Source organism: Neolamprologus brichardi, chromosome 14 (assembly GCF_056152115.1).
Source record: "Neolamprologus brichardi isolate AB-2024 chromosome 14, ASM5615211v1, whole genome shotgun sequence".
In the NCBI taxonomy this organism is placed as follows: Eukaryota; Metazoa; Chordata; class Actinopteri; order Cichliformes; family Cichlidae; genus Neolamprologus; species Neolamprologus brichardi.
The window spans coordinates 29,026,017-29,143,867 of NC_142117.1; the positions used below are offsets into that span (position 1 = coordinate 29,026,017).

General features: G+C 39.3%; 10 protein-coding genes and 1 long non-coding RNA gene across 11 annotated transcripts; 3 read left to right on the forward strand and 8 right to left on the reverse strand.

The window, feature by feature from the left end:
* The first annotated feature begins 1,409 nt into the window (after positions 1-1,409).
* Positions 1,410-7,941, forward strand: ca4b (carbonic anhydrase 4b). Its single transcript, XM_087851669.1, is given in 7 exon segments — positions 1,410-1,503; positions 4,664-4,828; positions 5,167-5,306; positions 5,431-5,523; positions 6,579-6,645; positions 6,882-7,045; positions 7,810-7,941. Coding segments are annotated over 7 exon segments (855 nt in total).
* A 5,593-nt stretch (positions 7,942-13,534) lies between these two features.
* On the reverse strand, positions 13,535-15,760 carry LOC102799058 (RIMS-binding protein 2). The gene is made up of 5 exons (XM_006801500.3): positions 15,514-15,760; positions 14,999-15,155; positions 14,580-14,701; positions 14,407-14,478; positions 13,535-14,313 (listed from the first exon to the last, which is right to left on the reverse strand). Exons 1-5 carry the CDS (start codon positions 15,733-15,735, stop codon positions 14,248-14,250), a joined length of 639 nt encoding a protein of 212 aa, XP_006801563.2. The 5' UTR covers positions 15,736-15,760; the 3' UTR covers positions 13,535-14,247.
* A 6,241-nt stretch (positions 15,761-22,001) lies between these two features.
* ywhag2 (3-monooxygenase/tryptophan 5-monooxygenase activation protein, gamma polypeptide 2) lies at positions 22,002-28,594 on the forward strand. Its single transcript, XM_006801499.3, has 2 exons — positions 22,002-22,284; positions 25,318-28,594. Exons 1-2 carry the CDS (start codon positions 22,198-22,200, stop codon positions 25,972-25,974), a joined length of 744 nt encoding a protein of 247 aa, XP_006801562.1. The 5' UTR covers positions 22,002-22,197; the 3' UTR covers positions 25,975-28,594.
* An 11,974-nt stretch (positions 28,595-40,568) lies between these two features.
* On the reverse strand, positions 40,569-52,674 carry camkk1b (calcium/calmodulin-dependent protein kinase kinase 1, alpha b). Its single transcript, XM_006801498.3, has 17 exons — positions 52,609-52,674; positions 48,148-48,479; positions 48,009-48,056; positions 47,861-47,914; positions 47,724-47,775; positions 47,488-47,621; positions 45,722-45,758; positions 45,586-45,607; positions 45,358-45,446; positions 44,528-44,727; positions 44,316-44,369; positions 44,146-44,219; positions 43,524-43,611; positions 43,317-43,445; positions 42,955-43,058; positions 41,424-41,474; positions 40,569-41,063 (listed from the first exon to the last, which is right to left on the reverse strand). The coding sequence occupies exons 2-17, from the start codon at positions 48,400-48,402 to the stop codon at positions 40,982-40,984; spliced, it is 1,473 nt and encodes a 490-aa protein (XP_006801561.1). The 5' UTR covers positions 48,403-48,479; positions 52,609-52,674; the 3' UTR covers positions 40,569-40,981.
* An 855-nt stretch (positions 52,675-53,529) lies between these two features.
* LOC148098943 (vacuolar protein sorting-associated protein 37D) lies at positions 53,530-56,100 on the forward strand. The gene is made up of 4 exons (XM_087851725.1): positions 53,530-53,637; positions 54,400-54,571; positions 54,661-54,734; positions 55,702-56,100. Exons 1-4 carry the CDS (start codon positions 53,530-53,532, stop codon positions 56,098-56,100), a joined length of 753 nt encoding a protein of 250 aa, XP_087707851.1.
* Positions 56,101-58,124: 2,024 nt separating this feature from the next.
* LOC102778446 (dicarboxylate carrier UCP2-like) lies at positions 58,125-66,027 on the reverse strand. Its single transcript, XM_087851088.1, has 6 exons — positions 65,658-66,027; positions 63,452-63,659; positions 61,898-62,101; positions 60,440-60,541; positions 60,183-60,363; positions 58,125-60,102 (listed from the first exon to the last, which is right to left on the reverse strand). The coding sequence occupies exons 1-6, from the start codon at positions 65,781-65,783 to the stop codon at positions 60,003-60,005; spliced, it is 921 nt and encodes a 306-aa protein (XP_087707214.1). The 5' UTR covers positions 65,784-66,027; the 3' UTR covers positions 58,125-60,002.
* Positions 66,028-67,261: 1,234 nt separating this feature from the next.
* On the reverse strand, positions 67,262-84,755 carry c2cd3 (C2 domain containing 3 centriole elongation regulator). The gene is made up of 33 exons (XM_006801496.3): positions 84,512-84,755; positions 83,078-83,347; positions 82,838-82,995; positions 82,512-82,690; positions 82,256-82,398; positions 82,045-82,177; positions 81,813-81,965; positions 81,578-81,722; positions 81,361-81,470; positions 81,048-81,251; positions 80,789-80,901; positions 80,571-80,689; positions 80,110-80,238; positions 79,559-80,005; positions 78,549-78,700; positions 77,858-78,101; positions 77,324-77,507; positions 77,054-77,237; positions 76,309-76,481; positions 76,088-76,223; positions 75,494-75,768; positions 74,916-74,996; positions 74,219-74,836; positions 73,795-74,139; positions 73,552-73,690; positions 73,408-73,472; positions 73,124-73,329; positions 72,902-73,032; positions 71,860-72,003; positions 71,591-71,781; positions 69,292-70,042; positions 68,439-68,547; positions 67,262-67,488 (listed from the first exon to the last, which is right to left on the reverse strand). Exons 1-33 carry the CDS (start codon positions 84,561-84,563, stop codon positions 67,351-67,353), a joined length of 6,621 nt encoding a protein of 2,206 aa, XP_006801559.2. The 5' UTR covers positions 84,564-84,755; the 3' UTR covers positions 67,262-67,350.
* Positions 84,756-86,107: 1,352 nt separating this feature from the next.
* Positions 86,108-97,649, reverse strand: p4ha3 (prolyl 4-hydroxylase, alpha polypeptide III). The gene is made up of 13 exons (XM_006801495.3): positions 97,447-97,649; positions 96,741-96,895; positions 96,401-96,624; positions 92,867-93,016; positions 92,739-92,790; positions 92,505-92,662; positions 91,494-91,670; positions 89,853-89,917; positions 89,564-89,723; positions 89,403-89,465; positions 88,863-88,931; positions 87,892-87,988; positions 86,108-87,403 (listed from the first exon to the last, which is right to left on the reverse strand). The coding sequence occupies exons 1-13, from the start codon at positions 97,617-97,619 to the stop codon at positions 87,333-87,335; spliced, it is 1,614 nt and encodes a 537-aa protein (XP_006801558.1). The 5' UTR covers positions 97,620-97,649; the 3' UTR covers positions 86,108-87,332.
* A 2,421-nt stretch (positions 97,650-100,070) lies between these two features.
* or95a1 (odorant receptor, family 95, subfamily A, member 1) lies at positions 100,071-101,298 on the reverse strand. The gene has a single exon (XM_087851614.1). It carries the CDS (start codon positions 101,034-101,036, stop codon positions 100,071-100,073), a length of 966 nt encoding a protein of 321 aa, XP_087707740.1. The 5' UTR covers positions 101,037-101,298.
* Positions 101,299-104,392: 3,094 nt separating this feature from the next.
* Positions 104,393-109,643, reverse strand: LOC148098945 (uncharacterized). Its single transcript, XR_015720039.1, has 3 exons — positions 109,436-109,643; positions 104,687-104,902; positions 104,393-104,608 (listed from the first exon to the last, which is right to left on the reverse strand). It is a non-coding gene; the product is annotated as an uncharacterized LOC148098945 (long non-coding RNA).
* Positions 109,644-112,040: 2,397 nt separating this feature from the next.
* LOC148098946 (odorant receptor 131-2-like) lies at positions 112,041-113,081 on the reverse strand. Its single transcript, XM_087851615.1, has one exon. It carries the CDS (start codon positions 113,004-113,006, stop codon positions 112,041-112,043), a length of 966 nt encoding a protein of 321 aa, XP_087707741.1. The 5' UTR covers positions 113,007-113,081.
* Between the last annotated feature and the right edge of the window lie 4,770 nt (positions 113,082-117,851).

Genomic DNA, 117,851 nt, shown 5'->3' on the forward strand with positions numbered 1-117,851 from the left:
TCTGTTTGAATATTTAAAGACAGACAGGGTAATTTCAATACTTTTATCTCATCACGCCTCCATTAGTGTCACAACGTTTTTACTTGCCTTAACAAAAAAATAAATAAAGAAAATCTACTGAAATCCAAATCATTGCATTCCAATTTTACATGACTTATAATTTAGGCATGATCCCTGTTTTTACAACAGTATACTGGCCTTTGTTAAAATCAGTGTGAAGCATACCAACCACAATGATCTGCCTTTTCTAATAAATTATTTTCAAATGAAAACTCTGGAGTTCAAAAAACAAGTTTTACAAATTAAATAAACTTAGTGTAACTTTGATAAGAGTCGTAAAAAAAAGTTAATGTCCAGCTATCAAATTTCTGTATGGGACTAAAGTCAGAAAACCTAGTAAATATTAGCTTTTACATGTAGTATAGGTCTGTTTTATAATAGATATCTTGTTGTTACTGAGTGGTTAAACCAGTATATTTACAATAATAACCTGCCTATATGATGTTAGCCAACAGCAAGTTTAACATCAAAATTTATTTTTTTATAGAGTCAGTTAATGTTAACATACTCTTTGCAGAAACTATTTTTTTCCACTTCTGGGCAAACCTGGATTTTTCATACGTCACTTGCCCAGCCCTCCACTTTCATACCCAGCCAGCTTGGCCAACTTCATGGCTTCAGCTGCTTTTATATTTTTGAGCTTTTTTAAGACCCTCCTTTACCACCATGTACATATTAGTAATTTTCATCCACCATTTCCTCTTTCGGTCATATGGAGTGAAACTAGCGAGTGGTCCAGAAACACTCATTTCCTTTTGTGTTACACCAGCTGCTAGTATCGCCTCCTTTATAGCCTGGCTGTGTTCAACAGTGTGTTTTTGCCTCAAGTGGTGAAAAAGGTTTGTTTTTTCCTCCTTTACCTCTTTTTCCTTCTACTCTTTTATATCACTTAAAAAACACGAGTGACCATTTCTGTCTTATGCCTTTCCACTCTTCTCTGTTTGTGATCATATTTGGCCAACAGAGATTTTCATTCTCAAACTTTAATTGCTCAGCCAGTGAAAGCCATATGTTATGGTCCTAGCAGGGCCTCCTGAAACTAATCTTGTGTGGGTGTGGTGTTTTCTCCCGCCTCCTCCTCTCTTGCTCCACTTCTCTGTCTCTCTCTCACTCTTCTCTCTCCCCAGGACACAGCTGCTGTTTGTTGGCCTTGTTTACCACCTGGGCCCAGTCAGCAATCACCTCTCTGAGGTTATATAAGCTGGGTATGAGCTGGATGAGAGGAGGCAGATTTCTCTGGTGTTTCCTGTTCGTGTTTTAGGTGTCAAAAGCGGTCCTATTGTGTGATTGTCCTGCCTGTGGCGTGGAGTTGTAGGAGCAGTGGGGAGAGTAGCTGCTTCATGTGAGTAATGTGGGCTTGTGGCCCTCAACAGCAGCAGCAGTGGAACTTGCTGCTGCTAGTGACAGGGAGGGCTTGTGGGCCCCTGGAAGTACCTCCTCGTGGTGTGGATTTGTTGTGTTCTTTGTTGTTGCGACCTTTTTCTTTTTCTAGTGTTATTGGAAAAACGGCGTTGCTGGCTCTTTATGTTAAGATTATCTATAATAAAAACTATTTTATTTACTAAACACCTCTGTCTGTTTTCCTTTTATTCCATTCTGGACCCATTTGTTACCAGTCCCCACACACACCCCTAGACCTTCATCGTGGGAACGTAACACCATATAAATTGTGTTTGTTTGTTTTTTTGTTTTTTTCCCCCCCAACATTTGTAATTTGTTATATTTATACTCTGAGACAGAGCACATTACATTCACTAAAACATTAGCACCATAGAAATCACATCATTTCTGCAGATCAGCTACAAATTCATTCCTATAATATAAAGCATGGAATCCAAACTATGATTGGGTGATATTGAGGAACTCAAAAAACATTAAACCATCATCATCAGCAATTTGTATACAAGATAAATTTGGTACATGGACTCCTGCTGCCAAATTATGAACCTACCATCTGCAAACTTATTTTTTTACTTTCTTTCTGGTTTGCCCACTTTAGCTTGATATTGCTGTTCTTGGTAGTGATGGGTCGTTCGCGAACGAAATGGCTCTTAGAGCCGGCTCTTTGAAGTGAACGACGCGAGCCGGCTCCTTATTGGGAGCCGTGAGGTTTTTTTTTTCTTTCTCTCACCCTCTCTCTCGCCCTTTTTTCCGCTAAACTCGCACGCGCGGCCTGTACTTTGCGCTGGGCAGAGGGGGGAGGGGCGTTAGTTACACTCGCAGTAGCACAGGATCAGAGCGAGGGACAACGATGTCACATTAGAAAGGTATAGTAATCATCCACTATTTTCAGTTGCAGATGATAATAGATTCAGAAATCATGCAGGCCCATATGACAGAGAATGTGCATCTTCTTTTTGTTTTAATATTTTAATTTATATTTAATTGTGTTGTGGTTTGCAGTGTTTTGTGTTGTTTCACGTTAAATTTGTTTAAAAGGAAAAAGCTGAAATTTTAAATAGTTAAAAGTTTAAAATGTAAATAGTTGTTCTTTGTATTATATGATTTATTTATTACATTTTATGTGGAGTGAATAAATAAAGTATATTTATGGTGGCCCTTAGAGACAAAGCACGTACAAACTCCAAAACGCGTAAAAACTCCAAAACGCGTAAAAACTCCAAAACGCGTAAAAACTCAGACGCACTTACAAACCCCGAAGCATGTACAAACTCCAAAACACGTAAAAACTCAGAAGCACATACAAACTCCAAAACACGTAAAAACTAAGAAGCACGTACAAACTCAGAATCAAGTACAAAAGCCAACAGAAGTGCTCCAGGATGCTAGGGCGCAGTGTTGAGCTTTTGTTACCTAGTGGCTACACAAGCCAGGAAGTATCAACAACCGGATTTGGTGTGTGGTAGTAACAGGTAAATTTTTTTTTTTTTAAATTATTTGAATAAATATGAGTGCTTGTCTATAAATACACAAACAATACACACATGCTTTCAATTGTGTAATTTAAGTGATCTGGGTAGCTCTGTTTTGGAAGTTCAGTTCATGCTAGAAATGTGTTTTGGAGTGTGTACGTGCTTTTTGGAGTTTGTATATGCTTTAGAGTTTATACGTGCTTTGTCTCTAGGGGCCATATATAAACATATATAAATAAAACCACTTTTTTTACATTAGTAATTCCTTTTCTGCATAATTTTATATTATTGTTAATGATTAAATAATTAAAGCAACAAAACAACCTGAAGAGCCGGTTCGGAGCCGAAAGAGCCGGCTCTTTTTAGTGAGCCGAGCCGAAAGAGCCGGATCTCTAAAAAGAGCCGGAAATCCCATCACTAGTTCTTGGTGAGCAGGAATCCAAGAGCAGGAATTCTTCTGCTCTGGCCCATCATTGATTTGTTGGTTGATTTGTCCATTCTCAGCACAGCAGAGCTCTAAAGAGTGATTCAACATGGTACATGAAATAGAGTTTTTTAATTGGCTAATTATTGCAAAACCTGGAATGAACTCAACTGAACTAAATTTTGTGTGCAAACTGCTGAATGAACAATGAACTGCTCGTCCAGTCACTCACTGTCTCATGTGACCCTGACATAGTAGAAAAGAGTGATAAAAACAATCCTAACTCATAAATAGTATCACAAATCTAATCCCAAACAATGACACTTCTCGTGGTTAATAAATCTACTTTTTAGAAAATCTAGTTTTTCTTAAAGGTAAAGACACCAGCAAACATGTCACTTGCATTTTTTCACATCACCACTAGAGGTCCCTTAACTTCAAAAATGTAACTGTAGCTTGCAGTTTGGACAAATCACCTGTGGGCTCATTTCTGGAGGAAGACACCTTCAGCGTTAGGGTCCATTCACTATCTCAAGAATATGAACGCAGAGATATCTCTTGCTGTGTGTCACTGTCCTCACAAATTAGGTGTCATAAATCTAAAGTGTGCATTATAAAACGGGGTTGATAGGTGGGGCTCCCAGTTGTATGATAGTCTGGTTGAACTCAGTGAGTGAAACAGTCAGTGCTGGAAGAATCTACACTATAAGTGGATTCACAATGCTGCTCAGATCTGTTTTATTTCTCTTCACATCTTTTGTGAGTCTCGTCTCAGGGGCAGGTGTGAGTTTTATATTTCTTTGTTTTTTCATTTGTGTATAAGTTGCATGACATTGGATACTGCACGCAAAAAATGATAGATTTTATTTGCCTTCAGTAAACAATGTTGACTACAATACAACTGAAATATATAAAATCAAAAGTGTATTTATTGAAATAATTAATCATTAATATAAATGTGCTTGTGACCAATAGGGTCAATTTAATTCAAACAGATATCTAAAATTGTATTGAAAGTTTAGATAAAGATGAGATAGATTAGATAAAGTCACATGCGATTGTGATTGCAAATGCTCAAAAATTAATACCTCATAACCTACAGATGAATAATTCTTTTCGCTTTTAAAATATTCCAAACCTGATCTTTTAGATTTTTGCTACTATTCCCAACTTCAATGCAACCACACCTGCACAGGTAAACTTTAAAAAATATATTTAAAAAAATAAATAAAAATAAAACAAGCCAAATGAATGGTTAACCAAAGGAGGCATGTTAGTGGAGCTGTTTATATTCTTCTCCTCACAGGTCCAGAGCTGTGGGGACTGGTTTCACAAACCTGCAATGGTAGATCTCAGTCTCCAGTTAATATTGTCACAAGTAAAGTGCTACCAGATGAACGCCTGACTCCTTTTCACTTCACCGGTTATAAAGAGACTTTTTATGAGAGCCTCATAAATACTGGCCACAGTGGTATGTCTTAATTATTAATCCAAGTTTGTTTGAGAAATATAGTTTGACACTATGATTTTGATTTTGGCTGTAAAAATGTAACGCAACAACCCCATCTGTAGATAACATGGTTAGCAGTATAGGGAGGAGAAGGTGGTAAAATGGACAACAATAGCAACCAAGCGTCTCATGTAACAAAAATACCTCTTAAAATATGTCATGTGCAAAAGCTAAATATACCCACAATAACCTGTGAGATCTGATGAGCCACAAATGTTCATTTGCAATTGAAATAATGGGAGCATCCATGGAAGATTGTCTAATGGTTTTTATTTTTATTTTTTTATTCTGAATTTCAGTTCAGCTAAATTTGCCTTCCAGTATACAAATCAAAGAAGGAAATCTGGTTGATGAATACAAGACAATTCAGTTTCACCTGGGGCAAAGATGGAGGACTTGGTTCTAGCACACAATTGATGGAGAAACGTTTCCAATGGAGGTACAGTATGTCATAAATCAGTAGAAATATTTTGTGATTGACACTATATGTATTTAAGTAATTTTATGTATTGGATTCAAATAGATCCTAATTATTCTAATGCAGTGCTTTATTTTATCTGTAGATGCATATCGTCCATATAAAAGAAGAATATGACTTGTTAGCTGAGGCTTCAAAAGACAGTACAAGTGTGGCTGTTTTGGGATTTTTTTTTCAGGTACTTGGTAAACATCATTTCAAAAAAATGTCCAGCATCCAGTCCAAACCAGTAGTTTTACAGTAGCCACAAAAAAAAACAACCAACATTTGCAAAAGGCACATTTTAAAAAACCATACAGGTATAATGTTCCTATAATAAGGAAAAATAGACTAACCATTAAAAAAATGGCAGATTAAAAACAACAAAAAGAATAACAGCAAGAGTTAAAGCTTTTCTAATTATACTGCTCCCAAATGCAAATAATCTGCTGTATCTGATTATTTATTAAATACATGTGGACCCATCAGAAAACATTCCAGAGGACTGCCTTTGCCATCAGACTGAACAACCCTCCAGCTGCTGAATGATCACATGTCCTGTGTGGGATTATAATATTATTTTATGCCATGTTAGACCCCTAATTAAAGATTGTGAATTATTATGTAGTTTTAGTTAGCATTATTCTCCTGAATTAGAAGAAGGTGATAACTATTACATTTGTTAAACTGATTTGCATTACATTAGACTGCTGATTTATTGTGAATGAATGATATTGTTTTATGATGCATTATACTGCTGAGTTACAAGAAATACTGTTCGCAGAAAGTCATCGCCTTATTTGTCTGATTAGAAGAGAACAGAACATACCGGAGAGGTTTTCTGCCCCATCTCAGCAGGATCAGATAAACAGGGAGCCAAGGTCGTAGCTTGGGCGCCGTGTGAGAGAAAGAATGTGAATGTTAAGGCTTTTATGATTAGGTGGGGGCCACTAGAGGCTATAAGAGTTTGATCAGTGCTCCACCATTTTGAGATCTGATGCTGTCTGAGTACGGTGTCCATCTCCCACGCGTGTATTCATTAAATCATCGTTTGACTCAACCCGGCCGGACCAGTGTTGTTATTTTGGTTTTCCTCTTGTATCCATCCCCAATATTTGAATCTGGGACACCTGTATAATTTGAGCTTTAGTGTGTCTTTAAACCAAATTAGCTACTGTATGTTGTACTAATGTTGTTTTCTTAATTATAAATTGCTTTTGGTATGACGGTTAACATTTTATTCTTTCGTTTTAGGAGTCTGAGTCTGCAAATGAGAAGTATGATCATCTTATCAGTGCACTGAAATACATATCTCAACCTAGTAAGTTATATCTGCTGAAAAATCATAATAATCTTCTTTTCACCCTCCATATAGAGTCCTAAATATGTAGTTGATTACACTAGACTAAAGGGCATCTATTATTAGATAACACAATGTTATAAAACATCCACAACAACACAATAAAACTTTTTTGAAGATTTTTTGAGGATTAGTGATGATTGAAGTCTTTTCTGACTTTCTGACTTTATGTTCTTGTTAACATTTCATCAAACCAGAAACGAATGTAACGCTGGTGGGTGTCTCCCTGGACATGTTCATTCCTTCTGAAATTGACAGGACCAAGTACTTTCACTACAAGGGCTCCCTCACCGAACCTGACTGTGCTGAAGCTGTGGTCTGGACCCTGTTTGAAAGCACTATTCCTCTCAGCAGGAATCAGGTACCATTCCCTACATCGTACTGAATCTATGAAGAAGAAGATTGTAATGAGTTTATCCTTGAAATTTAATTTAGTGTAACACTAAGGCAACTTTTAATAACTTTTTCTTGGAAACTTTTTATAACCCCCAAATGACAATTGTAAATAGTTTCTGAATAAATTTATTTAAACTGGCTACATTTGACACTAATAAAGGTATAACCAGAATCAAAGACAAATATTAGACCAATATTAAATGTTATGGCAACCCGAGGTATTTGCTACAATAACTATAGCCACTAGATGGTAGTAGTTGGTCATTGTAAATTTGTTACAATGGAAACTTAATGTTAAAAATAACAAGAATAATTTCACACATACTTTATGGGTAAAAAAAAAAAAAAAAAAAAAAGCAGTGTATTTAAGTGCTAATGAGGCATATACTTTACCCAAGAAAGTATAGGGACATGAAAAGAGATCAGAGAAAAAGAATACAGGGCTTATATGTATATATGTATTCAACAACCCATTTAATGTAAAACAAGTGCACTTCTTTGTTTATTTCTGTACTGATCTCAAACAGTTATATGAAAAAAACTGCAGTTATAGTAGAACCAGAATAGTAAAGCAGCAAGTTAACTTTAGTGAGACACACCCTGTTGCCTAGCTATCATTGATAATAGCTGTATTAATTAGCAAAGCGTTCTATCATAGTATGCCCCTTGCATACTATTTTTAATAAAAGTACATGTTTAACTGTCTGTTTTAATTTTTTTTTGTTACAGCTCGCTACTTTCAACCAACTTCTGTTTTATGATGGACAGAAAATGGTCAACAACTACAGACCGGTACAGCCTTTGAATGGAAGAGAGGTGTATTACTCCAGTGGCCAACTAGCTTTGGTTAGCTCTGTGTAATTCACCAAGTCAGTGCTGCTATCCAGTGCAAGCTTTATTTAATTTAATCAATTTTTATGCACAAATACCCTTGTTTGTGACATCTGCTGATTTTCAAATAGAAGAAGAAAAAAATAATGTAGTGTATATTTAAAAGTAAAGGGTGTAAATTCAATAGATGCTTCAAAACAACATGTATTAAACACTACATGCATATTTGAATCATATGCAAGATTTTATCTACAACAAAATATGTTATTGACAGATAAGTAAATTAGTTACTTTTGGTTGTAAATGTTTCACAATGATGATCTCACTACAATTTACACACATTTTTGGGGGACATAGACTAAATGTTTAAGGATAGTTAGATTGCTTTCTTTGCACTGAATGGGACAACATATGATTTCATTGTGCTTTCAGCAGAATAGCAATAAAGAATTCTGATTCTGATTCACATATATTCACTTGTACTGATATAATATTTCTGATAAATATCATGATGCATTCTATTACATGCTTTCCTACTGTTCTGGAAACATCTAAACTCTGACTTAAAAGTGTCACATTTATTTAAAATACAGACATGTGTTAACACTATAATGTATACTATTAAGGTATGTTTTACCTATCAGTTCTTTGTCATTTGTCATTTGTCTTAATAAACCAATTTAACCACACACGACAAATAAACCCTTTTGAATGAACGGCCCTTGTGTCAGAACAGAAATACATTTCAACGTGCTGCTTCACAAGAGCAACGAACAGCAACAGTCGCCAAATTCAAAAAGTAAAATTAAACAGTCTGTTTGCTTATTTATGGTCTTTGTTAGATTTTTTACAGGAGATAAAGACTGAGCCAAGAGAGCTGAACCATGTGGCTACGTGCCACACATCCACATGAATGATTAGCTTTTGAAGAGGTGAAAAGCATCAATATTTTACCAAAACACTCAAAAATTATTTAGAATTTGTATAAATCATCATCAATTTTTCTTTTCAAATGTCCTTTTCCAGTAATTATTGATCTCATGATCTCATCTGGTAAAACAGCCTCCCAGCATAGGAGGCCAATCAAACTGCTTGATAAAAGATAATAAATACACACAAGATTTATGGTCAGTTTATCAGACATTTTAGTACACTTTGCTTCCACAGCACAGCTATTACAAGTTGTTTGATGAGCAATCCTTTCTGGAACTTTTGACATTCCCTACACACATTAGACAGATAAGATAATAAGATGTAATAACACCTGGTTAAGTCAATCGGAGGTCACTAAAATTAATATTGTAACAATATTGTAACCATAACACTGCTGGCTTGTCTAGTTTTCTCTGGTCCCCTCTCCAATCAGACCAGGAGTGTCATATTTAGCCACATGTTTCCCTTAAATTGCTCACTGTATGAGTGATGCGGGATTTATAGATAATTGAGAAACTTGTTAGGAGAGATGGCATCCATCCCAGCACCTCTCATTTGTAGAAATCTGGCAAAATTCATTAAACTGCCCAAAATAAGATAAGAGATAAGATAAACATTTATTAATCCCACACGTGGGAAAGTTTTTAAAATGTGACTATCCAGAATTGGGACCAGTAACTAGAGTTACAGTCTCCCACTCCAGATTTTTAATCAACCAAAGACCCAGACGGGGTTTAAGTCTGATGCTTACCCTTGTTCCTAGTTGGAAAACTCATAAGGCTGTCTTATTTGTTATTATCTGTTGTTCAGCCGGCTGGTTTCTGTCTGATTTCTCAGACTTTTTATCTGATTTAGTGCTCAGCTCAGATAAAGCAATTATTGTAGATACTAAAAATATTAGCCTCAAGATAGCATTTAGTCTATTATTAGACTCAATTGCCTTTTTAATCACACTCTAGATCTTGTTAGAAACTGAACATTTAAATTCTTTTTCTGAAAATCCTCTTTTGTTAGATCATTTCCTAATAGCATTTACATTTACAATGATGGATTACACAGCAGTGGAAGTCTTTCTGAAAGTGCTGTAACTAAGATTAAGGGTCTCAATGCCTTGTGCCAACACAGTGCAGACTAGCTACCTGAGGGCTACTTCCACAGAGGCAGATTATCATATTAATAATTTTACTATTTCTACTCTTTTTACCCCAAATTAACCTTTCTGGGTTAACTACAGTAATTACTTTTCCCAAACCATCAGCTTTAGGTATTGAAGGTACAAGGTACTTGTACTGCAGTGGTTTGAATCAGATCTATCTAATAGATCTAATAGGTGTAAATGGAGAGTCCTCTTCACACACTTAAGTTAATTATGGATTTCTGCAGAGTTCTGTGCTAGGACCAATTCTGTATTCATTATACATGCTTTTCTTAGCCATTATCATTAGAAGGTATAGCATACATTTCACTGCTATGCAGATGACACCCAACTTTATCCATCCATGAAGCCAGATCACACACACACCAACTTAAACTGCAGGAATGTCTTTAGGACATAAAGACCTGGATTACCTCTAATGCTTTGCTTCTAAATTCAGCTAAAACTGAAATATCTCAGAAATATGGTATCTAACCAGATTTTTACACTGGATGGTATTCCTTGGCCTCCAGTAACACTGTTAGGCCAGTAACACATATCCTGTCATTTTTGACCAGGAACTACGTTTTAATATATATGTGTGTTTTCTTCTATTTGCGCAATATCTCTAAAATTAGAAACATCCTGTCTCAGGGCTGGATCAGGTGACCCTGAATTCTCCCTTAGTTACAGTGCAATAGGTCTAGGCTGCAGGGGGATTTCCATGATGCACTGAGTGTTCTTTCTTCATTCACCTTTTTCACTCACTATGTGTTCATACACCTCTTGCCTTGCTCACAGGGGGGCATTTAACTTTTAGGATTTTCTCTGTTTTCTTTGTATTATTGTAGGGCCTTTTCCCCTACAGTACAAAGCGCCTTGAGGCAACTGTTGTTGTGATTTGGTGCTAGATATATACAACTGAATTGAATACGATGTTATTTCATTGATCTGTGTAGTCCTAAATCCTTGTTTCTTTTTTTCTTTTGAGATACTGAATAACTAAATACAGAGCAAGTACATGAAAGTGACTGAAATTTTTTTCTCACCAAAATGCATGACTAGCAGCAGCAACACAAGGCACATACTGAGTTTAAGAAAGTGCAAGAGGATTCTCGGACAGTTCATTTCTTCCATCCTTGGGGATGGAACCAAACCAACAGTGATGATAATAAGAAATCTAGACGCCTAAAATGAGAGAGAAACAGGAAAGGTGAACTTTTCTTGACAGATTCAGATTATATCTGCCGCCCTGTTGCTCATTCTAATGCCTTCTGAGTTGTTTATATTTTATTTACAGCTGCCTAAATTCGATTTATTCTCTCATGAGCTCAATGGTCAAAGGTAAAACATAATTCAATTAAAGCCCTGCTGGGAGGATAATACCTACCGGTGTCATTAGATGCTGTGCTCGTTTTTGGCCCCTTGACGCTATCTATATCACCCTAAGTACTTTAAGGACTCACTTAGGATATAATCCCATGTTGCACAGGAATAGATGACTGATGCAAGGACAGCCTTTGGTGCAACAGTGCTGAGATAATCAGAGAGATGCACAGTCATGCTGTCCTGCTGCAAAGACTCACTGCTGTTTTTTTCAGCCTTCAAAAATGTACAACCTATATGTATATGTGTGTGTGTATGTGTATGCTGGCTGGCTTAATATCTGATGACTTGCATAAAAAGAAACTTATTGTCTGGTGTTGCATTTTGATGATCTTCTCCATTACTCTCTTTCTGCTTGTTTCTGGCTCCCTTTTCTTCTAACGAGGACATCTTTTCTCGGTTTGTGCACGCCACCCATCCCCCACTTCCTCTTATTTCACTTGGTGTGACTCTGAGGTTTGGGTTGTCGTGACAACAGAGGACACAGGCCCATCTCTATTCTGTTTGCAAAGTTTCTGTTGTTGCAAGCATATTGCACATTTGCTGCTGGGATAGGGGAAGAGCCTTGCACCACCATCCCCCACCCACACCTTGTCACAAACATGCAGGCGTGAATGAGTTCTCAGAATTATAAATGAGATACAAAGTGCTTCCTGTAATTTATACACAATGTTTTAGACTTGCAAGGCAGTAATGTCTGACTTTTGAGGACTGTGCTGAGGAGCACCGCTCTCCCTTTGCTAACATAAACCTTTAAGAGCTTCAACATCTCCAAAGTGAGCTCCCTCAATCAATAAGTCTACTTTGACTCACTTTGATCTTTTATCATTACATTGCTATTTCAGTCAATCCTCAGTGCTGCATTGGCAAAGAGCTACGAGATCATTGGTACACATCCACATAAATTATTATCAAGATCAATATCTATCTGCTTCAGAGACTGACTTTGTTTTAAAAGCAGTTGCCACCTCGTAAAAGTATGTCCTTAAAAGGGTTGAGATCACGCTTGGCAGCAGCGGTGCAGTCGGCCTGGACCTGGGTGTACACTCTGAATTTGCATGTGTGCATGTGTGTGTGCGCGCTTGTGGTTGTGTCTGTGTGTGCAGATGTGCAAATAAACACTTAAATTAGACCTCCTAAGATAAACGACGTTAAATTCAGAGGTACTTTTAGGTTGTGAAAGTAGATTGATCTGATATTTTTACTTAGTGTGAACACAAAAAAGAAATATGAAGTATAGTACAAGTACATGTTTAGGTGTGTATGAGGTAGTTGGACTAACAGCAGCTACAGGTTCATAAGACTACATACACATCAAATTTAAAAAATCTCTACAAAAAGCTGTTAATACAACTAATAATTCCTGCTTTATCTTAAGGAAATGTACAAATACTATTTCAACCACTGTGTGGTGTGTGTGTGTACGTGTGTCTTTGTGGGTGCGCATGTGTGTGTGTGCACATCTGCATACACTTGCATGCATGTATTTTTTGTGTGTGTGTGTGTGAGAAACTGTTGGGGCTTTTCCTGTGTAAACCACGTGGCTCAGACAGGGTTAATAAAAAGATCACGCTCACTTCTGGGTTTTCTTTCTTCCTTGGACTCCAAACGCTGGTAAGACCCTGATGACAACTTGAAAATCTGATGATCAACGTTTTTTAAACACACTAACATACTACGACGTTACTACTTCATTTCAGCCTAATTTTGAGCAAAATGTCAAGTCTTTTGAATGTTTTTCTTTCTTTTTATAAAGAATGATAACGTGGATTTTGATCGTGTGTTCGGTTCAGTTTGTGAAGCCTTGCCTTTGATTAACCTTCAGTTTTCAGTATTTGCGGTGGATCGACCAGAAGCTACTTGATGTACAGTGTTGTCACCCATAAAGTAGAAAGCACTACTAAACTTTACTACACAGTGTAGTGTTTCCTACTTTATGGATGAGTATACTGTTTGCTGCAGAGGAAAGTAAAAGAAGAAACCAGACCGACTGTGTGAACATTTGAAAACCTGCTGAACTTCTTTGATATTTTAACCAATAAATTTTGCATTTCTTTTTATTACAACAAATGTATTTACCAGACAAGAAAAGAACTGAATGTCAATTTTTGGTCCATTGTTAAATAGAAAAATCAGGTAAGGAAAGTAAGAAGCAAAGTAAGAATTAGGACAGTTTATTTTCAGTTTAACTACAGCTCTTACATTTGGAACATGATTAAAATTTTTTTTCAGTTATAACAAGAGTCTCTTTATTTTTACAAAAAAATTGCTGCAAAATTCAAAAAGTTTTTTTTCCTTTTTAAATAACTTATATGAAATAAGCCAGTGATAGAAAATATATATATACAGGGCATAAGGCAAAAAAATGGAAATGCTATATCAAAACACTGGGGAGAAAGAAATCTGTAAATTGTGTATTATTAAGGCTAAAATAATTTATCCATTCTCATCAGGTAATTTATTTAGCAAGTCAGTTCTTGAGTTTTTGTGAAAGCGCCTAAAGCAAAGACAAAAATTTTTGTATTTTACCTGTAATTTTCAAAATATGCATTATTGTAAATATTCTGTTTTTTTGTTGTTCTTGTTTTTGGGGTTTTTTTGCATCAAAGGGCTTGTAAGTATCTGTTATTTCAATAAAGAAACATTTAAACAAAGGCCTGAACTCTTTTTAGTTTTGAGCATTCTTATTGATACTAACAGAGGGGTTCATTAGCTGCTTTCTTTCAGTCTAAAACAGATGCAGTTAGTAGAATATAAAAATAAAATAAACTATTTTTGATACATGAAGTGTCCTTTTAGCCATATTTTACATAGAAACTTATGGTTTCTCACTGCGTCTGTGACTTGGCATTTGTAGCAAACAGCTTAGCGTGCATTTTCTTCTAATCCCAGGGAAACAGCTGCAGAAAGTTTGATGGAACCAAACCTCGTTGTCCGTGAAGATCTCCCTGAAGTTGAAATGAAAGTTTAGCTTCTGTACAGACATCAGTATGAAAACTAAACACCAGTCACTGTATTGTAAGTGCAAGGATGATGCTTACATAGTAAAACCCATCTTGATCCATGTCACCTAAAACATATATGATATCTCCCGAACGAAAGCCGAGTTCGGCCTGTAAGACAGAGAAAGTCAAAACCAGTTTGTGTAAAACAGTAGATTAATCTTGATATTTTAAATATATAATATGTGGTAATGTTACTTTACGGTGCTTACTTCACTGTCCATGTTGGGTGAGTTTTCCCATGGATCATAGTCAAATAAGGCTACCATTCGCCTAACAGCCCCACTGTCAGGGATACTGGTGACATCGCTCAGGTCTGGTGTTAGAGACATGCCTGCAGTACGAAAAGCAAACATCCCAATGAAGCTTTCATGCTAACTTAGAGGATAAACAAACACTCCACGCAGTGACAGTGGTAGTGTCATATTTTTACAATCAGTAAATTTTTTGTTATTTGTCCTAATATCTGTTGTAAACTTCCTGTAGGGAGGAGCTCATTGCAAACATCCTCTCACAGATCATCTCTGAACGGCCTCGTTCCAAATTATGCCACAATAATTGTTTTTCAATTATACTTCAGTTACCCCAGCAACACTGTTTTGCCAGCGTGTTACAGTAAACAGGCTAATACCTGTGTGGTCCACGGGGAGGAATCCCTGCTGCATGAGTAGATGCTTCAGATACTCATCATCCACTGGGATCTCAGCCACCATATTACTCGGCACATACCCAGAAAGCCCGCCAGACTCACCATGATAAAACCCATCTGCGTCTTTGTCTCCAGTAACCTAAAAAAACCCAGCACCAGCAGTTACTTTTATAACTTTAGGCTTGGTTTCTGAATAAAAGAGTGTATTTATTGCATACATGTATTTGTCTGTATTTATGTGATGCAGCAGCAGACAGATTCAGAGAAAAAAGGCGGTAAATCACATCAATCAGATGAAAAAGGTGACAGGAAATGAAGAAAAAAAACCTATTGTCTTCTTACACATTTAACTGTCGTGACTCCAGCACAAACAGGAAACACTATAGGTTCTTTCAAAGAACATTTTGAACTGATGAAGAGATGAAACGCAACTCAGACACAGAGAAGCGCTTCGGTGTAACAATGTACACAGTGCATGAAATTACACTTAATCTTACCTTGATGATCTGGCCTGGCACAAAGGGCAGCTCTTCTGCAGCTGTCTCGTGGTTTGGAGACATGGCAGCCGGGTTGTATGGGTAAAGTGCAACAAAGAGCCGGACGTTGGGTATGGACACCTGGCTCGCAGTTTCCAGCTCCCAGTCCCTGAGATCCTCCGGAGTAGCGATCCTTACTTCATCTGGGTATATCAAAACATCCAACTCGAGCCTTGTCTCCATTTACAGCAAAGTGAGTGCTCGACTGTCCACTTGGCAGACAGATGGCCACTGTAGACAGCAGACCTCTCCTTAGCCTCAACCTAATGTGAGGTAACTAAGCTAAGCACAAGGAACAGTAATCCTCTTTGAAGCAAGTAGATAGATTCATTAGTTCAGCACTGCCAAACTGCACTGTGTGCAAAGCAACGGGAGCACAAGATGAAATAACTTTAGTTTTAATGCAGATATTTGAAAAGCAAAAATGCTTCCAAATATACTTGAAAGGAGAAGTACAAAAGTAGAGAAAACAGACATTTTTTAAAAAAATATTTCTTAATGACACATAGATACATTTAACTGTAGCTCTGTTTGTAATATTTATTTTCTTTTATACACTTTCTTTTGCATTGGTCCTCGTCTCCTAGGCCTCGCCAGAGGTACAGGTGGGTTTTATCTGGTTGCTCTGGTTTTCTTCTGAAGTGTTGCAACTTATTTTTTTTTAAAGTAAAACAATGGTTCTGGTTGGAGAACAAAGCCTTTATCAGTGTGAGTGTGAATAGTTCAGTGTGGCTGGTTGTATACAGTGTAGAATGTATAGTGTATATGTGGCTCTGCTTCCTTAAACTATCAAGCCTTGCTCAATTAAGGAAGTAGCCTTGTTTTCTTGTTTCGTCTTATTGCTCCTCCTCCTCCTGACATGACCCAGTTTTCATCACTGAAAGTCGACACTTCCTTTCTTCACCTGTGGCCAAGTCAGCAGGTGATAATCTCCTCCAGCAGAGATTATCAATCACCTGTGTGTTTGTTGAAAAATGGTAAGGCAGAAACTGAAAACACATCTGAGCCATTGCTGCTGTTTACTCTTCCAACCATTAACTGGCGCTATGTTGTTTGAATAACTGAAAGTTGTATCTGAGGAAGTTGAGGCTGAGTAGCTTCAGGTGTTGTTGGTTTTATTCACTTCATTAATTTTGTTCAGTTTTTGTTTTTTTGTTTGTGTATGTTTTGGACTTTGAGAAATGCTTTTCTGTAAAGACTGAAGAATATTATCTTTCTTTATGTATTAACTGCCACTATTCATTACTTTAGCTTACTCAGCCCTCATTTTCCCATTATTCCCCATCTGATTTATTTTGACTCACCTTTATTTGACAGAACAGTGTAGAAAGTAAACAGGAATGAAGCGAGAGAGAGGGTGAAATGCAAAAAATGGTCTCGGATGGACTCAAACCTCAGCATTTGGGTTTGCAGCTCAACCAGATGAGCTAAACTGGTGCCCAATTATGTTTCAGTTTTACTGCTGAGAGACAAAATCTGTGTTTTAATGTTAATGATTAAAGGAAGAACCAGCGAACATGTGCACTCACTGCTTTTTGTCCTCTTCAGTTGTTAGTTAGGCTTTTCAAAAGTCAGTTTTCATTCAGACAGTCATTTGTTCTCATATGCCCTCTTTATTATTTTTGCTCTTTTGAGTTAAACGATTCAGGTTCTGTTACTTGCTTCCAAAAGATTATATGATTAGTTTGTCTGTTTATCTGTTTGCTAGCATGATCAGCTAAGGAAAAGCCACAGACAGTTTTAGATGAAATCTTTACCAGAGATAAAGCTAGCCCTAACATAGATTCTTTCCCAGTAAGAAATAGAGCATAACTTGACAAATACACATGAAACTGAAATAAGAAATGTTGGTAGACATCACCTTATGGTTATCAAGAAATTATCAAAAACAAATCTGGACCCAGGGACCAGGTTGACTGTTGGTGATATGTAGCAGAATCTTGTTTTCTTAACTAACAAAAGAACCATTTTTAATAATTATTCATTAGAAAAATCTACATTGTGGTGTAAAGCAGGTTCAGGGGGTTGGTGCAGTCTATTCAGTATAAATCAGCATATCAACCACACCCCACTACTCTGCAGAGGGCTATGCATGATTAGTAAGTTTTATTTTTGATTTGGTTTGGATTATTTTTGCATTTTTACCGGAATACTACAATTTTTCTTGCATTTATGAAACCATGTAACTACAATTATGAAATTTGTTTGCTTTTTTCTCATTACACATCCTAATAGATGGAAAAGAAGGATGTATAGGCCAAGTTTATGTAGCTCTAAAGATATAAATAAATAGATTAATAAGAAAGAAAGAAAGAAAGAAGAAAAATCTATGGATGCCTAAGATTAGGTCATTTTTGTATTAAATTTTGAATTAAACTCATTGTTTGTATAACAAAAAATATAAAAGAAAAAACACCAACTTGCTAACATCATTTAGTTCGTTTAGCCAAACTGACCACTCACCCCTGGAGGGGCCACATGTGCCCACATGTGGCTCCAAAGTCACAGGCTAGAGACCTCTTAAAGGATTTAATAAAGCAGGTTCCAAAAATTACTCTTGGTTTCAGTGAGCAACAAATTGAAAGCATTTCTCATTCTCACTTGTTCTCTTATCATTTTTTATGTCTGCCCAGAAGAGGGAGCTGTTGCATGTTTCTAAGTGTAATAAAGAGTCTGCTGTAAAATTAGTCAGTTTAACAAATTCATGTGACATCAAAGTTTTAGATACATATTGATTTATAGGTACATACACAGACACCTATACTAAGAACTGCTGTCCTTATAAATGCATATCACTCTAAATTGCATATAAATGTACTTAAAGCATCCGAATAACTATTGAGAGTTGGATCCCCCCCCCCCCCCCCTCCTCTGGTATTCATTTATATCCTTTAATAACTCTTGTAATTAAATAATTAAAAAGCTTTCACTACAATTGTATATGTTTTAAGTCTTTCAAAAATGTTTCACCTCATACTCGCCTACATACAGTTTGGGCCATTATTTCTTACGCTGCTTTATAATTATTCTAATAATTTTTGTATATAAAACTTATACTTAATATCAACAGAACTATTTAGTGCCCTTCTTTTATTCAAGTGTGGAAAGCTTGCTGTAATTAAAATCATAATTTTGGCAAGCCACTCTTTATTTTGTTAATACTTTTACCAGTGTAGCAAAATACAAGAATTGCATTTTATATGAAAACTGAGTGTGTGTTCATAATACTCTCTTAGCTGTGTGCTCCAGTCATTTCAGGTGTGACCCAGTCTCCTTGATTGGAATCTAATATTGATGTTAGCTGCAAAACAAGTAAAGGTTAGTAGGCTAGCTGCTAGGTTAGGTCATTAGCAAATGGTAGGGTCAGCACATAAGCCAGGAGAACTTTAGGGTCAACATTGATTCATTGAGAGAAAAGTTTGATTTTGTCTAATGTGAACATGGTTTTCCTGTTTATGTAAAAGAGCAGAATCAACTTTCTGCGATATTCTGTCAGAAGTTTTGGACTGCACTCTCAAACAAAATAAAATGGAATTCCTTATCCTGTTATAATAAGTCAGTACCTTCTAACCATAAAATAGAAACCATCAAAGCAGGTGGCATAGTTAACGGGGGTTAGTAATATCATCTCAGAGCAAGAAGGTTCTTGTTTTGAACTTGCCCCTTGGCTCGGGCCTCCCCGTATTTTCCCTGTGCAACAGACCAAAGATATATGGTTAAGCTAGTTAGTGACTGACTATAAATTTGCAGAAGGGTTGGATGTGAGTGTAAATTATGTCTGTTTTTCTATGTTTGCCCTGTGTGGAATGGTTCTTTGCCTCTTGGCCTGAGAGCTGGCTCCAGTCCTAATTTGGTTAAGTTGTTAAGAAAATGTATGGATAAAGGTTATAAAACCTTAAACTTGAGCTTTCTCATTAAGCCCTTGCTTTTGCAGCTTTTGATTCAACCTTTGGACAAAAAAAGCCTGTCTCCTGTTAGATTTTGCAAATCTGTTTGTATTATTATCATTTTTCTCTATCTATCTACCACCACTGGCTAACCTAGAGCTAACCTCCCTCTTTACAAGTATAGATTAATTCAAGATGAAAAGTTGCAACAGCATTTTGAGAGAAGGATGTCCAACAGAAAAGAGTGTGTAAAAAATTTAAAACACTTTTACAAATAAAACTACCAAAAACTAGTAGGTTGAGAGAATGCTGTTGAACTGCTATGCTTGTAGTGCAGAGATGGTGCATCTTTTCCATATTGTCGAAAAAAATACTATCAGGTAAATATTACTACCTGATACTATTTGTTCCCGTCTTTGTTCTGTATGGTGTCATTCATGTTTTAAATTGGAAAAAAGCTGCATAGACCAAAAGAGAAGAGAGACACATAAAGGCAAACCACTAGTTGTACTGGCGTGGTTTTAAAATCATCTACATTAATAAATGCCAACTACAACAACAAAAAAATGTTTTAAGGGTGTAATTGTTCCCATAATGGTCAGACCAGTCCAACATAAGGGCATTGTAAAGGGCACAGCATTTCTTGTTTTTCATCAGAAGGGCTGTTCACCTTGTGTTCGTTCACTGCAAGAGCACTCATCGTGGCATCATGTTCTCTCACACGTGACAACACCCTAATAATCACTAATCATGTTTTTACTTACTTGAAATAGCACCCAGTTCTGCACTTAGGCATGTTAGAGGCACAATAGATCACATCTTTTCCACTTCTTCTTCATACCTCCCCCATAATTACAACAGCAACTCATATGACACTGCATTACATCTCCTTTATTTAAAGGCACTTTATCATGCTGCCTTGTAGGTGAGTGTAGTTACTGTCCATATTCTACCAATGTGAGTGTGATCAAGAGGGCATTTAATCCTGTATTAAACATAAATAAGATGAATACTGGAGAGCTTGATATGCTTTTTCCCTTGATTGGAACTTTACAAAGCTTTTTTTATGCTTGAGTCTCACTCTTACAACACTTTATTGAGGTATTTCCTCCCCTTGGGGGGGGGGGGGGGGGGGGGATTGGCCAGTGGGCAATGTCATCAGTCATTACGATGCTGTGTCATGGTGACCACCCTCCCTGCCAGACCACAAATGTAATTACACCTACCTACAGTGATAGCTTTACTGATTTATCTTGCCTACAGTTGCCTATTGTGCATCTACAAGCTGCTTTGCAACCCACCTGCACCTCATCTCCTTGTTTTCATGTTGTGCCTGACTGAATAAAACCAACCTGTTATCAGTGATGCCTGCTTTGTTCTGTATGGTGTCACTCGTGTTAAAATACCTTTTTCTTTGAAAGACCTCTTTACTATGTTTGGAGCTTTGAAATGTGATTATTTGATATATAGTGTAGCTTTCTTGGAAGTTACTGGTTAAAGAACAGCTTTCTAACCAAGCTGGCTAACTTTGGCTGATAACTTGAAATCTTGTCCAAATATGGTAGCTTCAGACTCTGACCATCTTAAACAGCTGGCAAATATAGGAGGCCAAGATGCTAAAGTTAAGGTTTCAAAATGGAAAGTTCAAAATAATAGGGTCGTGTGATTATAGTGGATAAATTCATCTTTATAGACAGTCTGTGTTTGGATCAACCATTTAGTGCAGAGATGGCGAAGTGTGGATGCGGTGTATACATCACAAACCTTTGAAGTTACAAAACTGACTTAAAAAATAGTGTCTACATAATAATGTTAAAGTCATGTTTGCTGAAATTAAGGCTAACAAGCAAGGCTGTGAACCTGTGTACTCATTGGTTAACGGCTTGTCAATAAATGTAACCTGGATGTCCCACCTTTCTGACACTAGGAATGACCAAAATTTTCATAATGGACTTAATTTTTTATAAGTATGACCCAAAACAAGTGACTGTGCCAATAAACTCACTGGAAAAGTGTTTTCTATGCTTAGTTTAGGGCAAAGGGCTGGGGGTTTTTTTGGGGGTTTTTTTTGTAGGCTTCTGTTTTGCAGCCAAAGCTATCGCACCCTGGAGGCCTCTAAAAAGAATGCGGTTTAAGGCACTGCAATGACTTCACTTTTCAGTCCCAGAAGCTACACCCATCTTTTATATCGTCTATGCTTGCAATACAATGGCCTCAGCTGTGTGATGTCAAGATGCAAGATACAGCTGCACTCCACCTTTTCATCCAAGTATAGGCACTATACTGGATCCGAAACATTAATAACAAATAATCATTTATACAGTCTATGCTTTAGGTAGGCCTTTTTGTCGTTCTGCTGGGGACCCCATTTCCCATAATTCATCTATAGCTCACCTTTGCTCCCATCCATCCATTCCCACAGGCCTGGCCCTCTACTTCCCATGTATGGAGTGTTACATCATTGGCACAGACACCCACCTTTTCCAGTGATGACGCAGCCCGGGGAGAGTGTGTGTGTGTGTGTGTGTGTGAGGAGGAGGAGGGGGGAGAAGGAGGAGGAAAGGAGGAGGAAAGGCAGGGAGGGAGGGAGAGAGGAGAGGGTGTCCCGTCTGCACGGAGCTCAGACAGACAGCAGGGAACAGCTGCAGCATTAGGTTCGCGTAGGATTTCACTGCATTGCGATTTAAAATTTAAGTAATTTCTTTCCCCAAACTTCACGTAGAGCAGCTCGACAAAGCAACCAAACATCATCTAAAAAATGGTTGATCGCGAGCAGCTGGTGCAGAAAGCCAGGCTGGCTGAACAGGCTGAGAGATATGATGACATGGCAGCTGCTATGAAATCGGTAAGTCAATTCAAAATAACAGTAAAATACAAAAAAAGAAAGACGATAACTGTGGCTTACATGTGCGTGAATATCGGTGTAAAGCTGCTGCGTTTGCGTAAAGGCTCGCCCTGCGTAAAGGCTCGCAGCTGTAAAGCTGCGGTTACAACTGGCTCTCGATATTACAGCACTACATCTGGGGGTCATTCTGAAATAACATTCATTGTGTTTATTGTGCTGTCGCCAGTTCACTGACAGCTCAGAGGCTTTTTTTTCTGATTCCAGTCCAAATCGGCTCCTCCTTGGGCGGTGCCTTTCTATCGGCCGTGCCGCTCATTGAGGGCGCGTTACAATGAAACGCATGCAGGCCCGAGCTTTCACTCTCAGGCTAAGAAGAGACTCGAATCGTGGAACTGCTCTGCTCTGACACATTTGCTGATTTCCTTTTTTTTTCTCCCCTTCTTTCACCACCACACCTCCCCTTCCTCCATTATGCTGAATTTCTAAGAGCTTCTGCTGCTGGGAGCCATGTGAGGTTGCTCGGAAAAAGCCTATCAACTGCTCTTGCCCCCCCTTCTCCTCGTCCTCTTCTCCTCCTCCTCCCACTCCTCCTCCGCCGCCTCCTCTCCTCTCTCTTTGTCACATAAATTAAAACAATAAGAATGATGGCGATCATTTTAATATTTCTACTCGAGGCTTGGAGGATAAATTGGAGCATGATTGCTTTGGACAAAGAAAAAGCTTCCAAAAACTAAACGCTCTCCTCCAAACAAACGTAGGAGGCAGCAGAATCTCTCTAGAATATTCTTTGTCATATTGCAGTGAGTCAGTGTGGTCAGATTTGATTACAGGAATTTCCTTCTTATTTATTACTTTATTTGTCACATATCACCTTCTGTGCATGCTGCTTGTGTATCAAGGGCTGATATCTGGTAGCATTTTAATGCCATTTTGGGTTAATGACCCTGGTTAATGGTGTAATATTTGATGTGAAGAAGATGACATGCTGGCCTGCCTCACTGTAGCTTTCTCAGCTCTTAATGGATGGTGCTGAGGACAGAGCCTTTGTCTGCCTTTTTCTTTTTTTTGTTTCTCTGGCCCCTTAAAAAATTCTGGGAAGTGGATTCAGTAACAGGTTTAAAAAAAAACCTGCTGTGTCACACCAGCTCATATTGGAACCAGCAACATCCCGGGAGTCTCAGCACAGTGTCCGTGAGCTCACACACGGATTAAAATCATCCCACACTTTTTAAAACGAGGAACATTTTGCTTTATGCGAGATGGGTTGAGCCCCCGTGGAGCACTTGTCATCGAGGGTTTCTGGTTGCAGGAGGTGGGATGATGTGCGTGCAGGGGAGGGATTCCTTTCTCTTTAAGCAATCTGCCATGTCAGTGCGGTCCAAAGTGGGCCCTTTTGCAGGGGTGTGTACTCTCCCTCTCTAATCGAAGGGAATCCCTCGCCATTGCAGCCAGAGAAGACAAATGATAGGCTGTCACCGTTGTGTTCCTCATGAAAAATGTAGGCAGAAATGTGAATAATTACAAGAAATGCCCTTCAAAAGTTTCCCAACCAGTCCTGATAGACAGCCCAAAAGACAGAACTGGCACAGAACTCTTTTCACAGCTGATCTCATTTTTGCCTAATAAAACATTTAAACGACTGATTGATAACTCTGTATCAAATTCAGTTGTTCTTGTCTTGTTTTATGACCATGTCATCAGCAATGAGGTATTTGTTTTATTTTGTACATATATAATAGTATAACTATACTTATATATAGTGTACTAGTGTAGTTCCAGTTGGAAGCATCACAATAATTAGAGCAGTGACCTGTTTCCTTTCTTTTTACAACAAAACCCCCCCACATAGGTTGAGTCATCAGATTAGCAGTAATCTACCTCATTTGACTGTTTTGTGTGTTTTTCATCTGCAGTCTGATGGTATCACTGGGTTTGTGTGACAGTTTTGAACAAGCAGAGCAAAGGCCACTCAATCCCTATGAGTTGAGAGCTTTGCTCTCCATCGCTGTGACATCAGCGAGTCTGCGCCATGTTTGTGCTCCTCTGCCTGAGCAGAGAATGTCAGACCTGCTCAGGAGAAATGTTTGCACAAAACGAAAAGCTTTTTGAGTAAAACTTGCAAAAATTGCAATAAGCTCTTTCTTCTTTTCTTGGTGAAAGGTTATGATAAGCCTAAGCACCATGTTTTGTACCGATTATTGATCTGCAAGAGGCCATGTTCCAGCACAAACTACGTTTCCAATATAAAAGCCTCGAGTTACATAACCCAGTCTCTTTGAGCACTGCCCGGCCAGCATTCGGATTCATCAAAATCTCAATTTAACAGCCTAACTCAGAGTGATGTCACCGTGTGGTGTTTTAGACAGGTAAAAAGGTCAGTTTCAGTTGGGGAGAAGGTCACTGGGACATGTGAACCGCCTGAGCAGTGATGGTTTTCATTTACAGTGCAGCTGCCCCCGAGTGCTCGTGGGAACATTTTAGCCATCTCCAGTCCTCCTTTCCTCTCCCAACCCCCCACTGCTGCCAACTATCTTGAATATCATTTCTCACTAACTAGCATTAGCTGTCCACGTGGCAGCTGAAGCTACTGGTGCACTAAATGAATGGATTGCCATGGAAACTGGAATTGCACATGACGTGAAATATTGCTCATCTTCTTTGCTGTGGATGGCCCCATTAACCCAGGCTATTTCATGCAAAAGAAGCCCGAGTTGTGGCAATTAGGACTGCAACTAACAGCTGTTTTTGTTATTGGTTGATCTCTACATTTGTTTAGTCTGTAAAATTAAAAATTTCATGGCGTTCTATGCTTCCATTACAAACCAATATAGAGCACAAAATCACCCTGTTTTGAGAAGATGCAACCATTAAACAGCAACAGCCTTGTCATTTTTACCAAATCATATTACTGACTTCTTGAGAATTGTTTCTTGGATGAAATGTTCTTGCTTTAACTTTTTTTTCCCCACAAAGTGAATGTAGTCTTGTGCTGTTATTTAATAGTCCATCTGCTTATTTTTCTTGTTCTTCCAGGTAACAGAGCTGAACGAAGCCCTGTCCAATGAGGAGAGGAACCTGCTGTCTGTGGCCTACAAGAACGTGGTGGGCGCCCGTCGCTCCTCCTGGAGGGTGATCTCCAGCATTGAGCAGAAGACCTCGGCTGACGGCAATGAGAAAAAGATTGAGATGGTGCGGGCCTACCGGGAGAAGATTGAGAAGGAGCTGGAGGCCGTGTGCCAGGATGTGCTTAACCTCCTGGACAACTTCCTGATCAAGAACTGCAGCGACACGCAGCACGAGAGCAAAGTGTTCTACCTGAAGATGAAGGGCGACTACTACCGATACCTGGCTGAGGTGGCCACGGGAGAGAAGAGGGCCACCGTGGTGGAGTCTTCAGAGAAGGCCTACAACGAGGCTCACGAGATCAGCAAAGAGCACATGCAGCCCACTCACCCCATCCGCCTGGGCTTAGCTCTCAACTACTCTGTGTTTTACTACGAGATTCAAAACGCCCCCGAGCAGGCCTGTCATCTGGCCAAGACCGCCTTCGACGACGCCATCGCTGAGCTCGACACCCTCAACGAGGACTCCTACAAAGACTCCACTCTCATCATGCAGCTGCTCCGAGACAACTTGACACTGTGGACAAGTGACCAGCAGGATGACGAGGGAGGGGAGGGCAACAATTAAAAAGAAACCGCACTTCGAAAAAATATGAAGGGCCGGTGGACTTTGGCAGCCGCTTTTGCCGATGATACTACCGCAGCAGCAGTTCTTTATTTTTCCATGTGTTAAAAGAAAAGAATCAAAAGAGAGGTGAGAGTGGAGGTTAAATCTTAGTTTAAATATATATAGAAATATATATACAGTTGAAAGGGGCCTCCGTCTTCTTGATTTTCTCTTTGACATTTGCCAAAACCACTGATATGTCAGTCAATCAGCCTGAAGTGGTTGTTGTTGGATTGAAATGGCAGCCTCACACTGGCGTAGGAACTGAACTTGTTCTGTCAAGATAAGCTGCTTAGTTAGGTTTTTGCGTGATAGAGATGCATTTCAGTCACTTGAGAGAGAAAATGCTTGAATGGGAATGCCTCACAAAACTAGTTTGCATTGGTTCCAGTAGTAGTCTACGTAAGAGAAAGAGCCCTGAAAGCCACTGATGCTTTAAACTCACACTAGCAAACAAAGAGAAAGTTTCAAACCAGTCAAGTCCCCCAAATTTTAGAGGTTAAATTAGACGGGAGTGAAAATATCTGAGGATTGGTTAGTTAAATTTAATTCCCCTTGTTCTATTAGTCCGTTTTGTCGCTGGAACCATCGATTCTTTTGGAGGTGAAGATTACTAAAAGGCAGAGACTTAACAAAATAAAACGAAAAAAAAAAGACAAAAAATACAAAATAAAAGCAGCTTCAGAGTTTGTGGTTTACTTCTGTGTTTGTTTTATTAAATGCACTTGCCTACTATACTGTTTCTTCAGTGTAAGATGATGACAACAATAATATCGATTATTCAATATTGTGCATGCCGGTGATGTATTTATATACAGTAGCTTGACTTTATTAACTTATACTGTGGGTGTTAAGTATTCATATGATTGAGAAAAACAGGCTTTGTCTGATGTTGATTTCTAATTTATTTCATTTTGTTATGGTTTTTGATTTGCTATACCAAAATGCTGATCGTAAAAATTGACCTGTAATGGGCGTTGCTATAGTGACATGCAATATGTGTATTTTAATTTGTTAATGAAAGAAAAAAAAAGGAAGATAAAAACCCACCAGTGATCACCTAATCTTATCAGCTGGTGTTTGTCACATTGAAGTATGATTATGATATATTTTGTTCTTTGAACAGTATTTAAGTACTTTTTTCTGTCATGCTATCCAGTTTTAATAATGGTGAAGTTTCCAAGCTCAATGTTTCTGTTATGAATTCACAGACATGGACCATATTTTATTTCTGACAGTATACATTTTTTTGTTTGTTTGTTTGTTTTTATACTTTTTAGCTGTTCCTGAGTGACAAAATATCTTGAATGTGAGTCATTATGTAGCAGTTGCACAAGAACCGAAATAATAGCTATGATAATAAAAAAAATATGACTAAATTATACATGCACCATTTCCGTGGTGGTCTAGTGTATTGTTGTATCGTCACCCATAAGTAAATTTGTTCTTAAAGAAAACCATTTCATAGGAAAAAAATGTTTCACTATTGTTTTGTGCCCTGAGTACAGTACTGGCTTCTTTTTGTGCGTGCCTGTATTATTTAAGATGCCTCGTTTGCAAGTTGACCTTTAATGGGGAGAAAAAAAAAGGATTTATCTGCCAGTATTTTACTTTCCTGCAAGGATGTGTGAAAGATAATATTTTCCCTTCAGTGTTTTCTCATTTTCACATGTTTCTGCTGTCTGTACAGCACATGGGTATGAATAATCATCACCAACAGTCACAGGGAGAGCATAGTCAGTTCGCTAGTGTTGGTTATCGATTAGCGACTACACGTCTTCAGAACAAACTTTAAATAAACACTTAGAAGCTGCTTAAGAGGACAGAAAGCTGCTGAACGGGTTTATAGTCACAATGCTGCTAGTTCTTTAGAGTATTAATATATTCACACAGATGGAAGTTTAGTTTTTTCTTAATGCATGGCAGGTTGGGAGACCTTTTTGATTTCAGATGTGACAACTTGAGAGAGAAACCTAAAGCCTTAAGGTCAGTCATACAACCTTGTTCATGTATGCCGGTTATGTCACCATCATGAGTCAGCCTCCATGAGCTCACACTTTATGTCACAGCTGCTTTGATTTATTTTTAACGCAGTTTAAAAGTTGACGGCGCTGAAAAGCTCGCCACTCCAAAAGCATGAAATCCTAATCGGCACAACTGCTCACGCATGTCACCGATATTAAAATGGAGTTCAGTCCTTTGCTTTAATTTTTAAGTGTTGTGTGTGGAAACGAGTAGAAAGGGAATTTTGTCACTTATTTTTGTTTGGATATTTTTGAAAGACTTTCACTCATTGTCAAGAAAACATGCATTGTGTTCCCTTTTTAAATTAATTTGTTTTATTTTCCCAGTGCTTTGTGTTTTTCTTTTTAAGTTTTCATTATTTGGCAGTTGATCTTTGTTTTTGTGACATAAAAACATGCAGAAATTACAAATAAATTACAAATTTGATTAAAAATAAAAGAGCTGAGCTGCTGCAAATTAGTCCGAGTTGGGGTTCAGGGGTTGATTACTGAAAACAGTACAAACTGTATCCTTTGGTTGCCATCTGTTGCCCATTAAAGTTATTTGTTTATCAGTATTATTCTATATATTTTTCTTTTTGTCTGTTACACTCATGCCAAAACCACCACAGCTCATTCTTTTTCATTCCAATACTCAACATTTCTGCCCACACATTAATACAGGAAACCAGTTTGACCTTATATAACCTTTTGTGGGTCACATAACTGGTGCGTGTATGTGGTATGTGCAAGTGTTTGCATCCATATCTTGGTGAGTATGCGTGTACTGTATGAAACTGTGCTGTTCCATGTGCTGAACTTATGAGATAGAGTCTGTATTAGCTGCAGTGCAGAGATGCTGCCAGCACATACAGCTTACTGCAGTATGTCTTACATGAGGCTCTTTTTCATGCCGCTTTGCTAATCATTAACTAAATTAGGCCATAGATCAAAGAATATTTCTTGAAAAGACTAGAGGTTTTATGACCGCAGCAATAAAACAAAGTCCTGCATCTAATGTTGAGCAAGGATGGAGAATCCCTTAGGCTTTTAAATTCACCTCCCTGTTGTATTTTTTGACACCCAAAGGTCGAGTTTATCTGAGCATTTATGCACATCTGTCAACCCAATGTCGCTGATAAAGCTGCTGGCTCGCCCACCCCCGGACTGCAGCCTCTCGCTGCAGCTTGCTGCACTGAACCTTTCATGAGATGAAATTCTCTGCTTTGAAAGGTCCTCTTCACCAGCCAATAGCTGACAAGCTTACTCTCTGCAGTCACCAATCCCATTCCTGTTGCTAGGGCTATAATAAGTACCCCACTATCAGCCCAGCACCTATTGCATCCTGTAAAAAATGAAAGCTCAGAGCGCACAGGAGGCATTAGGATTCAGCACCAACCTATCTTCATGCTGGTGCTTCAATGCACTCACTGCCACACTTTCAGGGACACCGGTGTCACAGTTGTTGGTAAATGCTGCTGACATTATGCATCCCAAAACACTCTGGGGCCTGCTGATGGATGTGTAATTGAATCTCCAGTAGCTACAAATTCAATTTAGTACCACTCATGGCAAATTCTTTCAAATCTGAATAAAACTCAATAGTTTTACATGCATACATATATATATATAGTTTTCCATACATATATGTTCATTTAAATTAGTTATTTACATTGGGTGTTAAAGGCCCTATGCACTTCCACATCTACAATAACTGCTCTGTCATTACAGGAAGCATCATTTCCCTGATGAGTCCAGGATGACGATGCAGTTAGGTATCATCGAGCCATTGTTATGCCATCAAAATGTCTTTTAAATCACTGGATCGTTATCATCAACAGAGGGCCACAATTAGATTTCCTGAGACGTTTCTGGTGATACAAAAGAATGTATACCTTTGATGACGGATTAAAAATAAACTTTGGAAGTCAGGCTTGTAGTGATAGGGGCAGGTTATTTTTGTCCTCTCTGAATTTCACAAGCTCTTTTAAGGTTGTAGAGAAGTAGCTGTCTACACACTTATTTAGATTATGTACGTGACGCATAGAAGAGGAAACTGAAAGTACAGACACTGAATTTAAAGACATTTTATAAATATGCTTATATGTTTTATGGATAGATGAGGATATTTCACCATTCTCATCTCTTTCCAGCAATTTAAAGCGAAAGAGTTAGCCTAGTGCTATCTTAAAATAACTAAAACTTCCTGCACTGCACTCCCAGTGTGTCCAGTACCTTGGATATTTTTAGTACATCCTTGTGGTATAGGATTATTCGCCCCGCTTGTGCTGTTTGCCATGAAGTTAAAATAATACAATGCTTTTACAAGGTGCTTTACCTTATAAAAGTAGGCACATAAATGCTTTAAACAGGTGATTTTACCCCCTCTCTATGTGGTTGCCAGGCAACCTGATGGCATTATCATATGTCGATATATTTCAAGTTTTGTGGATGTAAATCAAATGTTGCTGTCATGAAATGAGAAACAATGCAATTCTTTTGTATGTAATATTTTTCAGGTAAATAAATACTCACACACATCATTTTAGCCTGATAATATATATGATTGTTGGGAAGCACTAATGCAGCAAGGTGTTTGCAGGTTGCCTCTGTGGCCATCTTGTTTGCCCTGTAAAGAGGAGGCCCGCCTCAGTTGCAGCTCTTTTATAGGCCAGTCTGAATTGAGAAGGCGTGGTCTCTAGCTTAAAGCTGGCAGGAAATGGATAAGGGGCCATTTTGAGAAGTCGCTGTCTATATGTGCAAGATATTGGCAAGAGACAATAAAGTAATTACTTCGGTTAAGATAGAGTGATGTCTGATGTTTTCCTCACCACACCTCTCTGCATAACAATGATATAGATAAGAACCCAAGATTTACCTGTGTGTCAAGTCTGGTTGCTTAATTCCTGATAGAAGTTAGTGGACAAAGAGACAGACAGACGGACAGACAGACAGAAATTTGGTGTATTATAATAGGAATGCTTGATGGGAACAAGAACAAAGCCATTTTTAGACTTAAATGTGTAAAGCAGCAACTTCAGGGGCTAACAAACACAGAAGAGACACAAATGGCAGCTCTTGGCGTAGACCCTTTGAGGCCAGCTTTAAAACAGACTCAGTCCACACAGACACTCGTGTTAAAATTCCAAATTAACCAGCACTAAATTGCATGTTGGTGATGAGCATTTTTTTTTTTACCTTTTCCATTTGAATATTAATTAAAGCTTAAAGTTAGGGGCGTTGACCCTTTTGATTGACAGGTGTGCTGGCACAGGCTGCTGTAGCCAGTCACTGATTGGTAAGGTTTGCTCTGATAATTCCAGCAATCTAACAGGACAAGAAAAGTCAGGAAATTTGTGAAGCTGTGGGGTTTTTTTTGTTGTTGTTGTTTTTATCAGATTTGACTGGTGATTCAGGTTTTTATGTCTGTATATAAATACTGAAACTTAAGTTAATTTAAAAGATAACCTGCTAAACATGTACCTGGAGGCTGCCAAGTGCAAACACATGCACAGAAGGATTTTTCTAATAATTGTGACTTTTATATTTTTAGTTACTAATGCAATTAAAATATGAATGGGATTAATTGGCAGGTTTTCTTGTTGACAGGAAACTCCAGTCTGTCTTAGCTCAGGTAAGGTTTTACACTACTTTTCTTAAACATCAAGAAAACACCAATTTCTAGCCATGCTTGCACAAATGGCATTGTTATTTCATCCACAGTTTTGAATGAATAAATATTGGATGGTTTACCATGACATTGGTGCATTTGGTTATTCTTGCTCCCAAGAGGATGAGACCTTCTAGTTCACGAGTTGACATTTTGCTCTGAATTAGCAAATTATGAAGGCAATTTATACCAGCTACCAAATCCTAATCTAACATATTAAACATGGTTAGAAAAAAAAAAGAAAATGTCTGCTAAACAGTAGAGTATTAGCACTTTCACATGCTACCTTGTAGATGTTAGGAAAACAGAGCTATTGTATTAACATTGTATTATTTGAGGCCTCACATCTGTCAGTGACTTTAGTCAAAAGGTCATCACAAAGTCTAAGCTTGGTTGCAGTCTATTGATTTCCTTTCACAGTGCTGCACACACTCTACACTGAGTGCAGCATTTTCTGCTGTCTGCAAATTTCTGCACTAAAAGGCAGTTAACCTTCTGTAGTCCATGCTTCTCACAGTCATTGTTGACCCATTCATCATCAGCCAAACCCCAAAGCTTTCATGGTTCATTTGAGGACTGTGGGACAGAAGTGGCAGCTCTGTGAACCAGCAGCAGCAGCAGCAGCACCATGCTAACAAATAGCACATCACACATGTAATTAAAACTTAAGACATTCTCTAAAGGGTTATGTGAGACTGTATGACCATAGCTGAAACCTCTCAGCCCAACACCAATAAATAAAACCTTAGATTAATGCTGAATTGAATCACTTTCCTCCAGCAGCAATGCCAGTAAGAATATATTTCTGAGCAGTTCACCGCACAGACATGTCAGATTTTGAAAAGTTTATGATCCAGCTCAACGTGATCTGCATCTCAAAAGATGCAAAGAAGATAATAGCTGTACAGCTCCAGAAATACCAACCCATTAGAGGTAGAAAAGGAGGGAGAAAAGAGAGATAGTGAGAAAGAGGGGACTGATGTAGAAGCAGAGAACAGAGACAGATCTATAAATAGGCCTCCCTGCAGCCTGTGAATAGACAGTGAGTAGACCAGAGACATCAGTGTGACAGCCCCTCCGCTGTAGAGACTATCTGCCTCTGTTTTAGTGGTAAGAGTTCATATCCGTGGTTAAAACACTCTGATTCAAGAGTTAACCCCAACCGAGCAAACTAAAAAGCAGCTTGGAAATAACACAGACTATACAAACAATCAGCTCTGATCTGTTTTCTTGAAGTTCATTCCACTGTGCTATTATGTTTTCTGGTGTCGTTAAGTTATGATAAGTCACAGAAAGCTACAGACTCTTTTGGGCACAGAGACAGCTGTTATGCATGGCTGCTGCAAAATAAATTATTCAGGCTAACATTTAGACTTTGTATTATTTATCAAAAAGTGCCACAGTGTTCAGCTGAAGGTTTTACGCGACTATTTTAGGGAGCACTCGTCCCCAAACAGTTCAAGATACATTGCACCTCTCCATCTGGCTGCAGTACACAGCGCTCTGCTGTCTCGAGTTTTTAAAAAATTACTTGGTTACAGATGCTTTCCTGCAATTTCTCTTAATACTAAGGCATTATTTCAACCTACAGAGTATAGCGTTATCAACAAAAGTTTGTAAAATTAATCCAGTCCGTTTGCTGTCTGCATGTTTGGTTAGGGGATTAAATTTCAGGAACATTACAGCCATTAACATAACTATTCGCTCAGACTTCCTTATTTAAGCTTTACATTTTATTCTCTTCAACTGCAAAGGATAGAGTTATAATTTCAATGGATAGTTTTCCCATTTGGACTTTCTCAGGGTGGTGAAATGGTGTGCTGGCATACGGTCCTGTTGATGGAGGAGACAAAGAAGGCTCCTCTAAGCGATTGGAATCAAAAGCAAAACAATGAGGGGCTTTAGGGAGCATCTACACATGAAGCAATTCACTTGCGCATGATGCTTTGTTACTAGTGGAAATTCCAGGCTACTGTTGCCTAAGTAACCTCTAATGTATATACCACTTTGTGAATGGTATCTTTTGCTTTCAGTAGTAGCTGATTCAATTACCTCAAAGTTAAGAAAGGTTTAACTTTGGTTGATACCACTAAATATCATTGATTTTCTATGGACTCTGGTTGCCATGTCAGTGCTAGTTGATTCCTGTGTGATTGCCCTTTTTGGGACTTGGGAAGATATTCAGTTTGCATTATCTTAAAGAGGTCGATCAGTGTTGTGAAACAGAAAGCAATCTGGTCTTTGTGAAAGCAGTGCTGGTGTCTGTTGCCACCTAATGATTTATCCATTGTTTGTTAGCAGAAATACAAATTTATGGGATGTTGAAATAAAATTTTCACTTCCAATAAAAGCTGGTAAAATTCATTACATGGACAAAAATAATGGACCACCTACACCTATAGGAGCTGCTCAGCCAATGAAACAGTCCTGGTGCACAACATTTCCTTTGAACTCTCTGTGCATCCATGTGTTACGTCTGGTTTAAAAGACGTTTCTGGGTCCAAATGGTCCCAGTGATTTGCCTCAAGTTGGCATTAAAGGAACAGCTTTTAGCTTTTGGCATTTTAGAGCCAGTTTACAGCCACAAGCATCAGCACTTAGCAATTGAATCGTGGCAAAGTAAAAGAGCCTTCAAGTCAGCTCAGGATTCAAAGAAGTGACTGATGGAACTACACAGGTATCATTTCTTTTCTAATTTTTATTTATAGTTGTAGAGGCAAATTCAACTTTAATTTTGATGAGTCACCTGTTAATGAGGCTCAAAATAACCTTTATAAAACTGTAGTTATCACAAATTATTGAAGTGAATTGAATTTGAGGTTTGAATGACAAAACAGTCCCAGATTGTTATGTTGCACTCTGTACTGTGATTCATGTATGTTATAGGTCCACGGCGACAGCAGACACGAGTGTATTTACTGTAATGCTGAGCATAATTAAAATGACAAGTTGATGTGGAGGTGACGCTACAACGCTGTTTGCATGCTGTGCACTTTTCACACTGTGAAAAGTGTGACTTTTAAAATGTACAGTATCACTTACATTGATAAGACACAACTTTTTCTGTAAAGGCAAAGGTTCTCTGTTTCTGGTTTAGGTAGCATTTTTCAGTTTCACTACCACTAGCTGAGAGGTTTGCAAGCATTTACAAACAAGTATGTGGCAGCTTGCTAGGCACCAAAGCAATCACAAGGAGGTCTTCAGTGCAGCACCCACTTTATTACCAATTTCACCTAATGATTGCCAGCAACCACTTGTCAACCGGGGACTAGATATCATCCTCTATCAACCACTGACTGGTCTTTAAGTTTGTGTGACTGGGGACTAATATGTGCAGATTAGCCACTTAGCTGTATCTTAGCAATGTATGAATAAATGTGTTTAGGGTTATTTGGTAGTTAGCTTTTTTTGCTGATCTAAATAAAAGCAAGCAATTTAACAGCCAGATCAGCCCAGAAGTTTGGATGAATAAACCAATGTTATCCAAGACAGGAGATATTTGGCTAACAGCTTATGTCATTGTAATGTTGTTGGTAGTAACTACAAAATATAGATCAGTGCTTTGTGGGGGCTGCTTTGTGGACTACTGCCACTGAAAAATGCATGCTAAGTTAATGTTGCCTGTCTGGCCTAGTACAAAAGAGATCCCTCCCTTCTTATTCTCAAGAGTTTGACTTCCTGGGTAATTAAAAGTTGAGCATTGCTCACTGCCACCCTGCAGAGGAGAGAAAAGACTGAAAGCACAAATGACTGGCTACATTTCGTAAAGTCTTTTGCCTTCTGCATGCTTTTATTATGTAATTTAGATTGTTTGTTTGTTTTTTGTTGTTGTTGTTTTTAAAATATCTGTTTCTGATGTGTCTGCTTATTAGAACAGGTTCTACTCAGCACTGCTTTATTACAATCAGCTCTCCAGGTGCCAAATACTTGGTGCCAAATTATACCTTACAGTGTTTGTGGGTCTGTCTGGTGTCTGAGCCAGTGAGTCAGTATTGTATGTGGGCTCAGGGGATTCCCCTCGGTGTAGAGAAGTAGAAGAAAACCCCCTCCTTTACGGTGCAGCCTCAAGGGGATGTACAGTTCCACTGACAGCAGGGCAGTGGGGTCAGTTGTGGTGAATAACAGGCAGAGAGGGTGACGTGGAGCTGCCTGGGTCTGAAGGGGTGAAACATAGCATGGCGATAGGAATAGGAGATTAACGGGGAGAGGAGGCTGAAATGCAGCTGGCTCTGAGTGTGGAAACTAAAGGGAGTCTGGGTGTGGAAGTAGACACTGAAGCAAAGTTTCCCCTGACCAGAAATGAAACAATGACTGTACAGTTACAACCCAAAATACTGGCTCCATTACACTCTGAAACAGACAGAATAGAATAGAATAGAAAAACAGATTACATACATTATTTCTCAGCAGTGGGAGCTGAGGAGGATGAGCAGTCATACAGTGAAGTTACTACTCTGTATGAAAGCAGTATTGTGCTGTTGCATGGCAACAGTTTCCACAGAAATCTTTGCTCAGAAACACTCCTCTTTGGTCTTCACATAACTGCAGCGAGCAGAAAAATGGGCTGACTGCAGGAATACAAATGAACCATTTTAGCTTGCAGCAGCTAAAGAGTTGTTTTTACAGGGAAGCTAAAGCAGAAGATGTAACCTGGAGTCAAGCCTTCTGTTTCACATCCCAACCATTTCTGTATCATGACTGCACTGTATTAGTGGATACAGTCCACATTGGACATAGGATAAAATGTGCAGTTAGGATAATAGGATAAAATGTGCAGTTTCTACAATGAAGGCAATAATTAAAGAAATGAAACGTTCTTTCTAGATTAAAGGCCCTTCGTTATAAACTTACATAATAGACAGAGAATTTGTAAAGCATTAATTTTATGCCTTGTATACTGACCTGACATTAAGATATACAGTTGAGGTCAGAAGTTTGCACACAGTCATAATGAGGATGAATGTTATGGTGATTTGGGGGTTTTAATGATGTCTTGAAACTGTTCTTTTACAGAGTGGAATGACTGTACAGCATTTATCTTTAGTGAGTTTAAAAAGCATGATTTTGGCACACAGGTTTTATTTTATATTTTCTGTTAGCCATGCTGGATCAAAAGTATATATATAGCCTCAAATATATGCATAAACTCACTGAAATCTTTTAATCAATGGAGATGAACGTTCTACAGTGTGAAGTCAAGACCTGTTAACTTCTCATTAGTGATCCTGATTAGCCGCAACTAGTAGTTTGTCGTCGCCAGCAAAAAAGGATTTGTTCGACAGCACTCACTGGATTGACCGATACTCAGAACAATGGGAAAGTCCGAGGGAGATTTAAGGAAAAGTGTTTTAGGCCTCTGAATCCTTTCCAAATAACCGAAGATTCCATCATCAGTTCAGACAACTGTATAAAAGTACAAGTTATTTGGATCTGTCACCACTTTGCTAAGATCTAGAAGAAGAGCCAGTCTATCACCCTCAGGTGAGAGGAAATTGGTTAGAAACAACCCAGGAACCACCAAGACTCAAGCATGCCATGAACGAGTTTTACCTCTCTGTGGACTAAAAGTGTGCCAAGCAAGAAAGAGCCCCCTGCTCCAAAATCAAAACCTCAAAGCTCGAGTGGAAATTACAGCTGCCCACAGTGATGACAGTAATCCAACAATGAAATAACAACTACAGCCGTTCTCAAGTAAGGGTAGCTAGCATTTAGGAAGACTGTTCTTGGTCTGCATTATGATTTTAGATTTAGCTATTGTTTGTTAATATATCAGGAAACCTTAGTTTCAAAGATATTTAATCAACAACTGTCTAATCATAACTGGAGATGCAATTAAATGGTTTGTTGTTCTACCATCCATACTATTAGTGTGTTTAAGATCACTGTCTCGCTGAAGAATGAAACTGTTGCCAATCAGATGGTTTTTTAGATAGTATTGCATGGTGGATCAAAATCAGATACTTTTCCATGTTCATAATTCCATCAGTTTTGACAAGATCCCGACACCACTGACAGAAATGCAGCTCCAATCCATGACAGAGCCTCCACTGTGTTTTACACCTGGCTGTAAACACACACTGTTGTATTTTATCCCGATCTCCTCCGTACTGATGACAGTGTAAATCAGAAATTAAAAATTTGGATTTTCCAAGACATCTTGTCTCTGACTTTTATTGCAGTTCTTGTATAATTTGGTGTGCCTTCTTTCTTAAGACTGGCTTGTCTCTCACGGAAATTTTCCTACTACACTTCTATCAAAGTTTGGATATAATATTCTCAACACTAAGCTTTCCTGGGAGGGGCTTAGCTTTGCTGCCAACTTGGCATTTACTGCTAACAGTGGTTTTAGAAAGATCCTGCAGTCAGTGACCACTCTCTATTATGTGTTCAGGGAGTCACCGTCACATGAAAAAAAGTTTCCACTGGACTTTATGCAATCCTGTGTAAAACAAAGTACACCAATGATTCAGTAGGTTGTAGAACCACCTTTAGCAGTGATATCTTGAAGTAATCAGTTTCTGTATGACTTTATCAGTCTCTGTGCATTGTGCAATATGGCCAAACACTTTGTCCTTATCTGTCCAAAGGACATTGTTCCAGAAGTCTTGTGGTTTGTTCAAATGCAGCTTTGCAAATCTCAGGTATGCTTCCATGTTGTTTTCATAGAGAAGCCATACTCCTCAGTCTGTTTTCTAATTGCAGTTTTATGAACTTTAACATTTAACTTGCTAACTGAGGCCTGTAGAGTCTAAGTTTGGACATTAATAGTTTCTCTGAGTATTGCACAGTCTGAGCTGGAATATCCACATCTTTGAAGATTGTGGGATTGTGTAACACACCTGAATGCTCCAAACCAGCAAACTGACAACATTTCTGCTTTTTTAGAGGTGCTCACTTGCTGAAGACTAATTAATCGAGTGGATTTGATTTTTAGCACCTGGTTGCTCCTTACCCTCCTAATACCTCTCGTAGCTGTAAGGATTTCTTTTAACACAGGGTGCTGTGTAGATTCTCACGTTTACATGTTGAGTGCTATATGGTGAGCTCATAGCTAAACTGAGAAAATACTTTTGACAGTAATGGGACAACTCTCTCTGTGCCATAATTTATATCACTGCTATTGCATTTTTAAAATGTAACAGATTAGTGTCAGCTAAAAATATATAAAGACTACCATACATTTTTATGAGTAACAGGTGATAACAAGGAGTATAAATTGTCGACAAATGAGCAAAAAGATTAACATGATTAATCGGGCCAGTCTTTCTTTTGGTTACAAACTGAGATTCAGCTGTTTTTTGTTATGTAATATTAAAACAGAGTTACTAAGATTCTGGAGCATTAAAGTATCTTTATTAATTGAAGCTTTAGCTGTTCATGCTCTGGTGATGATTTCTCTCTATTATTCTTTAAGATTTAACTCTTATTTATAATGTTGTACTTTAAACTGTGCCACTTTTTTCTGCAAGTCAGGAAATAGAATATTTAGATTAAGCATAATCCAGTTGAAATCAAGCCTATTTAATGGACAATGACAAACTCATCCTGATATTTAATGTAATTATTCCTGTTTTGAAAATAGAACTATTGATTAGATTTGACACTCATGGCATTATATCACTGTCTGATTAAACTTTTCCTTTGTCTGACTCAAAATAATCGGGGAACATGAAACACGTGCAGGAACATCTTTTTTTATTTGAAAAAAAAAATGTTAAAAGATTATCAATAGCTCTGATGTTCATCCGTGAAACATGGGTGCTAAATCAGGTATTCGACCACAGCAGTGTAGAGGGAGAATAGAGAGATGTGAAGAGTATGTTTTTGTCTGATTAACATGGTCAGACAGATGAAGATGAGAGAGACAGATGACTTCATAATCTATTGAAAGAGCCAATGTAACATCTCATCATGTAGTTAGAAGCAAGCAACAACTCATCAAACCCGAGCTCTACACCTTTATCTGGAGCTCCTTTGACAATGTGAGCTCTGTGTTCGAGCTTCTCCACCGCAGTCACATGGTACCAGCTTATATCTCTTTTATTGGTCTTTACCTTTTCCTTTTTTTTTTACTCTCTACTTGTTGTCTTTGTATCTTTTCCATATTCTGCTGTTCAGACTATCAGAGATATTGTTCCACCTACTACACGCACCCCCAGAAAAACCTTCAGCCCACCTGTACTACGGTGAAGCCTGCCTCTCTAAATCCAGCTCAGTGCGATAAACTTGAAATCTGTGCTGATCAGGGCGTTGTGCTGTTACTGTGAAGCTGTGATGGTGATGGGCAGTGGCACTCTTGCTCAGGGATTTTAAATTTTGCAGCATCACGCCTCGTCCTCACTACTGAAACATCTATTTTTGCTGCAAAAGAAGAGAGGAGGGTTGTGATATAATACACTCCGGATAAAACATCTTAACAGTGGCAAATAAACATGATTGATCATTTAAGAAAAAATGATTCTCTCTATATTTTCAGCTTAAGGATATATCATTAAATGATCAATTTACAGCAAATTTATATAATGGATCTCAAATAAATTACTGTATTCACACTTTATGTGTCCAAAATAAAGTGTCCAGTTCAGCGCTCATATAACCGTATAAAATTTTAGAAAGCTGTTTTTGAACTACTGTAATGGTGAGGTGGATCTGCGGCTGATTGTTATAGCAGTGTCCATGGTGCTAAATCGTCTATAGCTTACGGGTCCTTCAGCAGGGCAGGTTGTTGAGTTTGAGTTTGTATAATTGCTGCATAATGCTTCCCTCTACTGGTCAAAAGCATGAAGAGCAGCCGATATACAGAATCATTAGAAATAGTGGTAATGAAGAAGTGTCCATTCATGCGTGCACAGCTGTAGCAGCCACTGATAGTTTAATGCCGTCAACCTAGAAACATTCAAATAAAAGTCATTATGAGATAATACGTTTTCTCAAGGCTGCCATCTAGTGTTTAATAGTCAATGCAACAAAACGAAACGTGACAGAAGAAACGTGATTCAGTCATTGTTTCAATAGTTTATATTTTGTTATCTTCAACAGCTGTAGGAAAATGTAAAAATATCTTCATCTTCATGGAGTATATTTACTTTTTTAAGCCCGGATGGAAGATAATATCATCTTTTTCTGTATTTTCATGCACTACAAATCTTTACTTGAATATTCAGTAAATTTACAAAATGACCACAATCTTCTCCTCTAATGTCAAAAGCAACAACGAACAAAAGAATTAAGAGATAAAGACACAAATAAATGTACAAAAACATACTTTCTGTGTTTTAAATCCATGTGAGCCAGATTAATCAGCACTCTCTGTAAAAGCTTCATCTTCATACAAGTCCTCCAACTCTCCTTCTCTGCTTCCTTCTCTGCTGACTTTCCTGCAGGCGACAAATGCTCAGTCATGTCGTTGAAGGTGCAGCACTATGTGAGATTGCATGCGAGGAAGAGGAGGGAGGAGGGGTCACACTAGACTAGAAAAGTTATGGCGTACTCGTCCTTCACAGCAAAGCTTATCACTTGCCCCCCAACATCAACCTCAATAGGACGCAAGAGGGTGGAAAAGCCAACACAAAGCAGTTGTCAACAACACCATGTGTCCTTTTATTTTTGGTACAGCTCGTTGCTAAGAGATTTGTGTTGTCTTGTTCCTCCTAAATCCTCTTAAGGTTGAACAAACAACTGATGAGCTCCACTAAGTATGAAGCATCTGAGCTCAGCCTAAATGCTTAAAAATTTACCTCAAGGAAGGATGAAGGTGAGACGAAGACCCCAGTAAGCCCCAAGAACCACTGTAAGAAGGAGATGTGACGTAAGAGGCCAGGATTTAAAGTTTGTAATGCAGTTTATGACAAACACAAATTTTACTTTAGAAACGCAGCAGTTGGTTGTGGACAGAAATTTTGGGGAAAATTGCTTTTTTGCTTGAGAGTTAGATTAAAAATTTGATGACAGCTATATGTCTGTTTATATTTATGAATGTGAAGCTACAGCCTGATACTGGCTTAGCATAAATACAAGAGAAGAGCGGAAACTGCTGATGTTAATTGTAGCCTTAATCTTTAAGCGACAACTTAGAGTGTGTTGTGGTTTTTGGGTGTATGTGTAGAATGAAAGTCATACATTTGCAAAGTTTTGTTTTTACATTTCAGTTTTTACATGTATTGTGTTACTGTGTAAGATTTTGAGGTGCTGTTATCCAGATTTTGAGTGATGGTAGCTGTTTTTGCTGCTGGCTAGTGCTTCATATTTTACTGATAGACATGTTCTCTGCAGAAAAAGATCAGTGAGTTCAATTAATTCATTTTGTGGTTATATGTAAATAAGATGAATAAGATCATTTTTTTAGCTATTTTTTCCCACCAGTTTTTTTTTCCAGTGACTGAAAAACTCTTGAGCGTACAAGCAGTCAAAAATAAAATCAAGCAATAGACTAAGAAACAGAATAACCCTACTTCTGTGATTGTCCATTAATAATATATTGTAATTTGTGCTGGAATTTTTTTAAAATGTCAAAAAAAACCTCATTTGTTAGTACTATACTATGATAATGAGTTGGAAGATGAACCTGGCTCAGGCTAAACATGAAGTTAATTCTGACCTGGATCAAAGTGCCGCACTACGTCATCCCTCCAAGAAGATCAATCTAAAAAGTTTTGATCTTCTTTAAGCTGGCTGGAGCGCCAATCAATACCTTTCAGAGTGTGGAATATTTCTGCCTTTAATTTGATTTAAAAAGCGTTGCCATTATTAGCTCAAATTATCAGAAGATTTCAGCATTTGCTCATCACATGTGTCAGATGGGCTTCACATATTTTGCTGAGTGGGAGACTGCAGCTCTGTGCTGTAGTACTGCTGGTGGCTGGGTAAGTGTGGAGGAGGATGTAGCTTCTCATCTCTTCTCATGGAGCTGTAATTAGCTGTGCCCCCCACAGACCGTTAATGGAAAACAAAAGCAGCGCAGCCACTACCGCTGCCACAAGGGGCTCCCACTTAGCTTATCAGGAGAGGACAAATGCTTTTATCTGCCTGCTGCTCGTTTAAGGACACAACAAATACAGTGTAAGAGCTACTCGGTATTTGAAGAATAATGCTCTTGATATGCTGGAACTGTAGATCTCCTGTGTGTAATATGTGAAAGAGACTCTACATATGAACTGATCTATTTTTATCCAAGCATCTGCTCGCTGCTTTGCTTTGTTAGAGGCCTAATCGCAGAGCTGGCAGTCTGGCAGAGCGGCGCAGGCAGGATTTGCAGAGTAGGCTACTTACGTAAGAAGACCTCCAGGGGCAGACATGGACCTCTCTGCCCGTCTGCCCTGACACTCAAAGGGATTACTGAAAGACCGCTTCCTCAGCATGGACTTCACAAGAATCTGAGGGACATCAGAGAGAGTATCAGTGAATTTGTGTGGTTTTGAAGCATAAAGGACTGAAGTAATTAACTTGTATTACCAGATGAACATTTAAAACATGCAGAAGAGATGTTTTTGTTTCTTTTCATTGTTGTTGTTGTGTTATTTTAACATGTTCAAATTAAAGCCACGCAATACAGTATTTTTTTTTTTTTTAAATCAGCAGCCAGCTGCAGGTACTGTGGTCTTTGCATGATCAATCAGATGTGTGCGACTCACCACAGTGGAGAGGCTGGGGATGAGTTTAATGCTGTTCTGCACCTCCTCCTCAGTGACCTCAACAACCGTACAGTGCTCCTCCTCCAGAGGGAGAGGATTTGCACCGTTCTCTGTCACCCACGGATGGAGCTGCATCCGGACCACATATGTTCATTATAATTGATGTTGTTTCTGTGATTCTAGGATGTGATAGATTTTCCTTCTCACCTTAATTTCTGGGATGGTGATTCTTGTTTCAGGGTTTTTTTCCAGCATCCTTTCAATAAGCTCCTTCAGTTCATTACTTATTAATGGCCTGTCAAAATAAAAGAGTTAGAAAAATAAGTGGATAGGAATTAAACACGTATAGGTATGTTAACATGTGACATAAAGCTACTGATGAATAATATTATATTATACAATAATATTAAATATCAAATCATTATAGACTGAATGTCAGTAAGTTCCAAAATGCTAAACAAGTGAGCACAAGTTTATAAAATATTTAAAGCGCCGATGAAAAAAAACAGCTAGCTGACAGAAGATAAATGTATTAAAGTAAAAACACAAATTACTGACTCCCTACCTTTAACTAGATTTGATAAAACACTTATGAATAAAGAAAATAACAAATTATAATCAAATAAATGATCAGAGACCAAAATTGATTTGTTCCTATTTCTTGCCTGATCTCAGGAGAAATCTATTCAATGAATCTATAAGAAACTACGATTTTAACCCATACTGGTCCTACTATATTTTACTCTTATGTATCTACATAGAACATTTACACAAACCTTGAAAGTCAAAATCTGAGATTGTCTACTGAACAATCCTACAGTTTGCTTACGTCTCTGGAAACTCCACAGGTTTGTTCTTTATCTTGTTGTGTAGATAAACTATGTATTCATCATAAAAAGGACACTAAAGCAGGAAAAATGAAGAAAAAGGGATTCAAATGTTAAAGGACTGACGTAAAAGTGTATTAATCTACAAGCATCATGCTGCAAACATGCTTACCATCCCAAAGACGAAGCAGTACAGTGTGACTCCCATTGCCCACACGTCTAATGCCTGCAAATAAACACAAATGATCGCAGTGACACCACTGACAGGCTCTCAGCAGGTTCGCTAAGAATCACTTCTTGATACTTTCAACTAACAGAGACTGATATGTAAAATCAAAGCATAGTTAAATCACTGATGACCAATAGGGAAAAAAATCGTCTCACTTTTCCACTGAAGCTCTGCTCGTGTTCGGTCATCGTCTCCGGAGCCATGAAGGCCGGCGTCCCCGCTGTGCTTGACAGGAGGGCGTCTGTCCCCTCAAACTCTTTGCTCACACCAAAGTCTGCTATTTTGACGTGGCCATCATCTCCCAACAGCAGATTCGATGGTTTAATGTCCCTGTGAATAATCCTTTGGTAGTGCACTGCACAAAAAAATATAGATTTAACATTAATTTACATTACATTTACATTTTTCCTGTTAAGTTTATTATTTATGTACAGTTTTATATTCTAAAGTAAAAAAAAAAAAAAAAACAGCTTAAAATTAACCTTTGAACATTTTCTCAAATATTTTTCTTTTAAAGTAAACATATTCAAATATTATCCAACAGCTTATCTGACCCAGATCACAGGGGCAGCTGTCAAAGCAGAAACACCAGACCTCACTGCCCCAAAGACATCCTCCAGCTTTTCCAGGAGGATACTGAATCATTCCCAAGCTACTGAAGAGACTCATCCTCTCCACGGAGTCTTCCTGGTTCTGAGACAGATCCTGACTGCTTTTGGTCTCCACACACACCTCAGCTTGATATTGTAAAAGCTCATGATGAACATATTTGCAGTTAGTAAAGTCAACTTAGTTAAGTTGCTAATCATTTTGAAATGTGTAGCTGTGACAGGAAAGATCATTTGGGCTTAATTTCATATGGAAACAAATTGTAGACACAGATGTTCACCCATTCCTGCCTTGAGGCTTATGAGTGAAGTGAATGCAACTGAACAGATATGTAAAATCAGATAACAAAAATGTGTCATAAAGTCTCTGTACTTACAGTACTCTATTCCAAGGACGACGTCTCTGAAGTAAAAGCGAGCCTGCTCCTCTGTTAGAGGGTTGTCAGTAGGCACCTCCATCACCGGTCTGACCAACATGAGAGGTGTACAAAAGCAGAAACGTACATTAAATAGTCATGCTGTATCTAATCATCATGGTGGCATCCCCAACTCAATAAAATCCCAATTCAGAGCTCAATAGAATACATGAAAGCACAACAACATACCCTTTTGTCACCAATTCGAAGGCTTGAAGACAGATTAAAATGAGATTTTAATGACTTCTTGTCTTCTTATTGAAAACAGTATTGAGCCAAAATAGATTCATAAATTATAATAAATAATAAATAAATTATTGCCTACCCATGTGAAGTCCATCTTCATCAGGATCATCCAGCACCTGGAAGACACAGTAACTGATGTTTATAATAATAATAATAATAATAATAATAATAATAATTATTATTATTATTATTATTATTATTATTATTATTAGCATTATTAAAATAGTAAGTCTTTGGCTCCTTTCCCATTGCTAGTGGAGAAAATTTAGTCTTTTTCTAGTCTATCATTCTGTCCACCACAAGCACATTTTAAGCACAAGGAAGCAGCACAAAGGCCAGTGACACAGTTACAGTGGTTGTTTGTTTTTAAACATCTTTTACAAAGACTGACTCAAACAGGGATAGAAGAAATAGATGCTTTTGGTTTTCTACATTAATATAACCAGGAAGTGTAAATTATGAGATTAATTATGGGATGACACAGGCATGTTCTTCATTGGCAAGAGCAACCAGGGCTCAGGCACAGGGTGAACATGCAAACTCCACACAGAAGAACGGTCAGTACTCGGGTTTGAACCCACTGCTGTGAGGCAATAGTGCTGCCCTCACCTGGTAGCTAACCTCTGTTAAATCTACTCTGTAGGTACGTTTTAACCCCAAGACGCTCTAAAATCTTAAAATGTAACCTGACGTCCAGCGCTCTGAAAATGTACCTACACCTCTCATTGATTCAGGCTGAATTGGCCTCTTTTCTACTCCTCCTGTGCATTTCCAGCCTCAGTTTTTGAGTGTATCAGTAAGAAAATAACAACATTACCTCAGCATAATATGTCCACAATTCTTGAAGGGAGATTTTGAAAAACGATTGAAGTGAATGTGAGGGAATGTTCAAAGATGTGGAAAAACCTGAGCAATAGATATGTTTTCCTCCAGAGAAAAAAAACACACACACACAAACAGCAAAGAGTAAGGACCCACCAGGGAAATACATCAGAGGTTTTTTTTTATTTGTTTCTATTGTGGCTGGCACCACATAAAATACTGGTCCATGACCACAATGTAATTAACACTACACACAGGGATGCATGCTGGCAACCGCGTCAACCACATATATAGGTTACGTCATAAGCTCTACGCTCCACTGCCAAAGTCTAAATCAGCCGTGAGATGTTTCCATCACTGCAGACTGGACCAGTTACACCAGTCACTAATGCAGAATCATTTCACCCAGCAATTAATGTTTATGGTACCCAACTGAAGACAAAAACAAGATGTGAGCAGATTCTTTTTAGTCCATTGCTGGAGGTTTGAAGCTGCCAACAGCAGGGACAACTTTAGAAGTTGCTCGTCATGTTTTCTAGAAAGAATAAATATCAGTGATTACTACAGAGTAAATCCACTGGGAGAATTCAAGACAAAAGCCTGATATTAACATACATTAGTGTGTACGTTTTCCATTGCGAAGGGGCTTAAACCACCCACCAACACTATCTAATATCTGCCTTTTTCCTGGATCAAATAACAGCTCATGATACGAAGCATGTTGAAGACGTCACTTCTGTGGGGAATCCCTCTGTGACTCTGTGTAAGCCACCATTTCCCTGCATGTCTGCTTGAACCTTAATCCAACATATTATCCAATCACCATGATATTGTCCCTGCCTCCAAGTTGCATTCCACTCTGTATTAAAAGCAGAAAAAGACTTTTCTATTATAAAGTGTTTATTGCATTCAATATCGTGCATACTTCAGCACAACTTTCATTCAAAGCTGAAATGTTTGTTGTGTTTATTTGTGTTGTTCTAAGCTTCCAATGAGATTGCAAGACTGAGTCCTCGTACCAACCTCGATCAGTTTGACAACATTATGATGGTCCAGTTTCTTCAGGATGGCGATCTCCTTGTACACGCTCTCCAGAGGCAAGGCGGCTTTAGGGAACAGATCCTGCTGTGACTTTGACCCTGAGGTCGGCAGGCGGCCTGGAATGCATACACATACATACACACACATAACCACTAAAACCACAGCAAAAAAGCCATAAGGGAATTAATACTTATGACTAAGAATACTTTTACACTCACGCAAAAATCCACACTGCCTCATCAGCTTCTTCTTTGAAACTACTTTCATTGCCTAAACGAATTAAATAAAGTAAATTGTGGTAATAAAGGCAAACTGACATGTAAATACTTCAGTATAGTTTAATCTTTTGACTTACATAGTGCTCTTCTGAATCTTCATTATAAGCCAATTTCACTACTCCATATGAACCCTGGAGTGAAACACCAAAGGTAAAAAGGTTCATAAATCGCATTCCCTCACTTCTGTATTACCAGAGTATATGCTGTATCATGATTTTAATTTACCTTTCCAATCTCTTCCTTTAGTTTATACTGGTTGAGCTGGATACAGTCCTACATAAATGAAGGATAGAATTCCATTATGTGATCAGTAAAATATTAAATGATTTCAAAATTATGTGAAAATTATGTAAATATTTCTCACATCAACGCCAGTGATTGACACACGTTTGGTCTCAATGGTTGGCTGTCGGGCCATGCGACTCCCTCTCTCCTGCAGAGACATTTTCCTGTCTGAGAGGCGAATTCGGTTGGTGTTGGTGGTCCTTGGACCACCCGACCTGTAGCCATTAGGAGGGGTTAAACGGTTGGCGGTCACGTTCATGGCTGCCACCAAGTCAGCAAGCTCGCCGTTGTTCTCCAATTCCAGCTCTGGCCTGCTGACGGTGTCAGCGCTCATGGTGGTTAACTCTGACTCACTCACAGCTCAGCGTCCCAGAGATGTTTTGGTGAAGAGCTAGAGGACGCATCATGGTGCTGACAGGTTGAAGCAGAAACAGACGAGATTTTGATACTGAGATCTTTGACTGGAAGAAAGTACTACTGCATAGCCTCTGTCAAATATGTTGCTTCAATTTTTTGAATAGTACTTCTGTGTTGACATTTGCATCATCTCTGATTCATACAAAAATGTTCTGCTGCATTTTAATACAATATTAACATCTTAATGCACAATATTGCTGACTGTGATCACACCAAGAGTCAGTGCATCTACAGCTGTGGCGATGAGGTACAATGTTGCCTCTCATTAAGACACACATTAAAGGAGCAGGTTTTCCAGCCTTGTTAGAGTCTGTACAGACAGATTGTGGGATGTTGGCTGATGCCTCAGGGTGACACTGTAAATGTAGATGTAACTCTGACCTTCTGACTGTGTTTGTATTTGTTTTTGATAAGACTACAATGCTATGGCATTTCCGAGCATCTGGTTACATTTTTGCCTTAACCCTCCTCTTGTGTTAGCTTTCTGTTATCATCTCTTATGTTAACGGGTCGGTTTTGACCCGTGAATTAAATCAGTTATAAAATACACTAAAAACAATAAGTGATCATCCAATTTGTTTCTCATCTCTTGGTTATCTTGTTAGGCTTCCTTATCCATGAAAATGTTGGTTTTAATACTTTTGGTGTAGGCCTGTGGGTCTTTTTTTGTCACTATACCCCTCGATTTCGATTAAAAAAATTGTAAAATTAACCTCAAGAGAATCATATTAATAAATAAAAGGTTTTTGTGTTACCTCACTATTACTGAGGGGTATAGGACACATCTCTTAAATAAATCTGTTTTATTGATCTTTTTCATTTTAAGATTAATTACTAAAATGACATCTATGGTGTTATGGGTCAATTTCGACCCATAGATATTTACATCAAGAAAAGACAAAAAAAATTTGTTGTTTTTTAGCAGTAGACCTTTAATATAAACTGAAAAAAAAAGAAAAAGTCCACTCCTCCTTTCTTTTGGTTATAGTCGTGGGTAATTGTGGGCTTTTTATCACTTCCCAATGATACAGCTACATCTTTGTGAAGTTTCCTTTGTGAAGTTCTTGTCCGAGGTCATATCTGGTAAAAAATAAAATATTACAGCTGATATTGTGATCCTGCAGTCCAGTGGTCATATCGAGGACCACACATTTTCATTGTTTCTTCTCAGGGGTGCCACTCACAGCTTTGACTGTGAAAATCTGTACATTCCAGCCATAGTTGGTTTTTGCATCACAGGCTTCCCAGATTTTTCTGCCGTATTTCCCTGGCTTACTGGGTATGTATTGCCGGTAGGGGCATTTTCCTCGAAAAGTGGACAAGACGTTCATTCCCTGTCACCTCTGGCCCTGGGATGAACATCAGGGGAAGAAGCTGCACCCATCTCTCCCAGACATCCCTGATGGGAGCAAGCTTGTCAGACCTCGGTCTGGTCTCAAATCTGAGGACTCCTGAATCAAAATGATATCAAATGTGTGAAGTGACATCGTTGCCCAGAAAATGATCAGATGTGTCTGTGTCTTCTGGATGATAGTCCACATTGTCTTCCTCCTAGAAACCTGCCCATCTGAATCGCTACGCTGCTCTGTGTCCTCTCCTTCATTTTCACCAAAAATATGATCCAGAACTTGGCTCACTGTGAATCTTCTTCTCATTTTTGTATGCTGCAAATTGTAAATGTGCACTCTGGAAGTCAAATGGCCACTCAAATGAGTGAATTCACCTCACATGTCTTGACGTGTCCCGTCTTTATTTTGTTTTGTTTTTGTGCAGGTATACTGCAAAAAACACGCAAATTAAGAATCCCCTAAAGCTCATATGATTAGGAGAGGAGCTTGCTGTCAATGTTTTAGCTGACAGTGCACTTATGATTTCAGTTTTGGCTTTAATTATTGCTTTATACTCATAATATTATACCTGGGTCAAAACCGACCCTAACAACACAAATGTCATAATTTCAACTAGGACATTTTATAATTTAGTGAAAATATTGTTTTTTGTTTTATTTTGTAGAAATACAGGTTCCTGACAAAGTCAAAAAGCCTTGATACAATAAACAAATGTTTGTGATTTGTTTTATGCATTTGAAATTTAAAATGGGTCGGTGACGACCCTAACACGAGAGGAAGGTTAAATCCAATAGAGACAGAAGATTAACTAAAATAATGACTGATTTTTAACATTCATAGTAAATCTAAAAGGAGGAACACAGGTAGGATTAAAACTGTTATCTCTTTATTTGTATGCAAACATTTAATCATATAGTACACCATAATGCAGCCAGGTCACCACAAGACTTATCACCTTTATCACCTTTTTTGAAAAAGTTAAAGCTGAACTATTGAAATGTTGGGTTTAATTATGTTGCACAACTGTTCTTAAGTGTTCTGTTATTGAAATATACAAACATGCAATAATATCCAAAAATCTCCTTATATGATTTTTGTGACTTTAAAACAGCAGGATGCCTTGATATTTTTTGATTTATTTCTGCACTAAAGCCGCAGCAAGAGTTGCATTGTGGGTAATGTAGGCACCAGAATTTGTGGAATAAAGAGGAAGCCCGGCAATGTTGTTGTTATTTGACTGCATAAGAGTTGAGGGTAAAATATAAACAATCTGATGTTAAAGTGTCACGTGAAGATGTGGTAAATTTGGTCTTTAGTAGTAAAAGGAGAAAAATGCAGTTTCAAAAGTCCAAAGGTGTAAAACAAAATTGGGCTCTTATGATCTGGATGAGGTTTTCAGATCAAAAGAGTTAGCGGGAGCCAAAACAGATTTGTTGACAAAGGACAAAAGGAAAGACGTGACTAATTATATACAGAGGACTGATTACACAACAAGACAATCAAGACAGGGCAGGCAATCGCAAGCATGGACATTCAGACAGGAGAAGACAAGTCACACATGGAAAAGGAGTGAGTGAGGACGATGAGATAAAGTACAGATGAGTGAGATGACACACAGGGAGGAGAAACTACCAACGTAAGGCAAGACAGAGAGGAAAAGACAGAAACACTGGGACACTACAAACACAAGAAATGAATAAGAATAAAATCCAACCAGGAACCAGAACCCAGAAACAGAAAGTAATGTTTGTCCTGCACCCTGTAACACTGAAAACACATGAACATTAACTGTCTCAGGAGTCTTAGCAAAAAACTGCCCGTAACCAAAACAAGTGACTGTTCACTTGAGGTCGGTGCAGTGATAACTAATGAGACAGTGAATAATCACAATACTTCAAACTACAGTTCCTGTACTGAGAAAGAAAAATCACAATTTCATGGAGGGACAGAAAAAATGAAAAGAGATGTGCTGAAAAGTGAAATGACAGCATTTAGCACATCGTGTCAAAATAAGAGTTTCACATCAGTGATTTTGTTTTAATAACTAGCAAAATTAAAATTCAAGTGATTGCTCTGAAGCCATACTTCAGAGGACTAACTTTTAAACTTACGTACGAAGTAACTCGAAATATCAACCTAACCTTGTTTGTTAGTTGTTGTTCATCCCCTCCATGCCCTAATTATTTCTTATTTACTCACAACATGCAGCAATCACAGACTCACAGGACTCTTTACACACTTTTTCTGCAAACTTTTGCAAACAATAAAATGTGTTGTGCTTTTTGTGCAAATAGAAAATCTGGTTAAGAGAAAGGTCCGTTTGTGGTTTGTGAGTTGAAATAATCCTTTAAGGAGTTTGGAGTTATATAAATAATGACTTCTGCAAACTCCAGCACAAGCATAGATAAGATAAGAAGTGATGTGAACAGAAACAAAGGCAAAGACACAGAAAAGGAGAAATCCTAACAATCAGAAGGTGCAGATAACCATTAACTCTTTATGAGCAAGACTTCTGTTGCCCATAATGCAGCACTGAGAACTGCAAAGCTTTTTGTGAGGATCTGTAATATTTCAAGATGACACAATTTGCACATTTAAAAAGTAATGTTGTTATAAATTTTTAAAAAGGAGAAAAAGACCTAAGAAATGCAAAAAAAACTAAAATAAAACCCTATAACCTCATTAGAACCGTCTTCAGCATACCACACACACAGTAAAACACATCATTATGCAAAATTTTAAAAAATTAAGTACAAGCAGAATCAATTCCTCACCCAGTGGTCCTGTGTTCAGGTTGTCTGGACATGAAGCTCCTCTCAGTCTCAGTGCAGGACTTTCACTGACGGACGGCAGCGCTGGACTTAAGGATTAACTGAGGCTACATATAGCCTCAGTTATTCTGAGGGCAGCAGTGGTCATGTTGACAGGGTGATCAAGACAGGACAAGGCTAGACAACAGAGACACACAAAACCAAGAATAATGCCACAGTGATAGTGACAATATGTAAACAACACACACTCTCACAATATGCTGTGCACTGCCGTTTTCTTTTCATCCTTTACTGTGATAAATACAGCAGATTTATATAAAAAGTATGCAGTATATAAATACTGAAGTCTTTAATCATTACAAAAATAAAACAATTCTTTTAAATTATTTTGAAATTCTCTAGAACTCATCTTGAACAAATATTAAACATGGCAAGGAAACTATTTATGTAATTTATTGACAAGAATAAATAACTACCAGCATTATCTTCAAAGGCTTTTCCCCAAGTCCTTGATTCATTAATAGATGATGTGTTTCAGGTTTTTACACATTCAAACTCAGTTTTAAGACACTCCTAAAGAAAACCACACAGACCTTTTTGTGTGAAAGGTTCACACAAGATTAAAGAAGCATTTTTATCAATTTACCAAAGTTAAACTAAAACATAAATATGTTTTAGTTTAACTTTGCTACTTTCGGCAGACTTAAAAAAAATTACAACAAAAAAAAAAAAAAATACAAAACATTTCTTTCTCCAGGATGTCAAACTTTCAAAGGAAGATTCAGGTTTACTTCCACAAGTTCTGCAGTAGTATAACCTCCGACTGTCTTTGAATGCAGCATCAACAGCTCCCGAAGGACGCTTCAGGAGCCAGCAGGTGTTATACTGAGGAGACAGAGAGCATCCACAGCACGGACGGTCAGCATGTCTCTGCCGGTTCAGTTTCACTTCGGCGTCCGAAGAACGAGAGAGCTGCGAGAGCTGCTGGAAGACGAGGACAAAATAACTCACATGGTCAGGAGCAGTGAAAAGGTGAGTGAAAAAGATGTTTAAACTAACACGAATAAGAAGTATTCGGATTCTTTTAAAAGTGCAGCGCTTAACAAATTCATTAGACCACGTTTCCCAAATTTGAGCCTGCACCCTTGAGATCTCCGAGAAGTAATTAAGTGAAGTGAATAACTGTAATTTGGCATCTTAATAAAAAGAAAAATGTTAATATGCTTTAGAATTTGTTACTCCAAATTTATTCCAAAATTGATGGATAAAAACAATAATTATATGTTAAAATTACAAATATAATGTGCACACATGTAAATAAAGACAGAGAAATTTATTTTCGTAATTACCAACATCGTTAATTGAGGGCATTGGGTGGTAAATGTGTTAAGTAGGTTACTCTGCTTCTTCGAAGTACTAATGGCACACAGTAAAATACTCTAAGAAATATTAAAAGTATTCATACTTGCTACATAAAAATGGTCCCTGTCAATGTCCTACTATTCGTCAGTGTTATAAAATCATTAATGCAGGGCTGGAACTAATTATTATTTTCATTATAAATTCACAGTAGAACCTCTTCCATTTTATAATCTTTGACTATCAAGTATTTAATATTTATTGCTTTAAAAAAGAGATTTAAACAAACATTATAATAGCGACTAATACATTCCTCCCAGTTGATTAATCAATCAAACATCTCGGGTCTGCTGTTGTTTACTTTTGCACATATGGGGGAAAAGCACAGCACTAATTCATTTCTTGTTTCTAAAACAAGATGTGGTGCTTTTTTAGTTTCAGAGGCTCCAGCAGGCTGCGCAAAAGACACGGATTTCAAATCAAAAGCTGGCCAAAGTCAATCTTACCCAGAAACCCAAGTTTAGAGATGCAAAGCTGCTGCTTGCAGTGAAGTACAAGGAGCTGAAGAAACTCAGAAGCATCATTCAGGCCAAACAAGATCAACTCGGTAAGTGAAATCCCTTCTGGTCTGATTTTCTTTGCCTGTCCAAAAACTATTTAAACAACATGCTGAAACACTTTAATTTCTCACTATAGCAGAAAAATACAGTGTTCATTATGCTCACTGGTGTCTCCTGAACAAGATCAGACATGCAGAGGAGGAGTCTGAGGTGAGGAAAAAAATTTTTTTAATTATTTGCAGAGCCACTTTGTTGATCTGTGATCAGTGAAGTATTTTCTTTAATCAACTCTGTCACGGTACGTCACACACTCAAATACCTTGTTGATAATAAGACGATAGTAAATAAATCTCACTGGATTACATCAGAAAGATCTGCAGGATCAAGATCTGTAGGAATAAAAGGTTTGCCAAGTAAATAAAAAAATAAACAAAACATAGGATTCTTTTGTTTTTTTCACACTTATATTAATTCAGGAGTAATATCCCTGCATTGGCTCAATATGTTCACTCTGTCTGGCAAAGTTGTGGCAAACTATTATCCCATTATAAAAACAATCCTAAAAACACAATAAATATATAGAGTTTGGTTGAAAAGTATTTGGACAGAGACAATGTTTTTCTAATTTTAGTTTTGTACAATACCACAATTTTTCTATTTTAGCAACTTAAGGATGGCTTGTTTCACCTGCATGGAGAGCTGCATTGACCCATGTTGTCTGTTCACAGCTAAATCTTCCAAATGCAAGCACCACACCTCACATCAACTCCAGGCTTTTTATCTGCTTAATTGACAATGACATAATGAAGGAATTGCCCACACCTGCCCTTGAAATAGACTTTGAGTCAATTGTCCAATTACTTTTGGGTTTTTTTTAAAAGAGGGTGGCACATGTTAAGGAGCTGAAACTCCTAAACCCTTCATCCAATTTGAATGTTGATACCTCAAATGAAAGCTAAGAGTCTAGACAATATGCTCATGTCCATTATATAACTGCCATTGGAATATGTTTCATTAAACAGTTTTAAAAAAAACTTGTGTCAGTTTCCAAATATATATCAACAGCAAGCTAAATTTTTCCCAGTTTAATACCCATAAACATTTCAGATTGATGCTGGAGCCAAGTTGTGCTCTAATGTGCTGCAAAACGCCTTCTGTATGTGTTTCTGTCTCACAGCTACTGTTTCAGAGGTTTACAGATGGAAAGACAGCAATACAAGATTTTTTGGAGCTCTTTGTGAGCTCACAGAAACTCCACCACATCAGGTTGGTCCTGATGAAGAACCTGCAGGAGATAATCCGAAATGAAACAAAAACAGCACAAAGGCTCAGTGAGGCTCACTATTTGTCTCTGGGCCTTCCTGAGCAGGTCAGTTTGACCACAGCTGCTGTCTTACCTCCATTCCTACTGGTGCTTGGCGCCCACATAAACACTGTGCCCTGTATCCAGCCTTCGCTGTTTTGCTCTGATGAGGATGAGCTCCTTCGAATGGGAGTGCACCTCCGAGGCCGCAAACCCAACCGTCTTCAGCCACTGAACATGCAGCCGAGGAGGCACCAACCAGCACCGCACTGAAGTCATGGATTTTTAATCAAATTTAGTCTGGATTAATGTGTTTGTTGTAATAAATAAATAAATAAAATAAATATTGAAAAACAGTAAAGCATGGGTAGAAGAATATATTCAGTTATATCAGAAAAAAAAAACTCAGCAGGTTTATTGTTTATTCTGCAGAAAGGGGTTCTTTGGGGACTAGACCACTAGTTAACTGGGCAGGGACCGGAATTAGTTAATTTTCAGTTTGTTTGGACTGATGACTGACCAGCCACTTAAATCATCCTCAACAAACTTAACATGGACATTTTAAAGAAGCTACCAAATGCAAAGTGACTAAAGATAAAGCGCTTCATAGCTCAGAGTTTTATTTGTTTTTTTTGTTGTTGTTTTTTTTGGAGGGGGATCATCCAACTCCCCTCAGAAACAGTTCCTAATGTATTTACTCTGCTGCTTTACTTTGAGTTACACATTTTTTGAAGCCTCACAACTCTATGAAGACCTTGAAATCCTGAAAGGTAGCGTTTTCTTTTCTTTTTTTTTAATCTTTTGCACACCAGATCTGTGTCTTTAACTCACAGCCAGCATATAATGGATACCACTCAGCTTTTAATGCTAGTGCCATTAGTGGAATATTATGAGAAAACACTCTTGCTGAGCTTACGCAAAGGTATCTTTTGAAGCACTTTTTAACTGATGTTGATGACAGTTCTGTCTAGAGGGCAAAATTCAACTCATCTAGCTGACTTCTTTTCTATTCATTTAAAGGTGGCTGTGTGCATCTGAAGTCATTACAAAGGCATATGAACAATGCCCCGTTTACTTTTTCTAAAGTTTTGTTTTGCTTGCACATGATACATGATTTCAGGTGATCGATATGGAGGTTGTTTCCACAACTGAAAAAAAAAATGCCATTCATAATGAAAAAGTTTTATTCATTCAGTGCTGGAAACAAGTGTCCATAGAACCATACACTGCAGATATACTATTTTAACATAGTAAACCACACCAACAATAACAGGAGGAAAAATGGTAATTTGGTAACAGTAGCAGATGATACACAAACACAGACACATGCTTCTGAGCTTTTAGCCTGTTTAAATAAGAAGGCGGTGGATGTTGGCATGTAACCAAATCAATGCAAAGGACATCAGCAAGTTTGTTTTTTGTTTCCAAGTAACAAACTTTGATCATTTTGATTACAGAGTTTTAACTTAAGGTGATTTTACTGTAAACGCTGTCAGTAATTATAAACTGGTTAGAACACAGTAATGTTTTCTCTGGTGAACTTGAACTGCTCACTGACACTCGATACCTGCAGCCATTTATGCCCAGAGACTCCTGCCAAGGTCAGAGAAGGAGCACAAACAACGCTTCCTTCATGATGATGTCCACGCTCAAAGTCTTTTGATAAAAGACCAACGAGTCCATGTCCTGCTTTGGCTCAACATGGACTCGCCTGAGCAGACATTAGGGTTAGCCAGGGTGCCATGTGGTCCACCACACTTTGCCATACCAGTTCAGCCATGGAGATGATTAGCAAGGTGGACCATGTATACGGGCTTTTGTTCCAGCACAGACTTCAGTTTCATCTTTGTCAGCAGCGTCTTTTGTCCTGCAAGACTCAAACTGGGCAATTTTCTTGTCTGTCAGCTGGTTGTTTTGTGCTGTTCACCTCCGTGTCTCTGCATTGTTTGGCAGGAAACTCGATTATGTTTGAATATGTGGATACTTTTGTTAATAAGCTTGTATACACACCAAGAATGATACAAATGGCATAAGAAAGATGAACTATCATAAAATATTTGTTGGAGCTTGCATCCTCTAGCCTGAAGTCTTTTACTGGCTTGAATCTCACACTAAGGTGGTGTTTTATCTCTGTATTGTTTCCCTGAAAGGTCTCATGGGGGATTATACAGAAGAGTATCTGTAACAGCATCCAGTAGTACAGCAGGTATATAGTAACACATGATGAGGTTCATTGTGTATGTGCGTGGGTCAACATTTGCCCCCCTATAGAAAATGTTGTCCTTTTATTTACTGCCTTCTTATTTCATCTACATTTTATTCATATTTTTAAAACTTTAAACAGGACAGTCCAGTTTGTCAAAGCATAAACCATACATTAGACATAATTGACAGGCATACAAGTGCAACAGACCAAGTGAACCAGTATACTTATACATAGAGTCTAACTCACACACAGTCAACCTCGTATATGAGGTTAGAGAGAGGTTAAGAGATAAAAATCCCTGACCCAGCAATACATTCACTTAAAAAAACCCAACAAAAGTCACAAAGCAATAATTTTACCCAAAATACAGAAAATATATGAGGCTTACAGGGAGTTTTCCCACAGTAGCGTAAACCCAGTGAGCAAACATATGCTATGAGTGCTGTGTTCAAGTTTTCAATGAAGACTGAGAAATTTTAGAAAACAAATATTATGTCGGATTTAATGTAACCCATTTAATCTCATCTGTCACAATACTGATCTGAGTTATATAAAGGTATAAAAATGTGTCGGAATTATATATCTATGCATTCTGAGCAGATATTGAAATAATAACATTTAGCATAACTTGTCATATGACCAGAGAAGATGGTGAGTTCAAAGCCACCAAGCAAAAGGTTATTGAACACGGTAACTAAAAAGAGGCCTATTTGTTTTGGTCATCATTATCCAGCACCCACTGAGAATGAGCGACTTATTGCAAACCACAACAGTTTGCTCAACACCCTTACTCCTGATTTACCTCCTACAAAACACAGGTAGATTGGTTGGGCAAATGTCCATGCACCTCAGGATGATATAGAGCTGGCCCACCATTACATAACCAGAATGAAAGCTGTTGTTCCTCCTAAATCTGCAGTTATAATAAACAATTTGCCCTTTTCTCTAGTATCCAGGAACAGGCCTTTCTGAAGAGTGTGAGTAGAGCATACAAGTTATCTCAGTAGTTTCAATCATGGCCTAACATAAAACAAACATTTCTACCTTATCCATGAAATAAAATAAAAATAAAAATAGGAGCTGCTCATTCCAAAAGGTGTTATTTGTATGCTTTGGAAAAATTCAGTATGAAATGGGATAATTACTCTGGGCTACATATTTACATACATTTGCACTTCCTGTATTCTTTTTTACAGCCTCAGAAACATGTTCGACCTGTTCTCTCAGTATATATCCAACAGTCATTTGTTACCTTACACATCTAAATTCAGCTTTGTGCTTCTCCATTCATGCGTGTATTACTACACTTGGAAGCAAAGGCAATGAATGCATACACTTGCCTAAGAAAGATACAACTTAAAGAATGCACTGTGGGCATCTTGTCTTGTGCGTCTGTTTAAGTGTGCCAGTAAACATTAAAATGCCTCGTGTGAAAAGAGGGCTTTTGGAGATATATGAAAAGAATTATTAAATATTTAAATAAATGTTTTTTTAAAAAAATCAATCATCACTGCAGTTTCTCTTTGGGGTTTGACCTTGTTAGATGTGCATTTTTTATTCCTGAGGATGAAAAGGTCTAAACCAGCGGTCCCCAACCTTTTTTGCGCCACGGACCGGTTTATGCCCGACAATATTTTCATGCACCGGCCTTTAAGGTGTCGCGGATAAATACAACAAAATAAAACTAGTACCGGTACCAAAAAAAAGAAAATTTATTCATAACACACGTGAAAAGACCAAGGAAAACCGAATAAACGATAAAAACGATAACAAAATAACGCTGAAAACCGATAAAAACCCTGAAAACTATACATTTCACACCTCTCGGGGCCCGGTACCAAACGACTCACGGACCGGTTCCGGTCCGAGGCCCGGGGGTTGGGGACCGCTGGTCTAAACCAACAACAATAACTGTGCTACAATGGCTTCAGTATCAAACCAACAGGCAAACAGGTCCGAGAAAAGATTTTCAGGACTGCTGAAACCTCATCACGGCTCTCTTTATCTGCTCGTAGCTCACAAACATCACAATGTTCCAGGAACCCAGGCGAAGGAATGAGGGCACAAAGCTTTGAAAGAAATCAGATGAAACAAGAATGTGTGTAGGAGTCACTCTGTCATGCTTAATTTTCAAAAATACATTCCTTACCCCTTGTAGAAAGCTGTTGGTCCTTCTTTAATCAGCATGGTTATAGCACAGTTAACAGCACCGCTGTACTGCCCAGGCACTGAGTTCATGAAGCGTGTCTTTATCACATCCACAGGGGATGCTACAATCGTGGTGCAGAAACCGGCTGCAAATGCTGCGGTGAAGTGGCACGGCATGTTGTCTGCAGGAAAAACTGATTTGTTATTTAAACAAACAAACACGACGCTGGAGAGAGAGTTAGAAAGATTTGCACTTACCTGTCATCAGGTTATACTTCAAGATGAGCTCTTTCATTATGTCATAGGTCACAAGCTCAGAGCAGTTTACGATGGCGTTACGAGTTATATTTGGAAGACAACCTGTAAGAACAGCAAACATATAGGAACACTTTTCTTTCTCTGGTGAACTCAGTCTTAAAAAACATCCTGCGCTGTCATCAAACAGTCATGAAAGTCAGTCATGATTTTCCCTTTGCTATAAAGAAGAAATTCTTCTACCGGCCTCAGATATCAACAGTTAACAGCATCTCATTTTAAATCAGTTTCAGCAGCACACTCATGTCATTATCAGCAGAAATTTGCAATTTTTTTTCAAAAAATGGAGTGAGAAGATAAAAGACAAAAGTAAATACTTTGGATATATATGTTTAAATTTGTGGCATATTTGCTTATTCCTTAAAAATGTATTGTGCAACTTATTTAGGGCTTTCAGGGGGAGAAAACAATGATCATGTAGAAGTTTCACTGGCTGCTAATTTAAAAAAATATCCACAAGTCCCTCTAGAAGCAAGTCTTGCCATTCAATAGCCATCGTGGTAACATCTCTGGGTACTTGCTGTGTTTGGACCATTGCTTTGAAGCATTGTCTAAATTAATTCTAGTTTTAATGGTTAAAGGACACAAAAAATGCATATATTGAACTATTAATCCACACTGATTAAAAAAAGCACATAGAAATGTAATGACTTGGGAAAAACCTTGTGCTTTGATTACCAACAATTCCAGGGAGTTTGTTCAGTTCTGTTATGTTGCAAGCAGCTAACGTAGTTTTAAGCCCTTTTTTTATTATTATAAATTTTCTTCACCAAAACAAATTCAAATCACTTGGTGTGGTTTTGTCAGTCAATAGAGGAAGCACTTTTTTTCTGGAGCCACACAGTATTTTCCCAAACATACAGTAGTTTCATGAACACCTGAAAAAGACTGTGGTTCCCCTTTTCAATGTGCTGATTTATGCTGAGGTTATTGTGGGCTCTCTGTCATGTGCCTGAAGTAACGCAAGCTTCACATCTTTGTTTTGCAACATAAAATCTGCACATAAGGCAGCCGGTTTCTCTGAGAAGGTGCTCGGCCAACAGAAGACTCCGTAAAATTCTGGGGACAAGTCAGTTGAAGTCAGTCACCTGTGGTCTAATTTGTGACCTAACATAAGTGTTAGGCTGCAGAAACCATAAAAGCGCCACTAACTTGTGTAAGTATGATTTTTACTTTTGTTTCCCTCCCTTTTAACATGACCCTAAACCCTTGCTTTTTGCTTTTTCCTTTTTGTTGACCATGATGTTACAGCTCAGAGGCTAACATGAATCATCCCTGTGGCAATCTATAAGAAATATAATGATATAAGTCATAACTGCTACAGGATGACTGCTTCTGTGTTAGGGATGTCATGTTGTGCAATAATAACACCTAAACCCTGTGGAGTGTATTTTAATATACCTTTCCAGAGGCCTTTAAAACCTTCGTCCCTGGCAATGGTCCTGTAGGCATCAGTCGTGCTGCTGTATCTCTTGACAGAGCCGCTCTCAGGCTGCCGGGCCTGAGCCTGGAACCTGACTTTCACCACGTCAGTGGGCTGAGCAAACGCCACGGCCATCGCTCCTGTGGTGGAACCTGCCAGCAGTCGAGTCCCGAGTCCAGCATCTGTTACGCAAGCAATAGATTTATGACATGTTGGTGCCTCAAACAAAGACACACACAGCAATTAGAGATCAAACTTGGTGCAGTGTGGATAATCATAGTAAAATCTGGATGCACAAAATATTTCAGTTATGCTTTTAATATGAAGCGAGTTAATATTTCACTTTCTATTTGGTAGATCCTCTTCTCTCAGGTTTCAAGCATCATTTCCTACTGGGGTAGACATACACTGTTTTCTTTGGTAGAACATTATTCATTCAAACTGGTTTAATTGATAATTTCACTAAATAAAGCAACAAGCTAGGCCAGAGATTATAGTTTGGAGATGTCCTCATCAAGGTCAAGCAGATGTCCTTATGCCTTTGGGAGAGTCTAAAAACCAGAGAAAAATTGAAAGAGAGGGTTGGACATGGAAATGAGAACAAGCGGGTGTGTTGTTGTGTCTCTAACTTCTGAAGTTTTGTTGATCTGGGTGGAAATCTGGATTGCTTAATAATGCCACAGCGACATAGTTAGAATAGGTGAGGCCTCCAGCATAAACACATTCCTTGAAAGAGGACATTTTTTCTCCATGGCTTACATCATGGAGGCATTTTCTGCAAAACAAGTTCAGGCAATTACGGTTTAGACTTATACTCATTTTAGTCTGAGTCTGATTTGCGGTTAGATGATCAGGACTTTTCAATTTCTGAAGTTTATTTTCAGATATTAGGAAGGGAGTGTTTGAGCTCATTAGCCCCTTAAGAAATCTTAAAAAAATCTAAACTAACCAGCTGCTCTAAACATCAGTTAAACGTCTCTTTCTGAACATAATTTCTTACATGTTTATACCTGCCGACTGGCATGTAATTCCTAAAAGCTGTGAAACACTGACATCAAACTCACAGTAAAGGAATTTTGGCACATCTGGATCACCTGCAAGGATTTTATCTGTTTTCCATCTGTACCATCTTTAGCTGTGATAATTTTAATTATTAATCAAAACAATAAGACAGTGAGTCCTTCATAAAATAATTGTATTTGAAGCTCTTTTTGGGGTTTTTTTTATGTTTATTTTTACTTTAACCAGGAAGTCCCGTAAATTAAGATCTCTTTTACCAATAGAAACCTGGCTTTAAAAGTTCACCATTATAAGGTTTGTTTAAAAAAAATCTAAATTATAACATAAAGAGACATCGGACAGAAACAATAAATCCATCCAAACAAGGCAAATAATACAAAGTCCAGCTCAAGACCAGCAACAGGTTTAACAGGCTAAATTTGTTTGGTGGTTGTGAAACTCCTGAGGTGGAGTACACTGGCTGTAATCTGCTGTGTACTGAGTTGTGGGATGTGGTTTTGATGCAGACGTACTTTCTGAGCCTCGGGTGTAGAGCTGCTTCATGGTGTCATACATGCCGATGCGGATTGAGGCGAAGCTCATCTGCCTATGCAGTCCTGCCACCAGGCCGCTGTACAGACTCCTTGGCCCCTCTGTCTTCACCATGGTGAAGATGGTGCCAAACACACCTCGGTATTCCGCCCTCTGGCCTTTCACTAAGGGCTTGGATTCACCTTGCACCTGAAGAAACATAATAACAGGTTCAAGGTGTGCCATTAGCCTCACTGCCTCACTTAGAGAGAAAAGGTCCACATATGTCTGTGATCAGGCTGCTTTCTTAATTGTTAGGTTACATTTGTGTAACATGCACCCGTGTTGAGATATTTCTGAGCATATGCTTGAACTAGGGAGTTAGACAACATGAAAAGCAGTTTATCTTCTAGTCAGCCAAAACACAGGTAACCTTGTATTGGCTGACAATAATCTATATCTATAGTATCCTAAAAATGCTCATGTGGTAACATTATGAATAAATGTTATTTTTATGCTCTTAGACAGATATGGCAACTTCAATGATTATGGGAAAACTGACACTCACTGGCAAATTTGTTAGTTACGCCTGTAAAAAAACAAAAAAAACAAAAAACACATTGTTTTTAACAGGCGTTAACAGCCTGTTTCAAATAACTCCCAAGCATTTCAAAAAGATTTCAGTCTGGAGTTTGATAACGCCAGTTCCTACTTTGACAAGGCCATTTTGGGTGGTTATAGCTCAGGTGCTAGAGCAGGTCATCTGCTAATCAGAAGATTGGTGGTTCCATCCCTGGCTGCTTTAGTCTACATGCCAAATATCCTTGAGCAAGATACTAACCCCAAGTTGCTCTCCAATGCATCCATCGGAGTATGAATGTGTGTGAATTGTAGATAGAAAAAGCATAGCAAATATTGCTTGCTTGAATGGGTGAATGAGGTTGTGTAAAGCATTTTAGGTGCTCAGAGTAAAAAAGCACTATATAAGAACCAGTCAGTTTACCATTTAGGAGCAGGACAAGGATACAAAACACTAGTGTGTTTGTTGCATAACTCAGGTGTTTTTGGGTTTGAAGGGACAAACTTATTGCTGGACATTCTCCTTCAGGATGTTCTGGTAGAGAGCAGAATTCATGGTTCCATTAACTGAGGCAAGTTGCTCAGAAGCATCAAAGCAGCTCGAGACCATCACATTCCCATCACCTCTATACCTCTGACCCTAGCTGAAGTGAGGCCTGCAGTTCTTCAGATGTTGTTCTGGGTTCTATTCTGTGGTTCACTGGAGTCCCAAAGCCTTAGAAATGACTTTGTAACCCTTTGCAGACTGATAGCTTTCAGTGACTTTTTGCTTTACATGTTTTGTTTTTTTGTTTCTTTGAGTTGTGTCATATTTTAGCCTACTTCACTTTTTAGACTGGCAGTAATCACACCTGGGTGTGCCTAGTGAAACTGAACTTTGCTTTCTTAAAAATGTGAGTGGTCACAGTAAATTTTGCATTTTCACATAAGGCAAGGTAGGTTTGGATATCTTGTGTAAAATGTGGAAGTAAATTTAAAGGTAATTTGATATACAAAGAGGTTTTACAAGGGTTATAGAGCTAGTTATGCAGCTATTTGGTGGTTACCTGTTTTGGTATTTACATGTTTACACATTTGAATGTTTACACATGCATGTTCAAAGCAGTAATAAGTATGTGTTATATCTACCTAGTTGTTTTTTTCTGCATTGATCTGAGTATAACATTTCCTGGCTTCTCGAGCCCAGTGAAGTATTCATGACGGCGGCACACAGGAAGTGTTGGTTTTTGTTGTTGCTGTGTGCTGAGAGTAAAGAGGCTGGTAAGACAGTTATCTGTCTCCATCGTGCTGTTCATAATTATTCAGGGAGATTCCATCAAGTAAACCCTCACGTTACACTTGTTTCTTTAATAACTCAAATCATCAGTTAAAAACGGACTTTGGGGTTTCGGTAATTTGGTGATCTGAAACATTTGAAAGAAAGAAATCAGGAAACAACACTTACACGATAAGCTGAGCCGGGTCGAGGGGAGCGGGTGTCCCACTGTGCACCAATTTTTCACTTTTTTTTAATATTCTGAATTGTGTTACTTTTTGTTATAAAGTATAAAGCTCTTAATTAGCGAGAATATTTTGAGGTGGCTATAGTTGCAAATACCATGAGGCGGGTGGGGCTTCCTGATGCCTCACCTGCAGCCGGACTTTGGCGGTGTCCAGTGGGAAGGTGACCAGGTCCGCCACGCAGCCTGCTGTTCCAGCTGAGAAGATTTTAACAGCAGTTGTGGGCGCCAAATCAGCCGCTCTCCCTCCAACCATGATCAGTGCCTGAGCTCAACAGCAAGCCTCACCAACAACAAAACTTAAATAACAAAGTGCGCATTGAAGGACTAATCATCGTTTCATCCTTCGTGCACGGAAACGAATAAAAGCGATGTAGGTCAAGCTCCATGCAAAAGAAAGTTTGGAGTTTGAAGGGAACAGCGTCGTTGTGCCATTACACAGAAACGCTCACGACAAGAAGTCGAAAGCAAACTGAACAAAGTCGGTATCTTTGCATGTCAACAAACACCTGACTGCGCAGCCGACGAGTGAAGCCTGGCCCACATTTACTGACTTTGAACAGACCTGCTGCACCGCCCTGCCTGAACTCCAGATACTCATCACACACATGCGCGGAATACCCCGGATTGTTCTTTATCGGTGTTCTCCGTCATAATCCACCTGCTTTCAAATAAAAAACAGTTTCAGTGTCAGCGGACAAGAGCTGAGGCGTCACCAGGAAAGTTTTATGTATCATAGTACGGATAATGTCCTCCCATTCTTATGGGAAATAATCCTGCTTTTGGTGTTTTTATGATGGCAATGGCGACCACCAACTCACAGGAGTTCACGTGGGTGTATATCTGATAACTGTGAAGGCCATGGGAAATAATATGAAATAATAGTATTTTATTATAGAAATTGCACTTTCTCTTGATTGGCGGTGACATTTTCCTCTAAGAGGGACAAGAAGACTCAAACCATGGCATAAAAATGCCCCCCAAAGTATAACAGAGCCTCACAACATCCTCAGTACAGGAGTAAACGGTTCAGGATTAACTTTAACTGAGTTATGTTACATCCCCAAAACTACCCTGCAGTGTCATTTGGGTGTTGCATCATGGATATGTGGTTGTTTTTAGATCGATTCAGGTTTCATGTTTCTGCTATCATACATCTTTAGGATGATGTATTTAAACCCTCTATGTACAGGAATTGTAGGTGTGTTAATATTTCAGTAGGACCACTATCTAAAAAGTTTAAAGTCTGGAGATCACACCTCCCCACTCTTCCATATTTGTTTATCTTTTAAATAGTTGTTGTTATTATCAACGAAACCACAGTTCTGTTTTTTCCCTTCTGATAACGTTCAAATGTTCAACTTTAACTGCCACCACATATTCCAGAAATATTCCCAGTTATCCTGACTTATGTGATGCCAATTATGTGTATCACATTTCTCATATAAATACCCACACATATGTACAGGTGCCCTTCTGTTATGTCAGCTACTATAATGAGGTGAAGAGGTGATGTGGACTAGCAATGGCATTTTTAAACTGAACTTCAATGTTTTATTTCTTTACAAATCAACATGATGGGAAACCCAAAAACATGAAATTAACATACACAGCTGTCTTATTCAGGAGAGAACCTGAAACAGTTACATCACCAAAACTTGTGGCCACCAGCCGTGCAGACATTCAGCTTCAATAAAACATTTAAAAAACAACAACAACAACAAAAAACTTCAGTAGTGAAAATGGTTAATATTTATTTATAAAAATACAACATGTTACATTTAATATACATGATTATTGTTGCAGGCTGAAACCAAACGTCTCTAATTAGTCTCATCAAAGTGAGCTGCAAAAATTTTTGCTATTCTCTCCGTCTCTTTCTTCATGGATGACGGCGACATGTTGGGACGCTGCCGAGGGCCTCTGGGAGGTGGGGCGCTGTGAACCGATGAGTTCTGGTCCTGAAAACAAAGCGTTAAAGTTAAAAAAAAACAAAAAAAAAACACAAGTTCTGAACTGCAAGTACACAGTGTACCAAGACAGCTTAGTTGCAGGCGAGGCTGAAGACAAACAAGTTAATTAATCTGAAACTTTTTTTGTGATTACATGACTCACAATTCACACACAGCAAACCTTTGTTTGGTTAACCTTCATGTTGTGAGACTGTCAGCTACATGTATCAGCAACAAATGGCATGCCTGAACTAGTTTTTTGAAAGGTCTCGTCATCATGCAGGCAGGAGAGGTGGTGCCAACAGTCACACCACCTCTCCAAATAAGTTCTAACTCTCAACTTCTCTGTTTTATTGCGCTCTTCAAAAAGTTGTAAAATTAATAAACAGGAGTGACAATCATCTCCATTGATTCTTTTTTTTTTTTTTTGCATGTGACAGCATCTTATTGTATTGTACTGCAGTATTATATTGTGTTGTATATAAGACTTTTATTTTATTTTTATCTTTATATTGTTTTAGTGTACACTGAGGGCCGTGGGACCGTTTCAATTTCAAATTCCTGTGTATGGAATGTACATATGGTTTTTGACAATAAAGCTGTATTTGATTTATAATTTTTGTTTGTTTTAAATTGCATTAAAATGATCAATTACATTAGAAGAGAGATCCATCAGTGGAAGTCAACCTGTTAGTGCTGCAGAACTGAGTGTTAAATTACACCAAATGTCAGTCTGGCGTCACGCACATCACAAATCATGTGAAAGATTATTCATAACACTGTGTTTACAGAAGGCTGGGCAAGTATATTTGCAAAACCATTAAATTATGCAAACATGAATAGATACATCAAAGGTAAAGGTTAATGTCTAACACCAATGTAAAAGTAACAGGAGTGGAGAGAGTGAACATATAAGCAGGCGTGACGGCCAAAAGCACTGCCCGTGGACAAACACTCACCAGGTTGCTGGATGCCTGGGAGAACGTGGGTGCTAAACGTATAGCTCTCATCGACGCCTCCAGTTGGTGGGAGGGGAGGAAGAAGTTTAGAACCTCTGCAGGAACAGAGCTTAATGGATAAAGTTAAAGAAAACACATTCTCAGTGTGTTTTGAGGCAGTTACAACTGAAGAGGAGGGGAACTGTGTTTAAACACTCCCCAAAAACATGAAAGTAAATGTTCAGAAAAACAAAACAAAACAAATATCTGTTTGACCTCCACGGGAAAACTATATTAAGTTTTCCCACATCTGTAACCGGAAGGTCGCCAGTTCGATCCCCGGGCTCTCTGTCCTGGTCGTTGTCTCCTTGGGCAAGACACTTCACCTACCGCCTACTGGTGTTGGCCAGAGGGGCCGATGGTGCAATATGGCAGCCTCGCTTCTGTCAGTCTGCCCCAGGGCAGCTGTGGCTACAACTGTAGCTGCCTCCACCAGTGTGTGAATGTGAGAGTGAATGAATAGTGGCATTGTAAAGCGCTTTGGGTGCCTTGAAAGTGCTATATAAATCCAATCCATTATTATTATTCATTATTACACAGACTGTGAGCAACCACATGGGATTTAGTGTGTGTGAGTTTATGTTCAGCCTGCTCAGCAGGAACGTTTTCGCACTTCCACCTGTCAGTCTCCTTATGTCTAGATTGTTGAGATGAATGTTGAAATAAAACCCTAAAGACGCCACACAAGATGAAGCATTTACACACCTAAAACAAGTTTTATAATGAATCACTGATTTGAACTGGCTCAGAAAAGCAAAAACCAACAGCATAACCTAACGGCCACAAATGAATCACGAAACACATTTAAGGATACCGTTGGAGGTGTGGCTCGTCTGAGGAGGCGGAAACACTGTGGGTGTCTGTGGTGTGCTGTTTGGCTGGTGATGAATCTGTGTCATGTGACCTCTTGTTAGGGCTATTTAGTTCTTGTTGTTGTCTTTCATCTCTAGCATGTTGCAACGTTTCATCACCTCTCTCCAGATCTGAGGCATCTCCTGTGGAACCATTTAAGCTGCAGTGGTCTTCACTTTCCTCTTCCCTGTGCTTCCCACTGGGGTGACCCGATTCCATATCTACCAACAGTTTCTTCTTGCCCTCATCTTCACTTAGGTCCAGGTGCTCTGGTCCCTCCAGGCTCTCCAGAGAGGCCAATTCAGGATCTGACAAGATGCTGGTCCAGGGACTGGTTTTGTCTGTTAATGAGGTCATCTCATTTAAAGGCCTCAGCTTCACTACAACCTCCTCATAATCCTCATCTGTCTGCTCATCCACATCATCGTCCTCTTCCTCTCTGCAACCAGTTTCTTCTTCATCACTCTCAGTCATATTAGCCTCGCCACTTCGTCTGTCCTTTTCTTCCTCAGGCTCAGAGTCTGTGAGGTCCTCAGACACTTCTGCTGGTGTAAATGGCAGAGGAGACGTGACTTCTGGGGAACAATGTGAAACTCTGTGAGGACTGGGCGATCTCTCAGTGATGGCTTGTGTATTGCTGTCTCCAACAGGTGACACTGTTGAGCTACTCTGTGGGTTTGAAGGAATTGTTTCCAAGCGGTGTCGTTGTAGACCTGTGTAAAGAGACAGACAAAGTTTGAAGGGTTTGAGAAATGCACATGCATGCAACATGTGTCTAAACCCAGAGCTGAATCTTTTTAGTTTTGTCTGGCTCACACAGAAGAAGTTAATAACATTAATGTAATTTGCATATAAAATAAATATAATGGGATATTTGAAAAACTGTACAATGAGCTCATTTAAATAACAAGCAGCAGGAGACTGTCAGTCTGCCCCAGGGCAGCTGTGGCTACAACTGTAGCTTGCCTCCACCAGTGTGTGAATGTGAGAGTGAATGAATAGTGGAATTGTAAAGAGCTTTGAGGGCCCCGAAAAGTGCTATATAAATGCAATCCATTATTATTATTATTATAATAAATGGACTGGTTCTTATATAGGGCTTTTCTATTCTGAGTACTCAAAGCACTTTACACAACTCGTTCATTCACCCAATCACTTTTCTCTTTTCTTAAGTTTTTTAGTTCTGTCTAACATTCATACACACATTCACACTCCAATGGATGCATTGGAGAGCAACCTGGGGTTAGTATCTTGCCCAAGGATATTTGGCATGCAGACTGGAGCAGACTAGGATCGAACCACCAACCTTCTGGTTAGGAGGTGACCTGCTCTACCAACTCTGCCAACTATGCAAAAAAAAGCAAAACAAGAGAAATTAATAAAAAGCAGATTTAAAAAGATTTGTTTTTAACTGGCTTTTAAAAGAGTCCACCAATCTTACGTCTTGAGTCTGTGGGCCACTAAACAGAAGGATCTGTCTCCTTTTCTTTTCAGCTTAGTATTGGGCACCATCAGCAGGCCCTGGTCACAGAACCTCAGGGGCCTGCCATAGACATATGTTAGTAGAAGCCCTCCGGTATAACCTGGTGTCTGTCTGTGAAAAGCTCTCCAAGTTTGCCAAAGAACCAAGAGGTCCAAGTGTCTCCTTTATCCCAGACATGCATTTTTCTAATTATTTCATTTTTCTCTTGATTTAGCTGAAGAGAGCCTGCCATCCACTGTTTAACAGTGTCCAGGCACTTCAATAAACTGCAAAGTTTAGACATTTCATTTGGGCGAAACGAGGTGTAGAACCAATTATCTGCAGAGCAGAGATAAGAGATGCCCTTAAAGGTTGACAGAATGTGCCCAAGGGGGAGCAAATACAATAAAAACAGCAGAGGCCCCAAAACAGAAACCTTGAGGTACACCAAAATGAACTGGATAAGGGGGAGATCTGTGCTTCGAAGTAGCTGCAGAAAATAATCTGTCAGACAGGTATGAAGAGAATCACTCCAACCAGATACTGATAGACCAACCTAGCACTTCAGCCTATTAAGCAGAATGAAACGTTCAGCTGTATCAAAAACTGAGGTAAGGTCCAACCTGAGCAGCAGAGAAGTTTCCCTTGTTGTGATACTCTCAGAAGAGCCGTTTCAATTCAATGAAATCTACAAAAACCTGATTGAAAGTGGTCAAGAATGCTGTGCTGATCCAGAGCAGCAGTTAACTGGTTGACCACAACGTCCTCTAGGATCTTAGCAGTAAATGGATGAACTCACCACTGATGATGTTGTGGACTTCTCCGACTAACTGGTTTGACTTTAGTAGAAGCTGAGATGAGATGTACTCCGAGTCCCTCCGTTTCTCATGTTTATTGTGACTTTCCTGCTCTGGCATAGGTGGGAATGTAGGAGTTGAAAGTTTGCGGCTGAAATATTTCTGAATGTTGTCAAGCTCGCTCAGTTTTTTCCTGTAAAAAAGAAACAAAGCTCAGGCTCTGCATCAGTCATAGAAATGGTTAAACAATGCAGTGTCCATAAACTGGTACCTGAGTGCCAGGATAGAGCTGGAAGGATTGATGTCACCTGCACTACTGCTGTGAAAGGACTGAGACGCTGTTTGCTCATGCAGACTTTGATGGTACAGCCGTACATTGTCCATGTGCTCAGAATGACGGTCACTCTCACTGGACCTGCAGCAGTCATTACAATAACAGATAAATACAGTTGCAGACTTTATATTGTAGCACGTGGCAATGAATAAAACTGTGCAAATGAAGGACCGGTTCTGCAAAGCACCAGTTCTGTGCCAATACCAATGTTTAAAATAATCTGATAGCAGATGCTTGTGTTCTTTTGTTTTGTTGACATTTTGTGACAGGAAAACAAATTAATCCCCATTGCACAAACACAGTATTATACACAGTACTTACGCCACACTCATTTATTTATATTTTGTTTCCAAAGGGTTCAGGCTTGTAATTTTTTGAAGTGGTCTTGTGCAATAGTTCTCCAGGCTTTCTGAAGGTTTTTGGAGGACATTGGCTGCTTTAAAATCATTTTCAGTCCATATCATTTTCAGAGAAAAGTGTTTTTTTATTTTTATTTGTCCAGCCACTTAACACTGACCTATGAATTTTTTCCTTCTTTTTGCTGCCATCTTTAAGGGTCACCAAAATGGATCATCTTCCTCTGCTATGCTTAAGGTATTCTTAATGCCAAATTACACAAGAAGTGGAAACTAAACTAAACTGTGTCACCAATGTTAAAACTGTTTTTTTTGCCTAAATGCTTAATTGTTTGTTTCCAGATTTCAACAAATCGCTGCACATATTTCTGATTTTCATGACAAAATACAAAGAAATGAGGGGAGGCTTAAGGCTTACTTACTTACTGTAGATATACAAAAACCTGCCCTAACGTTTTTCAGTCCTCAATATGTCTAAACTAAGTGATACACATTTATGAGACTGGATCTCAGGAATAAGGACCACAAAAATGATGAAACACAGCTGATGAACATCTTCCATTGCCTTACTGGCTGCAGATATTCTAACAGATGATCGGCACAACCATGGTGTGAATAAAAACCTTTCAGAGAACAGCCTGTCCGTGTGGTCGGGTGATGAGATCTTCTGCTCAGGGAACCTGCTGATGTGAGAGGGAAAGCTGCTGTATGTGGCTGTAGTCTGGTAGCTGAGAGGAAAGGACTGGAACAAACCCTGCCAGACAAACACCTTCTGGTTTGTTTCAAATTTTGAGAAAGCCATCAAGTGTAAAAAAAATCTGTTCAAGCAGTCTGAGTTCTCTCACCAATGAGTTTTTGGCAGCTTCTTCACTCACAGATAGTCTCTGCCAGCGTAAATCTTGGACCCCCTTCAGTGGAGTGATGGACACTTTAAGCTGGCCGTGACACTGGCCGCCAAAGTCTGTGATGTTGTACCAACCGCACACTGATGGGAAGCCACAGACTAAAGGGGACAGGTCTACAGAGGCAAATCCAATCACCCTGTCCAGCTCTATGGAAGCAAAATGAACCATGAATAAATTAATACATCAAAGACAACACAAACAACGGGGTGAAACAGCTCCTGTACCTCCTTTATGCCAGACTTTAAACACAAGGGATTGTTGTGGATCAACCAGGAGCTGCTTTGATAGCCTGGAAATTTGAAACAAACACATTAGCCTCTTGTTTGATCAGTAAGTTATTTAAGTTGAGGTCTGTGAAGTTATTCAACCTGCACTCGTGCTGATGGTCCCACACAGGGGAGTCTGTGTTAGCTATCACAGCCGTGGACACTGGTTCAGCAGAGTCAGCAGTGGCGTATGAAACACAGCAACATGGCATCCCTTCACTGCGTTCTGCGAGGGGACAGCCTGATGGAAAAGACAAACATGTTGTTGTAAGTGAATTGTACGTTTTGTATCGGTTTTGCTTTTTTTTTTTAAGAAAAAAAAAGGCACAAGACATCAGGTCACACCTTTCAGGTTCAGGTGCATGGCCCGATCCACTGTGACTGTCACAGGGAAAGATTCATCTGTACTCTGTTCCGTGTGCTGCACAGATGAGATGTCTGGAGTGGCTCTGGAGGATTTATACTTGTGTTTGCTCTGTGCTGATGATTTTCTGAGTGTAGATGGAGAAAGGACTTGATCTCTTTCTTCCATGTCCTCTGATACCAGTTCTTCCTGACTGTCAGAGTCCACCTGAGTCTCAGCTCCAGCAGGTATTTCTCCTGGATCTGAACCGCCTGTCAAGGTGATGTGTACCCTGAGAGCTGCTCCTTGTAGATCTGCTGCTGAGCGCCTGAACAGAGGGTACACTCCTGTGAAAATACAAAATTTATTACACTCTGAAATATGGAGACGATTTTACTAAAGCATTGCTGAGTAGTTATTTCATACCACTTAGCGTCAGCTTCTGCTTGGAAGTCTTTGCAAGCGAGGACAGATCGACGAATGCTGAGCCCACCAGTCGGTCTGTGTCACTGGGCCTTCTGGTTTTATTTTTCTTAAAGGCAACCCACACCTGCACCTCCAGCTTCTCCTCCCGTAGATACCACATTAAAGGCTGCGTACGTCTCAGTTCAACAGTCCTACTTCCTTCAAAACTCACTGTGGCCTGGTCTTCCCCTGCGCCTTCATCAGCAGATGGGTGTTTCAGGTGAGAACAGAAGGCGTCTCGGTCATAGAACTTGTACCTGATGTAGCAGTAGGTGGAGCGCAGCAGCTCACTGTGCCCAGGTAGCAGCAAACAGTGGATGGGTAGCCACACTCTAGGCATGGTAAAGGTCAGCGAGAGTTTTCTCATGCTCTCTTCAAACAGTTCTTCTTCATCCTGCATCATGGAACTGTCAGTCAGGGTATTTTCCCAGCCTAAACCCTGAGCAGCTTTAATGACCCTTTCTCTATCAGAGTGGTGAGCGAAGCTAATGGAAAGCTCTAGGCCTCCGACCAAGATGTGCTGATGCTGAGAAGAACTTGCTTCACGACTTATATAAACTCCAAACCAGCCAGAAATACCTACACATGTGGAAAAAGAAACACTCTGACAAAGTCTTAACAAAAAATAACTGCTTTAACTATTTTAAGCCCAACATACCTGTTCTTTTGTTGATGAGCTCAGACAGAGGTATTTTCACAGTCCCCAACATTAAATCTTTAGATTTGGAAACGTTCACACCTACAAAAGAAAAAAAAAGGACAAAATAAATATTAGAAACAAATACTGCTAATAAAGTTTTTACACAATAATGTTTCAAAAATTTCAAATACATGTTTTTTTTTTAAAACTTGACATTATGCTGCCAAAAAGCAAAGGTATCCTCTAATGTCCCATCCTGGATCAGCTCTTTTACAGACTTTTCCAACGCACTGATCTCACTGTTAAATGGTGTATAACGAAAAATATTTACAAACTAGGGCTAATATTCATGACGATTCTTAATATCTAGATCAGTCAGTTATTACACAGGTGTATATGATATAATATTAAAAAAAAAAAAAAACTATGACAATTTCTTTAAGGCTCCACTGATGGGTAAAGAAAAGATAAATAAAAAGTAAAATAAATGATTAATGGTCTCAAGTTAAACATAATCAGAAAACTGTAACATAATATACTTTAGGCAAGTTAAATGTAAGAGTAACCTCATTTCACAAAGAGTGCACTGAGCTCACTTAAACTTTTACGATTGTCTCGGTTCCACACAGTGAAGACAGCAGAAGCCTGTTCCAGCTGCTCAGCAAGGCTGAAGGTTTCTCCGCTGCTGGTCTGAGCAAGCAGATCACAGGACACCTCCATGTGGTGGTCGAACTCGGGGCAGAAAGTCTTTGCTGCTGTGCGGGTGCACCTCCTTTCACTCTCGGGCAAGAAAGAAAGCTGGACTGTGATGAAAGTGTTCAAACCAACGCCGACAAAGTAGCTGAACCTCTCATCTTGTTCTGATAATATCCTGAAATAGCAGAGGCAGTATTTCTAAATACTAATTTGGGCATTATGGTTTCAATACATATAAAGAAGAAATGAGCGAATACTTTTATTTTGATCAGATGAAATTTGCCACCAATCTCAGAATGAACAAAAATAAAACAGCAGAGTCTCAACAACTGTAGATTTGGTGCACATCATCAGCTCTTAATCCTACATCCTAACCCAAATATTTTTATCAAAGCGAGCAGGTGTTCAGAAAATCTGTTCTAATTAATGAGCCTTATCATACATAGATGAAATAAAAAAGGCAAATTGTCCGGAGGTCAGTAATAGTGATGTACCTTGCGGCAGCCTTCAGACCACATGCTCTGTGCACTTGAACCACGAGTGTCACAACTCGAGAGGCAGCTCCTCTTCCAGTGTGTCCTTCAGGTCTCTCAGGCCTGTGCTTGTATCGAATGCAAACATCTAACAGTCCTACAAAAACAAAAGCAATAACAGTCAGATACTGCCTGTATCTATATATTCCTATTAGCATGCGTGCATAATTATGTGTGTATACCTGAAGGCTGAGGTTGGTGTACTGTGGGACTCTCTGTCCTGGGAATCAGGGGCAGAGAGAACATCTGAGCCTCGTCAGGAGTTTGCCTCTGCATGGTAACCATGGCACACAGCTTGGACAGCGGAAGCATTCCTCTGGCCACGAGCTGATCTCTCACATTTGGATAGTAATATCTACAGAGAGACATTACATTGATCACAAAAAGAAAACAAGTTGAGCCAGTTGCAATCAAGACTGATTACTTTCACATAAATTCCGATTTAAGTTAGTGCATCTCAAAATTCTGTCTGGCATGCCCCCACTACACCTGGTTGTCTGTACACACAAATGCAGCTTGAGAATCACTTCACTAAAGACACTAAAGAGTAATGCTGCAGACCTGTATATCATTACCGTATGCACAACTGAGCATTTAGAAATAAAGTATCTTCCTTAACAGGATACAGTGTGATACTCACTGATTAAAAACATACAAAATGCACTAGATTTATGTAATGAAACTAAATTTACAAAATCTGCCAAGGAAATAAAGTTTTCTGTGCTCCTTGTACCTAATGAAACTTTAAGTAAAGTTTAAAACCTATTTTTACAGAGTGCACGTCAGCTCAAACAGGAAACCAAAACATTACCATTCCTGGGGTAAAAATACTAGGCTTATAATCAGCATTTTAACTGTGGTAAAAATCATTTCATTATTTTATTAAAGTTTAAATGATACATGGATGACATAACAGCATCCACAAACCTGCACCACACTTCAAACTGGATGCCTCCACCGCTGCTGAGACCTTGACTTGAGAGAGAGCTGAGTAGCAGCCTCTGGACAGGAACTCCTTCAGGAGCCAGAAGCACATGAGTCTCTGTGTGACCAAACACCGGGTCAGGAACACAGAGCGTTGTGGTGGTACGAAATGGTTTCAGGTTCACAGCTGTTGGGATGTGATTAAGCTTGGAATGATTCAGAGGGAATAGAAACATGTTATGATGAAGATTTGAAATGATTAGGTGGCCTTACTGCTCTCTATGAGGTTTTGGTCCATGTCTGCAGCAGAGTTGCCCTCCTGACAGGGGAAGCTGTACTGGATGTAGCAGTCTGCCTCACCCCACACTGTGGACTGCAGAGGAGTCATCCCACTGACCCTCTCCACCCTTACCACAAAAACATGCTCTCTCATAGATTCTACATGTGCTGCAGTCACCTGAGGGAGCAGAGCAGTTAATGTTTGTTTGTGTTCATACCAACACATTAGAGAAAGAAAGGGAACAAACAAGTTGTGTTGAAGTTTGGTGTTAACGTTTTCATGAATATTTATTCTACCAAGTCACATTCATGAGTTGTGAGGTTTTAAGAATCTAAATTAACAAAAAACAACAACAAAAAAAGCATTGCAGCGAGTTTCCATAAAAACTCAATAGTGACAAATGTAAATTGTGTGTCAGCACATATTTAAAGTGGAATTTTCTCTATACTTTCTATTTTAAAAAAAACCCAAAAAACTGCCAGACTAATCTATTTGACAAGTATTATGCAGTCAATGGTAACACCAACCTTTGTTTGTGAATGTGGATGATGATCAAGCAGATGAACTGGTCTCACAAGATGAGGCAACAAGTCATATTCTTCATCTCTCGTGCGCTGGAGGGAAACGATCTGCTCTGATTGGCCCATAGCCAAAACAACCCTGAGGTTTCCTTTACAGCTCCCTGAGAACACATCAATGACAGGCATGTAGCAGTCCACCCCTAAAACAGGGTACTGTGCCTGCAGGAGGAGGTGGGTGATCTTTGAATCCCTGAAGGGGACAGACATATTTTAATAAACATGTTAGTATGTTCTATACTTTGTCATATATTTTAGGAATCCACTTAGTGACTAGAATGTAGGGTAACTGCCTTTTACAATACATTCTTGGTGTATGTAAACCTGGGATACTAAAAGTTTTCACTGCTCTTCCCTCTCAGATATTATTATTGTGATTACAATTTATAGGACTGTCAGCTAAACATCAATTACAATTGTTAATCAGTGGATAACGTTCTCAAAGCGTTGGTACATGAACAGTCAAAAAAACTAAACATCAAAATATAATTTCCAGGCACAAATGGTGTAGCATTCACATTTAACTAATTCCTTCAGTCAAAACTCAGAGATACTTTTTGCAAACAAATAAATGGTCAACTGACCAGCTAGCAGCTGTAATTTTTCATAATTATCCTATATTATTGTTTTCCTATCTTACCTGAATGACATGTAGAACTGATGAAGAGGTAATTTAACTAGGCCAAGGAGTCGATCCTGCCCTGAGCTTCTAGTCTTCTGCCACACTTCTATGACCATCATATTATTCTTCATCCTCTCCAGCAGCTTAGCTGTTAAGGCCACAGGTGTCACCTAAAACAGAGAAATGTAAAGAGTGTATTTAGATCAACCTGCAGTCACTGAGAAATCATCAATGATCCCGACAACTAAAAATGCCAGACTAAAAAAAAGGATTAAAGCCTGGAACATAAAACAGTTTTAAATATAATAATAATAGTAATAATAATAGTAATTATTATTATTATTATTATTATTATTATTATTATTATTATTATTACTACTACATTTGCGTCTGTTTGCTGCATCCATGTAGTTTTAATTGATGCAACAAACAGCTTCCAAATCTGGTAACTTCTGGAATAAACAAATAAACAAAACGCCTGTCAGGTAAAACAGACTAATGTATGCTTTGATTTTTATGTCAGATGCCTTTACTGAAGGAACCCCAAGAGGATTTGTTTCTCCTCCTGGTCTCCAACCAGGGATTTTTCCCATGATAGACAAACAGGTAAACCACTACTCTGTGAAGCCACAGAATAATTTCTAATGCTAGTTTATGCTAATTTATTCTTATGTTAATTTTACTACTAGTTTCTTGTAGAATAGCACAGTATCAGGTACATAAATAAAATATTAAAAATGTGTAACAATATGTAAAGCTTTTAAAACAACACTCAAAAATAAAAAACTCATAATGCTCCCACATACTCCTTTATTACAAAAAAACAGCTTTGTGCAAACTCTTTGTAGATCCAGAAAAAAGACTTAAGAGAAAAAATAAGTTTTATGTCTTTTGTTTTGTGGATTCAGTTTGCAAAAACATCATAGTAATTTCCCTTCATAAATAAGATCATTCCAATGACTCAATGACGTACAAAGCCAGGCAGCAAACTTTAAATATGGTGAGAATAATGGACCTGCAGCACTTACCTGAACAAAGTTAAACGTAGGGTTTGCCTGACCCCAGCTGACCACAGATCTTGCCGGCTCATCACACCAAAACAGTTTACAGTTCAAATAAACATTCGGAGCCTGCAGAGGCCCACAGTTGAAGTTCTTCCCATCTGGTACCATGAGTAAGGCATGCAGCAGGACCTCAGGTTCCTCTTCCACCTGCTGCCACGATTTAGGGGGAGATGTTTGATAGCCGGAAATAGGAGCAGGTTCCCTGGAGGGTCTCTGAGGTGTCCAAACATTCAGCCTGGCTTCTTCAAAAGAACTAGCCGGTAACTCCTCTCTGCCATTGGTAGCATGCTGGTTTCTGAGGCTCGCCTGTCTCTCTGGACTTTGTGACGGTGACATGTCTCTCCAAGTCACCTTGATTTTACTTTTTTCAGAGGAGAAACCTTTACTGTGTGCTCCAAGTTCTAGTGAAACCTGCAAAACATATCAACATTACTTCTGTGACAGTTACTTCCGTGACAGTTACTTCCAAACATTACTTCCTGAGTAAAAGAAGCAAGCCAATAAAAATATATTGCCTTGAGAGGTCCAAACTCCCATGTTTCACTGTTGCCTTCTCTCTGAACAGGCAACACGACAGACTGACTCAGCTGCTCGCTCTGCAGCAGACTGCGCAATGGATGAATTGCCTTACCAATGGCAACAGGCTGCAACACAGGATATAGTGATTTAATACATAGTACACCCGAGCATTTAAAAGAAAACAGCAATGATTTTTTTTATATTTAATGGAATCACAGCCATGTGTTTGTAGAACATGTTAGAAATACAATAACAGACTCTTCAATATTTTAATCACACTTGTGTTATTGTCTGAAAATGTGTATGTCAAAAATATTTTAACTTCAAAACAACCAGTTAATTAAAAATAATCATAATGTAAAGCCTTTGTCAAGAAAAACAGTAGCTCACATATCATGAAATAATTGACAAATTTTAACAAAATCAAATTACTAATAGTCAGCCTGAAGATACTTACTTTCCTTTGGTCACTCTTTCGTGAGTAAATCTTGAAAATCAGATCAGTTCTCCACCACTGTTCAACTGTGGCTGTACTGAAGTTGACAGGAAACACAGAGAGATGATGGAAGTTCACCACTAAAAAACATAGTGTTTGTCAGTCACAAACCTGAAGCAGCACAAGCAGTACTTTTCACTTGGGATGATTTCATTAAAGCAGATTCTCAATGGTCATACCTCTTCCTGTGACTTTACTGGAAACAACTCTGGTCACTTCCCCATCTCGGCTCGCCTTACTGCGATCATGTCGATTTGAAGTCACTGGGAACGAATACTCAACAAAATATGTACTAAAAGAAGAAAATGACATATGGTTTTGTCCCTAAAAGTTCATATTTTTTATAACAAAGTCAGTGATTTGCATCATCATTATTATCATTATTATTATTATCATTATTAGCATTATGATAAACAAGATTTTAAATGTTTTCCTAACCATTTCCTGGCAATTAATGGCCGAAGTGGTTTTCCTTTATTTGAGGTTTTTCTTGGTGTTGTGGGTGAGCTGCCAGCTGGTACAGTCAGAGACTCAATCGTCACTCTTGCCAGCCGCACCGAACTCAGCAAAGTCAGCTGCTCTGCACTCAGGAGAAAATGGATATTCCCACCATCTCCTGACCGCTGATTCTCTGAATTGTGGCTGGACATAGAAAAACACAGTTCCCAACCATTTCATCAATCTAAGAACAACCTGAGCCTCTGAAAGAAGCTCTAGCTCTGGCTTAAAAAGAATATGTAAAGGCCCTCACCCTTCACTAATCTTGGGTGCAGACTCAGTCAGCTTTTTTGGCTGATCTTTACTTGAGGACACGATCCCTTGGCACTCCTCCTCAGTGTCAGCTAATGTGGTACCTGTAATCTGAAAGAATGACTAAACTCAGTTATACTAGAAAATTAGTTAAACTGACAAAGCTTACTTTACCAAAAAAAACAAACAAAAAACCCATATAAAAGTCATCTACTTACAGGAGTTTTGTAGAACAGATTTTCCAGCAAGCTCTGATCATACTGTGGATCATTGAGTTCGCTATCGCTACAGACACTGCTGTGACCAGACAGAGAATCAGGGCAGAAGCCTTGTCCATCCCAGAGAGGAAAAGCAGAAGTAGAGCTTTAAAGAAAAGAGAAAAAAAAGGGAAAACTTTAAGTAAAAATACAACATCGTACATCTGCATCTGGATATAAATTCAAACATGGATACCTGCCAAGTACCAGATCCACAGCTCTGTTGTCTATGTCAGCAGGTCCGTCCAAGCCACTGTCTGAGATTACAGTAACATCATCAGAGTGCTTCAGAGTAAAATCAGTGTGAAGGATATTTTCAAGAAACATCCCAGAAGGAGAAGACAAGGGCCTGCAAGGAAAAGAAGAAAGTCTTACAGAAAGTGAATTGGTAAGAGAGAGGAAGCACTATTTTTTTTTCCAACACTAACTTTGGCAGAGGCTGGATGTTTTCCTTTGGTAGAGGCAGTGGAGTATCTTTCAGAGCCACAGCACTATCGGTGTCAGATTTCAAAGCTGATATCACCATTGCATTTCTGAGTTTGTTTCCACGGTCGAGAATAACTGAGATGAAAGGAATAAAATTTCAAAATATAGATATGCGTTTCTGCAAACTGATAATGCATGGATGCTTAAACAAACCTGAAATTATATCATTAGTTGGTTGATTTAAAGGATTCACAGCTGTTTGACTGTTCTGAGATCTGTTTGTTGTTGGCATCTGATTTTCAAGCGTCTCTTCTTTGTCCCTCTGTGCATTTTGGAAATATAAGTGGTCCTTCCCTCTGAAAATATTATAGCAATGAATAAAGTAAGATCACTGTCCTCAGATTTAAAAATGGCACTGCATATGCCAAGATATGAGATGCTGTGCAGGTGTTTGAATTCAGCTCTAAACCTTGGTGTGTTTCCACCACTGCTCTCGGCTGATTCTTTCCTGTTGTCGGCTGAAAGCAACCTGTGCTGTGAGGGCACGGTCATTGGGGTGACTTGTCGTCGCTCGGTGCTGAGATCTGTGTGGGGACCGGAGCCGCTGCTGTCATAAGCTTCTGTCAGTGGCTCCAAACTAAGAGCTACCTGATGAGGGGTGTAAGAAAACGCTTAGATGTGGACTGTCCTCAATGTCACAAACTGAGTGAGCAAAGCCCAATTTCAATACAGCCAATAATACTCAGATCCAAATAAGCACTTGGCAAGTAAATATGATTTTAAGTCTACACTCACCTGTAGCTCTCCCAGCTTTTCAGACGTTGGAGATACAAGAGTGTAAAATCCACTGATTGACTGTGATAGTGACAGGCGGGAGATGCCAGCGACCTGAGCTCGTGCAACTGGCAGATGATCTGGTTTAGTTAGGACCTCCAGCACCAAAGAGCCCATATCTGTTGATGAACAGCATAATGCAGATTAAAAGGAAATTGAAGCAGCATAGCAAACTCAAGAGCATCAACCTCTCCTAACTACCTGTAAGGTAAGAGGTGAACTGTTTTGGGCCACAGCGGATGGGGAAGCGAGCTGTGGTCTTGATAGTTTTCTGTGCCAGCTGTGATCCATCTCTGGGAAAGAAATGTGTACCGTCGGACGACTCTCCCCACCAGCGCAGCCTGATGAACGTTGCAGATGGTGGCTTGTGAACTGTCCATAAAACTCGGCCTATGGTCACCTTCAGGAAGCATCTGAGCTGGCCCTCGACCAGAGGTGGGAGACTAGTGGATGGGGACACATCACTGGGGACTGCAAGAGTTAAAGTGGAAACACAAAGAAAGTAATAAAAAGAATGGGATGTTCAGTTTTCCTATATTTTCTTTTATTGCCTTTAAATTGAAAAACATTGGACAAATATAACAGATTGGATATGACAAATTATATCAAGCCTTCCTCTAGAAAGAAAAACATGTACTGAAAGATTTTACCTAATGTTTTTCTTTAAGCGAATGAAAAATATTAGGTTAAAGAGGGAAAATTTTACTGTCAAAGGTACTTTAACCCAAACTAAAAATCACACTGACAATACTGTTCTAACTTCAGCAGGATATAACTGGTTATATGGGGCTTTCGGTTAGGTCGTATGTTACAACATAGATCCGCAGAGATTTAAATCAGACCTAAATAAATCTACAGCAAAAAACACCAATGCTTATACATTCAATGGATATTTTATAAGTTCTTCTATATTGCCCATTGCTCTATTAGATTGAGATCTAATGACTGTGAAGGCTAGTTGTGTACAATGAACTCTTTGCTATGTTCAAGAAACCAACATTAGACAATTTGAGCTTTGTGACATTGTACCCATCAAAAAATGGATACAATGTGTTCAGTAAAGGGATGGACATGGCCAGCAACATTACAAAGGAAGGCTCTATTTACAGTTCTCAGTAAATACATACTAAGGGGTTCAAAGTGTGCCAAGACAATATCCCCACAGCCTTACACCACCAGCAGCAGCCTAAACAGGCGTACCTAACATAGTGACCGGTGAGCGTTCTCAAGGTCTGATTACTCATTTAATCTTACAACAACTTATCATGTATTAGCGAGTATTTTGGTATCTCTTATGAAATCAATACGGTCTTGTTTATGCATAAACACCACAAAAACGAAAAAGGAAGAAAACAGAAACAGTTTTAAAGAGAGATTGTATACTTTGCCTTTAGCTTTAGCATATTTTGACAAAACCAAAAAACAAAGGTTGCATAAAGTTGACTGCTAGAGCTACACGTAAACAAACAAAAGAGATTTGTGAAGACCGGCGAAACAAACCGAAAGACAGTGCATACAAAACAGACAGTACATAGAGAAATGTAACTAATAAGTAAGTAAACATTTGAAGCTAATCTGAGGCTGACAGCTGTCGGTAACGTTACAGTAGCTAACGGCTAGCTAAACTGAGTTTACCTTTCTTTTTACTGCCTGCAGTTCTGGCGGACCTCTGCTTTCTGCTCTTCATCCCTCAGCTCAGTAAGTATGGACTGTAACTAACAGCCAGGCCAAAGCACAGTCAGAGACGTTAGCAGGCATGTTATCGTTCTGCAGCCAACTAATAATCCGTTAAACGCAGCTGAGTGAGCGGCACACACACACCCACAGACACTCATAATACAAACAGCAGCGCGGAAAACTGTTCCCGAGCAACGAACTACCCCGCTTCCGCTGCCGCTGCTTTTCACAGAGGCATTCTGGGAAAGTGAGTTAATTTTTGCTGCGATGTTTGTTTTTTTTTTGGAGAGCTATTGAATAGATTCATTCATAATAAAAATGTGGAAAACTACGACTACACAATTACTGAGCAGCATGATAACCGCCATTAAGGAGGATTTACAACACTTATATTTATAGCATTTACATTGTGTTGTACTAATACAGTAACTAACAGTGTACAATGTCTATCTTAATTATGAGGTTTTTAAACCATAATGTTTAAATAATTGCTGGAATGGAAGCAGGAATACAGAGATTAATTGGGGTGGGCGGGGGGCAAATAAATATTCTGTTTTAAGACTTTTCTCTGCCATTTGCTTTTTAGCCACAGTGGACACTTTTACTTTTTGCAGCTCAACCATTACATTGAATTGAAGCGATTCTAAAATTTGTGAAATATGTATCACAATTTATGTGACACACACATATGAAAGCTTTATTTGTAATCATTTTATTCAGAAGTGTATTTTATTGGCACAAAAGTGTTTTTTCTTGTACCCAGTGTCCAACAGTCCTTTAAAACAACCATAAGTGCAGCTTCAGCAATGCATCCAAAACTGTTCAACTGTGTAACAGCAAATAGACAATAGATTAAAAAAAACAAAAAACAACCAAACAATATATATTACTGTGAAACATTACAAGAGCACCTCCGAGCTGTCTACCAGTAGAGGGAAGCCCTGGTCTTTCAGTCAAAGCTGTTCACTAACACAAGTCTGTAATGCTCCCCCCCTCCTCCTTTCTTGAATCTGAGTTTAAAAAGACTTGTTATTACCTATGATTTGCTTTTTATGTTGCTACTTATCTGTATTTTCCATCAGTTGTGCAAACTAACTGGCTTTAAAAAGTATTCGTTTAGTTCTCAAAACTTAGAAAGACCCATAAGGCTCTGAAGAATTTGTTTTGTGAGGCACAGAAACACTGTGTGCTCTTGACAGTGTGCCGAGGAAGACCTACGCATGACCTGATATTATGACCTCTGGTTACGTGAGCTTCAAATAGTTTGGACTTTACGCTTGCAGAGCAGCAAGTCCATCTGCAGCTATATTTGCTGTGGAAACAGTGAGAACCAGTGATAATGAGTACATCGAGAGCGCAGATTAAAACTCCTTCAGTTCTAAAAGAAACAGTAAATTTTAAAACAGACAGAAAGAAATGATTACTTTAAACCATTCTGATTAATGAGATGTTTCTGATTTGACCATATAAAAACAATCTTTTTATTAATTTAAAAAATAGATGATTTAGATTATTTTTATAGGTAAGAAATGAATCTAAATACCTAACCCAGCTTGTAACTACAGTGTTTTTTAATATAGTAGTATTTAGTTATTCTTTAAATGAAATAAATTTGTGTTCTAAGATCTTTTTGCTTTGAGCATTTCCTGTGAATTACACATGACAAGCAAAGCGTTATTAGAGCTTCAGAGCAGTAGAGCCTGTCTATCCATCATCTCCCTGGGAAAACAATCCTGCTCTTTACTGTGCATGCAGGAATGTGAAACAGGCTGGTTGATATACTTGGAGGCACTTTCTGTGTACACTGTGGTGAGCAAAGGTATTATTCAGAGATCCTTGCCACTCAAGCAGCAGGGCATCTCCAAAATGTCACATACATCCAATCCTGCTTTTCCTACCTCATATAGTGAATTGTAGCACTGTTTTATGATGGGTTATGACCTACTTAGACACTCATATCTGAATAGTATGCAGTCAGGATTGGTCATGTGAGTTTACACAAGTTCCAACATTAATGAAGAGCAGAATCTGAACCTCAACTCTCTACTCTTGCTGGTTCATTTGTTCCATGAGACATTCAGTTAAATCCAACCAAATTCAAAGAGTCTCCCGCAGACAGCAATGACCACATCATTCAGCCAGCTGGGAATGCGCAGGCACATTCACAATTTCTACTTCCTTTGACTCACTGGCACCAGCCTGAACTTCGAGCCTGAGCTCTGACAACATTAATCTCTGGTGACTCAGATTTTAACCTCTTGAAACCCGATTCTTTCTGAGACACCGAGTATCTCTGTTGACTTAGTATTTATTATTAATTTACTATTTATATTTCAAAATAAAGTTTGATTTGTAAAAGCAGATCCCTGAGTGAGCCCAGTGTAGGAACAGGGCTGTATAAGATCTCTGTATAAAGCTGGCAGGAGGTAAACAGCCTTGCACAGTGTACTAAAGCCAGCACAGTGTGCAAAGGCAAAGGCCTCTATCCATCTGCAGGAACTGGCCAGAAAGAGCATTTCGCCTTTGGGGGGCTGGCTGCCAGATGCCCCACTCCTCCTCTGCCTCCTCCTCCTCCACCATGTCCACTGCAGCAGTGTCCGCTGTACACTCCAGGATCCCTGGGGCTTTAGGGCTCCAATCACAGATGCAAGCTTCCCCGGCTCTCGCTGCCCTTGCTTGTGCATCAACTTTCCTGCTGCCTCCTTCTCTCTCCCTGCAAATGTGGCTCACAATTGCAAAGGCTTGCACTCCAAAGGGGCCCAGCAATGGCTCCACCCCTTCACTCTTGAGGATTCAGACTGCAGCGATGTTGGAACTCTTGACCATACTCATGGATCCATTTGTTTGCCACTGGAACACAAAGATAGACACAAATCATGTGAAATTATATCTTCTACAGAAAAAAAAACATTATCACTAAAGTTGTTTTAATTATTTTTTTTTTTTGCTGTTGAATATTTTCAACTTTCTACTTGGAGTCATTGTACTTGGAAAGTGTAGCCTGGAGGTTAATATCTGACGATATATATGGCTGCTAAAAACAACACCTTCACTAAATACTTCTGCAGCTGTTTTTCAATGATTAATATCTTTCTGTCAGCTTAACTGAGTCCTGAACACACGTGTGATGGCCTGGTTCCAGGCATCAGCAGATGTTTAGATTTCTAAGTGTCTGAACTGCTCTCTGCCACATCTCTAAATGCCTAATGGGGTACAGATGTGCACCAGCATATCAGGAGAACTGAATGCTGGATAAGCGATGGTGACTGATTTGCTAGTTTCCATATTTACGCTACTTTTTCACAGCTCTGTCACATCATAATGAACCTGAGTCTTACCCCATTTGTCTCCAATAAGTACGGGGCAGCCAGCATGCAGTGTGTCGTCGTTTCCTTCACCATTTCTGTGCAGGTTCCACCAGAAGATAGCAGCTTTCTGTGACATGAAAAACAAAACAAATCATTTTGAGTATCTTAAAAAAAGAAGTGTGGTTTAAACTATGGTCAGTAACTATCAGTTATTTTAAGTACTCAATAATAAGTTCTATAGTCTTAATTTTTGGTCTATATAATATTATTAAGTAAACAAGTTTAAAAAGTGGGTATTTTATTGTGTAAGTATTTCATTTTTGCTAAAAAAAAAAAAAAAAGAAAAAAAAAAGCACATTTGCTGACATGGTCCACTTGTCCCCTTAAACAGGAAGTCTGCAAGTCAATACAGTCGCAGGAGGACGATATTACATCCTAGAGGTCAGTAAATGGTTTATTGTGTCTAAAAATGCTTTAAATCGTGCTTGGCATTCACAGTAACCACAGCAAACCAAATTTAAAACCTGTGGTGGATTTGGACTACCACGTTAGACTAGTCTCCCCACGGCCATAATTAAAACACCAAAGGGGGAGAGCCTAGTATTTTACTTTTTATGGTGGTGTTTCTTTTAATTTGTCACCAATGTGTATGACTTCTCTTTCTTACTTTTTTTTTTTTTGGTCACTTTATCTTTTTCTGAAGTTTGGACAAGAAGTTCTAATAAAAAGAAAGGTGAAAGTAAACCCCAGGAATGCCCTGTTAAACTTTCCACTGCAGCTCATTTATCAACCAGAAAAACATACCAAAAAGCAAAAGATAAAAAAACCTCCGCTGACTTTGCAAAGTAAAGTAGTAGTGAAATAAAGTAGTAAATTCATCTCAAGGCTATTGTTTCTGTGATCTGACATTTAGTATTTTGACACCAAACTTATTTAAATGTGTAAAAGGGAAAAATATGAAATAAAAATAACAGATACTAAGATATTTGCAGTGTATTTACCTCCACAACAGGAACGCTGAAGTTGGCGTAAATGAACGCTGTAGACCCACCTGCCTCCACGGGGCTGAGCTGTGGAAAAGGACATTCCTTCAGAGCTGTGCCTTGTGTTTACGTGCTCATGTTATGAAAAGCCGCTCTGTCTGCTGCAGTGTTTGAAAACTCATTCTTTTTCAATCACCACCCAGTTTTACTTTTATTGTAAGGACAAAAGCACTCAGCAGAAAGACAAATCGGTTACATGAACACAAATAAAGGTTCAAATAAATGTGTTCTCCCACCAAATATTTCCTGAAGCCACTGCATCAGGACAGATAAGAAGGTGACTGTGAGAGTTTGTTTCAAGTTTGTTGCGTGGCAGAATATCCCTAAAGTGTAAATGTAGTTACTGTTGTCAGTTTCTCAAGCTTGCTGTCCAAGTTGGCCAGGTTCTCCAAATGTGTTTATTTTTAATTTAGACTTTTGGACAGCTGAAAAAGAACTGCCAAAGTACTTTTAGCTACGGGGTCAAATAGGGCCGATAGATGGTTCGACTTTACTCACATATATCATAAATGTAGCCACCCGATTCCCAGTTTTCAACTTGAACACGGGGCTTGAAGGTGACTGTTTTTACAGAAATGCAAACAGACATTATAAAGGCAATTAAAATATCCACGATCACCATGTAAATAAGCGCTAATCAACTAACGCAACAAACTTACAGTAGCATGGTCAAAATGAGGTTCATAATGGCCACCAATCCCATAATTCACCACTTGGAGGTACTCGCCGTATGGATGCTTCACATTCAGACCTGTGAGCAGTGAGATCCTCTGGTCCAACTTCCCAACAATAGACTGTGCTGAGCCCTTCAGCCATGCACTAGCAATAAAAGATATTGATTAATAAAATGATACTGTGACTGAAAAGAAATACCAGCTGCATGTAGTAGTAAACCTGCAGCAGATGTTTTGTTATGGCAGTAGTAGAGTAACGAGGTGTTGTTTGTACCTCTTACTGATCCGATAGTCTGCTGTTGCTTGTTTCTCTCCAGCTGCCACTACAGACCTTCTCAGCTTGTTAGCAAAGACAGAAAAAAAGCATCTTAATTTTGCGAATGTTACAGCAGCCAAACTTTAATGCATCTAAGGATGGGTTTCCATTAATCCTTCCTTCTTTTTAGGGCTTCGGAGGAAAGTGAAGCACAACCTGAGAAAAAAGCACCGCAAATATATTTGTGTAAACCACAGAGCTTCTCCGGTTTTCATGATTGTTTTCCAATTTTCCAACAGGTATACACAAACATTTCCATGCTGAGAATCAGTAGTGAAATATTCAACTCAATATATACAGTTCAAACAATTAATCACCAAGAAAACCTATAAAGCTATTTGTTAACAGACCTGTATTCTGGGATCTAGCAACAGCAAGCTTAAAACCATGCTCCATTCCACTCTTTGCTCCAAACTAAGACCATACCAGGGGCCTGTTTTCAATCAGCCCACAAGCTGACATAATGATGAAATAAGTACAGGGGTTTCCATCTGAGCAAGAGATGGAAAACCCACTGAACAATGCCAAAACCTCACAGAAACTATAGGGGCAGCAAATGTGTTATCCCACCAAATATTTCCTGCATCAGAAGACTGAAGAGCTCTCAGGACGATCCACTGCAGTAAAGTTTCACTTTACTCATTGGATATTAAGACTCAGCTATCGTGGACTGAACATTTATCGGCCTCAGCTCTGTTGGTTTATTTGGACAGTTTGAGGAATTCAGCCAAGTTTTCGTAGTAATGTATTCCTCTTTTCCTTAAGCTTTGCTAAACGTTTGGAAGCACGCCAACTCTTCCGCTATATGATCCCTCCAGAATCTTTCCAGTAGGAAGAGTCTGGCTTAGACCCCAGCAGTCAGAGGCCTTTTGTAACACACCTACACACAGTCTAGATTCAAGGCTCGTCTTTGCAAAATTAAAGAATGATCAGCAAAAAGCACTAAAATTAATAGTACTCATTATGACCTACATTTCTATTCACAGCATTTTATATACATCTATATTAAAATATTAGATTCCCTCTACTCATGCATTAATTAAGTGTACCAAATTTTAAAAACTAAATGTATTAACTGTTTATAACAATTCAGCATTTGATGTTTTTCACCATCAAGAAACATGACTTAAAAGTTTACTCTGAATCTTTATCTGTTATAAATAAAAGCTCCAAAGGCCGAAAGATGTGTTTCGTTAAAGAAAAAACTTGTCATATGATAATGTTTGTTAGTGACACACACATATACATATATATTGATTTGGTCTATTAGAACATCTATTATATGCTTCAATTTGGCAGTTCCACACCTTAATGTGACTTTGCAAAGGAAAAAAGTGTTCATTTAGTGCTTTTGTTGATTTGACTTCTTGTTGCTAAGTTAACATTTTGCAGATTCATGTTTTGTGAGTCCCATGTGGGAAACCCCCTCCCTTTGTTGACAAGATTCTCCAAAAGTTTGGATTACAAAACCATTCAACAATCTGACGGAATCAACTAAAACACATGACGTTAAGACACTGTTTGTTTGTTTTTTAATTCCCAAAAATCTAACGTATTGAAGACGCATGGGTTGTTTGACCACATGCGATGAGCACTCACTCCTGGCTGGGCGAGGCTCTTGATGTCTTCAGCCTCTGTGTCAGTGACAAAGTCATGGTAGAGGACCACATACGGCTGCAGGCTCACCACCTCCCGTTTTGCAGGCATCAGTATCAGTGCAGGATTGTTGTTGGTGAAGTAGTCACAGAAGAGTTGGGGATTTGCAAAATGCCTGCGCTGTAAGAAGCAACGACCATATGAAGTCTATTAACAAGATCAAAACATGGATATCCATCTACAGTTACTCATATAATGGATCTTGTCACCACATAAAAGCTTAAAAACAAAGACAACATTTAGAGTTTTTGCAGTGCTTTTTAAAGCCAAGAAAACATTTTACAGACCTAAAAATGTAGAAATTAAATGAAGTTGTTAGAGTATGCTAGGAGCGAAGCTTTATGACTTCAGATTGGCACTTTGGTCAAGACTTACATTTGTAAACTAATTTGATGGATTCATGTGTTTTTGGACAAAAATGAAGGATCCTCAGAGGATAAAATCAAATCAAATCACTGAGATTTTCCTCTGTTAGTACTGGTGGTGTTTTGTTTTTTTTTGTCAGCAGTATCTTAGTGTCAATTTCCATTTTTGTTGTTTTTATTTGATGTGAAGTTTGTGCTTGTGCTTTTATCTTGAAAGAGGCTATATAAATAAATACGTACTTACTTTTGATGAAATAATTTTATGAGTGTGACAGGCATGTTTCAGGTGAAAAAATGTGAAAAAAATAATTATTTTTATTGGCATACCGATGTGAAAAATTTAAAAAAGGCTCTCCAAAATTGCCTCAACTTTCATCTCACATGACATCTACATACACTGATGTAAATATTTAAATTGTAGTCCATGTAAAAATGAAAAAAAAAAAACCCATCCTCTTAAATAAAGTGTATCCTGAAACACTGAACATCCAGTGACATAAAACCCTGTAACTTAATGCTACATTACTGTATATGCATTTGAAACGTTTGATGTGTTCCTGTCCTGATCTGCTCCTCATTATTGCAATACCTGAGAGCCTCGCGTCCGGCAGAGTCTCTCATAAGTGTCCCTGGTCCTTAAAAAACTGGAGGAGGGTCTCGTCAACCCAGTGCCTCCGGGTGGACCAGCAGCAACCAGGAGCTTCTCGTATTTCTTAACATTCTGCAAAACTCTTCCATTCATTGGATCTGAGAAAAGAAAATGTGTAAACAGTCTGAGAGAGGGATGACAGTTCACTGAGAAAAAGGGTTTTAAGAGCCTTACTGTGATGCAGTAACTCCTGAGATAGACTCAGAGCGTAGGAGACGTTTCCTGTCTGAGACAATAAAAGGAATTCAGAGAAATCTAAATCATCAATCATGCAAATTTCCTCAGTCTGTCTGTTTACTTACTTTAAAGTGAGAAAAGGCAAGGTGATCCAAAGCATCCTCCAAAGTGCCTTCATTTTCAGGGCTCCACTCCTCTCCTGCTCCCCTGAAAAGGCGTGCAGACTCCTCCAACCACTGCACTGAGTGATAATAGTCTTCTTGTTCATAGGCCACCTGGGTACAATAACACCAAAAAAACACAAGTACTTCACAATTTAAACAGAGTCTGTCTAGAACCGAAGAGCTGAATACTGCATCCATGTCAGCCAGAATTTGTGAGGTTTTGTGGTTGCAGGGATGATTTCAGTAAGGATCACACTAACAACTGTAAGACCAGCCAGAGTCAGAGTCAGCAGCCAGAGTCAGACAGTTTCTCATATCAGGATAGTCAGCTGGGTCTTAGGGTTTACTCTTCTGTGTGTCCTGTGATGCCTTGTACCTCCTCAATTCTTCTATATGTGCTTCTTGTTAATTGCTTTCCTTTGTTCTTGTTCCACACCTTTATGGCTATTTTTGCTTTTGTTGTCTCTCCCTCACCTTCACCCTATTGTCGGCCCATCTGTTCACCCACCTGTGTTTATTCCTTGTGCTCTTCCACTTTCAGTTTTTGTTTAGTCCCCCCTTTTATCCTGCGTGTATCATGTAGCAGCTTATGTTCTACAGCTGCCATCAAGGCCAAGTTTCAGAAACCTTTCGCAGCACACTGACACCTGGAATCAAATCTCTGATAAACACACATAACCAAAATAAATGAATTCCTTCTTTGTTCTTTCAAAAACTGACTTTGTCTTTTGAATTTCTCTTTCCCTTGGGTTTCATGATTTTAGAGAAGCTCTGCAAAATCTGAAGTGGTGTCAGCTGAAAGATATAATTGGGAAAATAATCTAGGTTGCAGAGTTAATAAAGTAAACCTAACAGACCTCTGCAGCCTGATTCTCATCAGTGCCTGAAGCAAGTAGATAAAAAAATAATCTGGACATTTCTGTAACCGAATATGGGCGGTAGATTTGCATTACATGTAGGCATGTCTTCCACAGAGTGTGTCCCTGCATCACATTTTCATGTATGATGTCGGAATATAAAACTGGACTACAGCATTTTTAGATTTTGAAAGTCACAAACACTAAAGGTCTCCTTTACTTAGGTTCAAAGCAGTTTAGCAGTTGCCCTGACTTGATGAAGTAGGTGCTGACTAAAGGGCTGACAGCACCCACACTGAAAGTGGGTTGTAAGAGACTCCTCCCGTCACAGATTACATCCACAACCACAGCTCCATGTGTGACATTTAACCCCCACAAACACACACAGAAGCCCACCAACTAATCACACATGCTGAGTTAATCCACCACAGGTTTACACCCACATTTCACTCTTTAATTTAAGATCAGCTGGTCTTAACAGAAATAACCTAAAGAGCAATAAATGTGTAAAAATACTCAGCTGATGAGGTAATGAGCCTGAGGGAAGCGTCAGCTGGCAATTACCTTAAAGGGCTCTAAACTTCTCCCCACTAAAACTGAGACACTCAAACTTGTGTTAAAAATGTTGCTGGTTTTGAAGATCAGTTAAAAAACTACATGAAAGCACATGCAGGTTGCTCTGTTATAGAGAAAACCCTAAAACTAAGCATCTCTGCTGACTGACCGCCTCACATAATTTCAGCCCTGGCACAAGTGAAGACAAGCTTCTGCAGCATGACTTAATGTCTTTTCCATACAAGAGTATGTCTCTCCCACACAGTGCCCTACCCTTACACATCACCACTGCATGAAAACAGTGGAATTTATTGTGGGGAAAATCTCCTTTTTTCCCCTTCTATAGACTATTATATTCATCTGCGCATGAAAAGAATTCCCAGGCACACAATGCGAAGAATCCCAGTTTTCTAGTCTAGGTTCCCACAACAGAACTATTAACAAGTCTGGGATAAAACTGCAGCCCTCTGGAATGGGATGTTAACCAGAGGGAAAACTTTTCAGGACACCAACTTCCAAATACGTTAATCTCCTTCAGTGACTCCTCCTACCTTATGTTACTCTGACAGCTGTTCCAGAAAGAAGACAGATGTGTACTTGCACCATACTTCCTTTGTTGTGCTTTTAAGAAATACAGAGTTGGCACAAATACTGGAGTACTCTACACTGCTTTCATTTTATGCTTCATCACATTTTATTCGAACACATTTATTTCACAGCTATAATTTACTGTTTAAAAGAAAACAATAATCTTGCATTGTTAAAGATTAAAGCATGGTTCCAAACCTTTCTTTTTTGTGACCCTGCAATAAAAGTTTCTAGTTCCCTTTCAGCTTTTTATATTTTTTATTTCATATGATTATCCATTTAAATTACACTAGAGCCTTTTAGCGTTATAAGGAAATATAGCTGCCTCAAGTGATGGGTGGTGCAGCCAACACATACAGCTGAAGCTAACAGCTGCCTGTTTAGATGTCATCTCTACTAAATCAAGTCACTGAACCTTCTCTCTTGACTTTGTTTCTGGTATTGATTTTGGAGGATTTTACTGCAGTAATCGGACAAATAATATGGCCTGCTCTGTGGTTAACTGCACTAACAGCCTGCCAAGAGGTTTGTGCACCACTTTTATGGTTTTCTCAGTGTTTGCACTAACTGAAAGTTAAGTGCAATGTCCCTTTACAGTCCACAGATAATTTAACTTCAAATTCATTTGTTCACTTCTGGCTCAAAAAAACCCAATATGGAGATGGTCAAAATGCCAGACTAAAAGCTTTAAACATCAACACGCCAACCTTTGAATGATGTCATTGTGGCTTTATCCATCTTTTATGTAGGCTTAGGTTGTTATTAGATTCACTGATGAATGGTTTGCCTTTCAGGCAATTTGGTAAAAATTACTTTTTGATCTAAAGGACTCTTCTCACTGTTGAGGTCTGGGAAGCGCTTCCGCTCCCTTAAGGCCAAAACAGAGAGAATGAGGAGGAGCTTCTTCCCCCAGGCTATTCGGGCCCTGAACCAGGTGTAGGACTGGACTCTCCCACACATCACATCACCACACGCACCACCACACATTTCCCATAATTTATAATCTTTATAATCTCTTTCTGCTATTTGCACATTTTTTACTGTAAATTCCTAAGTTAATTTGTAAATTTTGTAGTAACCTGTAAATTGTAAATACTGTAAAACTTTTTTTCTGTCATTTAATGGTCGGGCATTGTACAGCTACAAGCATTTCACCCCCATGTCATACTGTGTATGGTTGTGTGTGTGTGACAAATAAAATTTGAATTTGAATTTGAATTTGAATTTAAAGTGTAAAACTTAGACAAATAAGACAAAATTGTGAACACGTATTTGTGTAGCAGTAGAAGAGTTTCTTTCCCAACACATTAAGCATAGGAGGAGAAAATACATGGCATCGACCATCACATGACCAAACCCTGGGCTGGGAGCCAAATGTAAAAAAAGCTACATAGTAAAACAGCACCATTATTTTTGTTACTTAAATTTTCCGAATATTTCTGTTTTTTTACATGCAGGATTGTGTTTTTTCCAAAGTACATAACTTTTTCAGTACCTTCCCAACCAGAAAGCAGTCATCACCAGAGAGCTGGACAGATACTGCAGGCATGTAGACATCCACAGACTCGCCATTAGTGACGCTCTGGAAACGACCCCTTACAAGGCTGGAAACTTGCAGAGCATATACATCCTGCAGCCTCATTAGCCCCTTAGCAGCCCCTTGGAGGTCTTCCAGATTGGGGAGATCGGCCTCTTCCTCCTCGTAACTGAACCTGAGGGCTGGACAGCAGAGGGGCAAAAAGGTGAATGGGGAGGGGTTGGGTGGTGACAGTAGAGGGGGGTGGATGCTTAGATATCACCACAAGATGTGTCTTTGAAGAAGGCAGTGGGGCAACCTTGTAGGTTCTCGAGGGCTTCGTTGCTGTAGACGACATTCAGCCACTCTGAATGAAGACGTTTGATCAAAGTAAAAGCCACCAGAGGGTTGGCCATTGTGACCGCTGGGCCTTTGTAAAGTTCTGTGTGCAGGTCGGATACTTTGGCATAAAAACTGTGTGAAGATACAGAATTATTAAACAGGGTCTTCAGACTGGAAACAATAAAAACTCAATAATTAAAATGCATTTTATGCACAAAACATTATTTTCACCAGAAGAAAAATTAGAAGCAATTCTACAAAAAAACCAAACAAAACTATTGAGTTATTTGTATAAATTAGCGGGAAGCGAGTTTTGTAACAGTGATCCTGCATCCAACATTGTGAAATAAAGCCACGAAAACCTAGTCTATTTTTTCTGCATTTTTAATGACATACATATAAGGTTTATGCAGTTCATTATATGATCATCTCACTATCAAACCTCACATCTGCAACGCTTGTTCTATTACTATTTACTATGTGTGTGTGTGTGTGCAGTGTCTCCCGGGTTATGATATAATCACCACCTCTGGAAAACTCGAACAAACTGAGATAACAATACGGGGGGGTTTCTTTTAATTCTGTATTACCTCAAAATCAGAGTAAATGTGATATTTTCCAAGATACACATCGTTTAAATCCTTTACAATCAAATCTGTTTCCAGTGTTTCACCATTACTCACCGTTTGATGTCTTCAAGTCTGTCCAACTCGTGGTCAATGTAAGTTCTCAGGTAATCGATCAGCTTCCGTTCAACTCTGACCGCCTCCTTTACGTTCAGCAGCGATGTATACATTTCCCCTCTAACGACACTCAGGAGGCCCGAGAGAAAGCAAACAAGAACACAAAACTTCATCTCCGAAAGTGAGCTGTCCGCTCTCTTCCTCGGCAGATTCACCAGTTCTAATTGCGTCTCTCAGTTTTGCTGAACAGCACCGCTGAGCTTCAGCATTTGGAGCAGGCTCTCAGCTGATCTGAGATCAGCCTTCGCCCTCTGTTCATCATATCATACGTACAGCCTGGATTCATCCAGAACAATTAGTTTGCGCTCACCAACATCATCTGATTTATGGGGTTCCGCGGATGCTGATGAAATGAGTTCAGTTTTTGCAAATAATGCGATGTAATATATTTGCAATATTTTGTTTAGTTTTACTTTGAAGTCAATTTTCTAAAATGTGAAAATCAAAGACAAATCATCTGCTCTTCAAAAACTGAGTTTGGAAGCACAGCGACATCTGCAGGACAAAGCTCTGCGCAACAACCAAGCTGCAGCAGCGAAGTGCCACAGCAAGGATCCCTAAAAGACGTACAGCGCCTTCCTGGTGGTGATTTTTGATCAGTACAGTGGTAGGAGGAGGAGGCCAGGAAACTAACAGTGAGGATGGATTAGATAAGGAAGTGTCAAAAGCAGAAGATGGCATGGAATATAATCTGTGCAATCTAGGCTAAAAAATGACTGATGAGAAGGAACTCAGTGATGAGGAGAATGGCTATGTTGAGGCTGCTGTCACTCAAAGAAGGGAAAATCCCCACCTGAGAATCAAGTTTGGCTTTCAGCTAAAAATGTGATCAGGATGATCACAGAACCAAAAAACTATGACGTATCCTGGACTGATGACATCAATTACTGCTTTGGCCTATTCTTGACTGAGTCCAATAGTGTTAATTGCGATGAAAGTGGAGGGGAAACAGACTTATAAAGACAACTGAAAGCAAGTAAATCAAAAAGACATCAAAGCATACATGACTGTTTTTATTCTGAGCAGTGTGTACCTTTCCAGAAATGAATCTACCAGCAGTGTACAGTATGGGATGCAAAGTCATTTCAGAAATTTTATTAACACAACAAATAGTGATAAAATATTTATTGTTATAATTTCTCTAAAAAAGTTAAAAAAAACAAAAAAAAACAGGTCACCTGCCTAAAAAGATCATCAAAGAGGGAAAACACAGTGGGTTTCAAAATTTCCAAGCAAATCTCAAAGTAGATTTTAGAACTGATCCTGTGTTTACAAGTATGCATATTTATTTATTTTACCTCTGTTGTCCTCTATAATAAAATTTTTTTCCATTTGTTTGTTTTTTTGTTTTTTTTTCTCAGATTAAAAATTTGTGGAATTACGTTTCTAAGACTAATCTACAACAAATTTGTTGGGTAACCGAAAAGAAAATATTTTATCTACTGCTGTAGACTTTCAACAGCTCTATTCTGTGTTCAGTTTTATTAACATCACGTGATAATTATCCTCAAAGAAATGCAGTAAACATCAAAGTCTGATAAGAAACAATATTAATATATGCATTCAAATGTTCTGCATCCAAATACTGTTGCAAGGATTTCTTTATAATACTGACAACATACGATTTTAAATATGTGATTACTAAATGTCAAACTTATCAATAAATCTTTAGATTAAAAGGTCAAAGCATTATGGTTTGCAAATTTCAGATTAAAACTGCAGAAAATGTTCACAAAGTACAGCTTTTTAAAACAGAGTGCAGTTTAAGATGATTTAATGATAATACTAACCAAAGTGTTGAAGAATAAAACTGAGATGATAAAGGCATTTTATTACAATTTAGTAGAATTTCCTTTTAGTATAAAGTGACATATTTTAATAGTGCAGTTATTTTTAAACAAAACAAGTATTTTCTGAGATTCACTCTAAACTCCAACAACTATTGTAGGTTAGAGATCTAATGGAGCTGTCAAACATTGATCAGTGCAAATATCACACTTTTAGTCAAACATGCAATCTGACACAAACACATGACCAACATGAGGAGTTTCCCATTAAGATTTTAGACACCCTTTATCGGCCTTTTTAAGGAAAAGAAGTCAAATATTTAAATTACCACTAATTTTTTTTTTTTTATTTATTTACTGTAAATATTTACTGATAATTTCATGAGCCAGATTCTTTGATCTGTGCAAAAAATGTGAAGATAATATGAGGCTTTAAAAACATATTAGTCAGACAAATAAACTGGATCTGTTGGATATATTTTTAAATATATTGCCTGTTTGTGTTTCCAGATTGAGCTTTAGAGGAGGAACAGTAATACAAAGAGTTTGTTTTCTCTCCAGTGTAACTTTTTCCACTTACTGTCATTTCATGAAGACTGATTTTAGGTTATTAGTTTGTTCCACGTGCAGTATAATGAGGAATCTGTTAATGGCCAGTGTGAATGGAAAAAATGATTACAGCGTAAAAAATTGCTCGGTGTTCATTCGGGGAACTGACAGACAGAGATGCAGATACTCTGAACAGGTTTTCTGCAGGAGTCTAAACCGTTTTTTTTTTCAAGAAGCAGAGAAGCTGTCCTGCTGTTTGATTCTGAAATGTGGCTTGACTGTGTCTAAGGAGCAGAGGAATGTTTTCCCAATGTAGCCCCTCAGACTGTGATCTCTGAAGCCGTAGATGAGCGGGCTAAGAAAGCGTGGGATTAGGATAAAACAGAAAAAACAGAAATAGGTAATGTCTTCTACTGGCCATTTAGTGTACAGCAATATGAGAGTTTCAGTGATGGGGAGAGTGAAAGCCAACATGCACAGAAGCAGCTGAAAGCCGTGCAGCAGCACAGTGTGCTTGGCTTTATTCACAGATACTCTGTCCTGTCTCAGCTTCCTGGTTTCCAGCAGGATTCTCACATATGTGAAGAAGATGACAACAGCCACAACTGCAAAGAACATCACACTCACAGCAGTTCTGAATAATGCTTGGATTGGAGATGAGTTGATAAGTATAGATTTGCAGAGTACAGGTGTAGAGAGGACATCTACAGCAGGACGCTGCTTTCCGATGGAGTACTCGATGATGAGGAAAATGCAGCTTATAAGCCACAGACAAAGATTAATGATCCAGATACGGCCTGAGCGCCAGGCGGCCGGGCGCTGCAGGGGATAGAAGATGGCAACATAACGCTCCAGGGACATTGCAGCCAGGATTAAAGGTGTGTTCTGATAAGTAACAGTGGATATGAACAGCAGAGGAAAACAGTAAAAAACAGGAAATTGTACCTGACCCATTACAAGTAGGAAAAGCAGCACAGAGGACAGAAGCTGCAGAGTGTCATTGATCAACATGTGGGCAAACAGGATGTAACGTGGAGTGTTTAGGAACTGCCTGTGAGATGCAAACACATGCAGCATGACAACAATGCAGCAGAGGAAGGTGCAGAAGAAGGGGATAACTGCACATACTTTGATGATAACAGACAGGCTTTTCTGGGAAGTTGCATTAAAAGGAAGTTCAGTCAGATTCTGCATTCTGCAGCTTTAAGTTGCAGCACACCTGTTAAAAAAAAGCACAACTTAAACTTCCATATACACAAGATAAAATAAAACATAATGCATAATATCATTTACATTTACAACAGAAATTAGCTGCCTCATGTTAATAAAGTAATCAGCAAAGTCAAATCACCCTGTAATACAAACCATTTACCCATTAAAATGAGACATTGCCTCGCTCACCTAATAACAATGACTTTGTCTGGCAGAAGAGCTCAGATTTCTCTTCTTCTCAGCACACAACATATTTTCAACAATCAAAGTGTCAAAGATGGTCTTCTCTTGTCTGATCTGTTTGGCGCTGGTTATCTTATGTTTGACTCGGTGCTGATTCCCCAGAGATAAATTAATTTCATGCTATCGTCATTAAGCATCACGGTTCTTATTAACTACAGATTACTGTAGGGGAAAAGGATAAAGCACCTTTTATCACAGGATCCATGAAAGGAAGTTAAACAAACAAGTGATTCTATATTGCAAGGCATCAAAAGCAGCAGTTGCAACGGTCAAGTTAGACAAAATGTTCTCAATTTGTATTTCTACAAATTCCTACAAATTTTTTCCTTTTCAGAGCACCACGCTCCATCTCCACCCCCAGTTTCATGTGTCCTCTTCTCCTCACCTGCAGTGCATCGTAAGTAATTAGCTCACCTGTATTTAGGACCAGCTCACACCTCCAGTCTTCGCCAGTTTGTCAGCTATCCTTTAGCAGCAAATCGGCCTCAATGCTTCGTTTAAACTTTGTAACATCCTGTGTTAACCTATTGTTCTCTGTCTTCAGTCTTTGGCATTTCTGGATCACTACCCACACTAACCAGTTCCTTCCTCAGATTTGCTGGAGCAGATCTGCTACCCGTGACTACTCACCTGCCCATTGCTGCTGCCAACCCATTGCTCATTGGAAATCTGAAAAGGATCAAAGAACTCACATGCCTGCCGTCCTGCCCGCCGACACTCATCTCCACTGACACTCACCCAGCAAAAGCCCCTCCTGGATCCTTCGTACTTTATTCTTCAAGTAAGCTCTGACTCAACAGTTTTCCCTGCAATATCCTCCATCTTTCTCAGTACCTGCTTATAACCCTCCTCTCCTTCTGTTACAGTTGCTGCTGCACCTGCATGATTACCTTTCAATGCCCCGCTCTTATCCCAGACCTCTTTGTGTTGAATAAAGATTTCAGTGTTTGGAAATCTTGGTCTATTGTGTCTGCTTTGGGGTCCAACTCTTTCTCTTGGCCCTCACATTACACTGACTTTGCTGAATGGACACCTTGCAAATGATCGTGGTTAATTGGGCCAGCTGTTTCTTGTATAAACTGCTTGTGAACATCTGGGCGATGGCATTTGACCACATTTATATACAACTAAATTTTAAGAATGACTGTGGAAGTCAGTGTAGAGACAGTTTGATGTGGGGATGTTGGTGAGGCCTCTTTCATAGTGAGCCTGTCAGTGTAGGGTTATTGAAAGGTAATTTAAGGCAGACTTCTGTATCATTTTTTATAATTATTTTCTACACGGTTGCATCAAAGTATTTTTAATTTGTCTGTTCATAGTTTTTCTTTTAGTTTAATCCAGCTTTTAGGTTTAGTACACCTGGTTAATGTTAATATGAAACAAGTTTACTATATCATCATATTCACTCTGAGCTAAGAGTAAAACATGGGCCTTTAAGTGTTTCTTACTAACAATGTAATAAAGCAGGACTCATTTTGTGCCACATGCAGTGCAATTTTACCTTAAGTGGCCTGGACCAGTAAAGCAATTCCCTCATAATACTGTCAGTGTTATAGTTACAAAGTTTATATTGTCTTGATGCATGTTCACTCATCCAGGTAAGGAAACCCCCTCTAAATTCAGTTTATCTGGACGGGAGAAAAGTTTTGTTGCTCAGCCAAGTGACTCCTTCAGTCTCAGCTGACTGCAGGTTTCTCCAACTTTATAAACAGTACATATGCACAATGCCTGAAATGAGCACAACTGACAATGGGCTGTACGGTCAGGTTCTTCATCTTCTGATATGCAAATTCAACAGTTGCTGTGAGTGCCACTTATATTAATCTGTTCCCTCTGCTTTCCAACCCCAAAACACACTGCAGCAAAAACTGGTCCAAGGATCTGGCCTCTAATATGGTAATATAGCGTATGCTGTTGCAGTAAGTGCCAGGAGGATTGCAGTGATTTATAGATCAGGGAAACCGAACAACCTCTGGCTAAGAAGATGGCACAATACAGAAGAGCTAACTCGTCAGGCCAGGACTCCGCAGTCCATTTACACCTACAGGACAGTGTACAGTCTTCCAACAATGAGGATGGACACATGAAAAGGGAAAGACCATCTCTGAATCGAGGAGGGGCCTAAGGGTACATCTTTCACCATCTTACAGTACTGTGATTGCAGCCATTGAATACCATTGAATACCAGTCACTCTCTGTGAATGGTACTCATGGCCATTGATCAGTGGTGACTGATCAATTTGCATTTTAATGATCAATAAACTGACCTTGCAGCCCATTATTAATCAGTGGTGCCGGTTTCAGTCATTATCCAAATGTTCTGTTTATAAAGTTGGGGAAACCTACAGTTAGCTGAGACTGAAGAAGTCCTTTGGATGAGTGACGAAATGTTTCTCCCACTGAAAATGTCACGACCAGATGAACAGAATCAACTTTTGGGGAAGACGTTTGGGAAAAGTCTTAAGGTCTTCAGGTTTCAAGATTAGCCTCTTCCTCCTTGTGACTGGACAGCAGAGGGGCAAAAGGTGAATGGGGAGGGGTTGGGTGGCAACAGCGGAGATGAGGGGACAGATGTGTCTTTGAAGAAGGCAGAGGGGCAGCCTTGTAGGTTCTTGAGGGCTTCATTGCTGTAGACAACATTCAGCCACTCTGAATGAAGAGTTTTGATCAAAGTACAAGCCACCAGAGGGTTGGCCATTGCAACCGCTGGACCTTTGTAAAGTTCTGTGTGCAGGTCGAATACTTCGGCATAACAACTGTGCGAAGATACAGTATTGTTAAACAGGGTCTTCAGACTGAAAATAAAATCTTAATAATAAAAATGGCATTTTTATGCCCAAAACCTTATTTTCACCAGAAGAAAGGAACAAAATGAAAAAGATAAGAATTGTGTATAAAGTATTAAATTAACATCTGCCAAAGTCCTCTATGGGCAAAGTATCAGTTAGAATATTAGACTGATTTAAGGAAACTCGTATCTCATATAAATACCATAAATATTGAGCTTATTCCAGCTCAAACACTGCAAAAATCCACCACAATCTGTCACGGCCAAGGCCGAACCTGACAACCAGACTCAAATGCAGATCATACACAGAGGCACGGACGAGTGTAATAAACAGAACTTTATTTCCTAGGGCCTGACAAATACTGTGAGCTATGAGGAATAACATGGGACTTCAATTACGGTGGTAAACAGGAGTGACGCTAAACTATGAGAAATACTAGATTTACAAAAGCACCAGAGAATTGTGACGAGGGGATATGTACAGGGGCACGGGGCAGGAAACATGACCTGGAGGCTCTGAACACTAGAATGAGAGGAGACAAGTTTTAGTGACTGAGTCTGTAAATCCTGGTGAGTATGAACCATAAAGAAACATTCTTACTTTGGCAGGTGGAGGAATGGCAAGGAAGGGGTGAGTGGTCCAAGTGAGCAGTTTTTGGTCTCCAGGAGATGGTGGTCCGATTGAGTACTGTGACAGGAGGGCAGGCAGGTTAGTGAATCCGAGAGGTGCTGTGATGCAAAGAGCTGCCAAGCACAAACCAGCTTCGGGATGAAAGCTTGTATTGCCAGGAGATGGAGGTGGCAGACAACAGGATAGCTGATGGAAGAAAAAACACAGGTTGAATATAATCCTCTTGCAAACAAAATCTCTTTCAGTGACCCACTATGGTGACCAGCACTAGCTGCAGTTAGCTGAAGACTTAGCGAAGAGGAGTGGTGAGCGCTGGTCTTAAGTACTGGCAGCTCAATTGCCAGCAGGTGTGGAGACATGCAGGAAAGCAGCGACTCCGTGGAAAAACCCCAGCACTCACTCAGACCACGACACAATCAAGCCAATGTTTGATTTCTCATGACCAAAAGATGCATTTTTTTAATGATATCATACAAAATGATATCATACATATAAGGTTTATACAAGCCTCTCCATCGACTTTAATTGCATCTCTCAGTTTTGCTGAACAGTACCGCTTCGGAATTTGGAGCAGGCCCTCTGTCCATCATATCATACATACAGCCTGGATTCATTCAGAACAATTAGTTTGCGCTCATGTGCTCACCAATATCATCTGATTTATGGGGTTTCGCGGATGTTGATTGTCGTGGTTTTAGGCAAGGATTCAAGCGACACCTTGTAGAGCACTCAAACTCCGACCTTTATTATCTACTTCCTGTTTCCAAACCCCCTTTCACAATAAAACAGGTTATACTCAAACAGATTACACCACATCCTCCTTTCGCTGAAAACATCAAACTTACAAGAACATTTACTGCATATATGAAAACTGTACTCTTTTTTTCTTAGAACCTTTCATAGAAACTTTTGTTTCTCTTCAACCTTTTTTCCTTTACTTTTAAACCCATGATTTCTTTTTGTGTTTTGTTTATTTTCACAAGTCCAGTCTTTGTGGTTTTTTGACAACCCTGCCAGCCCTAGTTCTGACAGGACCTGGGTCTTCTGTCTTAGGAGTCAGAGTTGTAGTCGCCAATAGGTTTGAAGCAGGCAGGGCGTTCTCTGTTGGACTGACAGGCGTAATTGGGGTTTGTAACTTTGGAGTGGCATCTGGCAATGGCTGGAGGTGATGCCTATTTCTCCTGATGGCTCCTGAAGGGGTCTCTACAATGTATGAGCAGGGTGTGGAGTGAGAGGAGATGACCGTTCCTTCACGCCTAGTGTCTGTAATCCACACTGGTTGTCCCGGTGAGAGTGGAGGAAGTTCTGTCACACGATGTCTCCTGTTGTACGCAACACTGTCCTTCATCACTCTCTCTCTCGCTTTTGTCAACACTGTAGCCTTGTTGGGCAGGCTGGGATTGAGCAAAGAAGGAAGCTGGGGAACTGACGTGCGCAGTCTTCGTCCCATTAGTAGTTGCGCAGGGCTATATCCATTAGCCAATGGGGTTGCTCTGTAAGCTAGAAGTGCAAGATATGGGTCTTTTGCTTTCTTTAGCAGACTTTTTACAGTTTGGACATGACGTTCAGCCTCACCATTGCTTTGTGCAAATCTTGGACTGCTTGTTACATGCCTGAACCCATAGGCTGCTGCAAAGTCTTTGAACTGTTGGCTTGAAAACTGAGGTCCATTGTCACTGTAGAGAAACTCTGGAATCCCATGTCTGGAAAAGATTGATTCTAGATGCACTATAACATCCTCCGATCTTGTGGGAGTAAGTTTGGCTATTTCCACAAATTTAGATTAGTAGTCCACCAGAAGCACATAGTTGCTGTTGTTAAACGTAAAAAGGTCTGCTCCAACTTTTTGCCATGGTCTCTCAGGGAGTTGGCTTGGCATTAAAGGTTGCACTGGGTTGGTACGCTCTTTGATGCATATGGTGCAGTTTTTCACAAGTTCATTTATTTGCCCACTCAGACCAGGCCATCATACTGTCTCCCTGGCTCTCTCTCTGCATCTAGACATTCCCTGATGTCCCTCGTGTAGGGCAATGAGGACAGAGTGGCGCATAACAGTAGGGATCACTAGTCTGGTGCCTTTCAGTAGCAGATTGTCGTGTACTGTTAAGGTGTCTCTGTGTGGCCAATATGCTTTAATTGGGCCTGTGAGATGGCTGTTTCAGTACTGGCCAGCTGTTCTGACAAAAAGCCATGACATCTGAGTATATGCTGTCGGTTTTAAGCTGTTCCTTTAACTGTGTGATGTATGTCGAGGTAGCAGGCATGCATTTGACTATTTCATCCACATATATATTTGTGTCATCCAGTAGTTCAGCTGTAGCCTTAGAATCAGGGTCTTGGTTAACGGGTGCACGTGACAGTGCATCTGCTGTGAGGAGTGCTTTGCCTGGAGTGTATGAGATGGTGTAACTGTACCTCATGAGCCTTAGGCGGAACCGTTGGATTCTGGGTGGAAGCTCGGTTAGAGCTTGCTGTCCTAGCAGGCTGACGAGTGGCTTGTGGTCAGTCTCTAAGGAGAAGTGTCTCCCGATGAGAAAATCTTTGAATCTTTCACAACCCCATGTTAGTCCAAGTACCTCCTTCTCCACCTGTGCATACCTCTGTTCTGTTTCCGTTAAAGAACGAGACGCATATGCAACAGGTCTCCATTGCTCTCCCTCTTTTTGAAATAGGACTGCTCCCAGTCCATAGGAGGAAGCATCTGCAGACAGTTTTAACTCTTTGTATGGGTCATAGAGTGCAAGAATGGGAGTTGACGTCAGATCGCCTTTCAGCTGATTGAATGCTTTTTGCTGTGCGCAGCTCCAAACCCACTGATTTTTCTTCGAAAGCAGGTCTCTTAGGGGCTTGTCTTTTTTGGCCAGTCCTGGGATGAATTTGCCTAATTGGTTAACCATCCCGAGAAAGCTGCACACTTCACGGACGTTTGATGGCTCTTTCATTGCTGTGATCGCTCTAATTTTGTCTGGTCTGGCTGTACTCTCGCCGCAGACAAAACGTGTCCGAGGAACTTCACTTCCCGTTTGCTCAGGTCACATTTCTCCAGGTTTAGTGTGACACCGGCCTCTTGCAGTTTATTGAGCACTGTGTGCAGCCTGGCGTTGTGCTCCTGCTGATCCTGTCCCCAAATGAGGATGTCATCCATGTGACAAAACACACCTGGCAGCCCATTAAGGATCACTGACATTCTACGCTGAAAATGTTCTGGGGCTGACGTTATTCCAAAGGGAAGTCTGTTAAAGTGGAAGTGCCCAAAGGGTGTAATGAATGTTGTGTAGTGTGCTGACTCTGGTGACAATGGAACCTGCCAGAAGCCTCTGTTTGCGTCTAACTTACTGAAGACTTTTGCTCCCGCCAGGGATCCAAGTGTCTGTTCAACCGAAGGCAGGATGTACTTTTCTCTGCACACTGCTTCACTGAGGTGAGTGAGGTCAACACAAATACGCACAGAGTCGTTTTTTGTTGGCATTGGGACCATACCTGCACACCATTCTGTTGGTTCTTCAACTCTGCTGATTACTCCCATGGACTCCATTCTTTCCAGTTCCCGTTTCACCTTTTCACCCGTCTTGGTGTGGCCAGGGAAAAAGGCACAGCATTGGGTTTCAACTTAATCGTATAAGGTTGTTGCATTAAACCTAATCCCTGACACAGCTTTGGGTAGTTCTCATTCAACACATTCATGTCAATACTGTCAGCTCTACACACAAGGTTCAGCTTGACACTTGCTGGCCTGCTTAACAGTGCTATGTGCAAATCTTTGATAATGTACACATTTTCCTGTATTTCCTGTTCACCTTTGCAAATTGTTTCTCTGCTCATACCCAACACATCAAGTGGAGTACCACCTGGACCAAACAGTGGTCTATCTGGTTTACTTAACTCTGTCTCATTTTGGTTTATGCAGTAATACATCTGGGCTGGGATAACAGAGACGTCAGCTCCTGTGTCTATCTTAAATCTAACTTTGTGGTTTCTGATAGTAAAGTCTGCATACCAAGGATCTGAACCTGCGTCTACAGAACCAAGGAACACGGGTGTATCATCACTTTTGTCTGTTTCTATCACATGGACAGATTTAACAGATTTACACACTTTACTGAAGTGTCCTCTTTTACCACATGAGTGACATATTGCATCTTTTGCTGGACATTGTCCTTTACCATGCGCAGGGGTTTTCCCACACCTGTAGCATGATCTCCCATTTGGTGTTTTGTCCTTTGTTGTGCATTTACGTTCTCTTCTGGGTTTGAATGTTGAATGCTTTTGTTCCCTGTGCTTCGCTGTCACAGCATCTATTTCCATCTTATGTTCCCCTCTGATGTCTGTCTGTTGTTTTTTGATGACTTCAGACTGCCGGGCCTGATTAACCGCTTTCTCCAATGTCAAATCTTTGTCCATTTGAAGTCTCTCCACTAAGCTGATGTCCCTCAGACCCACGACGAGGCGATCTCTTATTAACTCATCGTGCAGTGCACCATAACTGCAGTTTTCAGCTAAAGCATAAAGTGCGGTGACAAACGAGTCAACAGTCTCATTAGCTTGCTGTGTTCTTTGATTAAAGCGGGCTCTCTCATAGATAATGTTTTTCCTGGGAACAAAGTACGTATCCAGAGTGTCTCTTACTGCTTGGTACTGCTGCCTTTGTATGTCTGATAAAGCTTGCCCTCGGAGGATATCATCTGCTTCATCCCACATGCAGTAGATGAGTGTGTTTACCTGGTTAGCCTCTGAGCTAAGGTGCAGGTTGCTTGCAAGTCGAAATCTTTCAAACCTCCTTATCCACTTTTCCCATTGCTGTGGCTCTGAGAAATCAAACAGCTCGGGAGGCTGGATGGTGAATGTGGCATTCGGGGGTAAGTTGGCGTTAGCATTATAGCCGCCGTTAGCTTGCTGGTGGGGCGGTGACGTGCGAGGCTGTGTAGCTGTTGCGATAGCTCCCGCTTCTTCGTCTGATTTTTGATCAGTACAGTGGTAGGAGGAGGAGGCCAGGAAACTAACAATGAGGATGGATTAGATAAGGAAGTTTCAAAAGCAGAAGATGGCATGGAATATAATCTGTGCAATCTAGGCTAAAAAATGACTGATGAGAAGAAACTCAGTGATGAGGAGAATGGCTATGTTGAGGCTGCTGTCACTCAAAGAAGGGAAAATCCCCACCTGAGAATCAAGTTTGGCTTTCAGCTAAAAATGTGATCAGGATGATCACAGAACCAAAAAACTATGACGTATCCTGGACTGATGACATCAATTACTGCTTTGGCCTATTCTTGACTGAGTCAAATAGTGTTAATTGCGATGAAAGTGGAGGGGAAACAGACTTATAAAGACAACTGAAAGCAAGTAAATCAAAAAGACATCAAAGCATACATGACTGTTTTTATTCTGAGCAGTGTGTACCTTTCCAGAATTGAATCTACCAGCAGTGTACAGTATGGGATGCAAAGTCATTTCAGAAATTTTATTAACACAACAAATAGTGATAAAATATTTATTGTTATAATTTCTCTAAAAAAAGAAAACAACAGGTCACCTGCCTAAAAAGATCATCAAAGAGGGAAAACACAGTGGGTTTCAAAATTTCCAAGCAAATCTCACAGTAGATTTTAGAACTGATCCTGTGTTTACAAGTATGCATATTTATTTATTTTATCTCTGTTGTCCTCTATAATAAAATTATTTCCCATTTATTTTTGTTTTTTTTTTTGTTGGGGGGGGTCTTCTAAAGTGAGATGATGTGCCGAAAATATGTATCAAACATGCTAAATTATTATTATTTTTTGATTAAGTTTGACATTGCTGTAAACGATCTATTTAAATATTTAGCCTGCAGTTAAAAATGAGTTAAACCAAACCAGAACAAACTCAAATGTATTTAATTCATTGTAAGGGCTATTTTAGTCTTGTATAAAGATTTTCTTTTATTATTAATATGAAGATATTTTCAGACTGCCATTGAATTGCGATGCCATGTGCAGCAAAAGTAACAAGCAGGAGACAATGACTTATTGTAAAGTAAGGAAGGCTGTAACTGTGATATTAATGATGAAGAGATTCATCTGAAAAAAGGTGTTTTTTTTCTCAGATTAAAAATTTGTGGAATTGTTTTTAAGACTAATCTACAACAAATTTGTTGGGTAACCGAGAAGAAAATATTTTATCTACTGCTGTAGACTCAGACTCTGTAGACTGCTGTACAGCTCTATTCTGTGTTCAGTTTTATTCACATCATGTGATAATTATCCTCAAAGAAATGCAGTAAACATCAAAGTCTGATAAGAAACAATATTATTATATGCATTCAAATGTTCTGCATCCAAATACTGTTGCAAGGATTTCTTTATAATACTGACAATGTAAGATTTTAAATATGTGATTACTAAATGTCAAACTTATCAATAAATCCTTAGATTAAAAGGTCAAAGCATTATGGTTCGCAAATTTCAGATTAAAACTGCAGAAAATATTCACAAAGTACAGCTTTTTAAAACAGAGTGCAGTTTAAGATGATTTAATGATAATACTAACCAAAGTGTTGAAGAATAAAACTGAGATGATAAAGGCATTTTATTACAATTTAGTAGAATTTCCTTTTAGTATAAAGTGACATATTTTAATAGTGCAGTTATTTTTTAACAAAACAAGTATTTTCTGAGATTCACTCTAAACTCCAACAACTATTGTAGGTTAGAGATCTAATGGAGCTGTCAAACATTGATCAGTGCAAATATCACACTTTTAGTCAAACATGCAATGTGACACAAACACATGACCAACATGAGGAGTTTCCCATTAAGATTTTAGACACCCTTTATCAGCCTTTTTAAGGAAAAGAAGTCAAATCAATATTTAAATTACCACTGAAATGTTTTTTTATTTACTGTAAATATTTACCGATAATTACAGAGCCCCTTTCATGAGCCAGATTCTTTGATCTGTGCAAAAATATGTGAAGATAATATGAGGCTTTAAAAACATATTAGTCAGACAAATAAACTGGATCTGTTGGATATATTTTTAAATATATTGCCTGTTTGTGTTTCCAGATTGAGCTTTAGAGGAGGAACAGTAATACAAAGAGTTTGTTTTCTCTCCAGTGTAACTTTTTCCACTTACTGTCATTTCATGAAGACTGATTTTAGGTTATTAGTTTGTTCCACGTGCAGTACAACGAGGAATCTGTTAATGGCCAGTGTGAATGGAAAAAATAATTACAGCGTAAAAAATTGCTCGGTGTTCATTCGGGGAACTGACAGACAGAGATGCAGATACTCTGAACAGGTTTTCTGCAGGAGTCTAAACCGTTTTTTTTGTTGTTGTTTTTTCAAGAAGCAGAGAAGCTGTCCTGCTGTTTGCTTCTGAAATGGGGCTTGACTGTGTTTAAGCAGCAGAGGAATGTTTTCCCAATGTAGCCCCTCAGACTGTGATCTCTGAAGCCATAGATGAGCGGGCTAAGAAAGCGTGGGATTAGGATAAAACAGAAATAATTGAAAAAGGCAATGTCTTCCACTGGCCAGTTAGTGTATAACAAAGTGAGACTTTCAGTGATGGGGAGAGTGAAAGCCAACATGCACAAAAGCAGCTGAAAGCCATGCAGCAGCACAGTGTGCTTGGCTTTATTCACAGATACTCTGTCCTGTCTCAGCTTCCTGGTTTCCAGCAGGATTCTCACATATGTGAAGAAGATGACAACAGCCACAACTGCAAAGAACATCACACTCACAGCAGTTCTGAATAATGCTTGGATTGGAGATGAGTTGATATGTAAATATTTGCAAAGTAGAGGTGTAGAGAGGAAATCTACAGCAGGACGCTGCTTTCCGATGGAGTACTCGATGATGAGGAACATGCAGCTTATAAGCCACAGACAAAGATTAATGATCCAGATACGGCCTGAGCGCCAGGCGGCCGGGCGCTGCAGGGGATAGAAGATGGCAACATAACGCTCCAGGGACATTGCAGCCAGGATTAAAGGTGTGTTCTGATAAGTAACAGTGGATATGAACAGCAGAGGAAAACAGTAAAAAACAGGAAATTGTACCTGACCCATTACAAGTAGGAAAAGCAGCACAGAGGACAGAAGCTGCAGAGTGTCATTGATCAACATGTGGGCAAACAGGATGTAACGTGGAGTGTTTAGGAACTGCCTGTGAGATGCAAACACATGCAGCATGACAACAATGCAGCAGAGGAAGGTGCAGAAGAAGGGGATAACTGCACATACTTTGATGATAACAGACAGGCTTTTTTGGGAAGTTGCATTAAAAGGAAGTTCAGTCAGATTCTGCATTCTGCAGCTTTAAGTTGCAGCACACCTGTTAAAAAAAGCACAACTTAAACTTCCATATACACAAGATAAAATAAAACATAATGCATAATATCATTCACATTTACAACAGAAATTAGCTGCCTCATGTTAATAAAGTAATCAGCAAAGTCAAATCACCCTGTAATACAAACCATTTACCCATTAAAATGAGACATTGCCTCGCTCACCTAATAACAATGACTTTGTCTGGCAGAAGAGCTCAGATTTCTCTTCTTCTCAGCACACAACATATTTTCAACAATCAAAGTGTCAAAGATGGTCTTCTCTTGTCTGATCTGTTTGGCGCTGGTTATCTTATGTTTGACTCGGTGCTGATTCCCCAGAGATAAATTAATTTTATGCTATCGTCATTAAACATCACGGTTCTCATTAACTACAGATTACTGTAGGGGAAAAGGATTAAAGCACCTTTTATCACAGGATCCATGAAAGGAAGTTAAACAAACAAGTGATTCTATATTGCAAGGCATCAAAAGCAGCAGTTGCAACGGTCAAGTTAGACAAAATGTTCTCAATTTGTATTTCTACAAATTGTTTTTTCCTTTTCAGAGCACCAAGCTCCAACTCCACCCCCAGTTTCATGCGTCCTCTTCTCCTCACCTGCAGTGCATCGTAAGTAATTAGCTCACCTGTATTTAGGACCAGCTCACACCTCCAGTCTTCGCCAGTTTGTCAGCTATTCTTTAGCAGTAAATCGGCCTCAATGCTTCGTTTAAACTTTGTAACATCCTGTGTTAACCTATTGTTCTCTGTCTTCGGCATTTCTGGATCACTACCCACACTAACCAGATGGCGCCAGTGTGTGGCTCGCCGTCTTGCTCTTCCTCTGTTGTGTTTGCTTATGTTGTTTTTTATTGCTAGAGTCAACTCTCGTTTAATGTACAATCACCAAAAACTGTTGGACCTCCGACTAGTTGCCAGTGATCTCACCAATGCAACTTATAATGGACACAAGGCGTTACCTCCATTCCTGTTGTATGTTCACCAGTATGATAATGATGAAGCAGTAAACTCAGTTAACGTGGTTTTATTAACCAGCAGAGAACTTACATGCTTGGATTCAATAACGGAATGGCGCCTATACCACTCAAAACATACACACGCCTACACGGAGGTACGGCAAGCGGATTAGGACAAAATACCAAACTAACAGCAGGTTATCTACATCCCCCTTCTTTAGTACATCCCCAACCGGATATAAAGTTTAATGCATGCTAAGTAATAATAATCACAGCATTAATGGTGACATATGCTGATCCTTAGGAACATTTAAATTTGCAAGCAGATGGAAGAAATAAACATGACAAAAATATCATTTTGCTGTATAAAGTTAAATATGATTACTACTGAAAATCACCTCAAACAGAATTTAACTTGAAGCGTGGACATCAGTAACTATTGGATCAAACATCAAACCTGAAAATGTTCTGTGTTTTAACTAGTACCCAATTAATCCCTATATCTTGGATTTGGTTTGCACACACGACCAAAGCGTGTCCTGTAAACACCATCACTCTTGGAAGGTCTTTGAGAATGCAAAACATCAGAAGAGCTCTCAACATGAGTGCTGTCTTTAAACTGTTCTACATCATTGTTTTCACCCACAACCTGCAGTCCATCATAATGATGATGATCAGTGTCTTTCTGAACAGTAACAGGCTCAGACACAGGCAATATGTGTCTGCGATTTCTCCTGTAAGTGTTTCCATCTGACTGTACCAGGTAGGATCTAGGTTCTTTACAAAGTTCCTTCACCACACCTGTGCGGTCATAACCCTGTGGGGTCTGTAACCTCACTACTTGTCCTTCGTTGAGAGGTGGAAGTGGTCGGCTGGATCTGTCATAACAGACCTTCTGAGTCAGTCTCTTGTTGAGTAGTTGGGCTTTCACTCTCTCAGATTCACGGTGCTGTGGTTCGAGCAGTTTGGTTGAGATTGGGAGCGTAGTTCGAGTCTGTCTGGATAGAAGTCGTTCTGCAGAGGAACCCAGGTTCACATCACGTGGAACATTCCTGAGATTCAGCAGGTTGAGAAATACATCAGTGCCATCTCTGTGTGACTTCTCCATCAGCTGTTTAGCACTGCGCACTGCTCTCTCAGCAAGCCCATTGGATTGAGGATACTCTGGGCTGCTGGTGACATGTTGAAAGTCCCACTGTGAAGCAAAGTCTTTGAAACGCTGGCTTGTAAACTGCCTTCCATTGTCTGAGATCAGAGTGTGTGGAGCACCATGAACTGAGAAGTGTCTTTTCAGCTTCTTGATGGCTGTCGCTGATGTCAAATTCCTTTAGCAGGTCAATCTCAAACCAGCCTGAGTATGAGTTGACTACTACTAAATAGTGCTTACAGTGCCACTCAAAGATATCTGTAGCCACAGTTGACCAAGGAAGATCTGGAACTTCATGCAGATGAAGCGGCTCTTTTTGTTGGTGAGGTTTAGTGCTGTTACACACCGAGCAGGAAGTAACTGTTTGTTCAATATCTCTTGACATGAACGGCCAGAAGATGATCCCCCGTGCTCTCCGCTTGGTAGCTTCTACGCCGGGATGTCCTCTGTGCATGATGGTGATGTAGTCTCCTTGCAGTGATTTTGGGATCACGGCTTTGGAACCTTTAAGAATGATGCCATCATCCACAGTCAGCTCATCTCTGAAAGGGAAATATGGATGAACCGCCGTGGGAAGGTTGTGGAGTCGTTGTGGCCAACCATGTTTGATGAACGAGCTGAGCGCTTGCAGTGTCTCATCCTCAGCTGTGTGTCCTTTAAGTTCCTCCAGGCGTGAAGAAGAGATGCAGCTCACCGTCATGACATCAAAGTTGTCCTCTTCTTCAGACTGCTGGAAAGTGGAGCTGTTGGGAGCACGAGACAGTGTGTCAGCCAGATACATGTGTTTTCCACATTTATATGTGAGGGTGATGTCGTATTTTTGGAGCCTTAACAACATCCTCTGTAATCTGGCTGGTGCAGCGTGAATAGGTTTCTTTAGTATGGTGACCAGTGGCTGATGGTCTGTTTCTACGACCACAGGCTTGCCATAAATGTAGTCATGAAACTTTGTACCTGCGAAAACAACAGCCAGCAGCTCCTTTTCTATCTGAGCATATCTGGTTTCAGTGTCTGTCAGAGTACGTGAAGCATATGCCACAGGCTGCCTTTCCTGTAAGCAAGCTGCACCAAGACCATACTGTGATGCATCGCACGTTAGTGTCACAGGTTTGCTGACATCATAATATGACAGAACAGGTGGATTAGACATGTGCTCTTTAAGTGCTTCGAACGCAGTCTGATGCTGTGCGTCCCACATCCACTCGCTGTCCTTGTGTGTGAGCTGTCGCAGAGGAGTTGACAGATGGCTGAAGTTTGGAATGAATTTTCCAAGATAATTGACCATCCCCAGGAACCTCTGCAGGGCTTGGACATCTGTTGGAACTGGCATCTCTTTAATTGCGGCTGTTTTGGAAGGGTCCGCTTTAAGCCCCTCGCTTGTGAAAATGTGTCCGACATAACTGACCTGATTCAGCCGGAATTTGCACTTTAATGCGTTTAGTCGCAGGTTTACTTCTCTGGCACGATCAAGGACTTTTCTCAGGTTGTCGTCATGTTCTTTCATGGTTCTTCCGCCGATGAGTATATCATCAACAATGATGGCACATGGATACCCAGCAAATATCTGCTCCATGGCTCGCTGAAACACCTCGCTGGCAGCGTTAAGACCAAAGGGCATTCTGAGGAACCTGTAACGACCAAAACAAGTGCTGAAGGTGGTTAGCATGGATGATTTCTGATCCAATGACACCTGCCAAAAAGAGTTCTTAGCATCCAAAACAGAGAACACAGTAGCATTTGACATTAATGCAGCCACTTCTTCTACTGTGCGCATGGGATGGTGTGGTCTTTTCAGAGCGGTGTTTAAATCTCGAGGATTTATGCATATCCTGATTTCATCTTTGCCCTTCTTGTTGGTGGCTACCATAGAAGACACCCAGTCTGTCGGCTCTGAGACGCGAGTAATGACGCCTAATTTCTCCATCCTGACCAGCTCTGCCTTGACTCTGTCTTTCATGGCCAAAGGGATGCGATGTGCTGGGCGAACAACTGGTTTCACATCTGGGTTCAGTGTCATGCGATAGGTGACTGGCAACCTTCCAAGCTCATCAGAAAATAAGTCGCTGTATTCTGTGATAAGCTGTTGTGACAGGTCAGCTGCAGACGTGCTCAATTGGTGGACGTCATTGCTGAATGATACAAGTCCCATTTCTCTGCATGCACATAGTCCAAGTATTGGCTGAACATCTTCATTAATAACAAAGAATGATAGCACATGTGACTGTCCATGCAGAAAACACTGCAGCTTAATTACACCTGAGGTTTGAATCTTGCTGCCTCCAAATGCTAATAGGTTAATGGACTTGGGGTGTGCTTTCATTTGTTTATCTGCTCTTATAATGTCAACAGTTTTCTTGGGAAGCACATTACATTTAGCACCTGTGTCCACTTTTATCTCAACAGGAATCCCATTAATCTGCACAGTGACAAAAACTTCCTCTTTGTGTTCCACATGCACATCAGTCGCATGGATTGCATATTGCAGGTTTACTCCATCAACGTAGAATGTGTCATCTCCGCTGTCATCAGCTTGGTCTGTTTCCACATGATGAACTGACTTTCTGTGCCTTGCTACGTTTTGGGTAGGCTGAATAGCTCTGCACCGTTTCTTGAAATGATTCCACTTTTTGCATGCATGACACTGCTGCCCAAAAGCTGGACATTTACTCTTTTTTGCAGGATGAGCACCCCCACAGTTAG

Excerpts from the sequence above, each read along its gene's own strand:
- LOC102799058 (XM_006801500.3), bottom strand. The coding sequence starts at position 15,735 with ATGGAGACAAGGCTCGAGTTGGATGTTTTGATATACCCAGATGAAGTA. Across the intron at positions 14,702-14,998 it reads CCTCCCCGTGGACCACACAG|GCATGTCTCTAACACCAGAC; the intron begins GTATTAGCCTGT and ends TTCGTACTGCAG. Across the intron at positions 14,314-14,406 it reads ATCAAGATGGGTTTTACTAT|GGAGATCTTCACGGACAACG; the intron begins GTAAGCATCATC and ends TTTCAACTTCAG.
- ywhag2 (XM_006801499.3), top strand. The coding sequence starts at position 22,198 with ATGGTTGATCGCGAGCAGCTGGTGCAGAAAGCCAGGCTGGCTGAACAG. Across the intron at positions 22,285-25,317 it reads TGGCAGCTGCTATGAAATCG|GTAACAGAGCTGAACGAAGC; the intron begins GTAAGTCAATTC and ends TTGTTCTTCCAG.
- camkk1b (XM_006801498.3), bottom strand. The coding sequence starts at position 48,402 with ATGAGCGCTGACACCGTCAGCAGGCCAGAGCTGGAATTGGAGAACAAC. Across the intron at positions 47,776-47,860 it reads AAGATTCAGAAGAGCACTAT|GCAATGAAAGTAGTTTCAAA; the intron begins GTAAGTCAAAAG and ends TAATTCGTTTAG. Across the intron at positions 41,475-42,954 it reads GCCCCTGGAGGTCTTCTTAC|TGGTTCTTGGGGCTTACTGG; the intron begins GTAAGTAGCCTA and ends TCCTTCTTACAG.
- LOC148098943 (XM_087851725.1), top strand. The coding sequence starts at position 53,530 with ATGTCTCTGCCGGTTCAGTTTCACTTCGGCGTCCGAAGAACGAGAGAG. Across the intron at positions 53,638-54,399 it reads TGGTCAGGAGCAGTGAAAAG|TTTCAGAGGCTCCAGCAGGC; the intron begins GTGAGTGAAAAA and ends GTGCTTTTTTAG. Across the intron at positions 54,735-55,701 it reads ATGCAGAGGAGGAGTCTGAG|CTACTGTTTCAGAGGTTTAC; the intron begins GTGAGGAAAAAA and ends TCTGTCTCACAG.
- LOC102778446 (XM_087851088.1), bottom strand. The coding sequence starts at position 65,783 with ATGGTTGGAGGGAGAGCGGCTGATTTGGCGCCCACAACTGCTGTTAAA. Across the intron at positions 63,660-65,657 it reads CCGCCAAAGTCCGGCTGCAG|GTGCAAGGTGAATCCAAGCC; the intron begins GTGAGGCATCAG and ends ATGTTTCTTCAG. Across the intron at positions 62,102-63,451 it reads CTACACCCGAGGCTCAGAAA|ATGCTGGACTCGGGACTCGA; the intron begins GTACGTCTGCAT and ends CTTGCGTAACAG.
- c2cd3 (XM_006801496.3), bottom strand. The coding sequence starts at position 84,563 with ATGAAGAGCAGAAAGCAGAGGTCCGCCAGAACTGCAGGCAGTAAAAAG. Across the intron at positions 81,723-81,812 it reads GTGGATCTGGTACTTGGCAG|CTCTACTTCTGCTTTTCCTC; the intron begins GTATCCATGTTT and ends TTTTCTTTAAAG. Across the intron at positions 76,224-76,308 it reads ACACCAACCTCAGCCTTCAG|GACTGTTAGATGTTTGCATT; the intron begins GTATACACACAT and ends TTGTTTTTGTAG.
- p4ha3 (XM_006801495.3), bottom strand. The coding sequence starts at position 97,619 with ATGAAGTTTTGTGTTCTTGTTTGCTTTCTCTCGGGCCTCCTGAGTGTC. Across the intron at positions 88,932-89,402 it reads TGGCTACATTTATGATATAT|CTCAGCCCCGTGGAGGCAGG; the intron begins GTGAGTAAAGTC and ends CCTTTTCCACAG. Across the intron at positions 87,989-88,862 it reads TCAGCGTTCCTGTTGTGGAG|AAAGCTGCTATCTTCTGGTG; the intron begins GTAAATACACTG and ends TTCATGTCACAG.
- or95a1 (XM_087851614.1), bottom strand. The coding sequence starts at position 101,036 with ATGCAGAATCTGACTGAACTTCCTTTTAATGCAACTTCCCAGAAAAGC.
- LOC148098946 (XM_087851615.1), bottom strand. The coding sequence starts at position 113,006 with ATGCAGAATCTGACTGAACTTCCTTTTAATGCAACTTCCCAAAAAAGC.